Raw genomic sequence first — 144,179 nt, forward strand, 5'->3', positions numbered from 1 at the left:
TTACATGTAAGTCATTGTAAACAAGATCTATAGGAGGCAAGACGTTTAAGGCTCCACATAAATTTTAGTTTAGTTTTCAAATCAATACAGCTTTATTTTATACAAAAATCTAAAAAAATCAAAAAGAAGGTAGCAAGAACAATGTAATAGTACAGACCCCAACTTATGTATCTTACCATCACTCACTTAACCAAAGCACACAAATTTAATGGAGGAACACCTAAATTATAACATTCATATACTCCTGTAGTGGTAATGATAGACTTTTCAGCTTAACGCATTTCCCAGACATGGAATAATCCACTTCATTGGAATATTTTTGTCTTTCTGAGCCTACCTTAAAGAAGAACTTAATTTAAACCAGCAAATGTTGAGACAATGAATACCTTGGTCAGGTCTATGTATAACATTAAGTAAAGAGTGCAGGGGCAGGAGTAAGTAACAAACAAAACAACATATAGAGTCCTCACTTACATCAAAGTCCCCAGCATTCCCCCTATAAATCAGAGTACCCCCTTGCATCCGTGTCCCCAGAGTGTCACTTTACATCTGAGCCTCCAGAGTCCTAACTTACATCAGAACCCACTCACATACTCTAGAGTGCCCCCCTACATCAATGTCCCCCAGGGCCTCCTTACATCCTCCAGAGTGCCCCTTAGTACCTCCAGAGTACCCTTTTAGCACCACCAGAGTGCACCCTTACATCTTCTAAAGTGCTCCTTAGTACCACTATGCTCCACCCTCAGTGCCTCCAGAGTGCTTCCTTAGTAGTACTAAGGGGGCACGTTACAGGATGAAAGGGGGCATTCAGGAGGTACTAAGTACTCCAGAATTTCCACTTACATCCTTCAAAGTGCCTCCTTTGTACTACTGTATTAAGAGGGCACTCTGGAGGATGTAAAAGGTAATTTTGGAGATACTGAGGGGGCACTCTTGAAGATGTAAGGGGGCCACTTTAGAGGATGTAAGAGGGAACTCTTGACTAGCTACACAGGCCACCATGCACACTAGCAATGCAATAAACGTTAACATACATACATATACCAGCCAAAAATATCACCATGTTTTGCGTGTCCGCTCTGTCAATTTTGACAGAGTACAATCGACAAGACCATGAAGGTATTATTTGACCATCTTTTGAGACCCTCCAATAATTTTTTAAACATGGGACAGTAATTTCGTCTATAAAGTGTGGGAAGGGAGGGGGTCAAAAAGTTACCTAAATACGGAAGGGCCTCAGTTTGCCATTTAAAAGGGAAATGAGCTTCGTAAAGCTCGGTCTATGTAAGGATGCATTCAGTGCTTGAGATTTGGAATGGTTCACTCGCAAGCCTGTGATGGAAGTAAATTGTCATAGTACCATGTTTAGATGAGGTGAGGAAAGAAGTAGCAATATGTCACCTGCGAACAACGCACACTTGTGCTCATGATCTCCACATTGGAGATATATATATATATATATATATGTGTATATGCGGATGACCCTGAATTTTGATGGCCAGCGGTTTTAGCGCCATAATAATGTGGGGGACAGGGGGCAACCCTGTCGGGTCCCTCTACGTATGTCTATGTTTTGTGATTTATAGGCGTGCTGTGGAAGCGCTATAGATTGTTTTAAGTGTCAAAAATTTTGAGCCAAACCCGTAGCGTTCTAATGTGAAGAAGAAATAATCCCAAGGCAGGGAGTCGAAGTCTCCCTGCCTGAGTTCAGAGCAGATATGATATCAATAATCCGTCTGGTCTGATCTAGGGCTTGCCTGTTGGGAACAAATCCTACCTGGTCCGGGTAGATGTATTTTGGTAAGAACGAGTTCATGTGAGAGGCTAAAATCTTTGTCATTATTTTGAGGTCGACATTAATGATATTGTTAAGGAATCTAATGTAAATAATGATAATCAGAAAATGTCTATTTGCTTATGTGTATACATGTTCCTTACTTATTATGTAGTATACAGATTGGCTCTCTGTTCGGAGTTTAACCACTTCAGCCCCGAACCAATTTTCAGCCTAAGGACCAGAGGTCTTTTTACAATTTCGCACTGCACTGCTTTAACTGGTAATTGTGCGGTCATGCAATGTTGTACCCAAACGAAATTTGCGTCCTTTTCTTCCCACAAATAGAGCTTTCTTTTGATGGTATTTGATTGCCTCTGCGATTTTATTTTTTGCGATATAAATGGAAAAAGACCGAAAATTTTGAGAAAAAAATATATTTTCTACTTTTTGTTATAAGAAAAATCGAATAAACTCAATTTTAGTCATACATTTAGGGCAAAATTTATTCAGCCACATGTCTTTATTAAAAAAAATGTCAATAAGCGTATATTTATTGGTTTGCGCAAAAGTTATAGCGTCTAAAAACTAGAGTACATTTTCTGGAATGTACACAGCTTTTAATTTACGACTGCCTATCTCATTTCTTGAGGTGCTAAAATGGCAGGGCAGTACAAACCCTCCCCCCCCAAATGACCCCATTTTGGAAAGTAGACACCCCAAAGAAATTGCTGAGGGGCATGTTGAGCCCATTGAATATTTTTTTTTTTTTGTCCCAAGTGATTGAATAATGACACAAAAAAAAAAAAAAAGTTTTCAAAAAGTTGTCACTAAATGATATATTGCTCACACATGCCATAGTTATATGTGGAATTGCACCCCAAAATATATTCTGCTGCTTCTCATGAGTACGAGGATACCATATATGTGGGACTTTTTGGGAGTCTAGCTGCATACGGCACCCCGAAAACCAATCGCTGCCTTCAGGGTTTCTAAGGGTGCAAATTTTTGATTTCACTCCTCACTACCTATCACAGTTTCGAAGGCCATGAAATGCCAAAATAGCACAAAACCCCCCCCCCCCCAAATGACCCCATTTTGGAAAGTAGACACCCCAAGCTATTTACTGAGAGGCATGTTGAGTCCATTAAATATTTTATATTTTGCCACAAGTTGCAGGAATATAAAAAATTATTATTATTTTTTTTGCACAAAGTTGTCACTAAATGATATATTGCTCACACATGCTATGGGCATAAGTCAAATTACACCCAAAAATAAATTCTGCTGCTTCTCCCGAGTACGGGGATACCACATGTGGGGGACTTTTTGGGAGCCTAGCCACGTACGGGACCCCAAAAACCAAGCACTGCCTTCCGGATTTAAATATAAAACGCTACCAAAAAAACTGTTAGCGATCGCAGGGATCAGGCCTGACTCTGCGATCGCTGCAGTTATGTGTTTAGTGTTTTGTAAGTGACAGTGATCTATCGATACTGCACTTGGGTAGGCTGGGCGGAGGGGCAAAACGCAGGTGCTAGCAGGTATCTGGGCTGATCCTGCTAACAATGCATTTTTTTGGAACCCTAAACTGCTGGGGACGCTAGTATAGATCTGATCAGATATTGATCTGTTCAGATTCTATACCATTACGGGAGGTTTATGCTTTGCGCATGGGTGTTAGCGGTACTGGCACTAACCTAGCGCTGCCTGGGGCGATGCAGACCCTGACCCTAAAACCTAATTGATATCACCCGCCGGGTGATCAGGGGGTTAAACCTTTATTGGGTAATAAATGGTGGGTGCCCTGATGCTATAAAAAGCAAACTAACCAGAGTCACCCGTAACACTTATACGGTGATCACTGGTGAAAGGGTTAACTAGGGGTAATCAGGGGGTTCAAATTTTTATTAGGTAGTATATGGGGGTCCCTGGCGCTATATAAAAACCTGACGGGGAACCTAAATAACTAACTGGCTAACCAGCGTCACCAGTGACACTTATACTGTGATCGCTGGTGAAAGGGTTAACTAGGACCAATCAGGGGGTTAAAACCATTATTGGGTAGTATATGGGGGTACCTAGCGCTATAAAAACCTGGCGGTGAACCTAAAAAAATAACTAGCTACCTAGCGGCATCAGTGACACTAATGCAGCGATCAGAAAAACGATCACTTAGTGATACTGGCAAAAGCGGGTGAAAGGGTTAACTAGGGGCAATCAGGGGGTTAAAACCGTTATTGGGTAGTATATGGGGGTACCTAGCGCTATAAAAACCTGGCGGTGAACCTAAAAACATAACTAGCTACTTAGCGGCACCAGTGACACTAATGCAGCGATCAGAAAAACGATCGCTTAGTGACACTGGCAAAAGGGGGTGAAAGGGTTAACTAGGGGCAATCAGGGGGTTAAAAACCATTATTGGGTAGTATATCGGGGCACCTAGCGCTATAAAAACCTGGCGGTGAACCTAAAAAAAATTGTGTGCCTATGTGTGCCTACATGTTAGTGTAGTGTTGGTGCACACTTACTTTCACTTCTCCTCGTAGTCCGCCCCGAGGAGAATGACATCACTTCCTCCCTGCCTGTGTTTACTATACACAGTGGGAGGAAGTTTCTCATTCACCAGGAGCGATCGAGAGGGGGTGGCCAGAAACCAACGGCCATCCCCTCATCCCGGATCGCTCCTGAAGCGAAACGGACCGCCGCATCCAGCGGGAGGGGGTCCGATCGGACCCCCCACCCGCTGGAAGGCAAGCACGTACATGTACGTGCTTGTGCCTGTACATGCCATTGTGATGACGTACATTGGCGTGCGGCGGTCCTTAAGTGGTTAAAATGGCGTCTACACCCTACATCCCACGCGTTAGAAGAATGCATTTGAGATAAGAGAACCAGCTTCAACCAAACTTCAAGCATCAAGTTTCTTCATTTCTCTTGTATTTTAACCAATAAGATGTACCAATTAGACTGACATAGCAATGACGTATCTTTCTGTATAAAATATCAACACCGCCCACGAATAAATGAGAATTTAGAAGTAGCCGAGCTGAACGTATCTCAGAGAGTGTTTACTTCTAATGTGCATGTACATTTATACTTTTTAATTGGAAATAGCAGCAGATAACCTCAAACTAGTTTGTAGTTCTTATCCATTTCATTTGGCGCTCCGATGTGTGGGCTTTCAGGCTTCAATCGAAGGGAGACCGCATTCCAGGACTGAACGGCCGGCCAGATCAGAGAAGGGGGTTAAGCGCGCAGCCCTAACAGTACGGTAAGCATATTTATCCTTACCATTGTACGACTTCTCTGGTTGGGCCGGTTAATTTTGTCTTGTTGGCTCCTTTCGATTGTTCAAAGAGGCAGGTAACTTATTTCTCGCCTGGAGCTGTTTTAACAAACCTGCTAATGGTTTTCTGCTGACTATTGTCTGTTCAGTGTCTGTCATTCTGAAGGACTGCAAATTTAGCAGACTGAAAGTGCAGCTGCAGGCGTGTGTCCATCCTCACCCCTAGATTCTACCTCTAGTGGTGGGGTGGAATTCTGCAGGCGTTTATAGATGGGGTTACTCGAGGTTGGCTGTGTAGGACCTCTGAGGGTTAATCTCAGCTGCGAATTAGGGCAGTCTGAAAGAAGGCTTGCGGAAGTGGCATTCTTGCAAACGTCTATAAACGTTCTTCTCAGGTGAGCTTTTCTTGAGGGTTAATCTCAGCTGCAGATTTGGCAGACTGAATGAAGGCTCGCTGGAATTTGGCAGTCTTGTAACTCAGGTGAGCTTCTCCCAAGAGCTATCTTTGCAGTTCAAAGAGTGTCAGGTGTAATGTCCTGTCCTGAGTGTATTTGTGGATTACTGTTTGCCATACACGAGGAGGGTTGGGGATTGGTGAAGGTGAGAGAAGGTGGCTACCTGAAGGATCAGTTGGGCCTTAAGCCACTGCTCCCTGACCTGCTAGTTTTGAGATTAAATGTACATTACCCAGTGAAAGGGGGGTTTGGGCAGACCCTCGGAGTGTGCAAGGAGACAGGATCACTCGCAGGGAGGCGAGCCCCCACCCTAGGAATTCTTTGATAAAACAGCAGTCAGAGGAGTATTAACCCATTAGTTGCCTGTATTCTCCTCAGAAGCCGTCCGCATGAGAGAGAGAGAGAGAAGGGAATGCTAGCATGCGATATTGTGAAGAGGAGAGAAGATGTTGCAAGAAGCAGAGGAATGGCGTGTGCTGATAAGAGAACAAAGGGGCGCTCTGTGTGATAACGGCTTATTGGATGTGGCAGAAGCATGATACAGGACGGCAAGGGCATTGCACAAAGAGGGTTGGATAGAAGAGGAAATCAAGAAAGATGCCAATTGTACTATGTATGTGTATCACAGAGTTGATAATGTGGCTGTACCACCCCCATATACTAAAACTGGAACAAAGGTGGAGAGGGACAACCCTGCCATCCGCCTTACACCCACTCCCTTCTCAAAACTCCAGCCCAAGCACAACTCACTGTGACAACTCCACCCGGGAAGCCATCTTAGTGCACCCATGCCTTCACTTTCTGCCCAGCCCAGTGCACTTCCTGCTGGCGGCCATCTTGGTACACCCAGTAGGCCCAGCCATGGCCTATACCAAGTTCTTCCTGTTTTAAACCAGGATGGTTCCTACCACACACCTGTCTTCCCTAATATGGAAGCACTACCTTCACAGGCCGGATATGTTAATGATGAAGAAGCGTCCGAGTGGGAAGGCCAACAACAGGCAGCAAGGCCACCTGCTGATTTAACCCCCAATCCGGCTCCGGACTCACAGTTTCCGAGAGGATCTCAAACATATGCTGGAAACCATTAGAAACAGTGCTCATTCTCAGCCCCCGCCCCAACACCAGTCTCGGTTACCAGAAGGGGCACTGGTGATGTATGTCGCTTTACCCCATCACAAGCAGCAACCTTAGTGACAAGTCTGCCTGACCCAGAGAAACAGCCAATGCCCTTCTACTGCAGGATAGTGCAGATACAAGAAACTTACTAAGCTGCCTGGAGAGACTTGATCAGCCTATGCCAAATTAAAGCAGGACATGTCTTTTGGCCGGTTATGCAGGCGGTCCTACTATATCTGCCTGACAAGTGCTACTTCCTACACCTCAGGCGTGGAGTTCTGTGCACAACTCCGCGACTGGGCAAAGGAGAAATTGGCAGATCAGACCACCACAGTCCAAGATATTGCCCAAGAAAAGGGGAGTCTGTGGAGAAGTATCATGCTAGACTCATACAGGCCTTTGATGATCTGGGCTTCTCCCTCTATGAAAAGACACACACACACATGTTATCATCTGCTTTTGTCTCAGGACTCAGAGAGGATATTAGAAAAAGCCTGATGGTACCCCGCCCTGAATATCGCTCAATGAAAATGTCCGATTTACTGTTGGTGGCCAGAGGGATAGAAAACCAAAAGGGAAAAAAAAACAACGCCCCTCATGGTAACACAAGACGAAGATTCCGCCTACACTCGTCCACCACCACTGCCCAATACCAGGGAAAAGACCATCTGTTACAACTGTGGGAAGCGGGGTAACACCTGAAGAGAATGCAGAGCCCCAAAACATCCGAGACAAGACAGGAATCCCCGTGAAGGGCAACGTGGACATGAACCTCCACCACCACGCCCCAACTCACGCCAGGAAATGGGCAAACCCGTGTCACCCCTTATGACAGTGTCCTCAAATGAGACTGGGGGACCCCTAGCAAAGGTCACGTTACCTATACAAGGAAAACCTACCACTTTTCTCATTGACATGAGTGCAGCCAGGAGTGTGTTGAGGGCTAAGGACCTGCCTGATAATTCTTTCCTTTCCACTATTGATGTTTCCTGCGCGGGAGTGGATGGGGTGCCATGCCAAGTGAGGACATTTCCTGATTTGCTTGCCAGATTTGTGGTATCCTCTACATGTCCCTTGAATCTACTAGGAGCTGATGTGCTGTCCAGACTACAGGCGTCAATAATTTTCACACCTAAAGGGGGGGTGAAGTTACATACTCCCTATCCTTGGCAGACTCATCTGTTTGTATTCTCTGCCTCTCCTGATGACACTTCATGGAGCAATAACTCCAAGTTCAATACCACAGGAAGTACTTGACAGAATCCCTGCGTGCCTATGATCCACAGGACCGGAAGACAACTGTCACTTAAAGGTGCCACCAGTTTCAGTCAAGTTCAAAGAGGGCGCATCATTGCCCCGGAAACCACAATACCTCCCCCTAAAGTTAGCTCAATCTGCAGCTATTTTGAAGCATGTCAAGGCCCTCGTGTCAAGTGGAGCCCTGATACCCTGCGCACCTCCATGCAACACACCTCTGTTCTATAGGAAGAATAGAACCCCTAAAAGAGAACAAGCTACTTGCGGGGGTGTCCCAGACTGCAAAGTACCTCACAGTGGTGGACCATGCAAACGCTCTCTTCAGTGTCCACCCTCACCCCTCCTGCTGGTACCTTTTGCATTCACCCACGAAAACAACAACAACATAACTAAACTGTTATGCCAGAAGGGGCACAGAACTCTCCAAGCTAGTTTGCAAAAGCTATGGCTATCGTCCTTGGCACATAACAAGAGGATCACCTGGAAGTGATTCTCCTCCAATATGTTGATGACCTTCTCCACTGTGCAGCTGACTTACCCACTGTTGAAGTCACCTCAGAAAGCCAGTTGTGCCATCTTGCCAAACAGGGTTGCAAAGCCTCAAAGCCCAAATTGCAGTGGTGCTCAACATCTGTAATTTTTCTTGGACACTGTCTTGTCCCATGGGACAAGACACCTCACTGAAGACAGGGTGAAAGCAATCTTCGACATCCCACTGCCACAAGGCCAGAAGCCCCTTCATTCCTTCCTTGGACTAATTTCCTATTACAGAGCATGGATTCCAGAACTCTCCCTACTGATGCAACCTTTGTATGACGCCCTGAAATCAGACCCCTTCCAGATGTCTCCTGAAGCAATATCCAACTTTGAGGCCTTCAAGCACACCATCTCTGGTGCTAGGGCTCCCAGACTACGACAAAACGTTCAAGCCCTTTGTATCCGAACATCTGGAACATGCTACAGGTGTACTCACCCAATCACACGGCATCTGCCTACGCCCTATAGGATATTATTCCTGTCAGCTGGATGCGATAGCAAGAGGAGGCTCATTGTGTCTGTGAGCTGTCTTTGCTGCACAAGCCTTGTTTGACAAAACTTCGGGCTTGGGCCTCGGACTCTGCCTCGTTCTGCTTGCTCCGATGACATTGCTCCCATACTCCACCAAGATCCAGCCGAAACATCTGTCCACTGCCAGACACTTGAGACTCCTGTGTTCCTACCTTCTAGACAGCATTACTCTATTACATTGTCAAACACTGAAACCTACCACCCTTCTTCCACTTCTTGAGGGGGGGAAAGGAGGAGGAGTCGAGTCTTGACTTGTCACCCCATGACTGCATCAAACGAATGCGGCTGGAAACCACGCATCTCCCCACCGTGAGTGAAATACCCCTGCAGGATCCAGGTCACCACTGAAAACTTGGTTCTCCAAACTGAAACCTTACCGCCGGTGATGTCTGCACAGGTGGCAGAGCTGCAAGCACTTACTACAGCATGTAAATTGGCAGAGGGAAAGAGCCAACATTCATATGGACTCAAGATATGCTTTCAGCGTTGCCCATGATTTTGGTGTTATCTGGAAGGACAGAGGGTTCCTTACGGCTGAAGGAACACCTGTGAAACACAGCTCAGCCATCAAGGACTTGATGAACGCCCTGCTTTTCCCAACCCAAGTGACTATTCTAAAGTAAAGCACATGACAAACTCAACTCGAAGGAAGGAAGCTCGAGGCAATCTAGCCGATTCAGCTGCCAAACAGACAGCCAGTGGTCCACGGGAAGTGGACAGCAGGGTGGTAGAAGAAGAACACTCCGTGCTTATCCTACAGACTCTCCCAGTGGACAGAGTTTATCTGAAATAATTACAGGAAGCAGCAAGTCCGGATGAGAAGGAAAGCTGGAAACGGAGAGGAGGAACTCTCAGAGATGGACTATTCGAGTGCAACAAGAAGCCTTGCCTACCCAGGAGTATGTACCCAGCCATGGTGCAATGGGCAAATGGAGCTGCCCACTTGACAAAGACTCTTATGAACCTATGAGTTACTCCATTGACCAACAACTTCTGCAGATCATGCACTATCTGCAACAAATGTAACCCAGAACGTACAGAAAAGGCACAGAAGAAGCACCTGGCAAAAGCTCTATACCCCTTCCAGAGGATACAAATTGATCACTCCCAAATGCCAAAGGAGTGACAAATTCGAATATGCCCTAGTGGAGGTGGACATGACTGCCAGGACCACAGCTAAGAAACTACTGAGTAAGATAGTATGTAGATTTGAAGTCCCAGAGGTGATAGAGAGCGATCAGGGCCCAGCCTTCACAGCAACCCTTACAAAAGAGATTTGGGCAGCACTGGGGGTTCAGTTGGCTCTACACACTCCTTACCACCCTCAAAGTAGCGGGAAGGTAGAAAGGATGAAAGGGACACTAGAAAAACAGGATGTTAAAGATGGCCCAAAAGACTAACATGAGTCGGCCAGACAGTTTGCCCATTGCCCTGTTCAGTGTCAGACACACACCCTATCCCCTTATGAAATGTTGTTTGGTTCAGCCCCAGACTTGGCTGTTACTTTCCCCAACAGTTACAATCTGATGTGTTGACTAATTATGTAACCGCATTATCACGAGAATTAACCCAAATGCATGTCCAGGTGTTTTCTTCCATTCCAGATCCTGAATTATATACAGGAACACACCAACTACTGCCTGGAGATTGGGGGCTGGTAAATACATTTGGGAGAAAACATTCTCTTGAACCCAGATATGATGGTCCATTCCAAGTTTTGCTGACCACAGCCACCTCAGTCGAATTAGCTGGGAAGAATACCTGAATACACGCTTCCCACTGCAAGAAAGCTCCAACCCCTGAGGACAAGATCCCGCACCACTTCATGACGACCATGCTGCATATCCTTTTTCTGTTTGGTCTAGGGGGGAGGCCCAGGAGGTGGCCATCACAAAAAAATGATAACATAATTACATTTTGGTATAACTCTTCAGGTACACATGTGACCACCTTTACCTTTGATTACTGTGACATAGTACCTTGTCCGTTTGACTCTTTCATGGCAATGCCATTGGTACAGTGACATCCCTGATGGTAAGGATATATATGTGTGTTTTACGGACAGTTACTGGGGCCAGAATTGTGGTTCCTGGGAGGGACAGTGGGTTGGAACATTGGACCAGATTAGAGGGAATCTGGACCGGTGAATGTGCCCTTAAAAAAGTCATTATGCCCCTCCATATCCTAGAAGAAGATACTCCTGATACATACACTGACCCAGCACACAGTCAGAGGAGGAAGCGAGAAGTTCTCTCCGGAAGCTTTGACCCTCATGTGTACATACATGTTATAGGAGTTCCAAGGGGGGTCCCTGATGAATTCAAAGCCAGGGATCAGGTAAAAGCTGGTTTTGAGTCTTTGAACCCCATAATAACTGTGAACAAGAATGTAAATTGGATCAATTACATATACTACAACCAACAAAGATTCGTGAATTACACTAAAGATGCCCTCCAGGGAATTGCTGACCAGTTAGCCCCCACTTCCTACATGACATTCCAGAACCGGATGGCCTTAGACATGGTGTTAGCTGAGAAAGGAGGTGTCTGTAAAATCATAGAAAAAACGGGAACTTGCTGCACCTACATTCCTGATAATACCGGCCCAAATGGTAAAGTAACTTTAGCTATAAAAAAATTAGAAGATTTGTCATTGGAGTTGAAAAAGAACTCCGGTATTACAGAGCCATGGGATCAATATTTTAGCTGGATGAGTGGGTGGCAAAAAGTGCTCACCCAGATAGAGGTAACGGTATTAATAATCCGGGTTCTTTTAGCCCTGATTGTATTTTGTATTCTACCTTTCGTAAAGAAGTTAATGAGCAAGGCTGTAGACAACAGCACACCTACATTTCTCCACCAAGAAGAAGAGGACCCTCTTATGATGGAAGATGACAAACCCTTCACTCCTCTACAGTCACTCCCTGTCCAAAATCTCACAATCCTATAGGGTTATAGGGATAGATAGTACCTGATTGCCCCTCTCCAGCTGTATCGAGGGGGGTAGTAAACTAGTTGCTGCCCAACTCTATATACAGCTTAAAAAGAGTTGCTGAGGAGAATGGGCCAGGTGAGTAGAACCTTTAGATGAGGGACAGAAGAAAATAGCCATTTTAGGGGGGACTGTTAAGGAATGTAATGTAAATAATGATAATCAGAAAATGTCTATTTGCTTATGTGTATACATGTTCCTTACTTATTATGTAGTATACAGATTGGCTCTCTGTTCGGAGTTTAAAATGGCGTCTACACCCTACATCCCACGCGTTAGAAGAATGCATTTGAGATAAGAGAACCAGCTTCAACCAAACTTCAAGCATCAAGTTTCTTAATTTCTCTTGGATTTTAATCAATAAGCTGTACCAATTAGAAAGACATAGCAATGACGTATTTTTCTGTAAAAAATATAAACACCGCCCACGAATAAATGAGAATTTAGTTATTTTCGTGTGGTGGTAAAGTGGAACCTTTTCTCAATTGGATGTAAAAAGAGCACAGATGTGGGGTCAGAATCTCAACATATTTGCGATAGTGGCCAGAGAATCTGTCTGGGCCCGGAGCCTTTGATGGATTCAGACTTTTAATAGCTGCTACTTCTTCTACTGTAAATTTTGCTTCCATTAACTCTACATGATCTCGAGCCAGTGTAGGAAGCGGGACATAACGGAGGAACTCCTCCGCCTTATCTTTGTAGAATGAGTCAGGGGAATCATATATTTTGGAATAAAAAGTGAAATATTCCTGTAGTATCAACTGAGGATTCTGGGTTGTTTGGCCATTCCGTAATCGTAATTTAGGTAAAGCGGGAGTAAATTGTCTGGGAGTTATTTTCCTTGGTAGTATAGTGTAGGTTTACCCCCCATGGCATTGTAGTGGTGTCTAAGGTATTGTTCTGCTTTTGTGGTAAGGCTCAAGTCCAGGGTAGTTTGTGCTGCATCAATCTGATTTCTATGATCGAGATGCTGATTGATTCATTGTTCCCACATGAGATGCCGCAGCTCCTCATCCTGTTGTCGGATCGTTTGTTCCCAAACTCTTTTAACTCTGGAGGCTATTTGTATTAATTTATGGTTGCCTTATGGGCTGCCCAGATCATAGTTGAAGAGGTGGCCGAGGAGGGGTTGTCCTGAAAGTATTGTTGGAGAGCAATTTTAACTTCTTTGGAAATAATAGGGTCACTTAATATGGAAACGTTTAATCGCCAGGACAATGGCTGTGGTTTAGACCATAAATCCACTAATGTAATTTGGACCGAGGAATGGTCAGACCATGCCATGGGGGGAATCTTAGCCAATGAGACATACGGAAGAAGAGGGGATCATTTAAATAAATGATCAATTTGCGAATATGTTTTTGGGCACATGGGAGTAAAACATGTCCCTAGTGGCTGGATGAGGATCTCTCCATATATCAATCAAATCGTAGCTATGTAGTAGGCGTGCTATTCCACCACTCCATTTTTGGGTGTTTTTTAAAAATACCTTCCTAGGATTAGATTTATCAAAAATTTGGTCTAAGAAAGTATTGCTATCCCCTCCCATAATTACATGAGGCATAACCACTTCAAGCATCGAGCGAAGGAAATGTGCTTGATCCGTGTTAGGGGCATAGTAGGAGAGTAGGGTGACTGTGTGTTCGTTGATTTTCCCTGCTACCATAACATAGTGGCCGTCTTCATCTTTTATTACTGTAGTAGGTGTGAAAGGAATCTTTTTAGCAATACATATAGCTACTCCTCGTTTTTTATCTGGTCCGTTTGACAGAAAACTCGTAGGGTATCTTGAGTTCAAATATTTAGGGGCAGAAGTCCGTGAGAAATGTGTCTCCTGTAATAGCAATATATCCGTCCCCATTTTGTGGTATTGTTGAAAGGCCTTTGCCCTGTTAGTAGGGGAGTTAAGACCCTGCACATTATGTGTTAGAATACTGTAGTCTGTGGAGGATCTACTGGTCATAATGGTTCAGTGGATTGTACTCACCTGTAAGGAGCTTCAAGAATTTTGTTCGGGAACCTCTTGACCTGTTGGATCGGACACATTCCTGGAGTGGGGGTGCACCAAGGAAAAGAAAAGCTTGAAAAGATGAGAAAATAACAAAGTTAAGGAGAGAAGACTGAAAAGGGTTTAGTGCTGGAAAATACTTTTTGATAGATTAAAAGTGCATTTTATATACATCTATTGGGAGGAATGAGGGACAGAGGAACATTGCTCGAAATCAGGGACAGTCCTTCGAAATCAGGGACAGTTGAGAGCTATGCACTTATTTTTACCAGTAAACTGAGCTTATATCGTGAAATACAGTATTTAGAATTCAGTGACACTGTTTTGATTTTGAATTTGAAAAACAGATTTTCAAATTCAACATCAAAACAGTGTGACTGAGTTCTAAATACTGTATTTCATGCTATAAGCTCAGTTTACTGGTAAAAATAAGTGTGAAATGCATAGCTCCCAATTGTCCCTGATTTGGAGCAATGTCCCTCTGTCCCTAATTCCTCCTCAATTGTCCCTCATTTTGGTCTGATCTATATAGTTGTATATAAAACAAATTTTTTTATCTGTCAAAAAGTGTTTCCCAGCACTAAACCTTTCATCCAATTTCTAAATTGCTGCATTTGTACATTTTAAAAGCCAATATAAAGAAATAGTCGTAAAAAAAAAAAGCCCTTGTGGATTTTAATTAATATTTTTTTGGTTAATTCTCCTTTAAGGGGGTGTGGCAGGAGGCATGTCCTAGGCCTTCTATACGTTTGCTAGTAGGTGTCCCTTGTATCGTCACATATGGTGACCCATCACATTTGGCTACCTGCAGGAGTGCGCATGCGTGACGCCGCCATATGCGTTCCAACACTTTTATGAGAAAACAGCACGCTAAAACCTTCCGATAGTGTGGCGGAAATGATGTTGAACGGCGCTTGCGCAATTATGTGGCTCTACCCCTAAGTCCAGGTTCAAGCCCCACCATCCAAGTGACCATAGAGTTAGATAATAATTATGCTCAGCGAAGCGAGACTGTGCCTGAAGTGTGGCGAGCAAAGCAAGCCCGCAAGGGGCCCCGTTGCAAAGTGGTGTCTTACAATCAATAATTATACAGAAGAAGAGCTTATCTGTAACGTTACTTCCTTTACATTATCTGACTGTTTCACTACTCCGTATTGTCATAAAAACTTTTGGAACGCATATCGGCAGGGCCGGACTTACCATTGGGTTTGACTGGGCTCAAGCCCATGGGCCCTGCCAAGATACATAGCCGAGTGTACTCTGCTCGGCTCCACTCACAGTCATGCCCAGTCCCGCCCTGTGATGAACATAACACAGGGACTGGGCGTGACTGTGAGCTGAGCCGAGTACATTCTGCTACTCTCGGCTCCACTCGGGACTGCGAGAGGACCCAAGAGCTGCCGAGAGCCACCGAGATGCACAAGACTCTGTATCTCGGCGGTGCCATTTTTAAAGTGGTTGTAAACCCTTACAAACCACTTTGACCTACAGGTAAGCCTAGATTAAGGCTTACCTGTAGGTCCAAGAAATATCACCCAAACCTATACGGTTTAGGAGATATTTGCCCGAAGACGGGCACCGCTATCTACGGCGAATGCGCCGTAGACAGCGGCGCGCAGGCGCACTGAGCGGGGCATCGTCGATGATGGCAATGCCGCGAGTCTCGGCTCCCGTGCGCATGCGCGGGAGTGACGTCATCGCTGCTCCGGCGAATCACAGCGCCGGAGCAGCAAGACCCACGGAGACCCACCAAGAAGATGGACGCTCGGAACTACAGGGGACAGCGGTGACTTCGCTGGCTCCTGTGTCAGGTAAGTGACACATAATGGACTACTATGCGATGCATAGTAGTCCATTATGCTTTGCCTTTACAGGGAATGAAAGAGGAAGTAAACTCATCAGGGTTTACTTCCTCTTTAAGCTTGAAGACTGCAATGACAAGGCTGCAAATGACACTGGACAAGGCTGCAGATGGATGGACAAGGCTGCAGATGGACACTTAAATGTAAGTTTTTTCCTTAAACTTCCCTCCTAAAAGTTTTTTTCCTTAAAATTCCCTCCTAATCTTGGGGGTTATACGCCGATAAATACGCTAATGTATAGAAAGTAGGGCCTGAAAGAGACCCTAAGTCCTGTCCAGCATATTGGCAAGTGCATGTGCAGTTTCAAATTTCTCAGTGGAACGTCACTTCCGTAGCAAAATGTGATAGGTAGCCGCCGAATGTGACGTGACATCCATCTTTCCCATCTCAAAATGTTGGGATTTATGGAAATGCATGACTCCAGTGGGTGTAACAAGATGTCCGCTTGCCGCCTTCTCACTGTAGCCTTATTGTGGGCGAGTGTTGGGTGTAGCAAGATGGCTGCGGCGAAGCGTCACTTCCCTTACAAATTCTGCCGAGTCTCCGCCCCTTCCTTCTTCACGTGGTCCCGTCGCACCACCTCCAATATACTCCGCTCTTGCGTGTGCCTCGTGAGTGCGCGCTGACGCAGTACGTCGCCCTCGCAGATCTGACTGGAAGCCCCGTGAAGAGGAGCGGAGAGCGGACGAAGACAGTGTCTGGGCTGTTCGGTTTGGCTTGGAGAAAGGCGGCGAGGAGCGGCCGCGGACCCGGTGGGATTCTTCTTCTCGTTGGCTGTGGCATCGGCGGAAGGACGGTGGGGACTGGTTTGCCTTCAAGCGCTGAGGGGGCGGGAGCCTCCGGGCCTGGAGGACTAGGCCGCAGCCCGCCATTGTCTTTGCGTGTGGTCGGTGAGAAGCGAGGACGCCGGCGCCTTGGAGGAGGACATTACGGACTGAGCGGGGACCCGCGAGGACTGGATTGGGGTGTTCTTTATTGACATTACGGACTGAGCGGAATCTGTACGGACTGTGGCGGAGGGACTGAGCGGAGCTCCGTGTGTGGGACTGTGTACTGGGACTGTGTGGAGGGAGGAAGGACGCCTCCTCATGGCTCCCGGTGTTGTGTCCTCACTATTTCCCCCCACCACCACCGCCGCCATCATCCACCTCCTGGGACTGTGTGCTTCCTGAGCGCCCCCTGTCTGTGTGTGTGAGTGTGTGCAAGGCGTGCTGTGTGTGTGTGAGTGAGTGCTCTTCTCTCCCTAGCTCTGCCAATACCTGACAATTGTTAACATGTCCTGCGTGCATTATAAGTTTTCCTCCAAGCTCAACTATGACACAGTGACCTTCGATGGGATGCACATCTCCCTGGCCGACCTCAAGAAGCAGATCATGGGTCGGGAGAGGCTGAAGGCGGCCGACTGCGACCTGCAGATCACCAACGCGCAGACACAAGAAGGTAATCGCACAGCGCCCCGCGTTTTTAATTTTTTTTTATTTTTTTTTATTTTTTATGCTTGTTTAATTTTTAAGGCACCCATTAGTGAAAATTTGAATATAAAGGTATGCCATATGTATGTGATTTAGAGCTGCACAGTTAATCGTATATGGAATCTTGATTTATTTATTTTTTGAGAATCGTGATCTTCTAAGCAAAATAATTGTGATTCTCATTTTTCCCAGAATCGCGCAGCTCTAGTGTGATTGTAAACACGCTTCAGTCATGTGCTGAAAGGCCCACAAGACTGAAACGTGTTTAGTTACACACGCTTGGCTTACCCTTTTTATTAAAATTTTACATCTGTGTTCCTGTCTTTTATGGAGAATGAATACGTTTTTCAAGATTTAAGGCTCCGTTTACATCTTCACATATAGAATTGTGGGGGTGACCCGCAATTCTGTTTGTGAGGTTTTTACCGCGATTGTCTCACGATGATGGAAAATCACCCCACATACGGGGGTGCTATTAAAATCAATGGGGAACACACAGGCGGTCTGAGATTTGCCGCTATTGCAATTCAGAATGCAAAGATGTGAAAGGAGCCTTAAAGAGAAAGCAAGGCGCTGCAGACCATCTTTTCTCATGATTTCTGTTGCAGCAGTGTGACTGCCTTCCCGCACCTAGGTAGCTATAAAAATAATAAAAATTCTATTGGGTAGTAGCATCCTATCTTTGATCTATCATATGTGTGGTTTAGGTACAAGTAATGTGGGTGTTTAAAATATGGAATGATGCAACGTGTGGTTTAATTTCATTGACTTTTATTTGCCCAGGTACATTGGTGTTAGCGGGAATCATATAAGTATGCATATCTCATGTCTGAGGGGTCAATATGGAAGCCGACAATTAGCATAAATCAATGGGGGTCCATTACTCATCACTAGTCACAGAAGACCTTGCATTTTCTCAGTGAATGCAAGGTATTCTCTGATTGGATGAGAGAGGCAAGATGTTAAGATTTTCACATGGTCCAATCAGAACACTGCATTAGTTGAGAAAATGCTATCTACTGTACAGCTAGTCTACGTTCTGTGCCCCCCGCGCATATTAAAGCGGTTGTAAACTGCTGGTGATGGGGGGGGGGGGGGGGATCTTGCATCTCATACTGTGTTATGAGAGACTCGTCTTAGAACGAAGCATGCCAGCGTTGAGACTGCTGACATCTTCACCCTGTCTAGCTTCCACGTTTGCGGCCTCCGGCTACATGCGTGGCCAAAGCGCGATGACGTCACCAGATGACATTTCCGGCTCAAGCTCCGAAGGTCTGACACTGTAAGCCAGACCTTAACAGCGCATGTGCCAATGATGTCAATGACTGCATACACTTTGACCATCTCCTAAACTGTGTACGTTTTTATAATATTCACGGTACCTACAGGTAAGCCGTATTTTATTTCTTTTGGATAGAGTGGAGATGGATTAGAATACCCCTTGAGTTTTTTTTTTTTTTGCTGCTGCTGTGTTACTATTAGGGAGAGTCACCCTTTGTCCCATTTATCGCAATTGAAATGAAAAAATCCTAAACTTTGGGGTTGTCTATAGAACAGTTGGGGGGGGGGGGGGGCGCAGGCCTAGGTTCACATAGGAGCTCTTGCGGGAAACTGCATGCAATTCTGACCGGACTGTATTCCTGTTCAAATCGTATTTGTGTTTTTGTTTTTTTGCGGTGCGATTTGAGCCCATTTTGTATGGGCTCAAATCACTCTGCAAAGGTATCACAAGTAATTGACTGAAAGTATTGATAGTCGCTGGTAAAAGGCCGCTATCAGTACAACCCTAGACGGCTTATACCCCTCCCTTACTCCTATACTAAAGGGGGGAGATTTGTGTACAGCTTTGTTTTAACCACCAGGGTTCAGCTTGGCACAGCTGCCATCTGCAGAAAGTTTTCTTTTCCTAAATCAATTTAAGGAATTCTCTGAATTGGACTCTTCCTTTGCACTCCGTCCAATTAGAGAACTTCTTGTACTCATTGAAAATATACAGAATCTTTTGTGACTGGCGGTAGTGGCAACTTCCACAAACGTTTCTCGGTTAGGAAATACTTGTATAGGAAAAATGTAACTATGTGGTTAAGATTATACCTGAAAATCGGCTTCTAAAACCCAAATCCAGAAAAAAAACAAAAACCTAAGTTTTATAGGTGAAACAAAGCCAGCAGATCAATCTTACTCAGTAAATGAGTTTATTAATGCAGGTGTACAAAATACAGGTCTTGTGCGTTTTTGGCTTGTAGCCTTAATCATAGCCATACAATTGAGGTGCTGGTTTTCTTTCATGTTTGCTGAGGTGCTGAGAGAACACTACAAGCCAGTGCACTGACTGCTCACCACCTCAGGGAATTGTATCAGGTATTTTATACTATATTTAGGTTTTATGAAGTTGGGTTGAGCAAGCTTAGTAATCGCTAATTGGTATCCAGTGTCTGTAAAATTCACACTTGTGTTACAAGCGAGGTACAATGTGAGCTCTGATTTTAATTTGTTTTCCAGCTGCTGCCACTTCCTGTTTTGTGCAGTTGAAAGAGGTTGCTCAATAAGCAACTTCTCCATTCAGAATATATTCTGTATTCTCAATGTTCTTTGTTTTGGTGAAGAGGTGGGGGAAAATGTCATCTACCCCTGTCCAATCAGAGAACACTATATATGTATTTGAAAAGAATTCAAGAGGTTTTCTTAGTTCCACTTTTAAGAAAAATAGCATTAAACTCTGTTGAATGTGAAATGTAATATTTAGCAGTGTACCGTAGTACTTGCCATGTTCTCTGCTTTCTGCCTGCAGCCTGTCACTTGTTTGCATTCTGCCTTAGCAGTTTCTTTGTTCTCCATTTCAGGGTCACTCCGCTGTCTTACAGGGTCCTATGGAGCTACCTTCATGTGTGCGCTTCAGCCTGTGACAGGGCTTGCATGTGTGCTAGGGATAAAGAGCAGTTATTTGACCATAATGAGATGCAGTGGGGTGTGTGCATTTTGACCTGGGATAGGTTGAGCATGTACTGTGGGTGTTTTGTTTTGCAAAGAGGGGACTGTGTAAACCTGACTTAAGTGGGCCTAGGACAGAGGCTCACATGTGCTATTTGTGGAATTATTTAGCGCTAATGTGAGCAGTCGTGTGTTCTGGTTGAGAAGCATGCACTGTAGAGAAGTTCAAGCTAGTACTATAGATCTGTAAAGAGTAGGTGATTGAGGAAATATTTGCTGTAGGTCTCTTTGGTGTAAGCGAATACTTTAAAGAGGGTTTAATGGTACTTCAGGCTAGGTTCATAGTGGTGTTTGCCATCTCTTTCCTGTCTAAGTGATTTCTTCACTTCCTGTCCTGTTTGCACAACAGGAAGTGAGACAATCAAGGGACACCCCCAGAACAGACATCTCTAATGTATTACTTTTCCTCTGTTCTGGTGGCAACTCAGAAGTGTAGATTTTCCTTTGCAGTACTTTTAGTCTCGGTGACCATTTGTCCTCAGTACAAAATTAAAGGGTAAGTTTCCTTAACAGAGGAAGAGATGGCAATACCTGGCAGGTTTTAACCATTCTAACCCCACCCCAATTAAAAAAATAAATAAAAAAATCCCTTACATGCAAAAATTTTAGATTGATCAGAAATGATTGGCCATAGTGGAATTTTGGCAATCAACATGGCAGCCAGAATTGATCAAGAACTCTTTAAATGTATTTGAATGGTGGTTTTTAGTTGTAGGGCTGCAACTAATGATGATTTTCATAAATTATTAGTTGGCCAATTAGTTTTGATCAGTTAACCTTTAAAGTGTAATTTAGTTAATATGTAAAGTTTAAAAAAAAAGGCAATTTATTCTGAAATCTCTATGCAGTGGTAAATATAAATAACCAACTAATACGGTATATGGTTAGAGGGCAAAATCTCTAATCCACTCTGAGAATAACAAACAGAAGAGATACTGTATATACTATTAGAGGAGATATACTTTATATACTATTAGTGGTTGAATCTGGTGAATATCATCAGACTCGGATCTTTTTTTTTTTTTTCTTTTTTTATAAAAAAAGTTAGACTGTTTTGCAGATTTTCTAACAGAACTGTAATATATTATATGCCGGCCATACAAAAACTATGACTTCCTTAAAAAAAAATGTAATTAAGAATGCTTGTTTGATTTTTTCGATTCGTTAGTGTGGTCAGATCGATGTTCGTTTTTCAACCACAGTGATGGTAAAATTAATAAATACTATAAATGAATAATAAATATCGAATCTGCATTGTAAAAAAAAAAAAAAAATTATAAATACTAAACTTCTCGGTCGAAGGAATTTCTCCAGTCATCTTCCAGAACGGCACATCTGAGATGACGAGTCCCAACCGAACAGGAAACGCAATCCTGGCCCCAGAGCAACCATTATTCTTGATTTGTAGAAAAGTACAAACCCCCTTTTGCACAGCCAGAGCTTAGAATGCAGGGTGTTCCACAATGGTACAGGGGTTTTTAGTAATACAGGTACTTGCAGACACAACAAGATGAATGCACTTCATTATATTTGTCGTAGGTCCATTTAGGGCAGGTTAGATTTTATTATTTTTTTTCAATTGAGCACAATTCTGAATCCATCCTTTATAGGGTGTGTTTTTTCTTTTTTTTTTTTTTTTTTTTTTTTTTTTAAGTTAAGTGGTTACACCCAGACTTTTCTGTCATTTCCTGTTGACAGGTTTCTCTTGTTTTTGACTGATTCATACACTAGTAAGATTTCATAAGTGAGGTTCATGTTCAAATGACTTGCCAGCTTAATCATAAACCTGTTTTGCTTGCGTGAGTACAGATACATGTGTGTACATGTAGAGGCAGAAACTTGCATATTTTTTTTGCATATTTTTTTTTATTGGAGGGGGGGGGGTTGTTTTAGTTCATGTCCCCACTGTGTCAACCATTATCGCAGAGAAAGTAAAGCCTCGTACACAATGCTCGTGCAATTGTTGGCCAACGAAATGTCAGATTTTTGTCAAAAGGGCACGTGCCTGGATCTTTTCGTGCATACTAACGGTACACAATTATCGGCCAACAAACACAAACGTAGTGACGTACTACGAGCAATTTCAGCTCTTGAGCGCCACCCTTTTGGCGCCTTCTGCTAATTTCGTGTTTTGGTGAGCATGCGTGTTTGTACTTTCAACTTTTGTGTGACGGACTTGTGTACTGACCATCAGAAAATTTGAAAACCAACCGTTGTCAGCCAAAAATTTACTAGCTGTCATCCAACATTTTGTTGGCAGAAAGTTGGACAACAATTGTCAAAATAAAGCATACAAATGGTCAGATTTTAGGAGAACCGTCTGTCAATAGATAAAATCCCGCCAACAATCTGATCATGTGTACAAGGCTTTATGGTAAGCCTAGGTTCACACATATATATGGGAAACGCGGCCATCCCTCTGCATTTCCCCAACCACATTGCAATCAGTGTTTACAATCCGATGCTGGTGTCAATACAAAGTTGACCACACCCCAAAAGGATCTCCAATGCAGGGCAGTTTGCCCGGACCGGATCGAATGGTATAAAATGACTGTTTGGCTCCAAAAAAGTTTTCTGCCCTATTTTGGGGCAATGCAGTGTGATTTGAGTCCATTCAAAATGAATGATCGGCTCTCCTACTCATGTCTTTTAGATGAGAGTGAAGAAAAGCCGATCAATGGCTCTTCCTGTTTACATAGTGATCAGCCGTGATTGGACGCGGCTGTTCACGTGGTAAAGAGTCTGTGCGTTTTTTTTTTTTTTAGAGATGAGGGTCGGGAATCAGTCTTCTGCTAAATAGCGCTTTCAGACGCAGTGGTGCCTACAAATATTCCCTCATTACAGCTTGAGTTTAAGACTAGGAATGAGCCTCAATCCACACAAAGCGGCTTACTGTTGTCCATTAAAAGTTAAATTACAAAGGTTGGTGCAAAACAGCCAAAATGAGAATTAGATTTGATTTTTAACTTTTTACAATGGACAAGGAATCTGATTTTGTGGGCACACGGTTCCCTTGATTTTCTTTTTGTGGCCACCCAACAGGGCTGTCCCTGGAGCCCACGGCCGCCCACTCAGCCTCTTCGCAGTCGCCCATTCAGTTCACGGCATAGCTGGGGGGGGGCAGAGAATGGAGGTCAGCTGACTGGGGATGAATGTGAAGTGGCAGGGGCTGGCGGAGATCCTATCTCCTGATTTCGACATAGGTGTCGCTTAGGGGTGCAACGGATCGTCACTGATCCGTGATCCAAATGGGTCACCCTGTTCGGATCGGCACACTTCAGAGTGCTCCGTGGCCTCGCCCTTAAAGCCCGCAGCTTCGGCCTAGCTTCGGAGTGGTGGCCATCTTGGCGCACCAGTCAGCCGTTTACAATGTGATCACTGACAATGACGGAGCGGTCACTTGTAAACAAACCGACGTCATGATGCCTGTTCCTCTCCCCCTTCTGTGCAGTGGAGGGGAGAGATAGTATGGCAGCAGCGCTGTGGGCTGGATCTGGAGTGCCCACAGCACTGTTTTGTGAAAATTGCAGTCACAGCCATCCCTCAATACCCTGCCAATACTCGGTGATACCCAGCCATACTCTGCCAATATTACAGTGGGGAGATTGTGAATGTTACAGTGGGGAATGTATGGTGGTGGAATTTTCACAGGTTTTGATCCGTTGCACCCCTAGTGTCACTGCTACGAGACACCACAAAGTCAGAGACACAGTGAGTAACACTACCTGTGATTTAATGGCAACTATAAAGTCCCCACTGCAGTTCTCAGATCAGCAGATGATCAAGAGCAGTTAGCACTTCCACTCATCCCAACTCCGTGCCAGCACTGCAACCCATCCATTCCTCACTCTCCCCCCCCCCCCCACCAAGGAGTAAGAGAGGGAATAAAAGTAGAGCATACATTGAAAGGAGAGGAACAAAGGGGGGGGGGGATAAGAAAGATGGCTAGGGGGGGGGGGGGGGGCAAGAAATTAGGATGGAGAGGTTAAAGGGAAAGAGAATGAAGATCAGTACATCCTAAGGTGTACCATAAGGCCCCTTTCACACGTGGATCATTCAGATCCGCCCATCAGTTTTTTCAAGCAGATCTGATCGGTCACTCCATATAACTCTATGGAGCGTCGGATGTCAGTGGTCATGTCTGCTGACATGTTGGATCGGATGAAAACGGACATACGGTCCGCAATCTTCTGATTTCCTGCTAATGCCTGCACCGCCACAGTGTGAAAGGGGTCTAAAGACATGTATCAACAGTTAAATCTGTGTCTGTAGTGCATGTTCTACTAACCCCAATACCATAAAATGTTTGATTTTATTAGTATTTGGCAATTCTAGAAAAATGCTTTAAAGGTGTTTGCAAACCCTCATGTTTTTTCACCTTAATCCTATGCATTAAGGTAAAACACCTGGCATTAAACCCCCCGCCCCCCCCCCCCCGTAATTCGCTCGGCGAGGACGTGCTGTCCCTCTCTCCATGAGGTCTCTGCTCTTGATTGGATAGATTGATGGCTACGCAGCCATTGGCTCCCACTGCTGTCAAATCCAATGACCAGGGGGAGGGGGGGTGCATGGCTGGCATTCGTGTCTATGGACACACATGCTGGACTCGGGAGCACGCCCGCATGGCAACCCCCAGGGAGAGTGCTTCTCCTAGGGGGTTATCTGATGCGGGGAGGAGCTGCTGGGGGACCCCAGAAATGGACGACTGGGGCCACTCTGTGCAAAACGAGCTGCACAGTGGAGGCAAGTAAGGAAGTGTATGTATGTTTAAAAAAAAAAATTATTAAAAACCTTTTACGATTTAACGAAACCCATTTGATTTCAGTAGACTAAAATACAACTAAAACAATTCATAAGACTACAATACAACGAAGACTATAAAATGGCATTTTAGTTAAGACTATGGCTAAGGCACCATGCAGACTAGAGATTTTATTTATTTTTATAAGCTTGAAAAACACTGGTAATGGCGATATTGTGCCGCTTCTAGCAGCGTTTTTAGGAGCATTTTATTTTTTACAGTAAATGAGGGGGGAGGAAAAAAGTTAGAAAAAAAAGCTTAGGCGGTTTTTTGTTTTTTTTCCTCGCTCTCCTAAACTAGTGTGCATGGACACATAGGATAACGGGTGCACCGAATGGGTATTTTTGTGCCGATGCCGGAAATGACTGATACCGAAACATATTTAAAAAAAATACACACACACACACACACACACACACACACACACACACACACACACACACACACACACACACACACACACACACACACACACACGTCAGACTGAGGACATGGTACAGGAGGAAGTGACGCGAGGAGAGCCACCGCCTGGTTGATTAGAGCGCTGGGAACATCACAGCTTTAATTTCATTAGCTGTGTGTTCCCTGCCACGCGCTGTCGCATACAGCCCCTCCCTTGTCCGGGCACTTTAATAGACAGATCACCTGTCCAATTCTGGGACGGGTGATCTGTCTATCAAAGTTCCCTGGACAAGGGAGGGGCTGTATGTGACAGCGCGCGGCAGGGAACACACAGCTAATGAAATTAAAGCTGTGATGTTCCCAGCGCTCTAATCAACCAGGAGGTGGCTCTCCTGCGTTATACATGGGTGGCACAAGGGGGGGGGGGGGTGTGCTCTGCCCCGCCTCATTTTCAGTTCCATTATCTGCTGTTTTTTTTTTTTTTTTTCTGTCAATGGCTGATCGATTACTATTTTCATCATCTATTAGTTGTCGATTAATCGATTAGTTGTTTCAGCCCTACAAATGTTATAAATTGAGTTGCAGTTCAGTGAGTAAAATGAGCATTTGACCCCCTAGCAAAACGTGACTTAGTACGTGGTAGAAATACCCTTGTTGACAAGCACAGAGGTAAGACGATTCTGGTCCACTCTACAGATCTTCTCTAAATCCTTAAGGTTTCCTGGCAGTCGCTTGGCAACTTGAAGTTTCAGTTCCCTCCATACATTTTCTGTAGGATTAAGGTCTGGAGCCTGGCTAGGCCACTCTTTTGCCTTGCTGGTATGTTTTGGGTCATTGCCATGCTGGTAGACCCATCTTCACTGTTCTGGCTGAGGAAAGACTATTCTCATCCAAGATTTTGCAATACTTGACCCCGTCCATTGGCCCCTCAATGCGACAGTCAGCCTGTACCTTTAGCGGAGAAACAGCCCCAAAGCATCATGTTTCTACCTCTGTGCTTTACTGTAGGGATGGTGTTCTTAGGGTCATAGTCAGCATTTTTATTCCAAACATTGCAAGTGTAATTGATCCCAAAGAGCTCAATTTTTGGTTTATTGGCCTGTACATGGGCCTTTTTGAGAAGGGGGACCTTGCAGGTACTGCTGGATTTCAGTCCATGGTGGTGTTTTGTGTTCTCAATGGTTTGTTTGGTGACTGTGGTCCCAACTGACTTGAGAAGCATTCACAAGCTCCTCCTGTGTAGTTCTGGGCTGGTCCCTCACTCTTCTCATGATCATCTTTACCCCATAAGGTGAAATCTTGCATGGAGCTCCAGAATGAGGGCAATTCATGGTTATTTTATATTTCTTCTTTCTTATATGACGTCCTTTGACAGCTATTTGGTTTTCATTAGGAGCACCTTCTTAAATTGACAGGACTAATCTGTGTTCCTCATGAGTACATACTGTAGCCAGTCTGTGGGAGCCAAATTGTCGGTTGGTAGGGGATGAAATGGTTTACTCACTGAACTACAACTCAATTTATAACATTTGTATCATGAGTTTTTCTAGATTTTGTTGGTTGATATTCTGTCTCTAGCATTTAAAATAACCTATTATAAAAATGTATTTCTTTGTAAGTAAACGAAGGAACAAAATCTGCAGGGGATCAAATCATTATTTCCCCCACTGTATGTCTTCAAACTGGTCCGTTGCGCTTCCGTTGTTAAAAAATCTTGCTGCATTTTTGGTCAGTTAAAAAAACGCACCTCGTTTGAAATGCAGTTGGTTATCCTCATACCCCAATTTTGATGTCTCTGCTTTTTTTCAGCTGCAGAGATATGGGGTTGTTGGTGGCTTTTAGACCTTCAGGGGTAGACTTGAAAAATGTGTGTGTAAAATCTCTTAATCCATTAGATTATGGTAGAACATTGTTGCTTATGAGTGTCCCAACCCTAAGGGCCGGTTCACACTGCAGGCGAGGCGACTCCGACTTGCCTTGCCGCGACCTCAGCGGCAACTTGCAGATGACTTCTGTATAGAAGTCAATGCAAGTCGCCCCGAGGTCGCCCAAAAGTAGTACAGGAACCTTTTTTCTGAGTCGGAGCGACTCGAGTCGCTCCTCTCAGAGCGGTTCCATTGTACAGAACGGGGGCGACTTGCGAGAGCGAGGAGAGTCGTGTCGCCTCGCATCGCCCGCTGTGTGAACCGGCTCTAAACGTCTGTTAGTTTTGGTGTTTGTATTATTGAAGCCATTAGAGAAGTCCAGCCTGAGCTTGTCTTTTCCTATGGGTCACAGGAGTCTAATTCATTTTGCACTCCTGTGACCCGTTTTCAGCAGAGAGTGGACTGACATCTCTCTGCTGATGTCACTAATCAGTCCAGACACTGTGCCAGTTAAGTCTGGATCTCCCAGGTGCTGGCACTGATGCCCATCTCTGCAAGGGGCTGAGAGCCTGAGATGGCCGCTCCCTGCCCCTTCACAGCTCAGCGCTCCAATGGGGGGGGGGGGGGGGGTTGAGATGAGAGCTGCTGATTGACAATCGACAGCTCTCCGCTCGGATCTGTGAGAATGAGAACCAAGCTGTCCACATAGACCGTCCTCTGCACTGCCATTGACTACGTCCCTTCCATGCTGCGCTATTCAAGCCTCGGGTAGCCTTCCCGGTCATGATTGCAGACTGACAGTGGTGAGAGCCGGCGGTGCAGAGGGGATGGGCCATGTGGACAGATTTACCCTGGATGCCTGCATACTTAGATGATTGCTGTTTTTTAGGCTTGGTTCACACTGCTGCGATACAGGAACGCTGCGAATCTACTGTGGGTTCCCGCATCGCAAGCCTCCCGGCGGCAGTTCACACTGCCCTATGCGGACTGCTGGGAGTGTCAGTGAAAAATGACACCTCCAAATCAGTTCGCATATCGCAGTGCGATCTGCAAACTCAGACAGGAATCGGATCGCATGGTGTGAACACCCATGCGATCCGATTCTGCTGCGGACCAAAAAAGTCCTATGCGAGTTTGGGCCAGATGCGATGCAAATTCAGCCATACTATCTGTATGGCTGAAATCGCATTGAACAGAGATCGCATGTGATTTGCAGTGCGGTGCGAATCGCATCCCATCTCATACACCACAGCAGTGTGAACCCAGCCTTAATCCTCAACCACGTGAGTTGCTAAACGTTGTATCTTCATTAAATGTAACCATATTTGCTACACTTAGAGGCTCCTCTCTTCTCTTTTTATACTCTGGAGCTCCTGCTGGATTTTGCTTCTAATCCCCTTGTGGAGTCTTCCATTTGTGGATGGACATTTTATGGTTACACAACCTGTCACATTGCTATAATCTTTTTTATATGGATTATAAACTGAAGGATTTATGAATAAATGGTTGTGGAATGAATCCTCTGAGTTTCCATTATTTCTTATGGGGAAATTCGCTTTGATATACAAATCCTTTGGATTACAATTATGCTTCCGGAACAAATGATCGCAATTCAAGGTTTTACTGTATTGGTTACATTTCAACTTCTGGTCTTTAAAATGCTCTGCTAGAATCATCTGTTTTGTGTGTTAATTCTATAGTTAACGCAAACGGCCTTTATGTTCCAGGCATGAAGGGTTTTGGCTGCCTTTAGCGGTAACATAACAAAACTTGTACAGTTTACATTGGTGCACAGACTCGCACACTGCATAATATTTAAAAAGGAATGGCTGTTTTATCGGATGCACTAGTGGGATCTGTATAATTTTGTAACTTCCAAACTTCTTAAGGGCAGAAAAATACTTTCTAGAACTATGAACCTCTTACCTTTTTGCATCCATTCAATTGCTTGAGTATTTAATGTGGAAACAACCTAATTTTATTGAGTTTCTTGCTTTACCACGAGCAGGAGTATTAACTACATTCCTTTCAGTGAAAAAATTGTGTCCTATTACCTAGGTTAATAAATCTAGTAATTAACATTCTGTGCTTTAAAGCGGAGGTCCACCCTAAAGTGGACCTTCCGCTCATTGGAACCCTCCCCCCCCCCTCCGGCGCCACAATTGGCACCTTTCAGGGGGGAGGGGGGTGCAGATACCTGTACAGTACAGGTATCTGCACCCACTTCCGTGATAGCTCTCTGCGGAAAGGGGCGTAGATTACGCCCCTTTCCGAAAGTCCCCCGCTGCCTGCTGGGAAACACACAGATCCCAGAGGCAGCGGGTCCATCCTTATTGCACAGCGCGACTCGCGCATGCGCAGTAGGGAACTGGGAAATTAAGCCGAAAGGCTCCACTTCCTGATTCCTATGCCCAAGATGGCGGCGGCAGCACCAAGTCAGCAGCTGCAGTATTTGTAGCTGCTGGCTTTAAAAAAAAAAAACGCCGAGTCCCGGTGGACTCCCGCTTTAAGAGTGCTTAGTCAATGCAGTTTTCAGTGCATCATTATGTATGTATAAGGCTAGGACAGCCCCCCCCCCCCAAAATGACTCTACAACATTGCATTGCGAATCCATCTTCAATTTGCCTGCAGCTGAAGGTGATGAGAGTTGTGCAAGTTTTGAAATTTTGTTGAATGTTGCTTCCCAGTCTTTATAAAATCGAAACCTTCCATAAAAGCGTCTTGGGTTTTGGTAAAGGGAGGATATTTTAAGGAATATCTTAAAATATTTTCTGTTTCATAAAATGCAGGCCTTTTAAGTGTATAGTAGCAGTTTGTTTCATGTGGAAGTCGTTAGTCATTGTACTTAATGCTTTACTTTTTTTTTTTTTACCACTATAGAGTACACAGATGAAGCTGCTCTTATTCCTAAGAACTCATCCGTCATTGTTAGGAGAATTCCTATTGGTGGAGTAAGAACTACAACAAAAACATTTGTCGTGTAAGTGCTGTTGTAATTTTTTTCACTGTTGTATTTATAGTAGTATGTTGCATAAGAAAATTTAGGGATGTGCTTTTAGTGACTGGCTAGTTTTCCAATGTTCCTCTTTTAAAATGCTTTGGGGGTTTAAAAATGTATTGGGTTGCTGTTGGAAATGCATTTCGATCAGCAATTAAAGCAGATCTAATTGCTTAAATTCATCTTCCACTCCTGTCACCTTTTTTAATCATATTATCTGTTTTACACCACCTAAGCTGCCCATACATGGATTGAAATTCAGCCGGTTCAGCAGGGACTGACTGAATTTTTATCCATGTGTGGGCACTGTTGTGCAGAAGTTCCTCTGGCAGTTGACCTATGTACAACTGCCCTGTCACATTTTCTCTGCATGATCAGCACCGCAGGCTAAAGACTGCAGCACTGATCAGTGTATTCTGATGGGGGAAGGGACGCATCCCCACTGTCAGAGTTAAATAGATCAGGAGGATTCCCCCATCTTTCTCTAATCTGTGAATGGCGTAATCGGGTGCAATATTTTTAATTTTTTTTTTTGTATATGTTCAAAGTGTGGGTTGAATGAAAAAAAACTGTGAGCTGTCTTACACAGCCTGCCTTGGGCTCCTTCCTAGAATAGAGCTGAAAGAAGGGCAGTGTGGGTGGTTTGATTGCTTTCAACTGCTAGGAGCTTTGTTTAGGTGCAACTTATTGACTGGTAAGGCCAGCTAGATTATCAGTTGTTTTGACAATGGAGATGATGGGACAGGACAGTTGGCAGAGTATAATAGAGGTTAGGTTTAGAATGTAGTTTTAGGCCAATTGTAATATTGTATCTGAATAGTTTTCAGTTTTGCTCTTTAAGCGCACAACCAACTGGTCATAGGTTGCAAAGGGTAGGGGGGAAACTGCCAAGAAAGTTCAAAAGAAAAGCAGTTAAAATCTGTCCCCAGTTAAAGGAATTCACTGTGCCTGACCTAACCCTTCTCAGCTTCTTTAAAAAATAAAATTGACACGAGCCAGGCTTCAACCATTTGTTTACTGTATTTTAAAAGCTGTTACTGTGTATCTAGGGCTTTGAATTGGTAACAGAAGTATGAATCTGAATATATAGTTGGGCTTCTGGTTTTGATGGGCTCTGCTCTTACTAAAAGATTTTTCGAAAGATGATTTACCCGGAAGTGCATATAGCCACATGCATGTGCTACCTGGCCTATAATCCTTACAGCTACCAGTTCAGTAGGAACATGCTCAGAATTTTTATTTTTTATTTTTTTTACTTTATATTTTATGTTGGATGCAAATTGATTTCGCTAATTGCTTTTCTCTTTTCTCATTTGCATTCTAGAAATCGTAATGAGCCAGTGAGTGGAACATCAAAAGCAGTATGTAAAACCCACAATCACCCTTTTCCTTATACTTCTTTACTCCAGCCTTTAAAGTGCAGGCACACACCTGCTCCTCTTTCTGTGTGGTTCTGTTGAAACTGTGAATTTGTAAAAGCCACTGTATTTTGCATACTGGTAATGATGAGCTCTTTGTGAAAGTGCACATTTCCCCTTGGTGCTGTATTTCATATTGAATGCAAAATGATTTCCTGTTATACAGGACCTTGTACCGTCTGTATGAGCGGTCACTAGTGTGAACATGCTGTCATGTTCTGTTGTGTTTTGACTTTAAGATCTGTTTGTATAGGTCTTTTGTATTGTTTCTTTACAATAAAGTATTACATGTGTCAGTTTTTATAAAACTTCTATTATGAAACTGGGTTGTTTACATTTTACATCTTGCATTATTTTACATGTACTGTTTAAATCTTTATTATGAACTGCCTTTTTCTCTGCTTGAAAGAATTTCTTGCAGCATGTTATGTAATGATGATGTTACAGTATATTGTTGACTAATTACAGATTATCTGTTTTCAATGCACCTGTGTTCTACTGGGTTGTGGCCTCACCTTATTGTCTGTCACATGTGATGTCTCAAAAGCATTGGAGCCATTTTTACCCTAGCTTAGGCAGTTGCTGTGTGTTGCAGTCCCCAGGGTCCAACATTGCAGTGCTATATATTTCATAATACAGGGCTGGACAAATCTCTAGAGCCACATAGTCTTTGGAATTGCCTTGTTTGTCTTCCCCTTTATAAAAGATGGCGAAAAAAACAGACCTATACTCTATTAACGTAAAGCAATGTTAACAATCTTCCTGGGATAAATAGTCATCCAAGTGCCCTGGATAATCAGGTTTTCTGGAAATCCAACCTGTCAGGCCCCTTTCAGACTGGGGCGGTGCGGGTGTCGGCGGTAAACCGCCGCCATTTTTAGTGACGCTTTACTGTCGTTTTAGCAGCGTTATTCGGCCACTAGCAGGGCTGTTTTACCCCCCACTAACGGCTGAAAAAGGGTAAAGAGCGCTTGCAACGGCGTTTTGCCGGAAGTATAGCCGCGCTGCCCCATTGATTTCAATGGGTGGGAGCGGTGAATACATCGCTTTTTCACCGCTCCAAAGATGCAGCTAGCAGGATTTTTTTTACCGTCCTGCAAGCGCACCGCTCCAGTGTGAAAGCCCTCCGGCTTTTACACTGGAGTGAAAGGAGCCGCTTTTTTCAGGTGCTGTTTTTAGTACTGTAGCGCCTGAAGAAAGCCTCAGTGTGGAAGGGGCCTTAGTGCACTGGTCTGTCTGAGCTCTGGACATGACTTGCAGCCATGTGTAAAAAGTATCTAACACATCTGGTCATGGATTTTTGTTGCGAATTTTAGTAATGTGCAGCTGTTGATAAGGTATCAAAACTCAATTGCATAGCATTGTCCAATTGTAGAAAATAAAATCAATTTCAATATGATCTTTCTCATAAATGCGTTAAGCATGTACGCCATTAATTGGCCGCTTGGTTTTGCAGCTGTAGCTGCCAGGTGCTGCTTGCAGGCTGCCCATGTAGATCTTTTGGTAGACAGCGGCTACATTGACATAGAGGGTGAGCAACCCCAAACATACTGTCTGCATTTTGGTTCCACTCACCGGAACCCCCACACCTGCATTCTTGCAATCGCTGTGTTCCTATAGACTTGCATAGGCTATCTGCATGCAGCACCTGGCGCGTCCAGCTGCGTATACAAACCGTGCATTCATGGTGTATGGGCCTCAGTGCCCCTGTGAATGAGACCTATAGCAATCTGCCTTGCAGCACTGGAAATTTGTGTAAAATTGTTGTACAGAAAATGCTATACATTAGATAAAACCATTGGTGTATAAAATTGGTGGCGCTATGTCACTGCTATGTAGAATAGTACAAAAATGTTTTGAGTTTGGTAGAATGGGTTATAATTACAAGGCTAGTTACTGTAACTACTCAGTTATAAAAAAAAGTCCTGTATGTAAAATTGGGATTGGTGTAACAGTGGGTATACTGGTGAAACTAACTGATTATACCTTAAGCGCTGTTTCTGAGCTCCCCCAGTGGCTTCTGGGTATTGAGCCTCGGCTGCTTTCATTGGCCGGGCCAAGATTACATTACCCAAGCGTACATGAAGTTCAGTCATCTTGGCATTGCTGAAATTCTACACTAAGCTGTGCAGCTCGGTGTACAGTGAGGACAGGCAGGTAAGTAACTTTAATACAGAAGTGATGTGGTATGTCCCTTCTGCATTAACTTCTGCCTGTTGGCAATTTGTGTGTTATTTTTTTTCGCTAGAGTTCCCGTTTAACCACTTCCCATCCTGCGCATATTAATAGGACAGCTGCAAGGTGGCTCTGCCATCCCGGGTGGCCGTCATGATGTCCTCAGCTTCCCGGCTGTCTAGGTGGCAGGCGCTGCAGCGTTACTTGGGAGTCGATGCGTTTGCCTGGCACCCACGATGTCTACCGGGCACCCGTGGCTGCTTGTCACAGAGCAGGGAAGTGGATCTGTGTATGTAAGCGCACAGATCCATGTCCTGTCGGGAGAGAACTGAGCGTGTTCTTTGTATATAGGAACACCAATCTCCTCCCCACCCAGTTAGAATCACTCCCTAGGTAACGCATTTAACCCCTTGATCGCCCCCAGTGTTAACCCTTTCCCTGCCAGTGATCTTTATACAGTAATCTGTGCATTTTTATAGCACTGATCGCTATATAAATGTCAATGGTTCCAAAATGTCAAGTGTCTGATCTGTCCGCTGCAATATCAGTCCTGACAAAAATCGCAGATTGCTGGCATTACTAGTAAAAAGCCATAAATCTATACCCCATTTTGTAGGCGCTATAACTTTTGCGCAAAGCAATACATTTTTTTTTAAATTGGAAATATATATATATATATATATATATATATATATATATATATATATATATATATATATATATATATATATATATATATATATATATATATATATATATATTTTTTATTTTCCAAATTTTACTTTTTGTGCAAACAAAAAAAATCGAACCACCAAAAGAGCTCTATTTGTGGGGGGGAGGGGGGGGGGGCGATGATTGAAATTTTATATGGGTACAGTGTTGCATGACGGCAATTGTTCAAAATGTTACAGCACTGAAAATTGGCCTGGGCGGTAGGGTGAAAATGCCCTGTATTGAAGTGGTTAAGGTAGACACTAGTTGATTTTGTCTTGTGTAATCAGTTACCAAGCAGGTGTCTCTGGTTTATCTGATATACACACTTACATTGTGCATAAAAAGTGGGGAAGAAACCTGCAGTGACGTTTTCTGGTTATAAGCATACAGTGGTTTCCTGGTTTTGCTGAAATTGGCAGGATCGGGAAAATATTCTGTATGTCTATCTGCACTATTCCATAAATGCTTCCTTAAAGAGGTTGTAAATGCAGCAGCCCCCCAATACTTACCTAAGCCCCATCTGTATCCAGCGATTGTTGCAGGAGTGTCTTGGCTGCCCAGGCCCCCCCTCATTGGCTGAGACAGCAGCATGGCTCCATCGGCTCCTGCTGCTGTCAGTTGGCCAATGAGGAGAGAAAGGGGGCTGAGCCTTGACTCCATGTCTAAATAGACACAGGGAGTTGTGGCTCTACTTGGGTGCCCCCATAGCAAGCTGCTTGTTGTGGGGGCACTTACCAGGAGGGAGGGGCCAGTAGCACTGAAGAGGGACCCAAGAAGAGGAGGATCGGGACTGCTCTGTGCAAAACATTACACAGAGCAGGCAAGTGTGACATGTTATTTTTGACTAAAGGAAAAAAATGGCTTTACAATCTAAGCAGTTAACTGTGTACCTAACATTTTCATGACCAGTGATCCTTGATGCCCAGGCCATATTTTAGAAGCATCTAGTTATCTGGACTAGAACTTTACCTACATAATTTTCAAGTGTTTTCATGGGTATATGCAAAATATTTTGTTAGTTTTTTTTTTTTTTTTTTTTAAGAACCCATGCAGATCTTTGCAGTTACTGCAACGCTCGGTGCGTTGCATTATCACTATTTTAAAACGGTCACAAAGTGCTGTTATAGTAGTAACCAATGCACATGCTAAGAAAGATCGTGTTTGTTTTTTTTTTTTCTGCATTAAGGTGCAGTGCCAAACCATTAAAAATGAATGGGTTGCGGTGACGTTGCTTGCCTTAAATTGGTTCTGCACAGACAAATTATTTATTTTTTGACTCTTTAAAAAAAAAAGATGTGTTTTAATTAATATCCTTACTTGTTCTGACTTCGCCCGCTTTACATGTCCGTATTTCTGTGAAATCATTATTTTTATAAATCTATTTTGGCCGATGCCATTTGCTTGTGGGCATTTGAAGCCTACAAGCAATCACTTCCTCCTTCCCTCGCTTCGGAGGAACCAGCATTCCTTGCTGGTTCCCCGCGCACGCTCAGTGGCTACAGCTACGAGCGGCGTATTCGGCTAGGCGCACTGACTCCTGGGATGAATCATACGAGATCCCAGGAGACAGTGCGGAGATCAGCGGAAATGATGCTGATCCCCGCAGAAACCTCGCCCATAGCCGCAGGGAGAAAATAAGAATTTCAGCAGAGAATGAAACGAAGGAGGTAAAATAAATAAAAAAACAAGGTGCATTGGGCACTAGTTAGCTTTGTAAAAAAAAAAGGCAGGAAGATTAAAAAAAAAAATTTGTGCAGAACCGCTTTAACACCCAGTACAGATAATGTGAACTGGATTGTTTGATAAATGGACAAAATATGAAAAATTTGCTTAGTTATACTTTTCTGAACACTTCTAAAAGCTACATCCTGTCAATTACTGTCAATGCGCCTCCATCTGCTAGGCACAATAACAGCTGTGTAAACAAAGCTATGTACTTGCTGTGATTGGCCTTCATAGTGATCACATGACTGCAACCTTGCTGGTTGGCTTCAGATCACTGTATTTGACAGGGCAGCTTTCTGAGCACAGTCGGAGCTTAGAGGCTGCCCCAATGTTGGCCTATAGCTGGGTACACACACCAGTGGATTAAATGATAAAAACGAATGGACGCAGACAAACGCACATCAACACGTGTTGCTCAAGTGAGATGATGTGGGGATCTCTCCCACTGAGACATATATTCTGACGGGAACTAACACCCCATCAAAGACCCCCCCTCCCCCCCCCCCCCAAAACGACCAGAATACACTCACCAGCGCTTGTAGGTCTAGAAATCTGAACTCTCCAAAATTTGCATTCGGGAGAAGAGCATTGGGGCAGGAAATGCCTGGCACGTTTGCATGTAAACACACCTAAATGCATTTAGCATTTGAGTGTTCGTTCATTTTAGTGACTGGATCAAATAAATATTCTGGCAATTTTAAATGAACGTCCGGCGCACCTAAATTCGCCTTTTTTAGGCTCATTAATGCTGCTTTTCTCTTGTGAGGAGAAAGGCGTTCAGAAGAGCTGGATAAACGCCCAGTGTGCATTAGAGGTCGACCGATATGGGTTTTTCTCTGGCCGATGCCGATATTTAGAAATCATGGCGGCCGATAGCCGATATATGATGCCGATTTTTTTTTTTTGGGCCGATATGTTAGGCCGATTTTATTTTATTTATTTTTTCCTTTTTTTATTTTTTTTTTAATCCCCCCTAACACACCTTTCCCACTGGGGCGTTTTTCCAGGCGCTTTTGGGCTAAAAATAGCGCCTGTAAAGTGCCTGCAAAATGGCTCCCCTGCAGTCTGTGTGAAAGACAGAGTGCTTTCACACGGAGGCGATGCGCTGGCAGGATCTTAAAAAAAAAGTCCTGCAAGCAGCACGTTTGGAGTGGTGTATACCGCTCCTCCACCACTCCTGCCCATTGATATGAATGGGCACCACTGCCGAAGCGCATGCAGTGCGATTTGGCAGCAGTGTTTCATGGGCGCATTTAACCTCTTCCTTGGCCGCTAGCTGGGTTAGATGTGCCCCACTAGCAGCCAAATAGCACCGCTAAAATGATGGTAAAGAGCCGCTAAAACTTGCGTTTTGCCATCAACGTCTGCCCGCTCCAGTGTGAAAGCAGTCTTCATAAGTGATACAGAAAATTTCTTACATTTAAACATTTATTAAACAAAACAAACCTCCAATCAGTTTACTTGTATGTATGATTTAGATTTAAAAAAAAAAACCTATATATTAAATAAAAACAGGTAGTCAAAACTTTTGGATGAAAAAAAAATGGGCTAACTTTACTGTTTTTATTTTTATTTTTTAAATAGTGTATTTTTTTTCCCAAAGAAATGCATTTGGAAGACCTCTGTGCAAATGCCGTGTGACATAAAATATTGCAACAACCGCTATTTTATTCCCTAGGATCTCTGCTAAAAAAATATATATAATTTTTGGGGGGTCTAAGTGATTTTCTGGCAGAAAATACAGGATTTTTACTTGTAAGCAACAAGTGTCAGAAAAGATTTAGGGTCCTTTCACACGGGGCGGATCAGTTCTGATCCGCCCCGTGGATGTCCGTTTGCTCAGCGGGGATCACTCCGCCGATCCCCGCTGAGCAGGGAGATGACAGCTCCGTCTCTGCACACTGCGCAGGGATGGACCTGTCACAGCGCCGCTCTCCCCTATGGGAGATCGGATGACGACGGACCGCAGTGCCCGTCGTCATCCGATCCGATCCACAGACGGATGGAAAAATAGCTTTTTCCTCCGTCACACTTTTTCGGATCGGAGCGGGTCGGATGTCAGCGGACATGTCACCGCTGACATCCGACGCTCCATAGAGCTCTATGGAGCACCCGTTCAGGTCCGCCTGAAAAACTGACAGGCGGGCCTGAACGGATCGTCGGTGTGAAAGGGGCCTTAGTCTTTAAATGGTTAAACTGAGAACTTCTACACACTGAGATGATTTCATTCATTAAAGTGTAAACATTGTATCTTTCTGTTCTTTTCTTGGCAGCCTGCCCAGAGAGGAGGAAAGGGTTGTTATGACGACTCAGGCAACACACTGACTTCTATACAGAAGTCATTTCAAAGTCCCGCTGTAGTTCTAAATCGGCTTTTTATCAGCACAATCGGCCGATGCCGATTATTTAAAAAACGGCAAATATCGGTCGACCTCTAGTGTGCATGAAGCTGTGGGCAGGAAGTAACTAAACACATTGACCGAATTGGATTACCATGGGCTTGCTTCCAATGACCCCCTAACTGCTATTTTATGAGGGTGCTTGTCTTTGAAATCTGTGATAACTTTGCTATATGCAGAACAGTAGGAACTTTTGGATTCCACTTGTCACTTCAGAGGAATGGTCACAATTTGGACAATGTTGTAAAATAAGAAGCTACTGTATTTCAGTGTAAGACATTCCCTGCATTAAGGTAAAAAAATGTGCCAGATGTGCACGGCTGCATCCGTGGTCTCTCTTCTCTCCCAGGCTTGGCTGAATGTAGTGGGACCCATTGGCCCCTGATGCAGTCAGTCACATCCTGTGAGGGAGGTAGGGGAATTTGCTGCTGTCCGTCAAATCCTGTGAGGGGGGGGGGGGGGGGGGTAGGGGCCGGACCAAGCCGTGCTGTGTGCATTTATGGATGGGGATGTGTACCCCCATAGCAAACAGCTTGCTCTGGGGACCCATGCAGAAGTGGAGGAGCGGCCAGTGCTGGCGGGAGACCTTAGAGGAGGAGCGGGGCTACTCTGTGCAATAAAGTATAACCCGTTCATTTATTTTAACTGCTTGCAGACCACTGCATGTACATTTACATTGGCAGAATGGCACGGACAGGCAAATGGGCGTACAGGTACGTCCCTTTTAAATTTGCCACTGTGTGGTCACGTGCGTGAGCTCCGTGAGTGTGATCATGCACTCTGTCTGTGGGGATACTCGCGATTGTCTCATGGAGCGAAAGAATGGGGGAAATGCTGATGTAAACAAACATTGCCCCTTTCTGCCTAGTGACACTGATCACCGATCAGGAGCGGTGATCGGTGTCGTGTTACACGTAATTTTTTTTTCTTCCAAAATTTACACTTTTTTGTTTTTATAGCGCAAAAAATAAACGCAGAGGTGATCCAATACCACCAAAAGAGAGCTCCATTTGTGAGGAAAAGTGTCAACTTGTTTGAGCCGCGCAGTGCCGAATTGCAAAAAACACTGGCCTTTGGTCAGCCAAATGCTCCCGGGCTAAAAGAGGAAGTAAACCCTGATGGGATTACTTCCTCTTTGATTCCCTGCAAAGGTAAAGCATAATGAACTACTATGCATCGCATAGTAGTCCATTATGTGTCACTTAAGGCCCATACACATGATCAGACTTTTTGACAACAAACATGCAAATTAGCTGTTTTGGAGCAACATCTGACTGTGTACGCTCCATCGGACAAACTTTTTCGGTTTTCATCGGTCTTTTGTTGGCTGTGCGAACGGACAAACTTTCCGGCAACAAAAGTCCGATGGAGCAAAGTCTGATCGTGTGTACAGAAAACCATAGGACTTTTGTACAAAGTACAAACACGCATGCTCAGAACCAAAGCAAAAGATCAGTCAATACAGAAGTTGACCAAAGGTGGCGGTAAAGAGCAGAAAAACCACATGGTTTGGTGAAAGTTGGCTGAAAAAGTCCTGCCGTGTGTATGCAATACAAGATCTCAGCCGACGCCCTTTGTACAAAAATCCACAGGAAAGTTTGTACAAAATCCGATCGTGTGTATGAGGCTTTACCTGATGCAGGATCCAGCGAAGTCACCACTGTCCCCTGTAGTCGGCGCATCCATCTTCTCGGTGGGTCTCCTGCTCCGCCGCGATGATGTCACTCCCACGCATGCGCACAGGAGCCGCCACGCGTGGCATATTGCCGTTGACGGGTGCCGCGCTCAGTAATCTAGACTTACCTGTAGGCCAAAGTGTGTTGTAAGGGTTTACAACCACTTTTAAGTGGTTAAACGAATTGCCTTTTACAGCCACTTTAATCTCAATATATCAAATTTTGTGTTGCATGGTCGCACTGCTTGAATATCCATCTGTTTGTTTTTTTTCTTTTTTTTTTTTTAAATCCTGTACGGTTTTTAGAAATGGTAACATAATTGGTAACCACAACAAAAAAAAATTGCAACCAACTGTTTTGACAAGTTTTCCAACAAAGAATTGGAAAAAATTCTTGCCATCTTATCCTTGTCACACACTCACTGTTTCGATCTGTCTGTTTTCATGCCTGTAATCTGTTACAATTTTATGCCCTTGCTTGAAGGTGCTCTCTATCGGCAGTCAGGAAGACTGAACAGATAAATACCATGTCCACACCAACAAATCTCAGACCTCCTTTTATTTTTATTTTTTATATCCCAGTGTTTGTAACGATTATAAAAAGTGAAATTCCTTGTTTCATATGGTACCATTGTGTTCTTATATCACCTAGACCTCCTTCCAGACACAAGTGGATTCATGTACAGAGCCGTCATATTTTATGGCCAGCAGGTGTGCTATAGATGACATGTACAATAATGGTTCTGAACAAATGGGATTTCCAGTTTTCCTGGAAATCCCTTAATGGGATAACTACCATATCTGCAATCAGATGAGTTTTTTTTTATTTTATTTTTTCCTTTCGTGATCGATTCTTTTTACGTTATTGCCATTTAAAACCTGGTCAAATCATTTTTGCAAAGCAAAAGAACCTGTGCACTTTTTGGATCTACATAACATTCGCAAAAGTGCCGCCTTCTTTTCCAATGTATTTTCAGTACCCACCTTCTATGCAATGTTAATTGCTGGTACTCTGATCTCTGCATCTTTGGAACATTTGTAATCCTGTTGATGGTTTTTGATCTTACTGCTAGTATATTTCACTTAGGTTAATGTCCACAGTAATTAAAGGTTCTGTTTATGATGTAGAAATAAGCAAACCATTTGCTGTATTGATCCCAGATTAAGTTTTGATTTTTAACCTGTTGAGTGGTAATTTGTAATATATTGTGCAAACATTCTCTCTCTTGCAATAATTTGCATTTTAATTTGTCTTTTTATAGCATGTGTATACAACGAGTCACATGTTTTTGAAATAAAATTAAAATTTATTTAGCAGTTTGTGTTCTTGGAATGTCTATTGCATTTAAATGTAACTGATAAGCCCTACTGATAAAATTCCATATTTGAAGCCACAAATTATAAGTATTTTTATGCAAACACTTTTTTTTTTTTTTTTTTTTCTTTTTTGTTTAGCAGATCCCACAAACGTGATATGTAAAGATTACTGTTGTATAGAAAAAAACTGATAGTTACTTTGAAGAGAATTCCAACACTTTCATAACTTGAAAGGCTGGCATCATACTCTATGCTGTACTTTGTGGTGCCATTCATGTTGAATGGCACCCCAAGGCACAGGATCCTATAAATTTCTTGTGCTGTACCTATAAAAAAAAAAAAAAATGGAGGTGCTGTGTTCTATTTTTTTGTTGTGCATTAACTGCTAATGTGCAGGTCCAGTTCTTCATGTTGCTATGGGTTAGCAGCCTGTTAAAATTAACAGGCTGCCTAAGCGCGGTGCTTCATAGGTTCATAGGCTGAAAGGTTTAAAGGGTCCCATAATCTACCCCCTGGTTAATGGTAACCTGGGTGTGTCGAGGGGGATATATCTGACAGGGTATCTGACGCCAACGTGGGTTAAATAAATTCATTAAAATAAGATTATCTAGTAATGGCCAGAAAGGGAAATGGCGCCAGAACCATTTGCTTTGGTCAATGTAGTGGTCCCTTTTAGGTGATCTGTGGAGACGTGCAGTTTTCCATAGATAGTACGATGAATGTCCCAGTGGGAAGAATCCATTCCTTACTGGTGGTATCTTAGACACGAGAGGCACCACTAATGCCATACAGGCAGTTCTTACAAGTGACCCCCTGGCGGATGGTGCCTGCATAGTGCTGGGACCAAAGAATCTACCACTGCTCATGGACCCTTTGGCAACTTCTAGGGAAACCCTTGAGTTCCAAAGAACTCTGAGAATGGATTCTCTTTAGTCTTGATGATTTTTAAGGATCTTTGAGAAAATAACCTCACATTAAAAGCAGCTTGAGAGGTCAGGGTGGCTTATTGTAAAACCTTTACTGCTCATTAGAAATATGTAAATAGCTTAATGTTCCTTGTCAAAGTATATATGCATTTTAAATAATTTTACATCACAGATCTATGCAGCTTAAAGCAGTATTAACCCCAAAAATAAAACTTTATTGCAGCTTACTAGCTCTTGGATGTGGTGATTACATCCCTGTGTTTTTTTTTTTTTTTTTTTTTTTTTTTTTTTTTTTTCCTTTTCACACTTGCTTTCTCCTTTTTTTTTTTTTTTTTTTTTTTTTTTTTTTTTTTTAATCCAATAATCCAGCCTAGTCTGTTTTTCGCAGCACAAACTCCGGAATGTATCAGTTTACATGGAAGAGACAACCCACACTGGCAGGAGTGATTTAAAATGATCAGCTTTTAGTCTTGCAAAACCTTTAGCCCTGATGCAATTTTGAATGTGTATTTTAGAAAGCATTGATTCACTTGATGTGTTTCTGTGCAGGCTGTTCACATATATGCAGTGCGAACGCAATGCGTATGTGGTACGATGTGGTGTGATTTTGAGCCCCATATAGTTGAATGGAAAGCTCGGAGGAGTTCAAATACAATGCAATTCAAGTGTTTTTTCAGGACTCTGCTGTGTTTCTCGAGAGTGGGATCAAAATATCGGCTGCATCCAAAACGCAAATTAACATGGATGAAGTCGCACTGGTGGTTATCCTTCAAGTCGCACTACAAAATTCATTGAAATCGCACTGCATCAATGTGAGCCTAGTCATACCTCAAAAGCAGAAAAAAAAAGTTTGCTGTGACTGATATGTGAGCTATAGTTTATAGTTTGGATTAAATTTGTTAGTGTATCTAAATCTGCTAATATATTTAACAATACCCCTGTTCCCCCAACTGACAGTGCTGCTGTGCCTCCCCTCTCATTCCTCCAGAGGTGTCTCATTAATGCAGGTGGTGTTACTGAGCAGATCACCAGGTGACAACAGAGGGGGAAAATACCAAAGAAACGTATGCAGCTACCACATCTAATGATTGGGACGCTCCAGTATATTTTTGGTTTTAATACCGCTTTAAGATCCTTTTACTGTGACCGACACGGATGTTGGCGGTTTTGCCACTGCAGTCATGTACTTGTCAGGCTAGTATAGCTGCTAGTTTTTCTTTTCATAGGGGAAGTCGATATTTAAATCTTTACAAAAACTGTTCAGTGAGAACCATATAAAAGATTATCGCCCAATCAAACATGCAAACTTGGCTGAAAATGCGTTTTTAAAAATCTATATATCTTTATAGAAATCTGTATTCAATTCGACTTTTTAATATCACAAATTTAATATGAATTTGTCAGCCAATACCGGCACCTTTAGTGCAAGAAAAATGCATCCCTTTAAATCCTATGCATGTCTTTACACTGGTTCCTTGTTATGATTTTGATGCTTTTTTGGCACCATTATCTGCATTTATTTATTTTTTTTCTTCTTCTCTCATCTACAAAATGCTGAAACCTCCATTTTCGGCCAAAATTTTCAGTGCATCTCGAATTTATTTTTTATTTATTTTTTCTTCATAGTGTGTATGTGCCCCCCCCCCCTTTATTTTATTTTTTTCCTTTTAAAGTATGCAGTTTGTGCATTTTATTTAGGGGTTTTCCACAATACCTAAATCTGGACCTTTACCTCTGATACTACCACAGAGATTCCTAAAACCTCTTCTCTGTGATGTGGTTTAAACTGGTATGACCACTCGGCTATGATGCCACCTCTCACTGACACACAAATTGGCTCAAAAGCAGAGCCTCCGTTTTTAATTTTCTGTAACCTTATTGACACAAATTAAATGAGTAGATCTGTGGAAAAGGGGATCATACCACCTTTTTTCTAATTAAATTTTTTTTTTTATGTTTTATTTGAATATTTTGTAAGCCTTTATCTGATTTAGTGATATAGAAGGTTTATTTTACTAGATAGAAGCCAATGAGAAGTTAAATGTACAATCAAAGATTTGAATTAAAGGGAATTCTTTACCTTTTTTAGGTGAAAGGCTAGCTCTGAATCACTTTTGGTGAGACGTTTATTGTGAAGTATATTTTGTTTGTTATTTAGGGCATAATAGGGAATTTAGGGCATAACAAACGTATTAAATTCATATCCAGTTTAGTTGAATGCTTACCATTTAACTAAACACACCGGTATGGAGCATGTAGCTTGCATTTACAGCTTGTATTTTTCTTATTCCGCTGCTACCTGTCCAGCACATGTATGGGGACAGCATTTTGTTTACTATTTTTAACCTGTCCTTTGTTAGTTTTTGATCTCCACCAGTTTGTAGAAGAGAATTTAAATTAATTTTTTTTTTTTTTTTTTTTTTTTACACGTGCAAGACTCTACAAATGCTTTTGTAGCAGCACTTTGAGCTAAAGAATAATTCTATATTACAACTGACCTGTGTCTGGCCAAAAACTTTTTTTTTTTTTTTTTTCCTTTTTGAATTCTGTTTAACATGAGCAGTTGAAGACATAAGAGTGAACGAGCAAAGCTCTTGTCCCAAACTATAATAAACTGCTGGTCGGATGAAAGCTTGGAATTTTTTTCTCTCTTTGTTTTATTGCGTGTGTTAAAAAAAAAGTTGGTCTAATTAGTAAAATTTACATTGTTAAACCACATTTCTGAATGTTTAAATTTATACTTGAGCTCAAGGACATTTGCCCTAAAGGATATCTCCAGCCAAATGTTTTTTTTTTTTTTTTTTCAGCTTTGGATAAAGTGGAGGATTTTACTGATCTGACAGTTTTTTTTTTCTTTTTTCCTATCTTAGTAACAACATATGGGCCTGCGTTGCGAGGCTTGCTCCCTTGGGTTTTGCATTCCTATAGAAATCTATAGGGAACAGAACCTTCAAAGCAGGTCAGGAGGAAGTCAAATGCACCTGTCCATTTATAAACTATCTCGGAAGCCTCTTCAACTGACACCATTGGCGCAAGCCCATACCCTGTTGATTCAGGCACTAAAATTCCTTCAGTGTTGAAGTGAAAGGCTAACCCCCCCCCACAATGAACTTTTATTTGCTGTCTGTGTTCCTGTTGCCTATATTTTTCCTTGCAGATGATCCACCGTTGTCACTAAGATAGGAAGGAAGGGAATATCCCCACAAGACCTTCATTTGCAGGGATTTCCTCTTCCGGTTTGGCTATGGGATGGGAAATGAAGGAAAATCAGAGCAATGAGACACACATATGGTGAAAAATATAACCGGGGTTAATCCTTCCTGCTCTATCCAAAATGGGGGGGGGGGGGGGGAGATTGCCTATTCTACTTTAATGGCAACTGTTCAATTTTTGTCCGTTTTGGATAGCCCCATTGTAAGTAAATCTTTCCAAGCTTTGTTGCTCAAATGTTGACTTAAAGAAACCCTTTTGCTGTGCTAAACTTCTCCAGGCAATGCATATCTGTAAGGCCTCTTGCACACTGCAACTTGAGTACAGCTTTTTTTTTTCCTTTTCTTTTTTTTTTTACTGAGCTAAAATACAACCCATTATTTGTAACGTGCCTCTACACAGAGTAAACAAGCGTCGTGCATTCTTTAAAAGAAAAAAAATATGCATTTTTGGTCAGTAATATTTATGCCTCATGCACGCATATTGTACAAAACGACAATGTGAAAATGCACAAAAAAAAAACACTTGAGCTTGTGTCTAAAAGATTCTCAAACAAACAGGAGTATCATGTGCAAGAGGCCTAAAAGTGTAAATCTTTCTTCTGCCATCTATTCTGCTAAACTCTACACTGTTCATGAAAAATCATCCCCTGATGTCTGGGAGTCCCCTGCAGGTCTCACTGGTGGTTCTTGCCGATCTCCATGTCACTACTGCCTCTTGTAATGAAATGGAGGTCAGCATGAGGAGTGAGCGAGAGCTACTGGGAACATCAGCATTCTTGGAAGTGTCAGTTTCCCAGCAGATTTCCTTGAGTGGTTTCTCCTGAATGGAACAGCGTTTGGCAGCACAGGCATGAAAAGGTAAGTGTTTACACTTTTACAGGAATGCCTTGCCTGAATACGTTTAGTATAGTGACAGGCTTTAAATTTAAGCCTAGTACATGCTGTACTAACTGATGTTAGTACAACGATCTCCCTTGAGCTGTTGTGTTCTGGGGGGGGGGGGGGGGTGGCCCCACCATAACACACTGGTCAGCTCTCTCCTCTATTGGCTGAGAGCACTGATTGGATGTTGATCGGCAGACCTTTTCTGGTCAAGCCCCTTTGACAGAAGCCAGCTGAACGGCCAACTTATGTTGGACTGTCTGCAGTACACACGGGCCTAATGGTGGGCGGTTTCTATTGAGCCGGCCGATGCTACCTGACGTTCGGCTTGTGTGTATGGGGCTTAAGCCTGTAACATGCTGATGCTGAGAAAAGCAAGACTGAAGCTTGCGGCTCAAGATTGAAACAAACTTGTGTTACTGTTCTATGGGTTAGCATGTTGCAAGTTTGTTAACGCTATCTTAGGAGTGGTGTTGTGCTAGTTAAATGAGTAATCTCTAATCTTCCAGGTTCTATATAGCAATGCCTTTTACGCCTTCCCCACTTTGCTCAAGGTATGAGACAATTTGATGGGTTTTTGTTTTCTCTTTGATTGGAAGAGCAGAAATATGATGAAATTGTTCAATGACCTTTTTTAGGTTGTGAACAAGTAAAGATAATACACTTTACTGGGCTGTTTTCTATCCATCTATAATTTTCTTTATGTTGAAGGTGGTAAAGAAAATTTACACTTAACATGGAAGTCCATTCCGGTCCTAACTATACCTAAAACTGCTCCCACCCCCATTCTAAGACTATTCCAACTACCCTGTAAAGAAAAGATGCATATATTTTACCTATGCTGGAAGCCTATGGGTGAGGTCACCGGACAGGCTTTGCAGTCATTGCGGGAGATCTCTCCTCCTTACTGGAGAGATCATGTGACTGGACTGGAGCACCCTCTGTTTAGGAAAGTATATGCATCTTTCTTTTACAGGGTAGTTTGAAGAGGCTGTAAATGAGGGTAGGGACAGGTTTGAGTATAGCTAGTATTGGACTGAACTTCTACTTTAAAAAAAAAAAAAAAATTACAACTGAAAGAATCTAATGTACCTCAACTAGTAAAAAAAAAAGGTATGCATGATAAAAAAGAGTACATTTTTAGTGTTTTTGTATTTTTCTTACCTATTTTAATGTTTGTAGAAAAGGACAGAATGACATGGTTAACTTGCATTCTGAAATACAGACGTGTGAATTAGGCCTATTCATTTTCTAATGCCATATTGTTTGTTTTCTTTTTATAATGCAAGTTTTATATTTTCTGTTTGGCTTTTGAGTCACATGTGACAATAAGGGACATTAAAATTTTGTATTAAATGTGTCGATGACTGAAAATTTCCCTGTTTTTCTTTGTGACTGTTATACTTGAACGTGTTTATTTAATTTTCTGTGAACAGATTGATGACGCTTCTGCATCTATTTCTCTGGCCCAGCTTTCTAAGGTATATGTATGCACATTACTGTTCAACTAGTGTCCCTTCTTATAATATTTACACTTGAAACTTCTCTTGTAACAACATTTCTTTTTTTTATTTGCTGCAAAAAAATATTTCAGCTTCTTGAAATGTAAATTTTATGCAGTTTGCAATGTTAAATTAAATCCCCCAGGGAGAAGCAAACATTTTGGAGTTTTATTTTTTATAAATTCTGCTTTGTAACAACTTATTCTCAAGATGAAGAAAAAACTGAAGCTTTCTTTACAAGAAGAATAGATTATTTTTTTTTTTTTTTTTTTGCCTTTTTGAGATTTCAAGGATTAAAAAAAGGAAGATAATATGGGTTAACGTTTGTCGTATATGGACGATGACCTCTTTTTAATTTTTCTTTATTTTTTAATTGTACTATACAAGGACACAAAACTTCTGCTCCCCAAAATTGTAATCAAGGCCATCTCTTAAATGTGTGGTTTAAAATCTTGCTAAAGTTAATTGCTCCCAGTTGAATGTTTTGTACCATTTCTGGATTTCAGTGCTTACAGTCAGAACATAATTTTAATGCTTTGTTTTGCTGTATTAATGCACTTGATAAATGTATTTGTTCAATGCTGCCTCACATTCATACATGAATAATTTGGATTGCTTTTCTGTATGTTTTTTGTTTTAAAAACATATGGCTATGAAGTTAATATTGATGTAAATTTTTTTCTCTGTATAATAAACATTTTAACAGTTTGCCTGTTTTGTGAGTGAATGCTGAGCCCAACTATGCCAGGATAGTTTATTTGAAAATGGCACTGGATCAGGAGTAAAGAAATGTAGGGGCAAATGTACAAGGGGCATATGTTTTGGCCCGTCACACGAATTGGGGCAGTAAAAGCTGAAGAAAGACAGCCAGCTATGCTTCCCATTAGGCCATGTTTATACCTGTTCTTAAAAATTGAGAAATAGATGTTTAAATGCTATAAACTGTCTACTTGGCATTATAATACAACATTTTCAATTTTATATTCAACTAAAAACAATGTTTTTTATTTTTATCCCAAATCCTAGCCCTCTTGCATCTTCCATGCACCTCTCTGCCTTTCCCTGAGAATTAGGGAAAGCCATATTGGACCCAGTTCTGTGGTCAGTGTGTAGTGAATAATGTGACTTGATGCATGTAGTGGTGGTAACAATTTTAATAAGCTGTTGTGTATGAAGCCATTTACACATTAAAGAGTAAGTTCACCATGACAGAAAACATGTATGGTGAACTTACACTGGACCCCCCCCCCCCCCTACAGTCCCGCTGTACCTGAATCACGCAGCCACCCCCACCAAGCATCGGGACGTGGCTGTACTGGTCTGGGGGGTTTGAAATCCTCCTGGTTTTCTCTCCTCTCCAGTGCTGACAGGATTGGCTAGGTGGATGCTGATTGGTCAGCGCCATCCTTGTGATGGACGTGACAAATTGGAATGCCTCCTATCTGTACATGCTGAGGGGTATGGATAGGAGATTAAGCCGCGGGGCTATTGAAGCCCTGGACCAATGAAGTAGTGACCCAGTGTCTGACAGCCAGGGAGCGCAGTACTCCAGTACAGTGGGACCAGGGGAGGGGTCCAGTGTAGGTTCAACGTTACAGAAAATCTGTAAGGTGAACCTTCACTGGACCCCTAAGAATGCCCATACATTCTTGTTGTAGCAATCTGATTGTTCATCCTATTGAAAATTGCAAATGGGTTCTGCTTATTCCTTTTTTTGTTGGGAGAAAAGGAAACCCTGACTTCTACACCATGTACAATACCCATTTGCAAGCCTCGCCATAGTCTGCCAGCTCAGTGAGAACCTTATGACAAGTCCTTACAGAGTATGGATGCATGACTTGGCGTGACATTTGTATGTCTGTGGCCAGGCTGGATTTTTTCTTTTTTTCCTGGGTAGGCACCTTTGCAAACGGCCTTCTTCACAGTTCTCAAGTGATCTGTAGAGTGTCTTTTTATGGTTAACTTCTTAAGTCTGCCTTGACTAATTTGTCAATTAAGTTTTTGAATGTAAATCATGTGTTTGCACCACACATAACCAATATTACAGTTTCCTAGTGAAACGGTTAAGTTGTACAGTACCAAAGAAATTTAATCTAAAGCCCATGGCACATAGACAGAAGAATAAAAATTTCCCATTGCCACATATTAACACACGTGCCTACAGCTTGAATTTAAGTCAGAGGACAGTGCATCTGCTAATGCACAAGGATGTGGATTTGTATAGATTTTGTGGTTGCTCTGATCTCCTAAGCCTGCATCAATCATGGAGCCAAGCACCGTTTGCTGAGAAAACACAAATGAGTTAAATGGCGCTGGGAAGCATACTTACTCTTAACACACCCGTCACATTTCACTTGCGTTCAGTAGGCCGAGCTGAATGCCATATTCCTAAAAACCTGTACTAGAAAAAATATGTAGAATGCCTTTACTGACCATCTTCTGAAAATGTTAGTTGCCGGGCCATTCTTTTGTGTTCAATATATTGAGTCACTAACCTTGGACAAGTATACAGACATGAAATTAGAACTCAAATTATTTAACATGACGACAACTAGGAAACTAGAAGCTAAATTGTTCTGTTTTTTTTGTGCAGGTTTCCTTTTTTAAATGACTGCTGTTTTTTTTTCTATCCAAGAATTGTTATCTTGAGCACTAGTAGTCTTGTTTCTGTACTATATATTTCCAGATATGTAGTGCTTAACGTCGAGTTTTGCTTATGTAACAATTTTAAATAGGCTTTGTCTTAGCACAGTATCAGTTGTCTGCCAATGCAAGCTAGATCTTACAGGTTGGCACTCCCTCTGTGGCCAACATTCACTGAGAGAGGATTGCAAAGCATGTTTGCATTTTCAAACGCATTTGCACAATTGATATTCTAAATGTGCTTGAGGAAAAAAATAAAATAAAATTTCTCTCTCATTGAACACTAATTGGTGTGATAATTGATTACTATGATGACAGCTGTAAACACTGCATTTTTCCCATTCTGTTCAAATGTGCCTGCAATTTTGTGGCTAAGTTCAGCTTTTTAGGGAATAAAAGTGCACATATTTTTGCAGAAAAAAAGTGGAATATTTTTTCTCGCAGGGGCCTGCCAAGCATTACATCTGTGCTCAGTAGAATCATGGGTGCAGTGATGGGCTCCTGCAGACAAGCCCTATAGCTTTCAGCTTGTACCCCGCTGTATGGGCTGTCGGTTTGAAAGCTGCAAGGCTTGTGAATGAACTACAAGTTCATTGAGAAGTACAAGCTGTCTGCTGCAGTGGAAGACATTGCTTGCAGTACTTTCATTTACAGATTCCTGTAAATTATTCGGCTGTGTGGTTGGCGCCTCGCAGAGCTGCACTGTTTTTAAAATGTGACAGCGGGTGGGGGGGATTCGAGGGGCAAGGAAAACATGTGCTGGAGAATTTACACCTTGAATATAGGTGTAATGTTTACCATGCTCCAAAAGATGAACTTGTCCTGTTTTTTAAAGTAAAATTCCATGTAAAACCTAACACCTGTGATGACCGATGTAAAAAAGATATATACATTTACCTATTTTCAGACTGGTCTGGACACATGACTGTCAGCCAGCTGTAAATGCTGAGAAGAGGAGAGAGCACCGACACCGCATGGGCCATAGGAGCATAGGGGTGACGTCACTGCTCCCTGGCATTGCCAGGCATTGAGTGTGTGGGTGTGGTCTGAAAATAGGCATACAAATCTTGCACAGTTTAGTCAGAATAGGTATTGGGAGGGTAGAGGGAGCATTCTTAGGACCAGTTAAGTTTTGCATGGAATTCTACTTTAAATGGAACAGCAAGACCAATGCCATAAAGGGTTACTCCTACAGGAAGCATATACTGCACTCTTTCAGGTCCATAAACACAACCAGGACACAGTCTGTAGAAACTTTACAAAGTAGGTTCACTCAGCATAATGGCCCATTCAAAGTGCTTCTCTTGCTCTTGATGCTACATCCCAGAAGACTTCCCATCAGGTTCCTTTGATAAGGATCATTTGGTGTTACTTTGCTACTATATTTTGATTTGCCATTAAACCTTTGCATGTAATTTTTGCAATGTTGCCATAGCTCATCGCTGTGCATGTCTCAATTTTTTTTTTTAGGTCATTTATAAGACTGGTATAAACATGGCTTAGTTATTAGTGGACCTTTATAGTACTGAGTATCTTCAGAATTGTAGAGGTCAACTGACTAGAATAATTGTCCGTAGATCTATACCAAACACAGTAGTTTTTGGTTATGAACGGAACATCCTCACAGCTCACCCCGGATGTAGGAACAGGCGTTAATGGCATGCAAGAGCATTGAGTGTGTGAGTGCCAGGCTGTGTATAGGCCTGCAACATCATCTTATCTGACTTACTAATTTCTCTTCCCCCTTAATCAATTGCCTGTTGAACAGACTGCCAATCTGGCTGAAGCCAATGCTTCTGAGGAAGATAAAATCAGAGCAATGATGTCACAGTCTGGCCATGATTATGACCCCAGCAAGTAAGTGTATCTGCCAACTGAAGTTTCATTCCTCTGACAACTGGATTTTCACTGGTTTAAACCAGTAATATGTTCTCTTTTTTAACTTTCTAACAGCTATATGAAGAAGCCACTTGGCCCCCCACCACCAACATATACGTGTTTTCGATGTTTAAAGCCTGGCCATTACATTAAGAATTGCCCTACAAACGGAGTAAGTGCATGTCTCAGACATTTGGCAGTCAACATGCTAACTGTACATATTTTTTCAATGGAATGATCATTTTGTTTTTTTATATGAAATGTAAGAGATCAGCTTGATGTAAATCTTTGAATCGGTCATTCCTTTTCTTTGACAAAACCTGTGTTTAATTTGTAATATCTGCACATGGGACTGCCATCCTTACTCATTGCATATGCAGAGTCGACTTTCTGTTTTCAGCACCTCACAAATTTGTATTGCTATTTCTTTTAGCAAAGCAACTTTCTCCCTGTGTTGCTGATATCTCAGTTGTGGTTAAACAATTGATTGTCATTGCTAACCTTTAGTTCACTGGCTGCAGTGCTGACACGTTTGTTTTGATAGTTTGTGTCACTGACCCGACCCGTAACAAGCATGCATAGCAGGAAATTCCAGATTTATTCTGGGCAATAACTTGCATATTAAAGCCAGAAGGTTGGCAATAAAGCCAGACAACTAGCTTCAACAGCGTCCTTCATATTTCTGAAATAACTTTTTTCCTTTAAGGCCTCATGCACACTGGTGTTTAGATGTGGCTGGAACTCACTCTGGTGGCTGCACTGTGCACTCAGTGGGATTTTCTTTAGAGCAGTATGCTCCTGGTGACGAATGCCTGGAATGCAGACTGTTTGCTTTTGAGGCATTCCTACCTGGGCGCATACTGCCCTATTTGTACCTACCGCTAAGTCCACTGCCCAGCAGCCCCATCCAGCTGCAGCAGCTGTCAGCCTGTCAAACTTGGAGCCTGTTGCCAGCGGGTCTGGACTGTGCACCTGTGCTCTCCAGCCACAGCTAAATGCCGGGCTAAATGTCAGGCCCAGTGTTCACAAGGTCTTAAGTGTATCTAAACTCAAAACAAAAATGTAATATATTGCAGCTTGCCAATGCTTAGATGTGTTTGCTGCATTTGTTTTTTTCTTTCAGGCTAGGAACAATTTCAGAAAGTACAAAAGATATGTTGATCTTGCCAGAAATGCAATGTCCTTGTCACTTAATGTAAGCTGAAAAGGCAGCATAAATGGTCTCATTTTTGTAAAATACTAGTCCCATCAATCCACCAGCTAATCCAACCTGTGCAACAACCATGGCTCCTTCCATAAATGCAATAAAGGAAAAATAACATGAAATGAGAAAACAAATGCAGCCTCTAAACCTTGTTTCGGGGTTTAGATACCCTTTAAAAGTTGATCAGGGCTTTTGTAGCTAATACTCTCCCAAATTGCATAGAATGCTCACTGTACACCAATTTTGACTGTTTTTCTACTGCAGTACAGCACTGTGTACTGAGTAGTTTTGTATATTTTTTTTTGTGATTGGTCATTGCAGCCATCACATGCTAGTCCTTACAGCCCTGGTGCCCAACATGCCACCTGCTGCAGCGTGCTGGGCATCGGAGCATGTGCTCTGCTTCAGCACCTGGCACTGTAAAGGAGACTGTATTGTGAGTGGAGTTATCTCCACCCACAGTACCAGTAAACTCCTGGTCGAGAAAGCGTTGGAGGGCGCATGTGACCAGGTCAATGAACATCAATGGATTGGGGGGGGGGGGGGGGTGGTAGACTTCCACTGCTATGATGAACACAAATGGCGGATAGAGGTGGAGGGCTGTATTTTACTGCCACTGATTGACCCCACTGCATTGGAGGTCAGTGGCAGTGAAAGTTAATCCCCATATCTCCCTGCCTTGCAATGGTGGTCATTACAGTAAAATTTTAACACGCCACCTTCTACCCCCCCTTCATTTGTAGTCATGGCCGTTAACACCTGCCCCCCCCCAATACTCTTGTGTCCACGGACAACAATGCTGGGGGTTATTATGCACACCAATGCTGGGGGTTGTTTTTGCGGCCACTGACACCAGTGCTGGGTATTATTGTACTTGACTTTCTTCGGTGTGCATTGAGGAATCCTAGTAATTTGTGAAAGGGGAATGAATGGATCTGCAGCAGAATCTGTAAATCCATTAATTTCCACTAATTGAGGGCCCTTTTCACACTTTACACTTTGGAATCATAGGGGAATGGCTGCCATTCTGCCCGCAATTCCAAATTGCACAACAGTCACTGCAGAACACATGATGGGGGTTTGGGTGTCATTCATTCTAGGAGCTGGAGCTTCTTATGGGCTACAAATACGCATAGGGCAGCCCATTCAAGTGAATGGGCTGCCCTATGTGCGATATGTGAAATCGTGAGCGGGAACACAATTGAGACATTTCCCTTTTTTTATTTTTTATTTTTGCCTTCTCCCTCTTCTCTCCTACACATCTAATCTCCAGTCTCTCTGAAGTTTACCTCTATATTAACCCCATCACCACCTCCTCTCCCTGCATATGACCTATACATTAATATATCTAGTGCATCCTTACCAAGCTCCCACGTTTTAGCCCCCTCAGTACCAGCATGTTTCTTCATTGCAAAATTATGCAGGCTATGAGATTACCTTGGGATGACTGCTTTCCAAAAAGGGGTCATTTGGGGGTCCTACACACTCCTATAAAAAAAAAAAGACATCAAGTAGGAGGAATTGGCTAAAAAATAAAAACACAGTGGTTATTAAATACCAAACGAAAGCTCTACCTGTCTCATTTTTTATTTGGGCACAGTATTGCAATATTGAGTAATTCTCAGTCCAAACTATCAAACACTGAAACTAGCCTGGTAATGGAGTATTACAGGCTGGTACTTGGCTGCATAAGAAAACACTGTATACTTAATACATTTTTATTGTTGAAAAATATGACGGTTATAACATCAACAGTTCTACTGTCAGTAACTCTCCTTTTGGCTACATGCCAACCCTAAGACCCCTTTCACACCACACCACACCTTGCGTCGGCGGTAAAACGCTGCTATTTTTAGCGGCGTTTTTGTGGCGCATTTCGGCTGCTAGGGCGCTTTTACCCCCGCTAACGGCCGCAAAAGGGTTAAAACCGCCGGCAATACGCCGTAATAGCGGCATTACAGCGCTGCCCCATTGATTTCAATGGGGCAGCAGCGGTGGAGGAGCGGTAAACACACCGCTCCTTCACCGCTCCAAAGAAGCTGCTGGCAGGACTTTTTTCTGACGTCCTGCCAGCGCACCGCTGTAGTGTAAAAGCCCTCAGGGCTTTCACACTACACACAATGGTGCAGCTTCTTTAGGGCGTTTTGCAGGCGCTATTTCTAACGCTATAGCGCCTGAAAAACGCCCTGGTGTGAAAGGGGTCTAAGAATTTCAGCATGTCATCAACTATCAATATCTAATTATACAATTATAATGTGATGCAGTATTTGCTATCAAAGCCATCTTCTCCAAAAAAACAAAAAAAACAACCCGTGTATACATTTTTCCAGCTTTGTTATATTTTCCCTACATTGTAGTGTTAAAATCTATTTGCAGCTGACACACTTGTAATTTATAGAAAACACATTTGAATGTTCTAGTTTGGTACTAGTAAATGCACACTAAAGTGATAAGAATGAGGTTGCTGAACTTGGAATTATACAGCAGAAGATAGTGATGCATTAGGTGCTATAAATAACAGGGAAGACTGCAACACTGCTCCGGGTGATATAACCAGTAAACTTAAGGCAGGGTTCCAGCCCGTGAACTGGAAAACTTGACTAATGTGCAAAAGAGATGACTGCTCTCCCAATCTTTAGAAAATTTGATGCATTTTTTTTTTTTTTTTTTGTTAAAATCCCTGTATGATATGAAATCTCCACGAGGACAATAGCAGCATGGTGAACATGTTTCACAAACCAAATCGCTTAATCATAACCCTCTAAGCACGTGCACTTAACCCTTAAATACTTCGAATGACAGCTAGATCAAATTAAACAAATTAGTGCTTGGAGTGTGCTGCCCCAAACAGACAAAACAAGTGCAAAAAAAAAAACAAAGTGAAAGTTAGCTATATGTGATATATAAAAAACGAAAGCATATAAAAAAGAATAGCAGAGTTCAAAAAAAAAAAAGTCTAAAAGCCGACACGGATGTGCAGACCACGGAAGGAGACATGCACAGAAATCTTGTGTAGCCCACTCCAAGCACTAATTAATTTAAGTATTTAAGGGTTAACTGCACATTTGCTTGGAGGGTTATGATTGGGAGTTTTGGATTGTGAAACATGTTAGCCATGCTGCTATTGTCCTTGCGTATCATAGATTTCAACAAACCATCAAATTTTCTGAAGTTTGGGAGTGTGGGCTTCTCTTTTGCATATTAGGTTTATAAAGCTGGCTGATGTCACTTGCTTGGCAGCTGTAACAAAAATATTTCCACAAGTTTGCCGGTGCTACTGCCCACAACATAACCTAAGTAAATGTGGCCACACCGCAAAAGCTTGTAATTTCTGCAGTTGCGGCACAATGTAGTGGCCCTACAATATTTAAACAGGCATCCCACAGGCGACATATCGAACAAACCATCTGTCAAATGGCTCTGAAAAGCATTCCATCAGATTGCTTTTCAACCGAGCTGTAGGTATGGACAAGCCATTAGGATAAGTCCTTATATCTGCCTGCTGCTTCTATTAAAATAAACCTCTGCACTCCAGTGGCCCTTTATGGGAGCTGGGATGTACAAAATAAACACAATAGCTGGCAGCGCAGATTCCTTCCACATGGTTTACTGTGGGTGGGAGGAATCTATGTGCGTATGGGCTTTGGGTTTGCCCGACATACAAAAAAGAGTAAATTAAATATTTCATTCAAAGCAATAAAAATGTTTACATTCCCCTCCCCCCGGCCGGCGTGGGTTATAGGAATTCTAACTACCTTTTTTCAGATTTTGTAGAATTTCATACCTATTAATTAATGTTGACTTTTACTGTATATGTTTACCTCTCAGGACAAAAGTTTTGAGTCTGCGCCTAGGATAAAAAAGAGCACAGGGATCCCGCGTAGTTTTATGGTAGAGGTTGAGGATCCCAATATGAGGGGAGCTATGCTTACAAACACTGGAACATATGCCATACCAACTATTGATGCGTAAGTGTCTTGCTCAGCATTTTTAATACAAGGGGACAATATTAAATACCTGGCATTAACCTGACTTCTAACCTTGTTTTGCAGTGTGGCATATGCCATGGGGAAAAAGGAAAAGCCTCCTTTTCTGCCTGATGAACAGTCTTCCTCTTCTGAAGAGGAAGATCCCATACCTGACGAGCTGCTATGTATGATATGCAAAGATATTATGGCCGATGCAGTGGTTATCCCTTGCTGTGGGAACAGCTATTGTGATGAATGTGAGTAGCTCTGCATTTGTGTTACATCTTTTATTCAGAGCAATGCTCTTATAGTCAGCTTGCAAAGTTCAAAAGTGGCAGTGGGGCTACACATTCTGATTTCTTCATAAGTTAACTGGCAGGCCCAAAACCCAATACAATCAGTTCTAGTACTTGGTACAAAATTAATTATCTGGTTGTGGTCTACATTTTTATTTTTATTTTTTACATTTTCAGAGTGTTCATTTGACTTTTTCTTTTTAAATGTTGTATGGATTGCATCTGATGGGTTAGTTTGAACACTATGCATGTTGCCGAATAAACCCTGGAATTCATAAAGACTGGCTTAAGCAGATTTTGCTAAAGTGTTTCTCATGCCCATTAAAAAGTGGTGACGAATGCGCCAAATTCATATACTGGTCTAGAACTTGGACTTGAATTTAGCTCATGCTGCGCCACTTTTAGAATGCAGGCGAAACACTTGCAAAATTTGTCTGAGCCAGTTTTTCTTTGTACGCCAAAAAAGAGTTGGTCTTAATTGGCTCCACTTTTACATTTGGGGCATTCAATGCAACACAGTATAAAATGTTTGCATTCAATGTGACACAATGTAAAGTGGTGGATTTTAGTACTACCTGAATTTGGTCAGAACCAAGAATATCGCTTTATGAATTTGGCGCAATACATTAACGAGAGCGATTAATGGCAGAAAAGTGGCACAACAGATTTGATTTCCCCCCTTTTTTTTCTGTTATAGGTATTCGCACGTCTTTATTGGAATCCGATGAGCATACGTGCCCCACTTGTCATCAAAATGATGTTTCACCAGATAACTTAATCGCCAACAAATTCCTGCGTCAGGTAACAGCAGACTTCATAAATTCTGGCAATTTTCTAACAGCATGTTTTGGTTGTAAAAAGCAGATGGTCTTAGGTTGCCTTAATACGTTTGATCACTTTTATGATCAAGAGTCAGATAAAGTATTATTGTGCATTGACAAACGACTCCAGTTTCACAAGATATATGGAATTAGGGTTAGTTGAGAGCAGTGATATGTGCTTCCCATCCAGACATCTTAACCACTTCCCACCCAGCCACTGTATATAAACGGCCGGGTAGTCATTTCCTCGCTCTGAGTGTACGTTCAGGAATGTCCTCAGAATGAGTGCTTGCAGACCGGCCCCATGCTGTGATTGTTGTGATCACAGGATCTAGGCGAGCGGAGATCGGGATATGAGTGCTGTGATTGGCCCCTCCCGATCACGTGACAGCTGTGTCCAAGCCGCTTGCTATGCGGGCACCCAAGCCAAGCTGCAGACCTGTGTGTCCATTCAGACATGGAGCTGCCATTTAACCCCTCGCCCCTCTTTCCTGATTGGATGACTGACCTTGATTGCAAGCCGCGGGAGCCAATGGTACCGCTGTTGTCTCAGCCAATCCGAAGGGAGGGACTCTACATCGCTGGACAGAGATTGGGCTCAGGTAAGTATTAAGGGTGCTGGGGAGGCTGCAGCACACATAAGGCTTTTTATCTGAATGCATTAAGATTAAAAAAAACTTTCTGCCTTTACAACCCCTTTAAGCTACACTGCTCAAGGGTACATCAATGGAAAAGAGTATCATTTTTAATATGCATCTAAGCTTTATGGCTGAAGATGTCTGGATAGGAGGCCCATATTGTTGCATGCTCTTAACCCTAACCTCGGATATACCGGGGGAAAATTTCACAAGACACATATATATTGTGTGTGTATATGTGTGTATATATGTGTATGTATGTGTGTGTGTATATAATATATATATATATATATATATACACTTTACCTTTTAAATGTCATTACCCAGTTATATTATGCACATTTAGGAAAAAATCCAGGCCTTTTTAAAGCAATCTACTGAGCTGGCCAGAACCAGGGAGTCTATTCCACATTTTCACAGCTCTTACTGTGAAAAAACCTTTCCATATTTGGAGATGAAATCTTTTTTCCTCTAGATGTAAAGAGTGCCCACTTGTCCTCTGCGATGACCTTAAAGTGAATAACTCAACACCAAGTTCATTATATGGACCACATGTATTTGTACATGTTGATCATAATCCCCCCTTAATCTCTTCGAGAGAATAAATTTAGTTCCTCTAATCCTTCCTCATAGCTGAGCTCCTCCATGCCTCTTATCAGTTTGGTTGCCCTTCTCTGCGCTTTCTCCAGTTCCCTGATTATTCTTTGAGAACTGGTGCCCAAAACTGAACTGCATATTCCAGATGAGGTCTTACTAATGATTTGAACAATGGGCAAAATTATATCTTTTTCTGGAGTCCATACCTCCTTAATACAAAGGACGGAGACCTCCTGTAAGGATGTAATTCCACTGCATAGCTTGGTGTCATCTGCAAAGACAGAAATGGTACTTTTAATCATCCCTGACCCTATATAATTTATAAAGATATTAAAAAGTAAGGGTCCCAACACTGAACCTTTGGGTACACCACTGATAACCTTAGACCATTCAGAGTACGAATCATTAACCGATACGCTCTGAATTCGATGAGTGAGAGAGAAGGCTGTGCATGATGTCATAAGCCTAGGCTAATGAACGGACAAGAGAGAGGAAGTGGGCTATATAAGGTATTTACTGGCAGAAAAATGTTTTACTATCCCGAGTTAAAACAACAAGGGCAGAAGATTTAATAGATGGAAAGTTGAAAAAATTACTGAAGGTCCGCTTTAACAAATTTGAAGTTCCAGTCTCCAAAAAATAAATACATTTATACTCGGACTAATGCAGCATCAATCCAATTTTGCATCCGTCCCCCACCTCCACACTGAGAACTGCGCGATCAAATACCATGATTTTTAAATTCTCCTCTCCCCTCTGCTCTGAGCAGAGAGCAGTGACTGACATTCAGTGGCTCTCTGCTCTGCCCCTCCAGCATTCACTGGAGTGGCGGGCTGTGCAGGGGGCATGAGTGGCTGGCTCAGTCTACTCTGAGAAGCTGAACCAGCTGGCAGTCAAGGCTTCTGAGTGGATTCCGACAAAGTCAGGATAAATCCAGCGCCGTGACCAGTTGAGTGACGTCAGCCGATAGTGGACTTTAGAACTGCAGCTCTATCCCAATGCATTTTGTTGCAATGGACTTTGCGACGGTACCCAGCTCTCCTCTATAGCACTAGTAGAGAAGAACTGGGCAAGAAGTTGAGTACTGTGGGGACAAATAGGGCAGGAAAGGAAGTGCTTGATGGAGGTTGTAGATAGCCCTTATTCTCTAAGACACAGCAAAACATTGGAATTCCAGAGTTGCTCAAGGCAACTGATGACCCCTGATGTGTGCCAGCACCATATCCAGCTAAGCAGCAATTTAACCACTTGCAGCCCAAGGATGTCATATGACGTCTTTGACTTCAAGTTAGGATATCTGATTGATGCCTGCAGCTACAGGCATCATTCAGATACAGTATCTCACAAAAGTGATTACACCCCTCATATTTTTGTATCTATAGCTCTACATAGCTGTACATAAAGCTGGCCTAGGCTATAAGAAGATTGCCAAGACCCTGAAACGGAGCTGCAGCATGGTGGCCAAGACCGTACAGCTGTTTAACAGGACAGGTTGCACTCAGAACAGGCCTTGCCATGGTTGACCAAAGAAGTTGAGTGCACATGCTCAGCATCATATCCAGAGGTTGTCTTTGGGAAATAGATGTACAAATGCTGCCATCATTGCTGCAGAGGTTGAAGGGGTGGGGGTCAGCCTATCAGTGATCAGACCATACGCCGCACACTGCATCAAATTGCTCTGCATGGCTGTCGTCCCAGAAAGAAGCCTCTTAAGATGATGCACAAGAAAGCCTGCAAACTGCTGAAGACAAGCAGACTAATGACATGGATTACTGGAATCACGTCCCATGTGTGGCGGCAACCAGGTGAAGGATTGTCATGGTCTAGGGCTGCATGAGTGCTGCCGGCACTGGGGAGCTACAGTTCATTGAGGGAACCATGAATGCCAACATGTACTGTGACATACTGAAGCAGAGCATGATCCCCTCCCTTTGGAGACTGGGCCACAGGGCAGTATTCCAACATAACGACTCCAAACACACCTCCAAGACAACCACTGCCTTGCTAAAGAAGCTGAGAGTAAAAGTGATGGACTGGCCAAGCATGTCTCCAGACCTAAACCCTATTGAGCATCTTTGGAGCATCCTCAAATGGAAAGTGGAGGAGCACAAGGTCTCCAACATCCACCAGCCCCGTGACATCATCGTGGAGGAGTGGAAGAGGACTCCAGTGGCAACCTGTTAAGCTCTGGTGAACTCCATGCCCAAGAGAGTTAAGGCAGTGCAAAAACAAAATATTGACACTTTGGGCCCAATTTGGACATTTTCACTTAGGGTTGTACTCACTTTTGTTGCCAGCGGTTTAGACATTAATGGCTGTGTGTTGAGTTATTTTGAGGGGATAGCAAATTGATACTGTTATACAAGCTGTACACTCACTACTTTACATTGTAGCAAAGTGTCATTTCTTCAGTGTTACATAAAGAGATATAATAAAATATATACACATATGTGAGGGGTGTACTCACTTTTGTGAGATACTGTATCTTTTTTCAGCAGCCGATTCTGTGCACCGTAAGAACAATCATAGCAGCAGTTTGATCATTCTTACCGGCGGGGTATTTCTCTGGGCTCGCCCGTTTGCTCGGTGACCCAGAGAACAAAACGGTCGCCGCCGGAACTTAATCAGAGATTTCTGGTGAACAGATGGTCCCCAGTCATCTCTATGACCCTCGGAGGCCTGGGCACGACATTATGTCACATCTCAGCCTGCGGATGTAAACAAAGCCAGGGACTCGGCTGGAAAGTAGTTTGTTCTTTTTTTAATCTCGGTCTTTCCAGCCTTGAGGAGAGATGTGGGGTCTTATAGACCCCACATCTCTCCATAAAGAGGACTTGTCACGTACTATTCCTACAAGGGATTTTTCCATTCCCTGTAATAGGACTAAAAGTGATCAAAAAAATGCAAGATGTGAAAGTGTAAAATTTAAAAAAATAAAGATAAAATAAACAAAAAAAAAAAAAAAATATATATATATATATATATATATATATATATATATATATAAAATATGGAAGTGGTTAAAATCTTTATAATTAGGCCTTTGGCATTGACTAGCTGGATCAAGTGCTGGAGAATTGTTCTTTTATGCAGAATTATGGTTATCTGATGCAGGTTTTTTTTATTTTTTTCCCTGACATTTTTCTTATTTGTAGCTACATTAAAATGTACCTATAGCCATTTTTATAGCCACTATTATTGTTATTGCAATGATAAATTCTGTAAACTTATATAATAACTTTGCTTTGTCTAGGCTGTCAATAATTTTAAGAATGAAACTGGTTATGCGAAGAACATCCGGAAACAGCAATCTGCTCCGCAACCACGACAGCAGCAAGCAGCCCCACGCACTGCAGCACAGCCAGCTCGTCCATTGACCTCTCGCCAGCAAGATCCTCTTATTGCCCCCACTACTACTACTACTTCTACTACTACGACGACTAGTGCTACTGTACCAGCAACAACTTCTGCTTCACAGCCAACTACTACAAGCATTTCCACAGCGCCCAGTACAACACAAGCTAACCCTCCAGCTAATGCTCAGCCACAGGCAGTTCCCCCTGCAGACCCACCAGCTGCACAGCCAGTCCCTGCCCCCAAGGAGAGAGAGAAAACAGAGCCTGCATTTCAGTAAGTCTTTACAGCAGTTTGTAAGTTCACCTGTTCCATAAAATTATGTACAAATCTGGAGAACTGCAGGTTTACAAAATAAACAAATATTCATACTGGCCTACATGGATCGATGCTGCAGCTCTCCCCAGCCAGCATTGCACAGAGAATTGGACGATCAAAGAGTACTGATCACTCAGTTCTTGGTCTTCAGGGAGCCAGTGACTGTCAGCCATCGACTCTTTTCTCGTCCCCTCCAGCGCTTACTGGAGGGGATGAGACTGGTTTACTCAGGCTCTCAGCAGTGCATTGCAAGGCTGAGCCAGCTGCCAGACAAACATCATGGCAGAACATGACATTGTCAGGATCCCTGCAGAGCCTGAACTCGCTCTGTGATGTCAGCCGATGTCTGGGACACAAGTGCAAAACGAAGTGTTTCTGTGATCCCCAGGAGTATGGTCAAAAAAATCTTTGGCCATAAAAATGCAAGCTGAAATGTATACTGCCAGCCATACAACAAAGCTCCATTTGAGGTTTCCATCAAACTGAGCCTCCAGTCTGCTTAATGCTTTGCTGGCACTTTTGCTATTCCATCGTGCTATTGGTGTATTTTTTTTTTTTTTTACATCATTGTGAAGGAAATCTTGCATACATAGTAAAATTTTAAGTTGAACTTAAACACATCGATTTTAACAGTTACCCAAAACAGTTACATTGAAGGCATGCTGTGAATGATAAACATTTGCGTGTGCTCTCAACCAAACTCTCAGCATATCAAATGGCTGGTATCGGAACTGGTCACATGTGCAGCTCTATTGTACATGCAAACCCAAAAGGCTAAAATGGAAGCTTCCTTGGCTGCAAAGGATGGGTTTAGTGCCCTTTAAATTAGTAAATACTTATAAAAATTGAACATTTAAGTGGGCTTTAATGCCCAGAAGATGGCACAACTTTTGTATCATGTGACTACCGTGATCGGTTGATCTGGAGCCTGTCCTGCTTGCTGCTGGTTCGAAGTCTTGACAGAAGGCGGTCGGTGACAGGTCAGTGTACTTGGGCGCATGCAGTGAGTGTGCTCTCCGCACACAACCTCTGGCCGCATATGTGCGGTGGCTGAGAGTTGGCTCCTCTTTCTCCCCACTGCATATGTACTGCGTAGTTAGTAAATCGTAAAAAAAAGATATAACATCAGTTTAAATATAAAACAAATAATTGCCCCCAAATCATTATTTCCTATTAGGTTGTTGAATAGTGCAACCTTACCTGCTCTTTAGGGCTGCAACTAACGATTATTTTCATCGATTAGTTTGGAGATTGTTTCGATCGGTTAGTAACCTTAAAAAAAAAAAAAAGTGAGTCAAATTGATGTTCATTTTCAACCATAGTGATGGGAAAGTTTGGAAATAGAAAACTTCTTGGTCAAAGGAATTTTCAGACAGTGTATGTGGTGTTTGTTCATAAATTAAGTGAAAATTTCAAACAAAATTCTTTCAGCGAATGTACAAAGATTTTTCATCTTTATATTCATAAAATTGATCCGTGAGGCCAGCATAAAGCTCGGTGCACACCTATGCAGTTTTTGCCCCATGATCTGTTTCAGCAGTGCTTTTTTGCTGTGCGTTTTGATCTTTGCGCACATGATTTTACTGCAATTTGCGTTTTTTGCATTTTTTTTTGGGGCAGATTAAAAAACACAAATTGCTGCAAAAACACCTTACATTCTTTTCTGCACCTTCTCCATTGAAGTATATTGAACCAAAAAAGCACCGTTTTGTGTTAAAAGTCCCTGACCCTTTCCAAATATGCAGCGGCTGAAAAAAGCACAGATATGAACGTGTCCCATAGGAAACCATGTAAATGAACTGTAGTGCGTTTCTGCAAAAAGCACCAATAAACATATAGATATGAACCAGGCCTAAGACGTTTAGTAATATGGGGTTAAAAAGACTAAAATGATCTCTTTATAGTACAAAAAAGCAGATAATCACTACTGGAAGGGGTTCATTTTTTTGCTGTAGAACTGTGAAAGTAATATTTACGCTAGTGATTATATTTTTGTACTATAAAGGGCTCATTTTAGTTTTTATTTTTTTTTTGTTTTAGTTTTTTTTTAACCCCATTATATTACTGGGCGATTAATCGATTATGAAATAGTAATAGATTAACTTCATAACCTATTAGTTGTCGATTAATCGATTAGTTGTTTCAGCCCTACTGCTCTTAGTAACTTGGCTAACAATAATGCTGCAGTGCTGCACCTGCCCTGAGCTCAAGCTTGAGAAGTCCAGAACCGTTCTATTCTGCTGGACAATGATAAAACTGTCAGTTAAAGCTTTTTAGGTTCTTTCACACTGTCCAAATAAGGACAGTTTTTTGTTTTCTGCTACCACCACCGTATTCATGCAGGAGACAGGACAGCCTTAACAGTCTAAGGCTGGCCATATGTTATACAATTTTCTTATATAATTTTCTTTATATAAATGAATATTACAAATTCCTAATAGTGACTGGTTCTCTTTAGGAATAAACTAGTCTGTTTCCCTGCAGGTACCAGTCAGAAAAGCACTTTTTATTTCCAGCTGTTGCCACAGCAGGCTTGCATCTCATTTGTACATGTGGGACAATATACAACACTCCTTAGTTAAAATAAATGTATTTGACTATTAAAGGGGTTCTATGGTCACAGCATACACTTCGATTTTAAAACATTAGCATTGGCCAAGCAATACAAACAATAGCTATTTTTAAAAATCAAATATAAGCTTGCTTGAAAAATCCCATTTCATGTTGAGTGCTGCCTCTCTGCTGACCATCTTTTTCCACAACTTCCCTGCATGCTTTGCAGCTTCTCCTCTGCGTTCAATGTCTATGGACTTCATCTCCCATGGCACCTTAGTGCCTGCAGGCAGTGATTCCCTTAGTAACTGCTTAAACTCCTCTCAGCAGCTCTGTAGTTTAGAAGGCAGGCTCTGTGAAATGTGACACAGCAGTTCCTCCACACAGGGAATAGTGAATACGTAAAGCAGGGGTGCCCAACCAGTGGCCTGGGGGCCACATGTGGCCCACGACCTCCTGCTCTGGGATGGTGGTTTAATGAGCCCAGATTGCAGGTTGCCGACCTACCACCCCAAAGCATCAATGTTGTGAATGAAGCCGGCGGTAGAGAAAGCAAGAAGCTGCAGAGCAGAGCCGCATAAACTGATGCTTCCTGTATAGCTCCAGCTCCTGTCACAATCGATACCAAATGCACTCTGCCTGGGACAGCAAAAGCCAGGAAAATCTGAATGGAAGACTTTTATTAAAGGTGTGTTTTTACTGAAATCAGTGTATATATGGGCATATCTGTTCTTCAGTGGTTACTAGGCCTGCAGGTTACTTGCACCGAGCCATAGACTTCTGTTATTACCTGCGGGTTTGGTGAGCTTTCAGAAAGTGCACCACACCTGCAGGATATAATAGAAGTCTATGGCAAAGTGCAGCTAATCTGCAGGAAAGCCACAGGTGCACGTGGCGCATCAGTGTGAAAGCAGCCTTAGGACCCAATGGGATCCTCCGTTCACCTCTATGTCCATTTACCCCTGCTTACCTTGAATCTGATACGCTAAAAAAAAAAAAAACAGAAGGGGAACTATCCTCTTCCGTCAGATTGAATTGAAGGGCCCATAGAGTTGCATGGGCTGTGTCCATAGCTGCATATGCTGCGTAGATACAGACATGTCATCTGCCCATTACACTTTATTATTACACTACCAATTATTTTGGCCCATAGCCGATTACCGTACAAATTGCAGGACTTTTCAGGTGTATAGGATTGGGCTAGAAATAATTGCAATAAAAATGGAAATGAATATACGATTCAAATTTTTGACCATAAATGTGCTTTAATTATGGTTCCCATCATTAAACTTGACAGAGTGGCTCTAATGCATCTGTGATAACAATCTCCATTTAATGGTTTTCTTTTTACTTATCATTTATTTTCTTCTTTTAAACAGCAGTCAGGAGAAGCGAGAGAGTTCCCGCGCAGGTAATGGGTCTTCTGCTCCAGTTACATCAGCTAGTATTTTACCACCATCGAACAGCCTACTGATAGGAGACAAGGTATGTTTATTACGCATTGGATTGTATTTAGGCATGATATTCCCATGAGCTGCAATATCTAATGTATATTTTTGTATTGTGTGTTTCAGGGCTTCCATGTTCCAGTACTTGGCCAGGCACCTCCTGTTACTCACAACCTTCCAGCCCCAAGTAAGAAATAACTCTGGTTTTATGGCAATGTCATATAGTCTGAATTCTGTAATTAAGGCTCCGTTCACATATATGTGAATTGGATGCGTTTTGAGCCACATGTATAATGGGGTACATTGTCATTCACTAAAGAAATTGTAAAAAAATAAAATAAACACTGTTTTTGACAATTACTTTTATAAAAAAAAAAAAATGTCCCGTCCCCCTATTTAGATCCATCATCAATCATGCCGCCCGTTACCCATAAAAAAAAGTAAAAGCTCTGCTTACGCTGAAGGCTCCGCTCCATCCATCTGCTTGCTCCGCTGTGTGAGCTAAGGGGCGGAGACATCCAGCGATGTCACCTGGTGATCATGGGCTTGCTGTCATTAGAGGCAGCAGCTGCAGGTGTGGGAACCTGTTGCTTTTTTAACGCAAAAATGCGCAGAACATGTAACGTTCTCAAAGATGAACTTTAATCATTTAGCCTGTTGCCTCCTGCATAAGACACATACGTGGCAAAAGGGTGGGCTCTAACACATACACATCACACGTGTTTCTGTTTTAAGAGCAGGCATCCAGCAAAGAGACCAAGCTGTCAAGGACAGCTCTTGGCCCCAATTAACAATTGGGAAGCCAGCGTCCCATGGGTGTTCAGAATTTTTAAAGGGGCATCCGGAGGGGGGGGGGGGGGTTACATTTTAGGGTCACATGCTTTTTATTTTCTTATTTTAGGCCTACAGAAATGGCTGACAATTTAAAAATCTTTTTTTTATTTCTGCAGCTCCACTTATGCGAGCCAATATTTCCAGGCCATCTCTCCCAAGACCACACATGGGATGGGACAAGTGAGTATTTCACATGCTCTATTCTTATTGGTTATATGATAATGCTTATATTGGTATATTAATGTAATTAGATGTAGTATGAAGAGCACTTAAAAACTTTTCCATTTAAGTACAAATCAACCAAAACTTGATAGTTAAATATTTGCTAGATCTTGGAGATTTGTAGTCCAGGAATGTTGAGTTGTAACTGTGGCGATATAGTTTATTCTAAAGATTTTTATTTATTTTTTTCCTTTTTTACTTTCCAGCCAAGTTTTATTTTATTATCAGTAAGTAGTATATGAAGTTTCAGTTTAATTTTGTTCTTTATATTTTACAGCCATAGCCGCGGGCGGCATCCTCACAATGATCGTCCACCTAGAAACCAAGGGCCATCTATAGCCTCCTCAGGCCCAGTCTATGTCCCTCCTCCAACACCTCTTTTTCCTCCACCACCACATGGACTTCAGCTTCCTCCTGGGGTACCACCTCCTCAGTTTCCTCCACAGTTTCCTCCTGGTCAGCCTCCCACTGCTGGCTATAATGTTCCACCACCAGGATTTCCCTCAGCACCTGCCACAGTGTCTGCTCCATGGGTTGCCCCAGCTATTCAGGGTGCCCATGCTAGTGCTCTACCAGCTCAGTCGTTGGCACCTCCTTTGTCCAAAGAGGAGTTTTATAGAGAACAGCGTCGCCTGAAAGAGGAGTAAGTAATGAACCTTGCTCCCTTAGGTTGCTTTTTGGTCTTTGTAATGCGTCTTGCATTCTGCGTCATGTACCAAGTGTGCCAGTGTCACTTTCCATTTAGTGGTATGCAAATAAGGTGAAAATAGTTAATCTGATGCAGCTTTTGGAGTTAATTGAAACCTCTGTGCTGCTTGCATATAGTGAAGAAGTACACAGCTCGTAACAAGAAATGTTAAAGTGAACCTATTCTGGCTTCTAAGGAAAATATGATGTAGATTTTTTCGTGTAATTGATGAATAAACATTATATTGTATGAAAAACCTTTGAGACAAATGTGGTACCTTTTTAAAAAGTCCCATTTATTACACTTGGAATTGAACCTCTTCTGGATTAGAAAGTACCTTGGCTAACGATACTGCTGCATTACTGCACCTTGTATTCATTTTTAATTTGAGCCCTGTGAAGCCCTTTGTATGGTATTCCTAGAATTTACACAGGGCTTATACTATATATATATATATATATATATATATATATATATATATATATATAGTGAGATGTGAGGCCTATATATATATATATATATATATATATATATATATATATAGTGAGATGTGAGGCCTGTTTTGGTTCACCTTAACATTTGAGCATAAACCACTTCAAAGGACGAGTAATCTGTCTATTATAAATATGTAATTAACAAAACAAATATTGAATGTACTGTATATCCATTTAAAAAATGTATATTTTTTTTAATGCAGATTAGCATATTTACGGATTGTGCATATTTTGGGTTAGACTTCTTTTCTTTCTCATGTGTTAAAGGGACACAAGAAGTCTTTAACCATAGTGACGCTAAACAATATCCTTATTCCCACAAATAATCCATACATATCTACTACTTAAAGAGGAAGTAAACTGCGAAAAAAAAATCTTTTCCTCCTTCCCTGCAAAGTAAAGGCATAATGTGCTAGTATGCATTGCATACTAGCACATTATCTGACACCTGCAAACAAAGCCCGCGTCGTCCCCGCTGCAGGCCACATCCATCTTCGCCCATCTTCCTTCCGGGGCCACGGACTCCGTCTGTGTGACTGAGCCACGTGACGTCACTCGCACACAGGAGCTGCTGGTCACGGCACACACTCCTCAAGAAATGGCACGGATGGCCGTTCCTTAAGTGCGCATGCGCCGATGGCCTCATCGGCACAATATACAGTAAATGTCTCCTAAACGCCGCACGTTTAGGTGGTATTTACAGTACCGATAGGTAAGCCTTATTCTAGGCTAACCTATAGGTACAAACATTAAAGGGACCTCTTTAATGACCCTGTAATTTATATTTAATTACATTTTCTCACTGTTTTATGCCTCCATGTAACATCCTCTGTGAGCACCTGAACCTCATTCACCCTTTCTCCCTCACTTCAGTGTGTTTTGAATGAGCAGTGCACGATAGTTGCGGGCATGTGCACAGCTCTATACACACTACAAATTCCATAGTCCACCCTGGCAGCAAGCAAGAGAAGGGTAGTGTGGGACAAGTTAAAATAAATTTAGCCACCCTCTAACAGGAAGTCAGATCACCACAGCAAAAGGACTTTGGAAGAGGCTGAGAACAATACAAGGTACTATCGTAATTATGGTACAAGACACATGCTGCTACTTCATACACCATGGGTAATAGGCTTGGTCCTCTAGGTCAGGGATCTCCAAACTTCAGCCCTCCAGCTGTTCCGAAACTACACATCCCATGAGGCATTGTACAACTGGATGGCCATAGTTTTGAGACCCCTGCTTTAGGTGATTGGATGCTGGAAGCTTTTAAGGATATGCCCCCTGGAGCTCCTCCCCTAAACCTTCCTCACTCTGTGAGTCCTCGGTTTTTGCTAGTGTCTGAAGGTGATGGAACCCTTCTCCTTGTCCTCATGGATGTGTCCTCAAAATCGTGCCAGTGTTAATCACCTGAAGGCACAAGCCATGGTTTATGAATAAGTTCTCCGTGTCCTGTACTCTACACCAAGATATGGAATTTACAGGCAAGTCAAAACTCCCCTTTTTTGAGTTGAAAAAATACATTTGAATAGAATTTTCCTTTTTTTTTTTTACACCAGAGTTTAGCATCACTTTAAGATTACCACCTGAAAGGAGGATTGAACAGTGGAAAACACAAGAAAACTTGTAGGCCAGTCCAGGATAAACCCCACTGACAACCAGCGTGGCTTGGTCATTTTCTAGTGTTCTAGAAGAATGAGCAACTTTTCTGCAGCCCTGCTGTGTTAGACCAACTTAATTTTTGCTAGTACCCTTTTAAAAATTTTTTTTTCTTTGCTCAAGACTCTTCCATGCATTCCTGTTGCAACCTTGTCAGCTTTAGCTTGCTAGCCTTGTGTTTGGATTATTGCATCCAGACCCCAATGGACTGGACATTTCTTGGAAAGCCTGAAAATGGCCTTTGGGCACTGGATTCCATATAGGGCACTTCACAGACTCCATTCTGGTAAACGTTAGCTGTGGAGCACTTTCCAGGTCCATTCACATTGCCTCAGTCTCATTGAGTAAGCCAGTCAGGCCAAGCACCAGGGTTCACTTCAAATGCTTGGGTTCTTTATACTCCATTCTTGCTGGTTTTATCGTGGGATTGATTGCTGCTGTAATTTGTTAGGTGACGGTATCGCCCCTTCAAACTCCGCACTCTTTCCTGCTGCACGGTGTTGAGGAAGAATTTCCTGTTGATTTTCCCTGCAAAGAGACATCCGTTTCTGCTGCCTACAGTGAATTTGGTCACATCCAGCCAGCTGACCTTTACCTGCTACCAATTGTCCTTGTTGCATGAGTATTTGGGGCCTTGCCTTTTACCCTGAGCCTATATGTTGCTTTATCGCCATGCAGTCACAACATCTGATTCTACATGTGAGATGAGGAAATGTGAGCCTCATGCTGCATCTCAACTCTGAATGTCTTCATTGAAGTCCAGAAATTGCTTGTGGAACCTACCAAATTTGTCATCACCTGCTATCACCAGTGAGACTTCCTGGTTTGTGGAAATCCAAGATTCCTTCCTGTATGTCCCTATCCTAGTGCAATAGCGATTTCTTCACTTAGATGTGGAGCCGCTGTACTACCAGTTTGTGGACCTGTCCTTAAGCCTGGAGACCATTGGCTTTCATATTTAAGGATCTTTGTATCAGGGCATCTCCCATGTCGTTTCCCCTAATCTGTTCCCTGTGAAAGCTTCTTTTTGCGCTTTAGAAATTGCCATTTGAACCCGATAGAAACGTTCCCCTTTGTACTTTCACCAACAAGGTTGTGTTTCTTGTAGCCTTCACCTCTGCGAGGCAAGTGTCAGAATTGGCAACCTTTTCCTGCAAGGAACCCTTTTCGGTTTTGCATAAGGGACAAGATTGTGTTGAGGGCCAGGATGTCCCTTTTCCCATAAGGTCGTTTTTGCCTTTCACCTCAACTAGTGTATTGTTTGTGTCTCTGTTTGGATCCAGTTTACCAAAAGGAAATTACCCTCCATTGGGCTCTGGCTGTGAGTGTCTATATCTCAGCCATTTCTTTTCTCAGGAAGGCTGAATCATTTTTTTTCATCCTTGGACCCTGTAAGAGTGCACTGGCTTCTCGTCACACCATTTTGAAGTGGCTCAGACAGACCATTTTCCAAGTTTATGTGCTCAAGAAGTGGGTTCTAACCTTTCCTGTCAAATGTGCACTCTGCTAGATCTGTTATTTGCTTTTTGGCATCAAGCAGTGGTTTCCCAGACTTGCAAGGCTGCCACCATGTGTTCTGTTCACAAGTTCAACCAGGTAAGACGTTTCTGCTATATGCAAGCTTCGGGTGCAAAGTCCTTCGAGCTGCAGGTAGTTCCTAGTTCTGTTTTTTTTTTTTTTTTTACTTGGTCCTGATCGTTTGTTGTGGTGGTGGTCACCGCTTAGTTGGACTGCTTTTGAATGTCCTGAAGGTTAAAGACTTTGTGTCCTTCAATGGATGAAAAAGAATATATATTTGTACCCACCGTAAACGCCTATTTTTAGTCTAGTGAGGGACACATCTGTGTTTATGATCATGCTCTTGGTACTCCTTTGCTACAAAACTGAGGCATGCTGGAGGCAGCTGTATAACCCAAAGGTTAAAGACGACTTTGTCCTTCAATGTACTCCAAGAAAAGGTTTTTATGGTGAGTACAAAATCCTATTTTATTGGCATATGTGAATGCAAGTAATCGCCTTTTCTGTACTTATGAGACAATGCAGACTTTAACAGACTTAATGTTGAAATCTGTATGATCTAGACCTGCTTACATTGTTTTTTTGTTTTTTTTTTTTTGTTTTTTTTATTTATCCCAGAGAGAAGAACAAAATAAAATTTGAAGAGTTTACAAATGATTTTGCTAAGGAACTTTTGGAATACAAGAAAATCCAAAAAGAGCGGAAACGTTCATATTCAAGGTGTGAGACGTTTGATTTTAAGAGATCTCTGCTACCCGGTTATGGTTGTGGATGGAGCTCGCTGTGTAGATAATGGACCCTTAAAATATTACAAGCACTAACCTTTTCGAAATGCACCCAGTGTTAGCAACTTCTCATGATGGTTTGCTTGATAAACCCCAGGTCAACATGTGGGGAAAGAGTTTGGATTAGACCTTTTTTTTTTTTTCTAAAAAATTGATTTCCCTTTACAATCTGTCCAGTAAACAAATCGGGAGGGGAGATAATTTCTCCAAGGTTAGGGAAATCCTTTTTTTTTATCGTACATCACAGGCCACAGAGAGCCTTATATTTATTATGGGGTAATGCTTATATTCAAAATAGGGGTTTGCTGCCACCTACAGGTGATTTGGACACTGGCAAAAAAAAAAGGAAGAAAATCTTCTCCCCGGTATAACACCTCCCAATTAGAGAAGGCTTTCGTTTTTTTGCTAGTGTCAGGAGGTGTTGGTCGCAGCTGTGCACGAAAAAAGCTGGCTTCTCAATGGTTCCACCTAGGGCATGAGAATGGCTTTATTTTATCCATGCCTACGGCTATTCATCATTTAGGGGACTGTTACCCGGACCCCCCCACACGGAATGTTTCGGGAATGGCCTGTAATGTTACCGGTTGGTATTGGACCATGCACACTGACTTGTTGCCCAGTGAACTGATAGGGTGCTATACAGGTCCACGGCAGTATCTCCCAGCTAGGTAATAAAGTCTCTTTTTGGCAAAGGTTAAACTCCCTAGAAAGTCCTGTGGCTGGACTAGTAAGTGGTCCGTAGCGGTCCTGCTGGTGACGTCCTATCTGCCACTAACAACCCCTCCTCCCCCCTAGTGGGAAAAGAGTTTCCCCCATTTTTTTTTTTTTTCAAGCGACCATTTACAGCTTTTTATTTTCTTCATTTACATTAGATTTTATAAGCTTCTCCGGTTGCCCCAAATCATAGATTGGTGGCCTTGGAGCCTCAGGGTGCCAAATGCTGGAGGCGGAGTTCTCAACCCCCTGCAGTCATGCCAATGGTTGAGTCGTGTGCGCAGTGCAGCCTGTGATATAACAAATTGGGCAGAGCGCCCTAGAAGTGGCCATCTTGGATCCCCTGTGACAGTAGGGGAGAGTGGGCTCTTGGGGGAATCATGGTTGCAGCTACACAGATGCTGCAGTGTGGTGGAACACTGGCAGCAGGCTAAAGCAGCTTCCATCCTGTTGCTGGCAGGAACAAGAGAAATCTATGACTTGGAATCGAACGTCTGGACATTGACAAGTCATAGCAGAAAGAGCCCTTGTGTGGCAGCCTTGCTGGTGGACTACAGGTCACAGTGGAGATTCCTTGTGGGACTTCAGGTCACAGCAGTGAATCAGACAGTCTCTATTACGTGCTCTGTGGACGAGGACCAGATTTTTTAAGGATTCCTTGAACAAAGGTCTAGAGCTTTTATTTTAGGCCTCATTTATGCTGTTCGATACAGCTTTACATCTGGCTGTGGCAGCTGTTGGTGTGTGCCAAAGCATTAAGGTCTGGGCTTGTCACACGAGGAAAGGAGGGATTCTACAAGTGAAAATACTGAATCAAGCACAAACCTGGAGGATCTTCCACTTGCCCTTGGATTTTCAGGGGATGCCTTAAAGTGGTTGTAATCCTCAGACATGAAATATGAATAAATTGTATCCCTTTATAGTGTGTACTTATCTCAATTAAGAGCTCTAAGTGTCATTTCTGTCTGTTGGGCATGAGTCACGTCTGACAATTTTTCCCAACACCAAGAGAAAAGGTGACATGGGAGGGAGCTCCAGATGATTGACAGCCTCAGCTCTGTTCCTGTGTGCTGTGTGAAGGTGGTGTGTCTCTTCCCTCCAATTATCTCTCAGAGCTTTCCTTACTGAGTTTTCCTTACTGAGCTCTGCAGTGTGTAACTTCAACTCTCCACCCCCTTTTTTTCAAAGCTCTGACAAGGGTTGTAATTCAACACTTTGAACAGATGTAGAGAAGACTGCAGATAGACAGGTACAACTTGTATAAGAGGATTTGTTTCATCCCTGTATTCACCCAATGATGGTCACTTCACTGGGTATATGTGAGGGTTTACAACCACTTTAAAGCACTTTATACAGTTTTCCAATTTTCATGTCTTGGGATCTTCTCTGTTTGCTTACAAAGGTTTTCATGGCTGAACTAGTGTTGCCAAAAATGCATTTAGAAGGAATGCTTTGTTTAGTGCTTACATCCAGCAGGTGATTGTGAGTATATAGTATTTTATTACCCTTCTCTTAGCAGACTAAATTTTGGTTTAAAAATCCGCTGCCCCTTATAATTCAAAAAAAACTTTGTCACCTCAGGCCTTGGACTCTTAGAGCTCTGTTTCCTTGAGAAATCAGGGACTCCTCTGCTTGCTACACCAGTGAACAAGCCCTCCTTTTGCTCGGGTGGGGGATATCTGCAAGCCTTCAGAGACCACAGAAAAAATTACTGCAAGCTTTTGATCATTCCAGTCGCAGAGGACAAAAGTTTTCAGTTTTTACTCAGACTTTTTACAGGTTCTGAAATTAAATGGCAGTTAGTCCCATCTTGGATCTCAAGATACTCAGCAAGTTTCTTCAAGTGCAGAAGTTTGGATGGAATCAGTGCGTTCTGTGGTGACCTCTCTTTAGCAGAGAGTTTACTGATGTCTGAACATCAAAGATCCTTACCTGCACATTCCGATCCTTGTACCTGTTAAAAAGTTCTGCATTTTGCGGTGGTGGACTGTCAATTAAAATTGTAGCCCTGCCATTTGGCATAGCCATAACACTCAGTGTTCACCAAGGTTTTGAATCTGATTTTGGGGCTTCTATGTACCAGGGTATCTCTGTCGTGGATATCTAGGCAACTTCTGCTTCTCTGCTGGAGACTAGTGTGTGTCACAGTGCACACTCTAGTGAGGTTCAGATGGGCTGTGAATTTACAGTTGGCCTCAACCCAAAGGTTAGAATGTTTAGGACTTTTTTTTTTAAATATTTAGGCTTGACCATGGATATCATCAAAGTTATATACTCCTCCTGGACTTTTGTCGTGCTCTGACAGCTCAGGTAGCCTTACTCAAGACTATAATTAATCCCTTAATTCACTCTTGCGTAAGGTTTCTGGGAAAGATTGTAGCCTCCTTTAAGGAAGTACCTTTGCCAGGCTTTCTTTGAGGTGCCACCAACAGAATGTCTTAAGGGCTTATATAACAGGATGCAGTGGTTGTATTTCCCAGGAAGGTTATATACAAACACAAGACTGTTCCTCGACTGGTGGATCTCTTCATGGATCCTGAAGATGGGAAAAATCGTTCCCCCTTGTAACCTGGAGGGTCCTAATGATGGATGCTAGCTGGGGGCTTGGGTGGAGTTCTGGACAATTTCCTAATCCAGGGAACTTGGTCACAGCAGGAGAGGTAATTGACCATTAACATCCTGGGTCTGGAGCCCATTCGACTTGCCCTACGGCATTGATCCATGCAGCTGAAGGGCCTTCTTGTAAGGGTTCTGTTGGACTTCCTAATTTATGCCTTTCTGTCGTTCTAGCTTTTTCCTCATTTACATTTGGTGTTTCTGACCTCAGCCTTAGCCCAGGAGAACTAGGTACTCTGACATTGTGAACATGCCAGCAACAATCCTTTGATCCTCTAGATTGTCCCAACATCCAATCTTCCGTCTTTTTTTTTTTTTTTTTTTAAATAGTCACTGACTTGGTTACATGGGGCTGGTGGAGCCAGGGTCTTTCGAGATTGGGAGTTGCTTTTGCATTTTGAAGGCTTAGAAGTTGACTTCAAGGACGAGTCAGCACAGATTTTGGAAATATTGCTTTGTTTGGTGTGAGCCTGGAGGTTTTCACCTCACAAGCTTATCGTTGGGTCACATCCCACCTTTTCTCCATTCTGGTGTTTATCTTGGACTGACCTTGAGTTTGAGGATCAGATTTCTGCCCTGGTCCCTTTTTCAGAGACTAATTTTTTCACGTTCCTGTGTGTCTTTGTGTCAGACATCATGTTTTGTGCCACTGGTCGGGTTTCTTTGTGACCTTAATGCAACTCTTTCTATATTGCATAATTCTCAGTTTCAAGACATCCAGGAAATTCCTGCAGTCCTTCTGTCTTAGCAGGTTATATTACTGGTTGCTTTTACTTCGGTCCACACAGTTCTAAATTTGGCTACTTTTTCCTGTACTGAACCTTTTCTCTGTGCTTCTCAGTAACCAGATGGTTCTGTGGCCTTGACTATAATTTTTCCCTAAGGCAGTTTCTATGTTTTGTCTCAACCATGACATTGCGTTGAGCTCTTCTGTCCTAAGTTGACATCTTCGAGGGTCAAGGCTTTTCACACTTTGGATGTGGTACATGCTATTCATTGTTACCTGAAGTCTGCTGGTCAGTCGGATTTGCTCTCGTTGAACCCTTCAGCCTATTCCTCAGGCTTCCATGTAGAGGGCAAGTTCCACTGTTTTCCGCTATGGTTCTTTTTTTAGAAGGACTGTGGGTGCTTCTTGAGCTTTTTGGCATCTGGCTTTGGTAGCTCAAGTTTGTAAAACTGCTACCTGGTCTTCAGGTCAAATCTTTACCAAGTGGATGTTAGTCGCTGAGGAAGCTACCTTTGGAATGTGTGTTTTTCAGGCTGCTGTATGTGTTTCTAACCTGTTTTGGTTGGAGCCTGTTGCCATGTTGCTCTCCCCTCATATTCAATGCTTTGGGACTTGCCTATTCAGAATAAATATAAGATGCCCTGTGTGCCATGATGTACGGTAAAGAAAATGGGATTGTTGGTTTACCTTTAAAATCCTCCTCTTCAAGAACATCACATAACACAGACATCCCACCTCTTTTCTTTTGTGGTTCATGGCCCGCTACAATAACTGAATCCTTGCCTAACAGAAGGGGACTTCCTGTCGTCGTTTTTTTTTTTTTTTATTTTTTTTTTTTTTTTTGTGATGCTGTCCAGTCACTTGCAAGTGGCAGCCTAACCCTATTCATAATGAATATGAGATGCACTGGGGTTGTTTTACTGACCCTGGAGAGTGCAAAATCTGGTGCAGCTCTGCATGTTAGCCAATCATCTTTTAACGTCAGCTTGTTCAATTAAGTTTTGACAAAAACCTGGAAGCTGATTGGTTTTCTATGCGCAGCTGCACCAGATTTTGCAGTTTGCCAGTTTTAGTAAATCAACCCCTCTGTGTGATGTACTCCAAGAAATTTTTTTTACAGGTAAACCTAAAATCCCATCCCATTTTACCATTGTCTCCAATGGAAGATTTACCTTCCTGTTTCTGATCCTGTGAAATATCCATTTTAGATTTTCTCTAACATTCAGAGACTCAGACACCAGTAAAAACCTAATGGGTTTCTATGATATTTGAATATAGTTGGAAAGATTTGCAAAATAGGGTTGTGGTGCTTGCAAGATATTTTGTTATATAGTCTCATTTGCTGTTAGTGATTCCCTTGGGACGGACTCGGGATGTTTAGACCCCATTTGTGTATAACAAACATCATCCTTTTTAGTTAAAATTGGGTAAACGGTTGCAAAGTTAAAGAGGCGCAGCAATATTTATCTGCATTGTCAACATTGACTGAGATTGTGTCATACCAAAAAATTGTCTAGCTACAATTTCCCAGATACAAATATAGTTGACTAAGGCCCCTTTCACACTTGTGCAACTTTTCCTGTGACTTTGGACATCAGTCGCATGACAAGTCTTACCCCATGATTCCTAATGATACCCATTCATATCTGTGTGACTTCAAGTCTCACCGACTTCAAAGTAGTCCCTGTACTGCTTTGATCCGACTTTGATGCGAGTTGAGGTCCATAGACCAAGTTTACACAGGCATTCCCTGAAATTGCGGCAAAGTCACGGCTGCAAAATCGTGGGAATTTCAAGTTATGGCAGTGTAAAAGGGGCCTTAGGCTGCTTAAACCAGCTGCCTGCCGACTCAGTGTTTTAACAACAAAGTTGATGGGGAAAATGTACACGTTATGAATAATCATATGGTAAATTATGTGGCATGAAAACAATTAAACATGCAATGAATAAAATATTTGCAAAATATAACCCAAAAAATGTTTAAAAAAAAATCAATCATATGAATATGATATAATGAAATGGGTGCAAAATCCAGTGTTAGATGAACATATAACATATAAAAATATTTTAAATTAAAGGACTTAAAGTGGTTGTAAACCCTTACAAACCACTTTGACCTACAGGTAAGCCTAGACTAAGGCTTACCTGTAGGTCCAAGAAATATCTCCTAAACCTACACGGTTTAGGAGATATTTACTAAAAGCCAGGCACTGCTATCTACGGCGCATGCGCCGTAGACATCGGCACTCAGGTAGAATGCGTGGGAGTGAAGTCATCACTACTCCGGCCACTCAGTGACACCCGGAAGATGGAAGCGCCGTGCTACAGGGGACAGCGGAGACATCGCTGGCTCCTGTGTCAGGTAAGTGACACATAATGGGCTACTATGCGATGCATAGTAGCCCATTATGCTTTGCCTTTGCAGGGAGACAAAGCAGTAGTAAACCCATCAGTTAAAACGCAATTTTTGGGGAAAATTTTACTTTAATGAATTAAAAAAATTAAAATAATAACCGGTAAAGGTAGCCCATTTTTTTTTTTTTTTTTGTATAGCGTGAAAGATTTTACATCATGAGAATCGTGATCTTTTTATCACAAATAAATTGTGATTCTCATTTTGGCCAGAATCGTGCAGCTCTACCGCACAGGGATGCAGAGGTGTTTCTGTGCATACGCTGCATCAGGCAGTCCAATTCATGTCAATTGGCATGTAGTGGCTTTACGGACACAGGCGGCAGTTCTGATTTGACAGCCATGCAGGTGCATGTCCCCGAATGCTGACAGTCAGTGTTAATTTTGGCAGAAAATTTCAATTTACTTTTAGTCTTAGGACTAAAATGGCATTTTAGTTTTAGTCCCACTTTAGTCTTCTGCAATTGTTTTAGTCGTATTTAAATCTCGACTAAATATCCAGTACATTTTAGTCAACTAAAACTCATTTTAGTCATCTAAAATCGAATGAGTGCAATTAAATTTTAAAGTATCAGTTAACATTCTCTACAATTTCCAAGCTTATTATATACTGCTGGAGTGAAAAATCGAATATTCTATTTATGGTATTGAGGTATGAACATGCACTACAGACCAGTCTTAATTTTGAAGTCAAATTTAAATTTAGTTTTAGTCTTAGTCTTTTGAAATTCCATTTTAGTTTGTCGTATTTTAGTCATCTCAATTGTTTTAGTTGTAGTCGACTAAATTAACACTGGTGACAGTGTCTTTTTGTGTCAGTGCCTGAGAGCTTTTACATACATTTGTTGATATTTACAGAGGAAGTAAACCCTAATGGGTTTTACTTCCGCTTTATTCCCCTGCAAAGTAAACGCATAATTGGCTAGTATGCGTCACATACTAGCCCATCATGTGGCACTTACCTGCAAACAATATTCACGATATCCCCGCTGGTGGAAGCATCCATCTTCACTCCTCTTCCTTACGGGGGCCAAGGACTCCGGCTTTGTTAACGCGGGAGGCGCCAGTCACGGCACACGCATGCAGGGCCGTTCCTTTACTGCACATGCGCCGATGACTTTGGCACACTACAAGGCAATTATCTCCTAAGCGGTGCAAATTTAGGAGATATTTTCAGTACATATAGGTAAGCCTTATTATAGGCTTACCTACATGTAAAAATAGATCAGGGAGGTTTAGAACCACTTTAAAAGCTGCTTGTGGTTTTGAGACCTCTTTATAAGGAACCCATAACCCACACATACATTACTTTTGTTTGTAATTTCCCTGCCATAAGGCAGCCAAAGGTTAGAGCATATCTTTTTGTTTGAAAAGTACTTCTTGGTGCCCTAAAACTTTCCCAAGCCAGTGCTTGTTATAGGTAAATCAGTTTCCAGCCAAAGTCCAGAACTCTGTCGCACCTCCTGCCTCCCAAATTATAGAAGGTGCATCTCTTTGTAGACTGCTATGGAAGGCAGAGGCATGCATTTTGAATTTTGATGCGTGAAGTGCTTAAACACTTAGACCCCTTTCGCACCGAGGCCGTTTTCATATGTTTTAGCTCTAGAAATAGTGCCTGAAAACAGCCTCCCATTCGCTGCAATGGGTGCTTTAACACATGGGCGGTGCGCTTGCGGGACATTCGGAAAAGTCCTGCAAGCGGTATCTTTGGGGTGGGTTTGGAGCGCTCCCAAAACGCCCCTGCCCATTGCAGTGAATGGGCAGCACTTTCCAAAGCACCTGAAAAATGATTCAGAAGCACCAGATCACAGGAGTTTTTGACCCTTTTTCGGGGTTAAAAGCGCCCTGCTAGCAGCCGAAAAGTGTCGCTAAAGCAACTCTAAAATGAACGTCGCTTTAGCGTGAACATCCGACACTTTCAGTGTGAAAGCTCTCTTAAAGTAGGACTACAGGCAAAACTGTTTCATTTTGGATAGAGTAAGGGTTATTATAACACCTGTCGGGTTTCTTTTGGCATCTCCGTCCCATTGGGGAGATTTCCCTTCCCTTCCTGTCCCATAGCCAAAACAAAGTAAGGGAAATCCCAGGTTGTCACCAGGATCACTAGAACTAGTATCCTTATTGGAAGATTTCCCCTCTATTATTCTGGAGGCAACCCAATTTGGGATTTTTACTTTTACTTTCATTTTTGAGAACTCTGAACAGGACACATAAATAGGGTGAATCTCCCTAACAGGGGCACAGACAGCAGTAAAAACCTGGCAGGTGTTTCCAAAACTAAAAAAAAATTTACTTTAGTTATAGTTTAACCAGGAGTCAAGGATGCACAGAATTCTTTTGAAATGAGAGTTAACTTGGAAGTGTGGTAACAAGCGTACTTTTATAAAAGATGAATAAATGTTAAACTCACTGTTACTTATGTGTTTAATTTTGATATTTTCTTCCAAGATCTAGATCTCCATACTCTGAATCATCCTACAGTAAAAGTTCCTACACATACTCCAAATCAAGATCTTCGTCAAGATCACGCTCCTATTCTCGCTCTTTCAGTCGATCACGCTCTCGGTCTCCCTCACGATCCCCTCCTTACCAGAGGAAGACCCAGGGAAAGGGCCGTGCTTACCGCTCCAGATCACGTTCTCATGGCTACCCCCGCTCCAGATCCAGATCTCCATACAGAAGATACCACTCTCGATCTAAATCTCCTTCATATAGACCTCCATCTCCCAACAATAAGAGACTGCTCCCCCAAATTGAAGGAGAACGGGATTACGTCAACCGTTTTCGTGAAATCCCACCATATGATGTCAAGGCAATGTACGGCCGGCAGCCTGATCTGAGGGATCCTTTTGAAAAGGAAGCTTTTAGAGAATGGGAACGAAAGTACAGAGACTGGTATGAAAAGTATTATAAAGGGTTGCCAGTGAATCCTATGCCAAGACCAAGGTCCCCTCTTGGCAGGGAAAACTTTCCAGAAAACAGATATCTCCTTCCCACTCAGGCCCGGAGGGAACACTCTCCATTTAATCGCAGCCACAGAGACAATTATCCTCCACCTCTTGTTCCCCGACTTCGCCCTGGGGCTAGCAGTTATCCTGAAAAGCTATTGCCCCGTGATGCCCACGTGTTGAAAGAAACTAGACGATCTAAGGAGAGGGAAGCTTTTGTCCCAGCTGGAGATTCCAGAGGAAGCAAACACAGGAAACATCGCAAAAAAAGGAAAGAGGAGGGCGAAGGTCCTTCTAAACCTGTTGTTGAACCACCTAGAAAGCATCGAGACCCTCATGGGGAAGATGTCAAAAGAGGTGAACCTCTCTTTGTTCCCACAAGCAAAGATGATGCTACTCCAGTTAGGGATGAGCCTATGGATGCAGAGTCTGTTGTTTCAAAATCTCTTTCTGACAAGGACCGACGAGACAAACCCAGAGGGAAACCTGAAAAGGCAAAGCGCAGAACAGAAGGTGTGCAGCCCAAAAAGGATAACTCTTCCAAGGCTGTCAAGACTGAGAAAGCAAGCAGCGATGGAGATAAAGCAAAGCCTCCATCTCTTGAACCCCCAACAAAGAAAGTTAAAGATGAGACCCAAAAAACAGAAAACTCCAAGCATACTACCTTACCGAAGGATGAGAAATCCAGCATGCTACCCCGCAAAGTCCATCTTAAAGCTGTAAAAGAGATTCCGGATAGCAAACAATCTAAGGATGACAAAAACAAAAAAGAACATTCCAAAGATTTGAAACAGGACATCCCAGCAGCCAAAGAAGAAAAGGTTAAAAAAGCTGCAGAAAAACCTAAAACTGTGGACTCCAAGCCTGAAAAGCGCAAACGAAAAGCCGATGAGAAATCCAGTGAGAAGGCATTAGAGAAACCACCAGTTAAGACTGCCAAAACAGAGATTGCTGAGGCTTCAAAACAACCTGTTGCCAAAGTGAAGACAGAGTCAGAAGTGACAAAGTCTGAGAAAGTCCCAGAGAAAGAGAGAGCTGCTGCCACCACCACTGCCTCCCCTGCCACCACCACCACCACAACTGTGAAAAAGATAAAGCTAAACCGTGAAACTGGCAAGAAGATTGCTAACTCCGATGCCGCTGGTGTGCCAGAGGAGGCCCAAGAGAAGACCGAGTCTGCTGCTGTTGCCAAAGCTAAATCAGAACGTGCTAAGGGAAAAGTAAAGAAGAAAATCACTGCTGCTGATGGCTCTACCCTTGTAGACTATGCTAGGTAAATTAAGCTTTGTGCTTGAATGAGATTTAATTAGCTGTTTTCTAATTAGAAAAGTGGTAGTTTTTTGAACAATCAGTAGGGAATGCAATAACCGCTTAAAGTGAATGTCCAGCAAAAGCTTTAGTTCTTTTTGGATAGAGTGGAAATTAGATCTCCTCTTGGATTTTTACTACTATATGGGGTTTCAGATTGTATTAACTGTCATGGTGATGACTGTTTCACCAGACTGGAAGTGAGGTTAAATCTCATACACAAACAGCAGTAAAAGGTAGGCAAGGTCCTAGACTTCCCTTACTCTGCTTTAAAAAATATATATATATTTTATTTCTGCCACGCAGAAAAACCAAGTTAAAACATATCTAACTAAACCCAAGAATGAAAAATACTGAAGCTTTGCATTGAGCACTACAAGACTCAATGAACTTGTACTTGTTCATTCATTCACAGAACTCTGAGGACTGTTTTCTTTTTTTTTTTTGACAGTGAGTGCGGAAAGATGATCCCTGGCCCACTGTCAAAAGAAGGGGGGATCGGGGGGAGAGGTTGCAGGAGTGGGGACTTGGATGTTCCACCCCAAAAACAAGTGTAACATGTTTCCTAAGGGGAAGTTATCCTTTAACGCTCGCTGGATTTCTAGCAGTATAACCAGCAGGTATTTTTTGTACTTGCATTATATTGAAAACGATAAAAACAAGGGTAAATATAAGATCTATACTATTTTTATAAATTTTTCTGCCCAAACATCGACATTACATGTTTATATAACATTATGTGACCATTTCCAAGTTTTCTTTCAATTGCATGATCTAGAATAATTTGTGTAGTTAAAGCATCTGCTTTATTAAGTTTTTGTATTTTAATCTTGTGCGATTTGTTCATCTTCACACAGCACTAGTTCCGCTGGTGGAAGCCCTGTTCGAAAAGCAGAAGAGAGGCAAGATATCAAGAGAACGGTTATCAAGACCATGGAAGAGTACAACAATGACAACACAGCACCCCCGGAGGATGTTATTATAATGGTTCAGGTCCCTCAGTCAAAGTGGGACAAGGATGAATTTGAGTCTGACGAGGATGATACAAAAGATTCACAGGGAGTGTCCAATGTCGGAAAGCCAGTGAGTGTCGTGACCAAACCAATGTCAACTGTAATTTTGCCTGAAAGAGAGGTTGAAAAACTAAAAACAACTAAAGAACAGGGAAAAGACATCACGTCACAAGATGGAAAATCTTCCAAAGATAGCTTAGTATCTCTAACCAAGATCAGAGCAAAAGACAAAAGCAGTCCAATTGATGACAGGAGAAGCAATTCTGATCGCAGCCAGCATTCTTCTAAGGAGAGGGCTTCTGAGAAACCAGATTCTAGTCGTGGAGGGTCTAGTAAAGACTTCACCCCCAATCGGGAAAAAAAAACAGATACGGACAGCAAGGATAAAAAAGTTGAAAATGACAGGGAAAAAAGGGGTGATCATGACAGCAGAGAAAGGGACAAGAAACCTGATCAGGACAAGAAGCAAGACTATGATAGCCGGGACAAAAAAACCGAGCATGACAGCAGAGACCGAGAAAGAAGGCAAGAGCATGATGCAAAAGACCGGGAGAGAAAAGCCGAGCATGAGGGCAGAGACAAAAAGTCTGACCATGACAGCAAGACAAAGAAACTGGATCATGACATGAAGGATAGGAAACCTGACCATGATGGTCGGGACCATAGCAACTCCAAGAGACGGGATGAGCGGAAAAAAGACTCTCCAAACAGAACAAAAGAAACATCCAATACTTCACAAAAACAAAGACCCAGGGACAAGTCCAGTGACTCTTCTAAGAAGGCATCAAAAGAGTCTAAATGTAGTCCAAGACAAGAGCACACATCGAAGACTGAGCAGAAATCAGACACTAAACGTCCAAACAATGACAAGCCATCATCTGATAAAAATAGTGATAAGGGAAAGGAGAAAGTCCCCAAGTCAAAAACAGATGACTCTGGTGACAAAAGATCCTCTAAACGCTCTTCCCCTGAAACAAGAACTGAAAAGGAAGTCAGTGAAAAAGACTCTTCAAAGGCCAAGGTCCCCCAAAGCCGATCCACACGGCTCTCAACGGACCTGACTAGAGAGACAGACGAAGCTTCCTTTGTGCCTGACTACAATGAAAGTGACAGCGAGGCCTCTATCAAACAGGAAGACATTGCCCATGACCCTCAGGAGACCAAAATCAAGGATGAGGAACCTGTGGATAACCCAGAGCCAGGCAGCCAACCTGCCACTGCTCCAAGTAGCCGAACAGCAAGTCGCAGCCGTAGCCACAGCCCTGTGGAATCTCACAGCCGCAGCAGCAGTGTCAGCTCAGCAGGCAGCCAAGACAGCAAGAAAAAAAAGAGGAAAAAGGAGAAAAAGAAACACAAAAAACATAAGAAACACAAGAAGCATAAGAAACACACTGGCAATGAGTCAGAGACTGAAAAGAGCCAAAAACACAAACACAAAAAAAAGAAATCTAAGAAGAGCAAAGACAAAGAGACTGACCGAGAGGAGGCAAAAAACAAGCCTCCAGCAACCATCTAAGGTCTTCAAATAAAACAATATTCCACCTTGTTACCTTTCATTTTTTCCATCCATGTAATGTATAAATTCTTGCTATGTAAATAATGGGAAATTGTGCCACAACTAATGTATTGATTTGACTTTTACATTAGAGCTTTATATAAAAAAAAAAAAACACAAAAAAAAAAACTTTTGTACAGAAATGCGTTTGTTGTGACCGCACTGCAAAATGATTCTTTTTTTTATTTATCTTTCTGCCAATTTGCTTTTTATTCAGGTGGGAATTAGTGTACTGTGAAAAAAAAAAACTTTATTTTTGTTAGCCATTTTAAGTTCACACCATTTAAAAATTAGGAAAGAAAAAAAAGTGCCGCTTTCTTTCTCAAACCTCCAGTCTCGTAATACTCCACAACGACATATGCAGGTTTATTAGGCAAAGCCGTGGGAACAGCAACCTTGCACAGTGATGTGCACACTACAACATCCAATCCAGGCCAGATGTTCTTCCACTGTAGTAGTTGGATCAGCACTGATGAATTCTGCTTTGGGTTGATGTACCTTGCACATCTTTCTTTTAGATGGCTTGGCCTCAAGTCTTTAGGTTTATCTAATAGGCTAGTGTCTTTTTTTTTTTTTTTTTTTTTTTTTTTTGCACTTTCATCAGCTTCATCTGTGAAATGCATGTAAAATATTTTTTTTTAAATCTTGACAAGATGTATATAATATATAAGGAGTCATTGAAGTATTTCTAAACAGAGGTTTGCTAAACCACTGGGAAGCCGTTTTGTGACTTGACGCCAATATGTTTTGAAGAAGTGTACTCCGCACAGTGCAATTTTCTCCTCCTTTAGAGCCAGAGATAGACATATCTTTTAAACCTACCATCTAGCAGTTTATTAAACATTGCATTTTATCAGCATATGAGATATGTGGCTGTTTGGTAGAAGCGGTTAGGCATATAAAAGGGTCTCTGATGCTACCACAAAGTTTTATGCTTGGTCCATCATTCATTGCTCCCTACTTTTGTTTTACAGCAGCAGTACGTCTGTTTATCTTTACGGTTAACACACGTGGGTTTTCTTTGTGAGGATATCCAAAATAACTGTCTGCATTTCCCTATACCTGCTGGTCAGGTTTATCCCTGAATTTTGAACCTAAAAAGTCTTGAAAGTGAAAGTTTAAATCTGGTTGGTGGTTATGGGATATTAAAGGCATTTTATCTTCCAGATGCTGTAAAGTGAAATTATGGGCAAAAGCAAAAATGACACATTATACATGCAGTCTGTCACTAACTGTTTTTTTTGTTCCAGATTTCTCCTTGAACTTGTTGGTCCTGGCATTAGCTCTATTTTCTACTTCCAATATTATGATAACACAGCTCGTTCTCCAGTGATAGAGTAGCCTAGCCTGGATAGGGTAGCCTAAAGCAAAGGACTTTTATGGAAAAAGTTTTACAGTGGAAGTAAAGGCAAGACCTAACTAACTCTAAGCCTAATCTATCTAGCCCTGTAAAGAAAAAATTGCTATACTTACCTGTTCAGCAGTTTCCGGTCTACACCGGCACCCTCTGTGTGTAGAAGACAGGCAACAGCTGTGAAGTGACGTCACCCATAGTTACTATTGGCTTCCATTGTTGGCTGCCTTTCCTACATGCTGAAGCACTGACCGCTCAGCCTGGGTCGGGACTGGAGCCACTAAATAGATAGAAAAAAAAAATTCTTGGCTAAAATGATTAGACTTAGAATAAGGACAGGAGTAGGTTTAGGGTTAGGTTTTGCCTTTACTTCCACTTTAAAGTATTAAACAAAAAAGTCATATATTACAGCTTACCAGTCCTTAGATGATGTGATGGCTGCATTTGTTTCCTTTTTTTTCCTCTTTCACCTGGTGACCCTGCCACTAACATACTTCCTGTCTTGTGGGGGGGGGGGGGGAGGTCTGCACTCTGAATGACCAACGGAACCGCATATGGAGAGTAGCATTGATAGTCGGGGGGGGAGGGGGGGGGGTTGTGTGTATTGGGTGCACTAGCAGATTTCGATAGGCTTAAATTAATGCTGAAATCTACCTAACATTTTTTAAGCAGTTAGAGCAAGTTTTTTTTTTTCCTTTTGGGATAAAGCTTTTAACTAAATTAATAAAGCTGACCATTGTAAACACCCGTGTCAGAGGTAAATGGGTTGTCTCATTCCTCCTAATTGCTGGACAGCTTGGTCTATTAAAGTAATAGACTTACTGACCAGATCACCAGGTGAAAATAAAGGGGGAAAAAAAGAGAACTAATGTAGAGTGAGAAGTGCCATTTTTCTTTTCTAGTCACATGATCTGCTCTATGCATAATACGATTACTATAGAGTTGAATATGTCTGCATATAGGTGTGTAGTCCATCTTGGGGGCAAGCAGGAAATAGTAGCACAAATGTAGCCACCCTTATAAGACAGGAAGTCTTTAGTGTAAAACTTGCATTAGAAAGATGCCAGGGATAGAACATACATTCTACTTATATTTAAACATATTGTATTTATTTTATAAATGTGAGTTTAGTGTCACTTTAATGGTTATTGACAGACTGCATCTGTCACTTTTGATTTTGCCTGTGGTTCCTCTTTCAAGCCTACTGTACTCATATCTATTGCCCCTAGTCATGGTTGGGAGATGTCAATAGTCATGCCTGCCTGTTTGTGAAATGCCTCAGATGTAAATTACCATCCTTAGACTTTTGGAATGTGCACACCTCTTTCCTGGGATGTAGCGAGATACGCAGTGAATCCTTACTGTAACAGGACCGGCTTGTAGCCATTTACTTAGAAAACAGCAGCATATGCCTGAGGCTCCTGCACTAGCAACCTGGTGCATGACAAATTTAATTTAACACGTTACCCCTTTCTAAATTACACTAAGGCAGACACCATGTGCACATGATGTACAATATATCAGACGGTTAATAATTTGTAAACCATGTTTAATGAGACTTCTTTTCTGTAGCCCCTTTTTTTATTATTATATAATTTAATCAGTCGTCTTGTTCAGAGCTTTGCTGCAATTAAATCAGTGTCAGACTCCAAAAGTTTGAATGAACTTTGGTTATAGAGGTTTTATAAGAGCTTCTCCACACTATTTGAAATCATTGTGTGCCAAACTGGCTTCATAAACACGACATTCTCTTGCTTTATGAATAAAGCTGCTGCATGTTGTAGTTTTACAAAAAAAAAAACAATCTGGATAATAAGATTTGTCTATTTCAGCAACTGGTGGTTCCTCCGAAAAATCAAGGTATTCTACTGAAGTAGTCACCATGTCAAATTGTGGCATTAACTGCTGCTTATGCTGCTCTACATGGCTTTCTGTGCACTTTTTTTTTACCAGGAGACCTGTTTTGGGAAGATTATTTTTGCTTCCTGTTAATGTATCCCTATACCAAGCTGGCACTGTGCAGAGAAAGCAAAGAACTTAATCTTCTCCTGTCTGAAATGTTTCTTATCTGTAAGCATAAGCAACCCTACCTCAAAGCGGTGTAAAGATATTTTTTTTTCTGTGAATAAATACTGAATTTAACACATTTCTGTGACTGCTGTGATTTCAAGTGATATTAAACCTTCTGTTTTTTCTAAACTAAAAAACACGTACTTTCCTGCTGTGTGCAGTGGTTTTGCACCGAGCAGTTTCGATGCTCCTTTTCTGCGGACCCCCACCGGTGTACCCCACTGGCATTCCAGACCCATCCTCTTTGGCGTGCACCCCCAGGGAAAGCCACTTTCCCTGGGGACACCCATGTGTGCTCGTTTACTGAGCCACACCAATTTTGCGTCTATTGATCTGCTCCTCCGTCACAGCATTTGATTGATAGCAGCGGGAGCCAGTGGCTGCTACTGCTGCTATAAATCTGCCCATTGAGGAGGGAGACTGTGACAAAGGCCGCTGCTCTTATGCACGTTGCTGAATCAGGCTCAGTTAAGAATAAGGGGGGCTGGGGGGCACTTTTTTTTCTTTTTTCTTTTTTTACCTTAATGCATAGAATGCATTAAGGTGAAAAACCTTGAGGCTTTAGAACCACTTTAAGCTGGAGTGCAATTGGAATTTAACTTTCTTTATATGCCTGTGGGCTGTGAGGAATGGAAAGCTGGTTAAATATCTGTTAACTGCAAGGTATTAAAGCTGTATTCCAAGAAACCTAAACCCTTCCTTGCAGTGGGGCTGGTCCTACACGTCAAGGCATAGGCCAGCCATACATGGATTGACATTCAGACAGTTCAGCAGGGACTTAATGTAAACTAGTTGATCAATCGATCGGCTTGGGTACAAGCAGCCTATCGTTTTGTTTTGTTTTTTGGCCACAGAACACGACATTGCTGCAGGAGGCATTCCCCCATTAAACACTGTTGATGGGAGAATTGACCAATAAAAAATCAAATCTGTGGGCTGCTTTAGTGGCTCATTTGTAAGGGTCTTGGAAACAGATTTACTAACCCAATCCTTTTTTCCCCTATTTGCCAGAGGTCCTCTGACATTATCAGGACTGATGCAGGGGGCCATAGCAGCTGAGCATTGGACATGATGCTGAAGAATAGTCCACATCCAAAGCAAAAGGGGGTAAGCAAAACTGCCTCTAGACAGGAGAGAGCAGTTAATTCTTGCCATGCAGCTGCAGTCCCACTATAGGGGAGGGCTTTTAGGTTTCCTGGATGTGGGCTTTCAAGGGTTAGTTCACGGTTACCAAAACAAAACTGCCTATGCAGATAAGGGACGCGTGTAGACAAAATTGCCTTCGGTTGGGTAATTCCCTTGCTATAAGCGTAGGCCATTTCTGTGACTCTTCAAGGCTGGCCAAAAAACTCCCAGAGATGGCCTCATCCTGTCCTGCCTTGTTGCTGTAACATTGCTAAGACACTCTCAGCCAATTCAACTCACCCTCATCACAAGCGCTCTTACCCTCTTAGATGCCCCTTGCCTGCTAAGGCAGTATTTGGTAAAGATGAACTAACCCTTTAAACTGGAGGAGCCTCTGAAAAAATCCTGTATGATGGCTTACTTTCCCAGCCGTAATTGCTATTTCCAGCAACATTGCTTTGCAGAATCCTGGCTGTGTACATCCTGCTGTGCTCTGAATAATGTGCCTCCCGGTAGAAGAATCATTCAGTTCATTTCAAAGTGGGTCTCCTGTCTCCAAACAGCGCCCTTTAGTGTTGGCAAGGAACGGATTGTCTACTTCAAAGATGGCACAGAACCAGCACCTGCTGCTCAATGAAGCAGGTTTAGTAAAGGATTTCTGTTGAACCAGCCAATGCTGCACTATATATATATATATATATATATGGCCCCTGTGTACAGCCCTAGTCACAGGAAATACTGATGATTATTGGTGGAGATGGGGACACCAAATAAAGCAGTAAGCACTAAGAAGCTGGGGTGTTGTTGATTTTAGGAGGCATAGGCAGGGTATGTAGATGCACTTTCTTTCAAACTGGACACAGCATGGTTGATTTAATAAAGGCACTGTGCAAGGAGCAGGTCATAAGGAGGTCAAATGCACTTGTCAATGAATTATCAGTCTCAGGAGCATCACAAGCTCTGATACCCTGGCCCGTGTCTACTCCTTTTTGAGTTAAAGTAAAATGTTCTTTTTGCCATGAATAACAACCTCTACACTCTATCGTCCTGTCACTGGCAAAGACATGGCCTCTGGTTTTCGTTCATGCAGTCTTTGTAACATATGAGGAAAAGCAGTAAGCATAGACTGCTTATATAGCACATGCAGTTGTCTCCCTTCCTCCCATGTATTTACATATTTGCAAGATCTAACCCCTGACCTCCGGAAGGTTTTACCCCCTTCATGACCGGAGCATTTTTTTTGCTATTTGGCACTGAGCTGCTTTAAAGTGGTTGTAAAGTCAGAAGGTTTTTTATCTTGATGCATTCTATGCAATAAGATAACAAGCCTTCTGTGTGCAGCAACCTCCCCAGCACCCCTCATACTTACCTGAGCCCCATCTCTATCCAGCAATGTCCACAAGTCACTCGGCCATCCGAGACTCTCCCTCCTGATTGGCTGAGAGCAGTGGCACAATCAAAGTTAGTGAGCCAATCAGGAGAGAGGGGGGGGCAGGGCCGAACAGCATCTGTGTCCGAATGGAGCACCGAAGGGGGGACAGTAGAAGAGGAGGATCCGGGCTGCTCTGTGCAAATCCACTGCAATAGAGCATAACGTTTGTAGCTTTTTTTTTTTTTTTTTTTTTTAAACAGGACTTTACAATCACTTTAACTGGCATTTGTCTGGTCATGCAACACTAAGCAAATTACTTTTTTTTTTTTCCACACATATAGAGGAAAAGTTTCGAAAACAAAAAACTATTTTTACACTCTGCTATAAAAAAAAAATTCAAATCGAATTTTTTCATAAACTTGCACCAAACTGTATTCTTCTACATGCCTTTGGTAGGAAAAAAAAAATACCCTTAAGTGTATATTATTTGGTTTGCATGAAAGTTATAGTGTCTGCAAACTATGGTTATATGCTTTTAATGGCGGCGATCAGTGACTTGTAGTGGCACTGATAGTGCGGTGGGCAATCTGACACTAGCTGATGGCTGGAGCCTACAAAAAGTAACTGACGCTGACATCAATAGTGATAATACTACACACTGTCGTATTAATGGCAGTGGCTGGGAAGGGGTTAACATCTAGGGGCGATCAAGGGGTGTAATGTGTGCTGTTTTTACTAACCGATCTTGCTTTTTCTTTCTCTGTTTTAGAGGGGAAAAAAATACAGCAAGGTCGCATGTCAGTGTTCGAATCTCTGTTTTTTGCCGCCAACCGATAAGTAACAGTTACAGGTTGGCAGCGGTGGTACTTGAGGGGGGTGGTAGCTGTGGCAGTGGTTGTGCAATCCTCTCCCACCCCCACCTGTGCCTCTTACTGATCCTATCCCCCCACCACTGATCTCATCCCTATCCTACCCCCCATTACTTGTACAACAGAGGGCACATCAGGGTACATGGGGCACATTGTTTACTTGTCGTTTTCCTGAAATGCAGAGTAGCGCAGGAAGCGTCTGTAATAAGTTCTCTCTCATGTCACGCAGCGCTGCCCCTCCTCTCTTCTTGTCCATCCCCATTTGCTTGTGACATCATTTGAGATGGACGAGAAGAGAGGAGGGCCGCCGGGGAGCAGCGCTGCGTGACATGAGCGAGAACTTATTACAGATGCTTCCTGCGCTACTCTGCATGCATCTCGATCTACCCGTCAGGTGCCAACTGCCGGTGATTGGGGGATAAATCTCAGCGGTCCTCCAGGGGGAATTCACCGCAATGCAGATCATATGGCCAGTACATGCCTGGGCCTCTCACACTGCGAACGGGCGCCCCCCCCCCCCTGAATCGGCAGAACTACAGGGCCCAGTACTGGGGTTGCTGGGCAGGTGCGGCCCCCGGGTAACTGCCCAGTGTCCCCAATGCGAAAAGATGGCCCTGGGTGTAATAATGTTATCTACCTTGTCTGTACCTCTGGCTGTTCTGAAGTCTAAATAAATGTGTCATTCTCTGGGAGATAACCATTGAACTCGTTGCTGCGGAGATTCATTTTATAAAAATAACTCATAACTAGTACTATCACAACAGTATTGTATTAAAAATACAAGGCATTCTGTGAATGACTGTATGAAATGTCGGCTACTACTTTAATTTTTAGCATCCCCAATGGCCCTCCAGATATAGCTGGATCTGATGCAAGTTGGCAATAAAATTAATTCCTGTAGTTCCACTTTAAATTATTTTCAATGCTTGCATTAATATAGTATGATTGCCTACCTAAATAAGCTACTTAATGTATATCAAATAACAGGCACTCATTCAACATACTTGTAATGTGCGAGTGCCCTGTCTTTCAAAAAAAAAAAAAAAAAAAGTCTAGCATAGGTATTTGTAAAACTGCATTGTATTGTGTTGCTGTATCCTGAATTGTCACTAGGTGGCAGTAATGAGCTATAAATATATCTTCAATTTAATTCTTCATGCACCTAATGAAGACATGTTGGGCTATTAGCAGGATTTCCTTATCAACATTTTTACATATACAGTTAACGCACAGTGGGGAAAATAGAAGTGCCTAACACATTTTTGCTTTAATTCAGAAAGTACAGACACTGCAACATCATGGCAGCCAGCAAACCAGTGTTTCCAGCAGGAGAGGTCAGCTTTAAAATTCCTCATTATAGATTACCTTTATATACAAGTAAAAATATATATTTATAGATATATAGAGTGTGCGTGTATATGTGTGTATAATATATATTTCTACACGCACATCAGGGCTCAAGTCCTGCGGGAATGCATGGGAACGGAGTTCCTGTACTTTTTCCACAACAGGAACACAGTTCCCGTTAGCAGCTGCGTCCTGCAAGACTTTGAAGCATGCGAGGTGTGTGGCAGGTGCTACACCAGCAGCCGCCGACACAGCTCGCAATAGTAAGTGCTGCACACCAGGGGTGGACTGACCATTCAGGCATTGCCAGTAGGGCGCCCCATGACAGCTTACTCTTCGATCTACCTGTCAATCACAGCTAGCTGACGGGTAGATCAGGTCCCTGCTGCTAAGAGATTGTATTTAGTCAGACCTCTCGTGATGCGCTCTTCCCCGCCGGCCCCTCCTGATTTTCTGTCTCCTCATCTCCCCCCAGTCTCCTACATACTTGCTCTGTGTGTCCCGCTGAATCCCCCCTCCTCTATCTTCAGTGCCATATGATGAGAGAACCCAGAGGAGTAGCACAGCTATTCTGCTCACAGGACATGCAGGGAGAGAGGTGAGCTGAGGGAGGAACATCAGTTTGGGGTGGTAAGCTGAGCACAATACCTGGCAAAGTTTAATGCCAGGAGGGAAGTTTATGTGGAAATATGTGAAGGGTTGGAATAGCAGAGAGTGTGTGTTGGAGCCCTGCAGAGTTTGCAGCCCCCCAAGCTAACATACATCTCCTAAGCAGGAACACATTACTATCTCCCCAAGCATTCTGTCCAGATAATGTGCAGTTCATTTATGACCTTTCCGCTTAACCCTGTGTTATCCAAACTCTGCTCAATGAAAAGTGTAAACTCACCACATAAACACTCTATATACAAAATAACATTCCCCAATAAAGATCAGACCATGATGCTCACATTTGCATGGAAGCACAATTGAATGAATGCTGATTATTCAGAGAATTACTGGATTTATGTTTATTGAGGATTGTTTTTGTTTTATTCATTTTTTTATTTTATGTACTAACAATTAAGCTTCATACGCACAATATGAAAATTGGATGAAAAATACCACTTTTGAAGTGTTCGTGCATATGAGCGTATCCTTTTTTTTTTTTTTGGGTGGGCGAGTGGATCTTGGGTGGGAGGTCCCACACTTCTTTCCCCAGGACACATACATACAATGAGGGAAAAAAGTATTTAATCCCCTGCTGATTTTGTATGTTTGCCCACTGACAAAGAAATGATCAGTCTATCTTAATGGTAGGTTTATTTTACCAGTGAGAGACATAATAACAACAAAAATATCCAGAAAAACGCTTTTCATAAATTTATAAATTGATTTGCATTTTAATAAGTAAAATAAGTATTTGACCCTTTTGCAAAACATGACTTAGTACTTGTTGGCAAAACTCTTGTTGGCAATCACAGAGGTCAGACGTTTCTTGTAGGTGGCCACAAGGCTTGAACACGTCTCAGGAGGGATTTTGTCCCATGCTTCCTTGCAGATTTTCTCCAAATCATTAAGGTTTTGAGGCTGTTTGTTCACTCGAACCTTCAGCTTCCTCCCCGCATTTTCTATGGGATTAAGGTCTGGTGACTGCCTAGGCCATTTCAGGACCTTAATGTGCTTCTCCTTGAGCCACCCCTTTGTTGCCTTGGCCCTGTGTTTTGGGTCATTGTCATGCTGGAATACCCATCCACGACCTGTTTTCAATGCCCTGGCTGAGGGAAGGAGGTTCTCACCCAAGATTTGATAGTACATGGCTCCGTCCATCGTCCCTTTGATGCAGTGAAGTTGTCCTGTCCCCTTAGCAGAAAAACGCCCCCAAAGCATAATGTTTCCACCTCCATGTTTTATCTTGGGGTCATAAGCAGCATTGCTCCTCCTCCAAACATGGCGAGTTGATGCCAAAGAGCTTGATTCTGGTCTCGTATGACCACACTTTCACCCAGTTCTCCTCTGAATCATTCAGATGTTCATTAACAAACTTCAGATGGGCCTGTACAAGTGCTTTCTTGAGCAGTGGGACCTTGTGGGAGCTGCAGGATTTCAGTCCTTCAATATAGTGTGTTATTGTTTTCTTGGTGACTATGGTCCCAGCTGCCTTGAGATCATTGACAAGATTCTCCCGTGTAGTTCTGGGCTGATTCCTCACCGTTCTCATGATCATTAAAACTCCGCGAGGTGAGATCTTGCATAGAGCCCCAGACCGAGGGAGATTGACAGTTATTTTGTACTTCTTCCATTTGCAAATAATCGCACTGTTATCACCCTCTCACCAAGCTGTTTGACGATGGTCTTGTAGCCCTTTAAGGGAGTGCTCCTAATCTCAGCTCAATACCTGTATAGGAGACACCTGGGAGCCAGAAATCTTGCTGATCAATAGGGGATCAAATACTTATTTCACTCGTAAATCAATTTATGACTTTTTTTGAAATGCATTCTTCTGGATATTTTTATTGATATTCTGTCTCACAGTTAAAATAAACCAACCATTAAAATTATAGACTAATAATTTCTGTCAGTGGGCAAATGTACAAAATCAGCAGGGGATCAAATACTTTTTTTCCCCTCACTGTATATAGAGTATTTGGTTAGAAGACAATCTGCAACTCCGGACATGCTCTTCAATAAGTCCACTTTTTTTTTTTTTTTTGGACAGTAACTCCATAAACGATAAATATGTACAGAAGAATTGAATGCATTTCAGCCATTATGGCCTCACTCTGTAGCCTCATAGCTGTATATCTGCAGTGTGATCTCTTGTAAGGCACCGCTGCCTCTGATCGGTAATCTGAGGAGCTTTGAAGTGAGATTTGGTGATGTCACTAGTGTGCTGATCACTGTTCTCTTCACTGGAGGCTCTCGCATGAGGAAGCAAAGCCCTACCTCTACCAAGAGGGTTGCCTTTGCACAGACACACAGTGAAGAGCAGTGTGTAATATAGGGAGACCACATGCATAGCTCCTTAATGTCCCTGATTTGGAACAACGTCCCTCAGTCCCTCATTCCTCCTCCATTTGCCCCTCATTTTGGTCTGATATATATATATAGTTGTATATAAAATGCACTTTTTATGTTTCAAAAGCTGTTACCCAGTGCTAATCCAGCATAAAGGAATAGTAGTGTTACTACTATACATACAATTCTCCTTTTAGGGGGTGTGGCCTATGCCTGCATGCTTTTGTTAATAGGTGTCCCTCATACCATCTCAAAAAGCTGGGAGGTATGTGCAGGCAATATAGGTGACTAAACATTTGCCCTCTTAGTGCCTTTTTTGGGTGCAGTGTCTTCCGTACATGTCATCTTAAGCGCTTAAGGACTGCCCTATATCAGATTGACTGCTACAGGATGGCCCTCCTATTCAGAATCACGTGTCTATATATCTATATAATGTGATTCTGCACTTCCGCTGAGAGCGTGTGCCACCGTCGTTCCAAAACATCTAGGGTGCCAAGGTACACCATCACTGCCCAAGATGTTTAACCCCTTCCCAGCCATTAGTACAGTGACAGCGCATATTTTTTTTTTAGCAGTGACCACTGTACTAGTGTCCATCTGCCCGCTACAACATTGCAGGTCCCGCTATAAGTTGCTGATCGCTGGCATTAAGGCTCTGTTTACATCTAGGCACCACAGATAATGGGCAGAATCACAGCGCTTCTGCCTGCAATCACGAATCGTGGCAAATTGCGGACCATCCGTGTATTTCCCCTCACTTCCAATGGCACCCTGATCACGGTGTGATTTTGCCTCGATTGTCGCCTGACAAATCACATTAAAATCACGTAAACACAATTGTGGGACACCTGTCACCCCAAAAGAAGAATCTGGGATGCCTAGATGTGAACGGAGCATGACTGTATAAAAATAAATAAATAAAAATTCCAGTATATCTCCCATAGTTTGTAGTAGACGTGATAACCTTTGCACAAACCCATCGATATACGCTTATTGGGATTTTTTTTTTTTTTACAAAAATATGTAGCAGAATACATATCGGCCTAAATTGATGAAGAAATTTGATCTTTTTCATTTTTTTTTTTTTGTGCAGAAAGTAAAACTTTTTTTTTTTTTCAAAATTGTCGGTATTTTTTGCTTATAGAGCAAAAAATAGAAGCCGCAGAGGTGATCAAATACCACCAAAAGAGCACTCTATTCGTGGGGGTAAAAATTATATAAATTTTATTTGGGTATAGGGTTACATGACCGCACAGTTGTCAGTTAAAATAACGCAGTTCCGTATCACAAAAAATGGCCTGGTCTTAAAGGGGGGGGGGGTAAATCTTCCAGAGGTCCAGTGGTTAAAGGGGTTACCAAAAGTTTGGTAAAAGGTACACTTGTCAATTAGCGTGACCCTGTCATTAAAATAAATGGAAAACAAAGTGCTCTCTTTAGAAGCAAAATGTACCGTATTTATCGGCGTATAACACACACATTCATTTTAAGCGGGAAGTTTCAGGAAAAAAATAATAATATTTTAAATAAGGGACTTTGAAGCAAAATAAGGGTCGGTGCCCATCTGCAGCCTCACCAGTGCCATCAATGCAGCCTGATCAATGCCCATCTGCAGCCTCACATGTGGCATCAATACAGCCTCATCAGTCCACATTAATGCAGTTTCACCATTGCCTTCAATGCAGCAGCCTCACCATTGCCTTCAATGCAGCAGCCTCACCATTGCCATTAGTGCAGCCTGATCGATGCCCATCTGCGGGCTAGAGGGGACAGGGAAGGGAGCAGGATGAGCACCGACAAATTATATACAGTGAGAGTCTCCTATGATAGACAGAACAGTCGCCCCCCCCCCCCCCCCCGTCCCCTCCGAGGCAGCTAAAAGTGAAGTATTGGCATATAACACGCACACACTATTTGCATCCGATTTTCATGGTGAAAAAGTGAGTGTTATACGCCAATAAATACAGTCATCATAAAATCTCCAGCCGCCTGATATCCTGATCGCTGCTATAATCAAAGGAACCGGCCTCTTGAAGAATCTTCGGAACCCAAAACTTGTGGGTGTGTCTATCTCTTGTGGACCTTACTGTGCTCAATGGTTCCTCACCCTGGCCCCAATGGCACAGCAGGATGCTATCATTTAATCCAGAAGACTGAGGACATCTAGTGGTGGAAAAGTAGTGCTGCAAGGGGACAGCCCCAGATTGAACGTAAGTATTGAAGCTGCCCTTTTATTTTATTTCCTACTTTTATAACAATTTTTAATAGTTTCTGAAATGGCAAAAAAAAGTATAAAGCATGTCATATTTTGCACCATACACTTTCAAACAAATGTGACGCAAGGTTTCCAACATTTTTGCGTGGCATACACTAAGGGTCATCACCATTTATTTTATTTTCTAAATCGGCTCTCTGCTCATTGAGGTTATGTTGCTGTTTCGATGTCTAGTGGCCAAACTGGAGGTGGAGGGTGCTGACCAAGGAAACTGAAAAACTTACCTAGGAAATAGGTGTGCCTCCTCCTTGTCTCATATATGTATATCAGAAGGCTGTCTGTATTGAACAACCTTTCCGTTGGCAGGTAATATAGTTAACATGCATATGTGCTGTATTTAAAATGTATATATTTTTTTTTTGCTTGTGCTCCTAGTTTATTCTACCGAGCATAGGCGATGAGTAAACTTCAGACCTTTGGCAAGCTGATTAAATTCTTCTGCACTCTGTGATATGTCATATACTGTATCTGTGTAGAGTGGTGTAATGATTAATAATACTGCTAGCAGCCTGATACCTCCTGCCGGCAAAAACATCCATCACATCTTCACCTTTGCAGATATACTTTCATAATTCCAGAAATCTAACACAATTCTTCAGCCAGCTGTCCATGTGAAAGGGAATTCACCGAGCTTTCAACCATGTTGCCTCCATCTGAGGTTCTTTCAAAAGAAGAAAAAAGGATTTTGAAATGTTAAAGAGGAAGTAAACGCTGCCTCTTTTTAATTTTTTTTATTTTTGCTGACCTGCAATGTAAAGGCATAATGTGCTAGTATGCATAGCATACTAGCACATTATGTGAAACTAACCTACAGACAAAGCCCTCGTTGTCACCGCTGGAGGCCGCATCCATCTTTGCCCATCTTCTTCAAATTACATTCGGGGACATATATATCTTTTTTTATTGGCAAATGGTAAACTATTTTATAAGTATATTTTCCTCAAATGATATATGCAGTGTATGTGCTATATGTTTATGGAATTTCTCACATTTCGTCCATAAATATAGATACTGCTTAGAATTTGAGATATGACTGCCAGATGTTATAAAGATAAGACAGAGAAAAAGCAGAGTGCAGGGCTCAGGAGTGCACTTCATAATGGATACAGGGCTCACCAGTGCCCAGCAATGCAGCCTCACCTGTGCCTTGGAATGCAGACTCACCAGTGGCCAGGTATGCAGCTTCACCTATACCAAGAAATGCAGCCTCCCCTGTGCCCAGGAATGTAGCCTCAACAGTGCCCAGGATTGCAGCCGCACCAGTGCCCAGCAATGCAACCTCACCAGTGCCCCCGGGTATGCACCCTCACCAGTGCCCAGCAATGCAGTCTCACCTGTGCCCAGCAATGTAGCCTCTCCAGTGCCCAGCAATGCAGCCTCTCCAGTGGCCAGGAATGCAGCCTCACCTGTGCCCAGGATTGCAGATGCACCAGTGCCCAGCAATGCAACCTCACCTGTGCCCCCAGGTATGCAGCCTCACCAGTGCCCAGGAATGCGGCTTCACCTGTGCCCTGGAATGCAGCCTCACCAGTTCCCAGCAATGCAGCTGCACCAGTGTCCAGGATTGCAACCTCACCAGTGCCCAGGAATGCAGCCTCACCAGTGCCCAGGTATGCAGCCTCATCTGTGCCCAGTATTGCAGTCACACAAGTGCCCAGGTATTCAGCCTCACCAGTACCCAGCAATGCTGCTCTACCTGTGCCCAAGAATTCAGCCTCATCTGTGCCCAGAATTTCAGCCTAACCTGTGCCCAGGATGGCAGCCGCACCAGTGCCCAGGTATGCAGCCTCACGTGTGCCAAGGAATGAAGCCTTACCAGTGCCCAGGGTTGCAGCATCACCAGTGTCCAGGGATGCAGCTTCACTAGTGCCAAGTAATGCAGCCTCACCAGTGCCCAGGAATGCAGCCTCACCAGTGCCCAGGAATGCAGCCTCACCAGTGCCAAGGAATGCAGCCTCACCTGTGCACAGCAATGCAGCCTCATGTGTGCAGGGGATCAGAGAGGAGAAAAGAGCCAGTGTTCTGCCGAAAATGGCCGGATCATCACACGGATCCTGGGCGGGTGATTAGGCAGAGGGAGGGTGGTCTGCCCTGGGTGCCACACACGGGGGGGGGGGGGGCGGGATGTGAGACCGGCATCTCCCGCTGTGTAAACTTTACTTTGATTCACTGGATCATCACACAAGTCCCGCTTCCTGGACGGCTCCTACCTGTGATAGACAGCACACATGTCCCAGCATTGGACAAGTGTGCTGTCTGTCAAAGGAGAAAACCAGGAGGAGGGACTTGTGTGATGGCAGGCACTCTGCAAATTAAATTAAAGTTGACACAGCGGAATCCGCTTGCTCAGTTGGGGGATCTCTGCCCTGATTACTGCTGAGTAAATGGATGACTTGTCTGTGTCCAGTCCGCTGATGCAGAGCGGACATGGACACAGAACGCTGCTCTCTATGGGACTTTTGGATAGAAACGGACCATCCAATCCGATCCACCAGACGGATGGGGAATGGATATCCCATCTGTCTGTTTTTAGTGGACCGATCCGCTGACATCTACCGCTCCATAGAGGTCAATGGATAGTCTGATTGGGTCTGCCTGAAAAACTGACGGGGACCTGATCAGTCCGCCAGTGTGAAAGGGGCCTAACACACATATGTGTTCTGTACCCACTTCACCTCCAAACCCTCAGCACATCTCTGTACCCCCCACTTTCACCCTATGGTCACCCACCCACATGTTGATAGTCTGTGGTCAGCATCTCCCCCGGAACATCAGATCACTACTGTTGCAGTTCACTATGCAGTGGGGTGAGGTGGGAGGCGGCGATTGGTAGCTCTCTGGTTTCCATGGGCCGTGGGATCTCCCTGGGGCAAGTAGTTCTCTTCCCGGCTGTATACAGTGAAGAGGGGAGGAGGACCTCTGACCAGCAAGAGTGTACAAGTAGAGCGACTCACTTGAAGAGTGAAACTGATACTGATACATGCCCAGGTCAGAGGCCCCTCCCCTCTCCACTGTATACACACGGGAAAAGAACTACTAGCCCCAGGGAAATCCCACGGACACCAAAGAGCTCACCTCCCTCCACTGCATACTAAACTGACAGCCAGAGGGGCAGGGGGAGATGTCGGGGTCTTGCCCCCCAGCCGCCCCTCCAATAAGGGGACAGATTCGGGGACAGACGGTCTCCGGGGACAGTGTCCTCAGTCCGGGGACTGTCCTCAGGAATCGAGAAACTTTGGTCACCCTGACCTATAGGTGCAAACAAACAGCATCACTCCGGTCCTCCAAGACCATAGAGGCGATCAAAGAGTATACGCTCTTCCACCTATGGGAGCAGCTGTCAGATCGTTTCTCAGGCGAGCCACTATGAACAGTTTCATGAGAAAGCCGGCTGCAAAAACCGATACAGGGGTTATGGTTGACATCTTCAGCCATAATCCTGGTAAACCTCTTGCAAACTTCAACGTATATCTACGTATTGTAGACGCCAAGTAGTAAAGAAATGGATTTCATGATGCTTGAAGGAAAATATAACAACGCTTTAATATTTGCCCGGCTTTCTTCAAAACTAGCTGCACCTGTGTTTCTCCAGCTCTGTGGAGTCCTGGGTAATATTACCAGCTCAGTATTTCACAGTGATAATGTTATATTTGTTATACTAGGAAGGCTTCTTAACATGTGCGTTCGTAGAGAGACATGTGCCTTCCCCACGGGGCGACATTCCGCTCCACTCGCTTCCAATTCTGCTCCGTCTACTCTAAGTCGCTCTCATAAACTCCCCAGTGAGGATTCTGCCGCCCCAGTGAGCCTAATAAAGGGGAATGATTTGTATCAGTCATACTAATGTGCTGTATTTTGCGTCAGCATGTGATTAATTGCACGGGGCTGCGTTAATTAAGTTCGACAGCCTGGGTTTGTAGATGCAATATCGTAAAAGCAGAGCATTATTGTGTAAATTGTAAATTGTAGGTTTGATTTCTTAATAAAGCAAGATTATTATTATCCTTTATGAATGAAAGATCGGCGTGTTATGCAACATCGTACATTAGGTAATAAAGGAGGGAAGATTACAAACCTCAGACAAAACACGTACAGAGTTGAGAATGAGAGGAGAGGCTCCACTCAAACAAGTCTACAAAGTAAGGTTCTCCAGAGAGCAGGACTTTTCAACTGGGTGTAACACAAGATCCCTCTTTTGCTCCCTGTCAGATCAGCGGTTTGCCTTGTTTACATAAGCAGACCACTGCTCCGTCTCTCCACAGAATGATCTGCGGGTCGCAGTGGCCCTCGCTGCCGCCAGACCCGCTGATTGGCTCTTGCCACCTGTCCGGTATGCACCCGGACAGTTCAGTCCACCTGAAACCCGGACACATTATTCAGACCTAATCTCATCGGGATTTCCCCTACAGTATAACAGCCACCTCCTCTGCATCTTCTGCTGCTCACCACCACCAGCTCTCCCCCTTCCTCTGCACCTTTGGCCTCTCACCGCCCCCCAGCTGTCCCCCTCCATCGGCACTTTCAGTTTACACTCTACCCCCTGCATTGTTTACATTCTCACTTGGCTGCTCCCCGGGCCTCTCCTGCTCCTCATCCATCCATGCTTTGGGGCACCTCCACTGTAACACAACCTAACTGCCTTTAATTCAGATTACTTGCTGCTCAATCTCTCACTCCCACTAGCAGCAATGCCGCATCTCACTTCGGAACTGCCGCTCTCCCATCCATTCAATTTCTTCCTTCTCCTCACCACCAACTCTGGTCCTCCCCTGATCATTGCCTCCTTGCTCACCTCCATCTGCATCTCTCACCTTATAGAGGGAGCTTCCTTCTCTCTGCAGGTCTCATTCCATTCCTTTCTCCCCTCTCCATCCTTGTCTGAATTCCACCCAACCCCACCAACCTAGCACCTATCTTTGCTGCACCCCCTCTTTCCATCCCCAGTCATCCCCCTCACTCACCTTCCCCCACCTTCCTGTCCTAGGTCACCCCTCCCCTTGCAACCCCTCCTATTCATACTACCCACAACCCCCCACCACCCATCCTGCCACATTATTACTCTCATTGGCACATCCAAAGGTGTCCAAGGTCTTTTACTAATCCTACAGGGTATACTACAAATAAATTGCCATTGCGCCTCTAAGGTGTTTGGGTTTGGCTTGAAGACAAGGTGGCAACCCTACGCGTGCCCCCTACACCGAGTGCGCAAAATCACCTACAGGTACATGATTTTGTGCAGCCGGGCTGCCCTGCTGCAGTATATATGCGGTGGGCAGTCCGGAAGAGGTTAACCGGGGCACAGACAGCAATAAAACCTGACAGGTGTTCTGATCTCTCTTCACTCTATCCAAAACGTAAAAAAAAAAGTTTTGCTTTTAATTTACTCTAATGCCGCACATTCCGACAACAAAATCTCATGATTTTTTCCAACAGATGTTGGCTCAAACTTGTCTTGCATACACATGGTCACACAAAGTTGGTCGTAAATTCCAAACGTCAAGAACGCGGGATTGTACAACACGTACAACGAGCCAAGAAAAATGAAGTTCAATAGCCAGTGCGGCTCTTTTGCTTGATTCCGAGCATGTGTCCCTGATGGAAGATGGCTGAGAGGTATGAGGTCCCCTGTGAGGAAGCTGGCTCACAATGTGATTGGAGTCTTCCCACATCCTTAGTGCAGACAAAGAACGTGCCTCATACCTCTCAGCCAAGACAAGAAGCCTCCATCTTCCATCAGGGACACGGAGGAGAACTTTCCCCTGATTGTGGGCACTTGTGAGCAGAAGAAAGAGAAGCCGAGAGTTGGGAAAGATTTCCCCCTTCATGTCCAGTCACCGTGCTGGAAAGAGTCAGAAGCCACTTGGTCAGAGAAGACTCATCAGAAAAGACAAGAGGGACCATCTGAGAAGACCCCAACCATAGAAGACTCATCAGAGGAGCTTTACATCAACCTCCGGTACAGGACACCATCAGCCAGTCTTATGAGAGGATCAGAGCTGATTTGGTGACTACGAGGCATTCGAAGGAGTGGGTTGTCTTCCGGCTTCCTGTATCGAAACTCCTACGTGTTCGCATCCTGCGCAGACCGGCTTACGAGAGGATCCGAGCTGATTCGGTGATTACGAGATATCCGAAGAAGTGGGTCGTTTTCCGGCTTTCCGCATCGAAACCTCTATGTGTCCGTATCTGCGCATACCGACCGGTGATCTGGTAAGCCTCCATTCACTATTGATTTACAGAGGTGAAGGGTCCACGTGGTCAAGCATTATTTTTGTTTGAACAAACAAGATTGACTACACTTTTGTTGTACATTCACATGGGATATTTTTTTACACTGTGTTGCACCTTTATACACATTTTTTGACTTCTTGATTTTTGGTTTTTGTTTTTCAAATTTATTGGACATCTGAGTTACAGACAAATGTTTTTTATTTGATGATTGATTTTTGAAAATATTTTTCACCAAAATATTTTTCACCAAATGATTTTCACATTATTTAGATTCACAATATTTAGATCCCCATTATTTTAGTTTTTTTACTAAAATTTATAAACTTTCTTAATAAGTCACATTCATATTCAGAGGTTAAGCGCTGCACTTTTCTTTTTTCTTTTTTCTTTTTCAATGGAAGAAGGCGGCCTGGTCTGCTGAATCGTGTTTTCTTTTACATCATGTGGATTGCTGGGTGTGTGTGCGTCACTTACCTGGGGAAGAGATGGCACCGGGATGCAGTATGGAAAGAAGTCAAATTGGCAGAGGCAGTTTGATGCATTGGGCACTCCAAGGATAAGGAACATTTCTTTATTGGTATAAAAACATTCAACATGAAAAACCATTGAGGTTACAGCAATCATGACAGCACAGAGGAGAGCATGGTTGATGCGCTTCACAAATTTCTTCGCTTAGTCGTAAACCTTGGGTCCTGCCATTCATGTGGATGTTACTGGACATCATATTTTAATAGCTTACTTGAAATCTTTTTCCTTTATAGAAAATGTTTTTTCATTCACTTGCAATGACTACTCCAGGATGAGTCGATTCCCTTGCACAGCTCCCTCCTTCCTTGTATGTCATAGCTTTCTAGGAGTGTCTACTTACTGTCTATGCTGGTCCAGCTCCTCCACCCCTCCAGTCACCTCCCTTTATTACACATGTATGTATCTGCCTGGAAGAGGAGTGAAGTGCAATACTATAGAGCAGAGATGGTGAACCTTGGCACACAAGATGTTTTGGAACTACATTTGCCATGATGCTCATGCACTCTTCAGTGTAGTGGAGCATCATGGGAAATGTAGTTCTAAAACATCCAGGGTACCAAGGTTCGCCATCACTGATATAGAGTGTCACTTGAGTCTGCTGGCCATGCTGACATCGCACCCAAGATGGCAGCACCCAACAGCAGTCTCTGAGCTTTTGAATGTCTATAAAAGGGAGGTTTAATAACCAGCATATATATATATATATATATATACACTGCATGTACTATATAACCCTATTGGGAGATTTTTGTTGAAAGGAAAGGTTTGGTGACAGGGTCTCTTTAATTTCCTTTATTACATCTGATTTTCCCAGGAATCACACCTTGGACTATGTTCGTGTTTTCCCGGCATTGTCTCACTAGATGAGTTTGTATCTCACCAGGGACCGGCGAGAATTCGAATAATGATGTTTTGCAGTCTGCGTTTGGGTTCTACCATGTCTGCTGAGGCTGATTCTCCTCCCCTCATTAAAAGTCTGGCAGGGTACTAGGGCAAGCCGGGACACCTTGCTCTCCAACATGCGCTCACCCGCCCCTCGCTGTCCTTGAGAGATTGCAGCTATATAAACATCGCAATTGGAATAGGAAATGTGCGGGGGAGTTTTAGCATCCACAGAACATTGCATTATGCAGTGACCTAGGGACGTTAAATCAAATTTTTTTTCGGCTTAGCATCTTCATTTGTACACAATGAAAGGGTGCAAGGGCTGCTTAGAGGAGTCATGAGACTCTCTGTAAATCGAGTACCATGCAGCCATCTTTTTCTTTGCTAAGTAACCAGGGCGTTGATTTACTAAAGCTGGAGAGTGCAGAATTTGGTGTAGCTCTGCATAGAAACCAATCGCCTTCCAGGCTTTTTTGTCAACGCTTAATTGAACAAGATGGAGTTAGAAGCTGATTGGTTTCTATGCACCGCTGCACCAAATATTCCACTCTCCAGTTTTGGTAAATCAACCCCCCATGTATCAAAGCAGCTAACTTTGTTTAACCACTTGCTTACTGGGCACTTAAACCCCCCTCCTGCCCAGACCAATTTTCAGCTTTCAGCGCTGATGCACTTTGAATGACAATTACGCGGTCATATAACACTGTACCCAAATGACATTTTTATCATTTTTTTCCCACAAATAGAGCTTTCTTTTGGTGGTATTTAATTACAGCTGGGAGTTTTATTTTTTGCTAAACAAACAAAAAAAGATGCAAAAAAAAAAAATCATGTTTAATAGTTTGTTATAAAATTTAGCAAACGGGTCATTTTTCTCCTTCGTTGAAATGCGCTGATGAGGAGGCACAGGTGGGCACTGATAGGCGGCGTTGGTGGGCACTGATAGGCACAGTTAAGGCGGCACTAATAGACACAGATAAGGTGGCACCGATAGGCACAAATAAGGCAGTACTGATGGTGTCACAATCGATCGACCGTCCCGATCGTACATAGAAGACTTACCCGCAGGTTTCCTGTACAAGAAGCTCGTCGGTGTCCTCGGACGCGGGCTGGCGCGAACGAACGCACGCGAGTGCACGTAGTCCCTAACAGGCGCACGCGGGTGCGCGTTGACACGAATGAGCGCACGCGGGTGCGCGATGAACCGAACGGGTGTACGCGCGTACGCGGGGTCACGAACGGGAGCACGGTTACCGGCAGGGGCACGCAAACTCGCCGTGCGACCGTTCTTGGCGCCCAATAGGCTATTTAGGTAATCAGCTCCCGTTCTCCCGTGTTGTCCTGTCTACAGCGTTCCTGAGACTTCTGCTACCAGTTCCTGCTTGTTCCTGATACTGTACCCGGCCTGTTCTTGACCTTGTTTGATTGCTGCCTGCCTCCGACCCTCTGCCTGACTGACCACGTTTCTGCCTTCTGCTGTGTACCTCTGCTGCCCGCTAGTTGCCGACCCGGCTCGCCTCTGACCACGCCTGCTGTACCCACCTGAGCTTCAACACCTGCTATTCCTGCTGTTCCTGCCTGATTGCCAGCGCCAGCTGTTCCTGCCATCCCTGCCCGGTTGCCAGTGCCAGCCGCTCCTGCTGTTCCTGCCCGGTTGCCAGCGTCGGCTGCACCTGCCATTCCAGTCAGTTACCTGTTCCTGCTGTGCCCGTTGTCTGCTGCATTCCGTCCTCTGCCTGACCTTCTGCACCAGCTGGTGGTGGATCTCCATTGCTGCAACCCGGCCTGGCACTTGTGCCCTCCGAACTCTGGAATCCCTGTCTCCATCTCCAGGGACTCTCGAGCCGGAGGTTTACGATGCGCCGCTCCCTGCACTGTTGGGCTCTCCAACCAGGTACGCGACAGTACAGGACAGCCATGTCCGAGCCCACGCAGGGAGCCTCCCCAATGGACGAGCTTTGCCGCCATCTAGCCGGCCTTACCCAGGCTGTGAAGAACTTGCAGGAAGGCTACGGCCGTCTGGAAGAACAGGTCCAGGCCCTGTCTGCCTCAACTCCAGCCGCCCCCGCACCCTCAGCTCCACCTTCAGTGGTAATGATGCCGCCTGAACCAAGGGTCCCTACTCCAGATCGTTTCTCTGGCAACCGGAACAAGTTCAGGGCCTTTCGAAACTCCTGCGAGCTCTTCTTCGCTCTACAACCCCGGACTTTTTCTCTCGAGGCAACAAAGGTGGGGTTCGTCATTTCTCTACTGACCGACGAACCTCAGGCCTGGGCACATCGTCTTCTGGAACGGAAGGATCCCTCTCTGGACTCTCTAAACGCCTTTTTCCAAGCGATGTCTCAGTTGTACGAGGACCCCCAGCTTGCTGCCACCGCTGAAGCAGCCCTGCATGCGCTCCAACAAGGTCGCAGGCCGGTGGAGGACTACGTGTCTGAGTTTAGACGCTGGAGCTCCGACACTGATTGGAATAACTCGGCCCTCCGCTACCAGTTTCGCATGGGTCTCTCGGAATCACTAAAAGATGAACTGGCTCGCGTGGGTATCCCTGAAACCCTCGAAGCGCTCATTGACCTCTCAGTTCAGATCGATAGGCGCCTAAGAGAACATCGCCTAGAGCGTTCTTCTTCTACCTCTCGCCCTGTCTGGATGTTGCCACGGGTTCCTAGTTCCAACCCTCCGGTCCCTTCTGCTCCTGTTCCACCTTCTCCGGATTCTTCAGAACCCATGCAACTGGGACTACTTCGCCCATCTTTGACGCCTGAGGAGCGCCAACGCCGAAGAGCCGGCAATCTTTGTCTCTACTGTGGAGAACCGGGACATTATGTTCGCACTTGCCCTGCCAAATCGCGTAAGTGCCTTCTCATACCTCCTGCTTCCCCTTCTACCTTGCCTAGTAACATCTCTCATCTGGCTGTGCCTCTTCTTTTGCAGCTCTCAGGAAGGACTATCAGCATCAACGCAATTATTGATTCTGGGGCCTGCAGCGGCTTTATGGACTTGTCTTTTGCCTTAAAGAACAACATTCCTCTCCGGCCTAGGGTAAAAGGACTTTCAATTTACTTGGCCGATGGTTCCACCCTGAAGTCCGGACCAGTGACCCAGGAGACGTCCCCTCTTTTTGCCATCATTGCCGGAACCCACCAGGAGCTTCTGTGTCTGGACATTATTAAGTCTCCACTTTTTCCCGTTATCCTTGGCATGCCCTGGTTGAAGGCCCACAACCCTCTCATTAATTGGTCCACTGGAGGAATTGAGTTTCCATCTGCCTACTGCCGTCAGCACTGTCTCCCAGTCGCCAACACGGATTCTTCTGCGCTGCTTTGCTTAGAAACGGACACCGAGATCCGACAGGCTGTGCCCAAGGTTTATCACAACTTTTTGGATGTGTTTAGCAAAAAGGGCGCTGAGACTTTACCCCCTCACAGACCTTATGACTGCCCTAATTGCTCCCGGGGGCAGAGATTCCCTTCGGAAGGATCTTCCCCTTATCTGAGACTGAGCTGGGAACCCTGAAAACCTACCTGGACGATAATCTGAAGAAGGGTTTTATCCGGGCATCCACCTCTCCGGCAGGTGCAGGGATCTTCTTCGTCCAGAAGAAGGACCATTCCCTGCGCCCATGTGTGGATTATCGGGCACTTAACAAGGTCACGATAAAGAATCGTTATCCCCTACCGTTAGTGCCCGAACTATTTCAGAGACTGGGGTCGGCCGAGGTATTCTCCAAACTAGACCTTCGGGGTGCCTACAACCTCGTCCGCATCCGTAAGGGCGATGAATGGAAGACTGCCTTTCGTACTCGTTTTGGGCACTACGAATATTTGGTTATGCCCTTTGGACTATGTAATGCTCCTGCTACATTCCAACATTTTGTAAATTATGTTTTCAGAGATTACCTTGACCTGTTTGTGATAGTATATTTAGATGATATCTTAATCTTTTCTTCCTCCCTGGCCGAGCATCGGGAACATGTGAAAAGTGTCCTAGCCCGACTCCGTCTTCATGGTCTGTACGCCAAACCGGAGAAGTGTGTTTTTGAACAGCAAAGTATTCAATTCCTTGGTCTAATTATCTCAGTGAAAGGAATAGAGATGGATCCCCAGAAGATCTCAGCTATCCTAGACTGGCCCGCTCCCTCTGACAGGAAAGGGGTCCAACGGTTTGTAGGATTTGCTCATTTCTACAGGAAATTCATCAAAGGATTTTCCTCCATCATTTCCCCCATCACCGAGCTGACCAAACAGGGTCAAAAATTTCAATGGACTTCTAAGGCACAAGAAACCTTCAAGACCCTAAAGGACCTGTTTGTATCTGCCTCAATCTTAAGACACCCTGATTCAACCCTGCCTTATATCCTGGAGGTGGATGCCTCGGAAATTGCGGTTGGGGCAGTGCTCTCCCAGAGACAGGGGCCTAAGTCACTTTTGCATCCGGTCGCCTTCTTTTCCCGCAAGCTTTCGGAGGCGGAGCGGAACTACGATGTTGGCGACCGTGAACTGCTGGCAATCAAGGCGGCACTGGAAGAATGGCGCTACCTTCTCGAGGGCGCTTCCCACCCGATCCTGGTCTATACTGATCACAAAAATCTCGAATATCTTAAGTCGGCCAAGAGACTGAAACCAAGACAGGCCCGGTGGGCACTCTTCTTTTCCAGATTCGTGTTTCACATCACGTACCGTCCGGGATCGAAGAATGTTAAACCCGATGCCCTCTCTCGAATGTACAGTGAACCAGTGGAGCTCCCTACTCCTGATACTATCCTTCCTCCAGGAAACTTTCTCTTGCTTCAGGAGGACCTACTTTCCCGAATTAAGCAAGCCTCCAGCGATCCGGTTCTCCCACCTGACATGTCTTTAACCTTCAGAGATGGTCTTTTTTGGCATCAGGACAGGATCTACGTTCCCCAAGAAGTACGTGTCGCAGTTCTCAGCTCCTGCCACGACCATCCACTGGCCGGCCACTTTGGGGTGCTCAAAACCACGGACTTGCTTCAACGCACGTTTTGGTGGCCACAGATCAAGAAGCACTGCAGGGAATACGTGGAGGCATGCACCATATGTATCCGGAATAAAGGTAGCAAATCAAAGGCTTGGGGCCTCCTGAGACCACTGCCCATCCCAGATAGACCTTGGAAGATGATATCCATGGACTTCATCGTGGAATTGCCTCCTTCTGAGGATTTCTCCACAATCTTTGTGGTGGTAGATAGGCTTACTAAAATGGCCCACTTTCTGCCTATGAAGGGGACCCCTTCGGCCGCGGAGATGGCTAAGACTTTTATTAGAGAAGTGGTAAGGCTCCACGGTATCCCTGCCGACATTACTTCAGATAGGGGGGTGCAGTTCACGTCCAGGTTTTGGAAAGCACTCTGTGGGGCCCTGAAAATTGAGCTTCGCCTTTCTTCGGCCTATCACCCGCAGACCAATGGCCAGACTGAGAGAACCAACCAAACGCTAGAGCAATATCTGCGTTGCTTCTCTTCCTTCTCCCAGGATGACTGGGCATCGCTCTTGCCATTAGCAGAGTTTGCATATAACAACTCCATCCATTCCGCCACAAAACAGCCCCCGTTTTTTGCAAACTTTGGCTTCCACCCGCTTTTTCTACCCAGTAATCTCCCTGAATGCTCAGTACCGGCGGTACAGGAAGACCTTAATTTTTTCAAGACCAACAATAAGATCCTACAAGAGACTCTGGCTAAAACTCAGGAACACAACAAAGAGGTCTTTGATAGGAAGAGAAGAGGGGAGCTCAATCTCCAGGTCGGGGACCAGGTCTGGCTGTCCACTTTAAACCTGAAATTAGCTTGCCCATCCAAGAAGCTGGGCCCGAAGTTTGTGGGTCCATTCCCTATTGTAAGGAAGCTGAACGACGTGGCTTTTGAATTGAAACTCCCAGAGTCGTTTCGGATCCATCCGGTCTTCCACGCTTCGTTACTTAAGCCTACTGTCCCGGACCCCTTTGCCGATCGGAGTGCCAACCCCCCGGAACCTGTGATGATCAATGGAGAATTGGAGTACGAGGTCGAATCCATCCTGGACTGCAGGAGAAGACAGAATCGGACTCAATTCCTGGTCAAGTGGAAGGGGTATGGCCCTGAGGAAAACTCCTGGGAACCGGAGTCCAACCTACATGCGAAGAGACTAATCCTTGCCTTCAAGAGGTCTCACCCGGATAAAATGGCACGGTTGGGCATCCGGAGGCTGCCCCTTGGGGGGGGCAATGTCACGATCGATCGACCGTCCCGATCGTACATAGAAGACTCACCCGCAGGTTTCCTGTACAAGAAGCTCGTCGGTGTCCTCAGACGCGGGCTGGCGCGAACGAACGCACGCGAGTGCACGTAGTCCCTAACAGGCACACGCGGGTGCGCGTTGACACGAATGAGCGCACGCGGGTGCGCGATGAACCGAACGGGCGTACGCGGGTACGCGGGGTCACGAACGGGAGCACGGTTACCGTCGGGGGCACGCAAACTCGCCGTGCGACCGTTCTTGGCGCCCAATAGGCTATTTAGGTAATCAGCTCCCGTTCTCCCGTGCTGTCCTGTCTACAGCGTTCCTGAGACTTCTGCTACCAGTTCCTGCTTGTTCCTGATACTGTACCCGGCCTGTTCTTGACCTTGTTTGATTGCTGCCTGCCTCCGACCCTCTGCCTGACTGACCACGTTTCTGCCTTCTGCTGTGTACCTCTGCTGCCCGCTAGTTGCCGACCCGGCTCAGCTCTGACCACGCCTGCTGTACCCACCTGAGCTTCAACACCTGCTATTCCTGCTGTTCCTGCCTGATTGCCAGCGCCAGCTGTTCCTGCCATCCCTGCCCGGTTGCCAGTGCCAGCCGCTCCTGCTGTTCCTACCCGGCTTCCAGCGTCGGCTGCACCTGCCATTCCAGTCAGTTACCTGTTCCTGCTGTGCCCGTTGTCTGCTGCATTCCGTCCTCTGCCTGACCTTCTGCACCAGCTGGTGGTGGATCTCCGTTGCTGCAACCCGGCCTGGCACTTGTGCCCTCCGAACTCTGGAATCCCTGTCTCCATCTCCAGGGACTCTCGAGCCGGAGGTTTACGAGGCGCTGCTCCCTGCACTGTTGGGCTCTCCAACCAGGTATGCGACAGATGGGCACAGATAAGGTGGCACTGATGGGCAAAGATGGGCACAGATAAGATGGCACTGATGGGTGGCACGGATGGATGGCACGGATGGGTGGCACGGATGGGCACTGATAGGTACCACTGATAGATGGGACTGATAGGTGGCTCTAATAGGTGGCACTGCTGGGCACTGATGGGCGTCATTGATGGGCACTGGTACATGACACTGATGGGCACGGATATGTGGCACTGAGGTGCAGCACTGTGTGTGGGAGGCATATTGTGGGCACTGATAGGTGGCACTGTGGGCACTGATGGGTGGCACTATGGGCACTGATGGGTGTCACTTTTTGCCATATTTTAGGTGGCACTGGCAGGGGGCAGGTGGGCACTGATGAGCTGTCCCCAGCTCACCGTGATCGGAACTGATGTCCCGATCACGGCCGCCGGTGATCGGCTTTTTTTGTTGTGATCTGTTGTGATCACATGATCAGCTGTCATTGGCTGACAGCTGATCACGTGGTAAGGGGTCGGGATCGACCCCTTGCTTCGATCTGTGATCAGGTGAGTCTCATAGACTCGCTGAGCACAGAGTGCGCTGCGCGCGCCCCTCTGGGGGCGTGCAGGCCGCTCGTGCACGGGACAATGTCAATAGACGTAGTCCCGGCAAAGGAGGTCCGCACTGTAGCCGTCATTCGGCTATAGCGCGGATCTCAAGAAGTTAATAAAATGCTGTTTCCCTCTTGTTATTTTTCTGTTAGCAGTGCTGATCTGCTACAGCCCCTTTGAAGCCACTTCCTGTCTACATGCACTCTAGCAACTGCTGAATTTAATTTCCCAGGTTGCCTGATGGGCACACTGACAGTGGACCATGCCTGCAGAAGGAACATTGCCAATGTTGTTTGTAGTCTCCATGCAATGCCTCCTCTGCAATAAAACCCACATACTTGCCTGCTTTCAGTGATTCCGTACATGTAAACTGAGCTGTGCATGCAGGCTTACAGCAGCCAAACTTATCCCTGCGTGCCGCAATGACAACCTCTTGCACAAGCTCAGGAGTGACGTCACCTGCGCCAGCCAATGGAGTTGGCAGAAAACTGGCACACGGAAGAAGATGCCAGTGCCAGCGAGGGGCAGGACCAGGGCCATTTTAAGGCAGGGCAAAAGGGGCAGCTGCCCTGGGCCCTGTCATTGTTGTGGGGCCCAAAGCAGCTGCCTCATACTTCCCAACTATCCTGGTTTAAATTCCCTTGTCCCGTGAGGTTTTAGTCTTGTGATGTGTCCCAATATCTCAGTGTGAATTGCTGCTACTAATGCTGCTCAGCTCTGCCCTATTGTTGTGTAAAGATGACTCACCTGCAGACCCGGTGTTTACATGTACATTACGGACATTTATATGTAAATAGAGGCAGCATTCATATGTAAATAGGGGCGGCTGGCAGCATTGATATGTATATCATGGCCCCCTGAAGTCATATCCACCGTAATCTCTAGCAACCAATCAACAAGCAGAAATCATGTGATGTAACCTCTAGCTAATAATCAGTGAGCCGTAATGTGTGCTGTAACCTCTAGCAACCAGTCATTGAGCGGTAACGATACACTGTAACTTCTGGCAACCAATCGCAATAGCTGCCTGATCTGATTCAGTAAACTGATTTTGAGTCTAGCTGCTACTTATTTTATGTCTCAGAGCAGGTGGAGAGCAAAACTGCATGGGGTGGGGTTGCCCAAGAAAAGTTTTGCCCAGGGTCCAGTCAATATTAAAGACGGCCCTGGGCAGGACCATTGGAGGAATGTTGAGTATAGGATCCCTGCATTAAAAGTCCAATAGTACTTTTATTTAACAGTTGTGCTCATAAGTTTACATACCCTGGCAGAATTTATGATTTCTCTGCTATTTTTAAGAGAATATGAATGATAACACAAAAGCTTTTCTTCCACTCATGGTTAGTGTTTGGCTGAAGCCATTTATTATCAATAAGCTGTGTTTACTCTTTTTAAATCATAATGACAACAGAAACTACCCAAATGACCCTGATCACAAGTTTACATACCCCAGTTCTTAAGACCATGTATTGCCCCCCTTTAACATCAATGACAGCCTGAAGTCTTGTGGTATTTGTGGATGAGGCTCTTTATCTTCTCAGAAGGTAAAGCTGCCCATTCCTCTTTTGCTATAATAAATAACCCAAAAAAAATGTAAAAAAAATATTTCTTCATCAGTTTAGGCCGATATGTATTCTTCTACATATTTTTGGTGAAAAAATTGCAATAAGCATATAGTTACCGTAGTTTGCGCAAAAGTTATGGCACCTATAAAATAGGGGATAGATTTATAGAATTGTTTTTCTTTTTTTACTAGTAATGGCGGCGATCTGTGATTTTTAGCGGGACTTCAAAATTGAGGTGGACAGATTAGACACTTTTGACACTTTCTTGGGACCAGTGACATTTATACAGCGATCAGTGCTATAAAAATGCACTGATTACTGTGTAAATGTCACTGGCAGGGAAGGGGTTAACACTAGGGGGTCATAAAGGGGTTAAATGTGTTCCCTAGGAGGTTTTTTTCTAACTGTGGGGGGGGGAGGGTGGGACTGACTGGAGAAGGAGAGAGATCGCTGTTCCTAATCACTAGGAACAGCAGATCTGTCTGTCCTCCCCTGTCAGAATGGGGATCTGTCTGTTTACATTGACAGATCCCCGTTCTGGCTCTCTTTCCTGCGATCGTGGGTAACCGGCGGACTTTGTGGCCGCCGGGTACGCGCATCAGGTCCCTTGCCCGTGCCTGCTTTGGTTCTTAAAGGAGCCAATGTACAGCTACAGCATTTTGCGGGAATGAACCAACCTGCCACAGTATAATGACAGCGGCTGGTCGGCAAATGGTTAAAAAAGAAAAAAATGGCCATGTTTACGTCAGCTGTGAACCAGAAGTGATATCATGAAGGTCATATTTCCTCTGCTTATCTCTATGGCCAGCCACCGCAAACGCCGGATCGGTTTTCGGGCTTCATGATGAGCCAGGTAAGTCCGTTTCTAAAAGTGGTCCAGCAGCTAATTAGCCACTCAGATCACTTTTATTGGAAAGAAAACTTTAATACTGGGATTATGGCATCTAGGTGCAGCTATAATCCCGGTATTAAACTTCAAAGTAATGATGTAAATTCATCATCAAAATCATCCCCCGCAGCAGCCGGAGAGAGGAGAGGAAGGAAGCCAACAGCATTGCAGGCAGGGGGCAACAATGGAGGGAGGGGGCCTGGGCAGTAGGACCGCACATAGTGATTAGGGTGTGCCCAAACACAACTGGCACACCCCCTGCGTACGCCTATGCTTTCTAAGAACTGTCACTGAGTAACATCCACCTAACAAGCCATTTTGATATTTGCTAACTTCTCCCAAGAGCCAGCCTACTGCTTGCATCATTGCTCTTGAGAGGAGTACAAAGACAGGGTGCTGTTATGTTTTTGTAAAGCTATGTACTAAACAGCACCTCCCACCAGCCACGATCTGCCTGCATTGCACAGAGACACACAGATGCCCATAGATGGCATTACTAGCTCTAAAAAGGGAAAGGTTGTACTTAAAGCTAAGGTGCTAGGTTACACCCTAAGCATAAATTCCCCCTCCTCCCAATATAAATGCACTCCCCTGCTGAAATCCCCCCTCTCAGCATAAACCCCCTCCCAATTCAAATACCCCCCTAATTCAAATGCCTCCCCAAAAAAAATTCACCCCTCCTAGCTTAAATCCTCTACCCATTAAAATGTTCCCTCCTAGTACACCCCCCCTCCCTAATTCAAATCCCCCCAGCACAAATCTTCTCCCCACCCCTCTCCCAATACAAATTAAATCCCCCCCCCAAAATGTCCCCTCCTAGAACAATACTTGCCCCTACCGTCAACCCCCCCCCCCCCCAAAATTGTATAAGCATTATGTGTTAACAAAAATCCCCCCACTAAAACACTGATTACTAATCTGCATGCTTACCCCCCTAAGCATAAATCCCCCTTCCTCCCAGTACCAATCCAACCTCTTGTTGAAATCCCCCCTCTCTGCATAAATCCCCCCCCCCCATACAAACCAAAGAGAAAAAAAATCATCTCCCTAGCACAAATCCTCTACCAATAAAAATGTTCCCTTCTAGTACACATCTCCCTCCATCACCCCTCCCAACACAAATCTCCCTAAATCACTACTCTTAGCAACCCCCCTCCATGCCCTCTCATAGAACCCCCTCCTAGAACAATACTTGCCCCCTTCCAACACAAACCCACACCCCCTAATCTCCTTATGGTGCTCCCTACCTCACATGATACCACAGTGCCAAGGGCAGCCCTCCCCCTGCCCACCCCTTGCCCCAGTTTTGTTGATAGGTACCCTCCCTCACTTCTGGGGACCACACCGCGACGTCGTCCCTCAGAAGTTCAGCCCCCCTCCTCCTTCCTCCCCCCGCAGAGGGCCAGTTAGAAAGCGCGCTTTTCACATGCGCAGTAAAGAACCGGCTGTGAAGGTGAAAGGCTTCACTGCTGGTTTCCTTTACCATGAATGGCAGCATCTCCACCTGAGATTCGATCCGAAAATCGGGTGGGGTGCCGACATTGCGGGATTCCTGAACAGATAAGTGTCTTAATATTAAAAGTCAGCAGCTACAGTATTTGTAAACATATAAACATTTAGCATGTTGATGAAAGGGATAAGGAAGAACCAGGGAAGTTAACATATAAAGTACAGGCCGGCAACTCGACAGCTTCTCCATAGAAAATATTTATTTAAGCATTACAGCAATAACATCATCCAAAAAGGCTGACGCGTTTCGGCCTTAGGCCTTCATCAAATGCTTTTTTGAGCTTAATTAGCCAGAGCACTGACTACTCTACACATTAACTATACTATATAGCGGTAGAGTGTCAGGGCTGGCTTAGCCCTTCCTTCTCTGGGCTGGTTGCTCAGCTGTCAGCTAATTGGCAGCTCTCATCTCTCTCCACAGTTACCAGCTGTTCCTTATCCAGCTCGTCTGACCTGCCTACATAAAGCTGTCCAGCTCACTTCATATCTGCCTTCGCCTTGGTCACATCACAAGAAACCATCTCCTGTGGGTCTGTTCAAAGACTGGCTTGCTGACATCCCTTCTGGCTCTTTATCCTGCTTGTTGTTGCTCTACTTGGATCCCTGACCTCTGGCCTGGCTGATTACCTGATCTGGTTATTGAACTCTGGACTGGCTGACTACTGGATCCACTGGATCCACTTACTGGACTCTGTCTATGCTTTGACTACGCCTTCTCTATTTACCTTTTTATTATTTAATAAACAAGTGTGATTTAATTGTACTTCTGTCTCGGTCTGATTCGTGGTTTCTGACATAGAGCTTGGGTGAGTTTTTCTCTTGCTAAGTTAAAATATAAGCAGAATCAACTTCAGCATCATAATTTACACCTAGCAGTCTGTTTCGTCTTAAGAGATCTGGAAAAGAGGTCTTGTTAATGAACTGGTTAGAGAAACACCGGCATGAATTCTAAGTTTTGCTCAGCTAGGTTATCTGATGGATATCTATGAAAGAATAAAAGGCGCCGTGATTTTTTATCATAGATAAGAATAGGGAACTTCAGTCTCTGACAGTCAGCGGTGTGATAGGCGCACTTCATTAATGATGACTGACTTCCGATCGCTCCCCCTCCTCCCCATCTACTCTTATCCTGAAATCACCTATTTTCCTGCCAATGATCTGCCCGTAGAACAGCGCCATTTATCTCCATTCCCTGAGAGCAGAAAGAAGAAACCTTCCTCCCTGGATACAGCGAGCAGGGGAGAGTCGCCATGGCAACTGTCGGTGTCCTCGCCTCCACCTGACGGCTTTGGCTGCCGTTCTTCTCCTCAAGAATGGTTATTTACTACATCACACGGATGGGCTACTCTCGGCCCCGACAGTTCTGTGTACGGCGACTGTCACCAAAGCGACACATGGCCTAGATAGTGTACAAAATTGTCACAACGCGCTACCTCCCTGTATTGCACAAGGCCAAGTAAGGACGCGCGCAATTGTTCTTCAAATTATACTCAATTTTTACGTATTCAGGAACAAATAAAAACAAGATATAGCTAAATATTTCTAAAATACAAAAAGAGTTTTAAAAACAAGAATTTGAATCAGTCAGTTGGCCAATCAGCACTGCAACATGTCTGGCCTGATTACCGACCCTCCGGAAGATTTACCCCCCCCCCCCTTCATGACCAGGCCATTTTTTTTGCCTTTTGACACAGCGCTACTTTAGCTGATAATTGCGCGGCCGTGCTACGCTGTCCTCAGATAAAATTGATGTCCTTTTTTCCCCACAAATGGAGGTTTCTTTTGGTGGTATTTGATCACCTTTGGTTTTTTATCTTTTTCTCCCGTTCCCGCCGAGCATACACAGATGTGCGTACTCGGCGTTCGGGGGTTATACCGGGATGATGCCCACAGCTGCAGGCATTATCCCAATACCGTTGTTTAGAACGAGCGATTGGCTATCCAGGGATAACAACCGATGCGGCTAAAAGCCGCTCAGCTGTTATCCCCCACCACCACCGCCTCTCGCCGCTCTTCCCGGGCCTTCCGGTGGTACAGAAGACTCGATCGAACGTCCACCGCTTCTGGTGGCTAGGGACAGACTGGAATAAAGCCGGAAATTGCTTCGTTCTAGCCTCCTGATTGTAAACAACGTCACAACGTCACTTCCTGTTTACTCAGCTGCCAATGGCGCCGGTTTAAAAAAAATATACAGTATTCAGAATCGCCGAAAATGGTGATCCGAATACTTTGAAGTGCAAAGGAGGGGTCGGGGGTCTTTTAGACCCCCGTTCCCTGCATAAAGAGTACCTGTGACAGCAATAAAAGTGATCAAAAAAAAAATTTTTTTTAAACACAACTTAATAATATAAAAATAAATAAAATAAATAAATGAAAGTGTCTCTCTTCCCAAAAAGTTGTGTTAAAAACACCGCTGCACAAATACCGTGTGACATAAAATATTGCAACAATCGCCATTTTATTCTCTAGATCAGTGATGGCGAACCTTGGCACCCCAGATGTTTTAGAACTACATTTCCCATGATGCTCATGCACTCTGCAGTGTAGCTGAGCATCATGGGAAATGTAGTTCCAAAACATCTGGGGTGCCAAGGTTCGCCATCATTGCTCTAGATTCTCTGCTAAAAAAATATATATATATATAATGTTTGGGGGCGCTAAGTAATTTTCTAGCAAAAAAATACGGATTTTAACTTGTAAACACCAAATGTCAGAAATTGGCTTAGTCATGAAAGGGTTATAATTGACAATTATTACGGTATGTTTCAATGATTTTTATTTAACATTTTCAAGACATTTATAACATTTGAGGTTAAACTGCATTCCACAGCTAAGTATTACTATTATTATTATTATTATTATTATACAGGATTTATATAGCGCCAATAGTTTACGCAGAGCTTTACACTATAAAAAGGAGACAATACAGTTATAATACAATAGAATACAAGAGGATTAAGAGGGCCCTACTAGAAGAGTTTACAATCTAATAGGGTGGGGCAGATGGTACAAAAGGTTGTAACTGTGGGGAATGAGCTGATTGAAGTGGTAAAAGATTAGTTAGAGACACGATAGGCTTTCCTGAAGAGATGAGTTTTCAGGGATTGCCTGAAGGTAGCAAGAGTAGGGGATAGCCGGACCAGTGGAGGTAGCGAGTTCCAGAGGATGAGAGAAGCTCTGGAGAAAATTACTATACAGTGAACATTTTTAGAAAACGAATCTATCATTTTCCGGTCTGCACAAATGTTACAGCTTATTGCTCCAATTCAGAAAAGGATAAAAAAAACAAAAAAAACAACAAAAACAAAAAGGAAGAGGAAAAAAAATACACAACCGAATAACATTTCCGTAATCTAGAGCATGACTATAAATATTCTCTGCTTTCCCCATCCCTGGCCTCCACTACTCTTCATATAGGAGGGGGGGGAAGAGGGAAGACCAAGACTACAGGCAATTCCAGGAAAAGGAGAAGAATGAAAGAAGAAAGGAATATCAAAGGGGCAAGTGCACTCCATAATATTAACATGGCCAATCCCTGAGATCTCACAAAGGGTCAGACAAGTATTTGATCCAGGGTTCCCAGATCTTATCAAATAGGGCTCGTTTGTCTTGTAGGATCGCCGAAAGGCATTCATTTACCATGATCCATGACTAGGGCTGCCACCTTTTCTTAAAGCCAAACCCAAACACTTTAGTGGCGCATGGCATGGCATCCCAACCGCGGCATGATTTTGCCGTGATTGTCATCCGACAAATCGCGGCAAAATCAAACAAACAGAATCGTGGGATGCCTGTCACCCAAAAGAGGTTTCGCTTCGCGATTGGGGTGCTATTATCCCCGGGTACCTGTCAAAACCAGGAACCCGCTCCCCCCCCTGCCCTGCAGATGTAGCAGTTACAGGGATGAGACAAACTATTCAACACTGATAGGGGTGCCTAAAATAATCAGCTTTTAATAATTTATGTAAGATCTTTATCCTAAAAGGGAAAAAAAACTGTTTGCTGTAACTGCTTATAAAGTGTTAGCTGGAGTCTGGGTTTGATTTTTAGCGTGTAGCAAGGTCTTTTACCTCTTTTTGTCTAATGAGGACCTCCAAGGCCAAAAATAAGAGACATCCTTCAATATGTAGGGGGTTGTGAGGCATAATGGGTGTAAAGATGGTGAAAGTCATTGGGCACCAGACACTTCCTGGATGTAAAGAGGTCTTATTTCTTTTGACAGTCCTTTTTATATATTTTGGGGAAAAGAGGGTTAGGGACAGAACACTCTTAGCCCCTGTACACACGGTCGGAGATTTCGACAACCAAATCCGTTGGATTTTGTCCGTCGGATCTTGTCCGAAACTGTTGCATACACACGGTCGGACAAAGTTGTAGAAAAATCCGATCTTTCAGAACGTGATGACGTAATTTCGTTACGATGGGACTACATTCAGGCTAGTAGCCGATAGCTTTGATGTAGGAATTTGATCTGAGCATGCGTGGCACTTGGTCCGATCAAAATTCTCTACACATGATCGGAGTATGTCCGATCGGCCCAGTTGGTCGGGAAATATTTCCAACAAGTTGGAAAATTGGGTCAGACGGATATTCGGACGGAATCAGTCACACAGTCGGATTATCCGACAACACGGTCCGATAAGACTCATTCCGACGGATTCTCTGACCGTGTGTACAAGGGCTTAGATAGTTGCGAACTCAATTGGCAGACTCTGAGACTATTGTCTCCTTTTTATAGTGTAAAGCTCTACGTAAACTATTGGCGCTATATAAATCCTATATAATAATAATACCCCCGGGATAGGTCCAATCTCTAACTTAGCAGCCCGGAGCAGATGACACACATCCACTCAGATGGCAGTCCGGGTGGCACACGCCACAGATCACCTGACCTCCCTCGAATATATAGGCTCTCCTAGCATGCCAAGGTATTAAACAAAACCCCTGTCCATTAGCTGGAACACCCACATATCCATAACCTGACCTTGGGTTGCCCTTCTCGTATCTAGTACCACCGAGTACCCGGCCACCTAGTAGTAGAAGAGAAAAGTGCAAAAAGGCCAAGCTTAGGGAGAAATCAACAGATCCCTATCAATCGACCAAGATGACTACTATGGGCAAGTGGAGGAGCTCCCTGACTAAACTCCAGGGTGCTACAAGTGTATCTAAATCTGCTAGTCTATCTAACGTTCCCCTCTCCACAGACTGATATTGCTGCAGTCCGAAGGTGCCCCCTGTGCTCCTTCATCCAGAGTGGGAGCACTCTAATACAGGAGGTGTGTTACTGGCCAGATCATCAGGTTAAAAAAAAAAAATGCGGCTGTGGGCCAATAAGCTGCAATATATTAAATTTTTTGCTTTTAGGTTTATTAATGCTTTAAAAGCTGAATACTGAATTTGTAATTTCACAAATGTTTTTACAGGAAAGGGGGGAAAAAAAGGAGAGGATTGGGGAAGGCATGTGTCAATACTAACCACCTAAATGACCATGAGCCATTGGTTGCAAGTCCCATTTCCGGGTCCAGCTTTGGAGTCTTGTTGGGTATCTTTGAATTTTGAATGGGTTTAGGCCTGTTCACACCAGCACCATCCACTGCGGTGTAGTAGCAGTTTCCCGTGATGAAGTCACATGGTGCGTGACGTGACACGTAGGGCAGAGCCTGAGGGATTGCGGACCGGGAGTGACACCATAGCTTGAAGAGTTTTACCTCGCTGACTGCTAAGAGTTGTGTTTCATATGTAAGCATAATTTTAATTACAAATAAAGTGTTATATGGTCTTACACTATTGGGGACATCCTCTTTATTCTAACATGGCATGGAAGTAACTAACACTGCATGGGTAAGGCGCTCTTAAAGGGACCAACACCCTCATCCTTCAGGAGGTATACCCAGCAGGATACGAGTACCCTAGTGAATGGGAGGCCATACTACAAGACCCTTGAACTGGACATCAGCTGGAAACAACCAGTTGGATATGATCACACATGCGCTGTATCATATCACTAAGGTGTGAGCACAGAGGTGCATGGGAAGTGGTCATAGAAGCACTGGAAAATGTCTTAATAAGGATTTCACATCACTTTTATTTCCTGACGCCAACATAACAGCACACATATGATATAGCTCCACCCAGTAGTGTATATAGGTTTTGTGCTGCCCTAGGCCTGACTAAACTTGTGCATCCCCCTAATTTAAATATAGTCCACCACTTCCTGTCAAGGCCACACCACTTGCTGTTTAAGACCCGCCCTGAAATTTTCAAGTGGGACACTAGTTCTGAGGGCCTGGGGGGGGCAATGTATTCCCTTAATTTGCATAGATTTCCTCTCACTTCCTGTTTGGCTATGGGGCAGGAAGTGAAGGGAAATCTTTTCAATGCTACAGGGATGGTAAAAAAATAAACTGACAGGGGCTATAACCCTACCTTATTCTGTCCAAAATGAAAAAAAAGTGTTGCCTATAGTACTACTTTAAGCACAAATTTCTGATAATTTTACGGAGAAGACTAAGAAGATATAACCATGCCACAAAACATATAGCACAGTGAAGAAGGTTTGTGCTCCAGGATGATAGGACAGTCAAAATTTTAAGCGGTGCCCCCCCCCCCAACAGTTGTGGAATGCCAGCCACCCGCATACCGGAAGCAGTGCGGTTGCTTTATGGGGGCGCTAGACTAATCTGCATCTCAGCCCAGTCTGCCCCATAAGACTGGCGCTTCACTAACAGTGTAGGCGGCAGTGACTCTGTCTGTGCTGCCCCCCTGCAAAGTGCTGCCTTAGGCCTGAGCCTTGTCAGCCTAGGCCAGGATACAGTGTTGGCTCCACCCACAGGACTTGTCCAAATCTATAAAAGTCTGACTGAGAGCAACCTCCCCCATTCTCCTTTTTGTCCTCAAAATATACTCCCGTAAGACCATGATGTTGCAAGTCCCAACCTACCGACTGTGTCGGTGTCCATCTGGGTTCAGCCTCTCCCAGGCGCAGTCCCACATCTTGGGTTGCTAAATGCACCAACAAGCCTCTTCTGGTGGTCTTTTGGGGCTGAGGAGTTCTCTAACTAGAGATGTCAGAACCTCATGTGGTACACCTGAGCTGGTGTTTGGTTGCTTGAGTCCATGCTGCATGTGTTTCTCTGCACACCTGTGCTAAATTCTGTTGGTGTCAGTGCTGCATTTTCTTTTCTCCTACAGGTATGTGCTATCCCTTTTTTTTTCCGCCCTTGCCTAACTTTATTAGGCCGCGTACACACGGGCGGATTGTCTGTCCAACTTAGTCCGCTGAACCGTGTTTCAGCAGACAATCCGCACGTGTGTGGGCTTCAGCGGACTTTTTCAGCGGACAGTCTGACGGACTAAGTCTTTCGGAATTTCTGTAATTTTGTCCGTCCAAACTTGGTTTTGTCCGTCCAAACTTGGTTTCAGCGGACAGTCCGCTCGTGTGTAGGCAAGTTGGACGGACTAAGTATGGCGCATGCTCAGAAAGGATTTACACGGCCGAAGGTTGCATTGCAGTGTATTGGACGTAGTTTTTCTAGTCCCGTCGTACGTGCCGTACACGTCATCGCACAAGCTTTCAGCGGACTGTCTGTTCATCGTGTGTGGTCAAGTCCGTTCATTCAAATGTTGGACGGACTGTCTGTCGGATTGTCTGACGAACTTAGTTGGGCAGACAATCCGCCCGTGTGTACGCGGCCTAAGGCTTAAATTTTGATTGCAGATCTTCCTTTGTTTGTTGTTGCATACACATCACAAGATTAGTTCTGTCCTTGTCGGTTTCCCACTTAAATTCAGCCAATGACCCCATGCACTATTTTTGGTGAAATGTGTTTTATGATCACAAAACAAAGACAAGAAGAATTCACTGCTGAGATTTTGATTCACAATTCTCAACTCAAACAGAATTTCCTTTCACACCTAATTAAAAAAAAAATTTAAATGGGATTTGTGGAACAGGGTGTTTTCAATGCTCCGTAAGCTGACTGGGTATTGATCAACAGCCCAGTTTAGCATTGCATAGTGCCACGTACATTGATCGGAATTCTCGTGGGAAAAAAGCTCTGATGGTTTTCCCAACAGAATTCCGATGGAATTCCACTCAAGCTGTATTGCCTACACACAGTCGCACCAAATTCCGATCGTTTAGAACGCAGTGACGTACAACACGTATGATGGGGCTAGAAAAAGGAAGTTCAATAGCTAGTAGCCAATAGCTTCCGTCTCGTAGTTGAATCTGAGCATGCGTGAGTTTTGGGATGTGGGAATTGCATACACATTATCGGAATTTCCGTTGGGAAAATTGAGAACATGCTATCAATTGGCGGAACAGTTGGCGGAAATTCAGACAACTAAATTCCGATGGATCATACACACGGTCGCATTTTTCATTTTCTCTCATCTGTCTTTTTCTGGCTGGAATTCCGATCGTGTGTACGCGGCATTAGAGTTCCCATCTGGGTGGCCTTGTCTACTAAAGAGGCTGGTGTACTTCTTTGTACCTACTGCTAAGGTCATTCTAGCATGGGGCATGGAAAATACCCTCTGTGTCATTCAGAAGGTTGAAACTTTTGTGCATTAAATCATGAAAAGGTTGCAGGTATTGTCAACGACCGTCAGTCCCTTTTTGAACGCTCCTGGGAACCTTGGACAACATATCTCCATGTTCCTCTCTCTCAGACCGCCAGCACGGTAAGGTCTCAAGGGTCTACCTCCCCTTCATCCCCCCTCCCAAACCTAGATCTTCCTTCTTTCTCTGGATTCTCCCTTCTATCCGACTTCTTTCTTTTACTCCTCTTTCTTTTTTTTCATTCTTTGTAGTTTATTTTTTGTTTTTGTTTTTATTTTATTTCATATAATTTTGGCTCGCTAGTGTTTGTAGTTTTATTTCAGTGCAACTCCTGGTGTAAACTGAGATCATGTGGATGTAATAATACCCCTATACCCGAGTACACATGATCGGAATTCCGGCCAGAAAAAGACAGATGAGAGCTTTTCATCGGAAAATGCGACCGTGTGTATGCTCCATCGGAATTTAGCTATCCGAATTTCCGCCAGCCAAAAATTGATAGCATGTTCTCAATTTCCAGACGAAAAAACTTTCTATCGGTAATTCCGATCGTGTGTATGCAATTCCGACATGCCAAAAATCACACATGCTCAGATTCAACTACGAGACAGAAGCTATTGGCTACTGGCTATTGAACTTCCTTTTTCTAGTCGCGTCGTACGTTTTGTACGTCACTGTGTTATAAACGATCGGAATTTGGTATGACCGTGTGTAGGCAAGACAGCTTGAGCGGAATTCCGTTGGAATTCCATCGGGAAAACCATCAAAGCTTTTTCCGACGAGAATTCCGATCGTGTGTACGCGGCATAAGATATCTTCTGAGATAAGCTTTTCTGCTACTACAAGTTATGGTCCTGCAATTTTAGCTGTTGCCACTTTTTATTTCAGTAGTAAGTTTTTCATAATGGGTTTCTGGACTGGAATTAAATCCTGAAGGTTCATCCTCTTGAGTTGCAAATTTGTATTTTCTATTATCCTGTCTGGCACTGTGATGCCCAGAAAATTTCTCTTTTCTTTCTTCTATAAAACATCCCAATAAAAAAACTATTTATAATTTTAGGCCAAAATGTATTCTGCTACATGTCATCAAAAAAAATCCCAATAAGCGCTATATATATACTAGTATACTAGTGATCAGCGAGTTATGCCCTGTACACAGGGTCGGAAATTCCGATGGAAAAGGTCCGATCGGATTATATTGTCGGAAAATCCGATCGTGTGTGGGCTCTATCGGACTTTTTCCGTCGGAAATTCCGACTGAAAAAATTTGAGAGCAGGATCTAAAATTTTCCAACAAAAAAAATTTGATCAGACTTTTTCCGATCATTTGTAGAGAATTACGACGGACAAAGTGCCACACATACTCAGATCAAATTACGAGACCAAAGCTATTAGCTACTAGCCTCTACGTAGTCCCGTCGTACACAACGAACATCACCACGTTCCGAACGATCGGATTTTCCGACAACTTTGTCCGACCGTGTGTATGCAAAACCAGTTTCGGACAAAATCCGTCAGACAGATTTTGTGGACGGAATGTTCGACCATGTGTACAATGCATTAGAGTGGGACTGCAATAGTGCGCTGGACAATCTAACACTAACTGACACTGGGAACTGAATAAATGTCAATAACTAACATTACAATTGGCACTAATACAGTGATCAGTGATAAAACCGTACACTGTACTAATGACACTGGCTGGAAAGTGGTTTAACATCTAGGGGGGAATCAAGGGGTTAAGTGTGCCTAACAAGTGTAATGTGTGAATTGTGTGCTGCTTTCACTAAAAGATGTGACTGATTTTTTTTCCCTGTCCGGTACCTCCCATTGGCTTGTGCTGTAGTGAATCACAGCACAAACAGGATGGCGTGCATGGCGCCCCTTACCCAGAAATGCTGGATCGAGTACATGTACGTGATACGGCGCATAGCAGCCACCCCACGTATATGGGGTGGTCCACAAGTGAGTAAAGCAGCAATTAATCAAGAAGTATGGGGTCTTGCTTTTTTCTAGACTCATACTTACCTAGGTGAATGCTGCATCTGTCCCCCCATGCCTCTAACACTGAGAACCGAATGATCAAACACCGCCGACTACTCGGTTCTCACAGCTCAGTGAGCAGAGAGCTGCTGACTGTCAGTCTCCGGCTCTCTGCTCTGCCCCCCTCCCCCGCACTCACTGGAGCGCTGGACTCTGGAGGGGGTGGGAGCAGCCGGCTCAGGCTCTCAGCAGCTCCATGAGAGGCTTAGCCAGGTGGTATTCCAGGCATGTGGGCAAATCCTGACCATATGGTCACAATCTTTCCCGAGCCCAGACTGGCTTGGTGATAACAGCCGCCTGCGGACTTCAGCCCACTGTCAGCTGAAAACGTGTCACAGGAGTGCAGAACAAACTCCAAAGGAGAAGTACAGCCAAACAAGCGTTGGTTGTAGTTCACCTTTAAACCCAAAAGCAAATATCTCATATATTGCAGCTTACTAATTCTTAGATGTGTTGGCTGCATTCATCTTTTTTTACGCTTTCTTTCTTTTATTTTTACTTGGTGATCTGGCCAATCTCTCAAGGCTAACCCGGAAGTGACGTCCGGAAGTGACGCCGATCCCCGCCTGCGCTGGTGCCTAGTATTTGCTCTCCACGACCACCAGGAACATCGTATCCAGCGGTGTTTCTGGGCCTGGGACCATCCACATCATCTATCCCTCTGCATTTACAGCTGATGGCCTCTCCTCTCTGACGGCGACTAGCAGATGCTGAAATTATTACAATGTCTATCTATGAACCATTTTTGTGAGTGTATTGATTTTTTATTTTTTATGAAAATGTACCGCTTTACTGCACTTAGAAGGTGCCGTTCCTCTTCCATTTGTCAATCTCTCAACAGAACAAGCTATCCTGCAAAAGTAGCAGTGAGACTAACCCTTTAAGTTAGTGTATTTAAATCTGCTAGTCCATCTAACATTCCAATCCCCCCCCCAATCACTGACAATGCTGCTGTCCATAGGCGCCCCCTATGCTCCTTCATCCAGAGTGGTGGCGCTATAATACAGGAGGTGTGTTACCAGGGCCGGGACAAGGGGTGGGCAGGAGGGTCAGCTGCCCTGGGCACTGTGGTATCATGGGCGGTGGGGGGGCACCACAAGGAAATAGGGGGGAGGAAATTTGTGTTGGAAAGGGGGATTTGGGGGGCAGCAGGGAGTAAGTATTGTTCTAGGAGGGGAAATTTGGGGGGTATGCTAAAATTTAGGGGGAGAAGGAATCAGGGAAGATTTGTGGTGGAAGGATGATTGGGGCCCTTTGTGCTGGAAGGGGGGGGTAAGATTTGTGCTGGGAGGGGGGGATTTCAACAGGGAAACAAATTTGCACTGGGAGGAGGGGGAATTTATGCTTAGGGGGGTGAAAAAGATTAGTGCTCAGTTTTTTTTTTGGGGGGGGGGATTTTTGATGATGCATAATGCTCATACACCTTGGGGGCGGGGGGTGCAGTTTGGCATGTTTGCCCTGGGCTCTGGATGACCTTGTCCCGGCACTGTGCGTTACTGGCCAGATCACCAGGTGAAAACAGAGGGAAAAAAGCGAATTCAATTTCGAATGACTTGTCAAGCCGTCAAATGCACTGAGAATTGTCGTACAAATCTTCATTGGTAAATCTTCTAGTGTATCCCCAGCTTAACTCCCTGGTAAACACTTTGCCTGTGCATCGCTGACCTGCGATCTCTCTGGGGCAGACAGAAGATTACAGCTTGTGACTCTGTTTTGGAGAGGCGACTCTGTATAAATAGACGCTGCTTTGGTATCCGCACCTGCTAAAACCTATCTGTCATTTACTGGCTGGAATTGCTGAGCCAAGGAGCCATGATGAGAGGGTGCAGGAGGACACAGGGGACGGGTCACATCAGCCTGGCCGCTGTCCTGTCCCCTGGTCTATGGTTTTTCTATGGTAAATTGAAAAGGGTAGCACAGTAGGCTTTGATTTACTAGTTTGTTATGTAAGGGCAGAGAAGGTGGTTGATTATAGTAGCGCTGGGATTATAGTGAAGAGGACACCACAGTGACCAATATCCCAATACAGCCTGCCAAGGGACTTCGCTATCTGTAATACACAGCAGCTAAATGCACTGTGCCGCAAACGAGGGGTTTGTTACTTTTATTACAGCAACCAAAGTTGGGCCGACTTCACTAATGCCCCATTCCCACCTTTGTCACAATAATTTTTTGTGCATTTTTCCTGTGTTAACGTGTGTCAATCCTAGGGTACCCATTCACTTAAATGAGCTGCCCTACACATGAGAAATGCTTTGTAGCTTGTTTTGTCAAGCGTCTTCTACCTGTGCCTGGAAAGAGAAAGACCCCCTGGGGTGGGTCTTCTACCAGCGCCTGAGGTGCCTTTAACAATTCCTTTAAAGAGAAGTATGAGAACATCTTTTTTTTCACAATCATACTAATGCCGCGTACACACGTATCAGACTATCTGGCGGACTTAGTCTGGCGGACAAACCGCCGGACTGTCCGCCGGACTTTCCGAACGAGCTACCGGCCCACATCCTCTGGGACTGTGACATCATAATGGGCGGGGACATCATCCGGTGATGTCCCTATATAAGTCGCCGCACACCGCGTGTCCTGTCATAGTGACCGGAGACAGCGACGAGGCAACATCTCCAGAAGAGAAGAACAGAAGAACAGACGACGGTGACAGCAGCAGCGGCGACAGAAGACCAGGCCACCGCTTGTAAAAGAGCTAGAAGAAGGTGCGGTGGCCCGGCAAGAAGAACCGAAGAGGGGGACAAGACCCCCGAAGAGGGGGACAAGACCCCCGAAGTCGTAAGAAGAGGGCGGCGGCGAAGAAGAAAGCCAGGCTGCTCCGCTAGTAAAAGAGCTAGCAGAAGATAGCGGAGGAGTCCGGCGAGAAGACGGAAGAAGACCCCCGGAGCTGTGCAATAAACTATTTTAACCCTTGTGTGTTGTTTTTTTTACATTTTTTTCACAGGTGAATGAGTAGGGGTACATTGTACCCCATACTCATTCACATAGGGTGGGGGGCCAGGATCCGGGGGCCCCCTTATTAAAGGGGGCTCACGGATTCCGATGAGCCCCCCGCCCGCAGACCCCGACAACCAACGGCCAGGGTTGTCGGGAAGAGGCCCTTGTCCTCATCAACATGGGGACAAGGTGCTTTGGGGCTGAGGGCACGTGGCCTGGTATGGCTCAGGGGGGCGCTCGCTCATCCCCACCCCCTTTCCTGGCCGGCCGGGTAGCGTGCTCGGATAAGGGTCTGATACGGACCTAGGGTGGAACCCCACGCCGTTTTTTCGGCGTAGGGATTCCCCTTTAAGTCCATACCAGGTGACGGGGCCAGCGACGCCTCCTTCGCTGGTCCTGGCTACCTGGAGCCGCGCTCAAAATGAGCAGACTTTTTTCCGGGCGGGAAAAGTCCGTTCATTTCAAAAGTACAGCGGACAGATTGATGTGCAAAACTCCAATCTTAGTCTGCCGGACTTTTGGGTAAAAAAAAGTCCACTGGAGCCTATACACAGGCAGATTGTCCGGCGGACTTGAGTCTGCCGGACTTTTCCACCGGATTGTTTGATCGTGTGTACGCGGCATAACCTAGGTGGATGCAACCCGGCTGTAAGAAGAAGGAGAAATGAGTGATCAAACACTGCTGATCTCTCGGTTCTCAGTGCTCCTTGAGCAGAGACCCCCCCCCCCTCACTTTAGCGCTGGGCTGTGGAGGGGGTGGGAGCGGTCAGCTCAGGCTCTCAGCGGATCACTGGGGAGCTGAGCCAGGTGCTGGTCCAGGCATGTGGACGGATTCCGACCATATGGTCACGAACTTTTGCGAGCCTGGACCGGCTCTGTGACATCAGCCGACAGCGGACTTCAGCCCACTGTCTGCTGAAAACGGGTCACAGGAGTGTAGAACAAACTACACTCCTGTAATCCACAGACGAAGTACAGCCAAACAAGCTTCGGCTGTGCTTCTCCTTTAAAGCGGAACTACACTCCATCTGAGCACCACAAAGAAAAAACGCTATTTAATTCATTTTTAATATTCTAAGCAAACTCCCCAATCAATCCATGACTCCATGATTTATTGATTGCTGAGACATCACTTTGAAAAACACCCCCCCCCCCCTAGCATTTCTGTCTGTGGCCATTTTGAGTAAGGGCAGATGATTCATGTGGCATTTACTTCCTGGAATTCATCTACCCTTAGTTCAGGCATGCAGGCAGGAGGGTATGCTTAGCTGACAAAAGTCCTCCTCCCCTCCAGAAGATTGTGACATATTTGTCTAGGCAAGAAAGCAGGAAGTAACTGAAGAAGTGTGAAAAAAATTGTTTAACCACTTCAGCCCCAGAAGGATTTACCCACTTCCTGACCAGGCCGTTTTTTGCAATACGGCACTGCGTTATTTTAACTGACAATTGCGCGGTCGTGCGACTTTGTACCCAAATAAAACTGATGTCCTTTTTTCCTCACAAATAGAGCTTTCTTTTGGTGGTATTTGATCAGTTCTGCGGTTTTTATTTTTTCCCTATAAACAACACAATATGACCGACAATTTTGGAAAAAAAAATTTGTTTTACTTTCTGCTATAATACATATACAATAAAAAAAATGTAAAAATCTAATTTCTTCATAAATTTAGACCAATATGTATTCTGCTACATAATTTTTGTAAAAAAAAAGAAAAAAAAAGCGTATATCGATTGTTTTTCACAAAAGTTATAGCGTCTACAAAATAGGGGATAGATTTATGGCATTTTTATTATGTATGCTGTACGGGGCCCCGTGATTTCTGAAGGCAGGCTAAATAATGACCAGCGCATGATGACATACATCGGCACAATGGCATGGCTGGGCAAATGGGCGTACAGGTACATCCCCTTTAAATTGCGGCATTGTGGGCAGGCACGCGCCCGCCGCATACTCCATGACCATGCCCGCAGACTCGATGTTCGCATTTTTATAACTCTGATCTCTGTATAAATGACAATGGTCCCAAAATAATGACAAAAGTGTCCGATGTGTCCGCCATGTTGCAGTCATGATAAAAATCGTGCCACGTCCTAATAAAAAAACAAGCTTTTTAAAGCGGGAGTCCACCGGGACTCCGCGTTTTTTTTTTTTTTTTAAAAGCCAGCAGCTACAAATACTGCAGCTGCTGACTTTTAAATAGTGACACTTACCTGTCCAGCGCGCCCGCGATGTCGGCACCCGAAGCCGATCGCTCGCTCGTCTGGCGGGTCCTGCCGCCGCCATCTTGGGTACGGGAATCAGGAAATGGAGCCTTTCGGCTTCATTTCCCGGTTCCCTACTGCGCATGCGCGAGCCGCACGGCGCAATCCGGACGGTCCCCGCTGCCTCTGGGAGCTGTGTGTTTCCCAGCAGGCAGCGGGGCACTTGCTGAAGGGGGCGGGCGCTTGCGGAAAGGGGCGTAACGTACGCCCCTTTCCGCAGAGAGCTAGCCCGGAAGTGGGTGCAGTTACCTGGATTATCCAGGTAACTGCACCCACCTCCCCCCTGAAAGCTGCCGATTGTGGCGCCGGAGGGGGGGGGATTCCGATGAGCGGAGGTCCATTTTAGGGTGGACCTCCGCTTTAAGCCCCTAGGGTGCATTTCTATGTCTTTTCAATGTGTTCCCGTGTGTTATTGTGTAGGGTAGCCCATTCCCATTCATTTAAATGGGCTACCCTATGTGTGGGAAGCGCAAAAAAGAAGTCCCTGATACTTTTCCAAAAACACGTTGTGCCAAACAGCATGGCGATTTGGAGATATAAGTGGGGGTATATATATATATATATATATATATATATATATATATATCACTGGCTCCTGACAAGCAGGCGCTATGGTTTTTTCAAAGTTAACTTTCCTGAAACCACAGTTGGGTTTTGGGGCTAATTTTTTAAATTTTTGGTTTGAGAACACAGTCTAGCTGGGTGTAATGAATGCCACTATTCTTTCGGAACCAGCCCAGTGGGAGTGTTCTCCTGCTGTGCATTCTGGGAGGTGGTATTTAAGGTACGGACATCACGTACTTTGGGGTTCTGTACCAGAGAATATTTTCTGTCTGTCTGGTTCTGGTCCTCCTGACCAGCCCCGTGGCCCTCCTGGCCTGGGGTGCGGAACCATGCAATTTGAGTCTCGGGCTGACTAGCCCGAGGCAACGCAACTGCAGGGACAGGCCTGAATGGATTTCGGGGCCAATTTATCCAAAGTTGGTCCGGTGCCATCTCATCCAAAGGTGAGGCCCAGCAACTGGAGAAACCCCAGGGGAGGACTCTTCAGGAGGAGGCCGTGCGCAAGGCTGGCTTCTCTGAAGGAGCCTGGAGGCTTAGTTGAAGGACACTACTTGGATCTACACTCATACAGTATCGCCGGATCGCCTGAGAGATACTGGAGCCATATGATCGCTCTTTAAGTTTGTCTATGTCCTTCAGTAATGCTCAAGTCTGTGGCAGAGACTTTCTCAAATATCCTACGCTCAAGTCTGTGGAAGAGACTTTGCTTAACACCCTACCGGCTGCTAGGCCTAGTGAGAGGAGGTCTATCCGGGGGTTGTAAAATCCAGTTGTGAAACGGTTGCTATTCTCTGGATTTTTCCTATAAGAGACTTTCCATTTTTTTATTATTGTGTTTAGATTATTGTAATTTCTAAATCCTCATATATTGCCGTAATAAAGTCAGCATAAAAAAAGACTAAAAGTGCATAGTTCCAGTCTTCTAAACCGTAACCACCAGTGTGCAGACAGAAGGAAAGCAGTGCACCCAGGACACACTCTGGCTTCTTACAATATCCTAGTGATCATTGTTGTTGTAAATGGTCAATCAGGGCATTCTCCTGGTAGTTCTCTCATGGCTTTACACTGGTTCAAGACTACCTCTTTTCTCTCCTGGGGGGCTATCAGTGAAACACACATTGCCCCTGCCAGAGTGTTACCATTTTCTTCAGCTGAAACACTGAAGTTGCCCTACAATGCACATCCACCTACCCATATCAAAAGACTTTCTTTGAACATGCATACCACCATGCCCCTAGGGTCTAATTTCCATGGTATTGGCTTACTACCTGTATAGCCCATACTTTCTGATAGTACTGATAAATATCAGTCTAGTGGGGTTCTGGTCTAGAGTTTTCGGCTTGCTTCAGACACTCTTCCATCCAACAGTCCATAGGGATGCTAAGCTAGCCCTACTACACTGCCCAAAACCTGGCATATACGCATCACAGCAGAAGCTGGCCACATATCTTTTTATCATGGCTAAACAAATCATAACTCAAGCCATGAAGACCCAACGCATAGCCTTCCAGGGGATGAAGACAGGCATGACCGCCATGATGCTTCATGAGCATTTCGCAATTGCATTGCCAAATTTCCAAAGGTTTGGGAGCTCCTCACTCCAACCAACCTACCTGTTTGGGCCTTGTATGATTGCTCCGATTGTGGCGTCGGAGTTCCCCCCTCTCTCTTGTCTGTGACCCTCTTCTCCTGCCCTTTTTATTTCAGTTTTTCTCGCTTATTTATTTAAGTTCCCCTCTGTTCCTGTTCATGCCGTCGCTGTCCAATGGGTCGGCTGCAGGAGATGAGCCTCCCCTGGCATTTTGGCATTTTTTCACTTTTCAGTATCATCCCAAAATGTTTAGACTTCTGTCATTTTGGTTATCATGATTGTGTTCTTTATTACTCAAATTGTAAAGTCTACCCATTATCTAGCCCCAAAATCAATAAACATTTTGAAACAGAAATGGTCAATCAGAGCAAGGAGGGTTAATGTCTCCTGACAAATAGCATGCCTCCTCCACAAACCAGGTATGGGATACACAGCCACTATAACTTTCAAAAATTAAGGACAAAGAACAATCCCATATTGTAATACTGTACCTTAATGTATTATTGTATACAGTGCCTTAAAGTGGTTGTAAACCCTTACAAACCACTTTGACCTACAGGTAAGCCTAGATTAAGGCTTACCTGTAGGTCCAAGAAATATCTCCTAAACCTACACGGTTTAGGAGATATTTATTAAAAGACAGGCACCGCTGTCTACGGCGCATGCTCCGTAGACAGTGGTGCGCATGTTACCGGCCTCAAAATGTGAATTAAGAGAGCCGATGATTGTAGACGTGATGAGATAAGGTGATCAGCTTGGCGTGGACTGCAAAGAATCACACAAACAGCATGAGATATGACCACTGACTTTATGGCTGGAAGTAGTTTTAATTTTTACATAACAATACATCTTTTACATTTTTATAGTCACATGTTTATAACCATTAACAATATATATAATACCGATTTTAACTAAAGTATTTTAAAACGTAGTTATAACAATGAACATTACTAAATTTTAATAACATATATATCCCTGTTATTCAGTGTTATAGATAATTATCTTTATCTCTCTGGTACACTTTAAGTGTTCAATAATCATACTAGCAATGCATTGCTTTAATACAAATATTTTCATGGTAGTACTCTTTTTTAACCACTAGATGGTGCACATTGCATGTCTGTATGATGCAATACATAAGCTTTACATACAATAGGTTTTTTTCTTAATACTAACAGAAAACATGTGCTTCTATAAATCTATGCAATTTCCAATAAATCAGGTTTAAATATACCTATTTAGAAAGGTTTAGTGTTTATCATAGACATTTGTTCTGACTAATGCAGTATTTTCATGTTTTTATGCACTTTTCACTTGTTTCTGACACATGCTGTTCTAAACTTCTAATTACAGCAAAACTATAGCATAAAATCTGCTGAGACTTTTTCTGCATCTGCTCAAGATGTTTAGGAATCTTTCTATCACAGGTTAATACAGATTAGGAACGATTTAGAGTACATACCTGCAAAGAATCACACAAACAGCATGAGATATGACCACTGACTTTATGGCTGGAAGTAGTTTAATTTCCAGTCACATGGTGTGTGGCCTTATATAGACTCTGTTTGTGTACCTTCTCTGCCATCTACTGGTTATTAATAGAATAGAAGGGAGATGTTTAGAAATATAAAAAAAAAATGAATATGTACTTTGCTTTGGGGTGTCTGTTTTGTGACCATATAAACCCCAGTCCGTCACACTCTACCCTCCTTCAGTTAATGGCTCCCGACATTAAACTCAATTGGTATCTGAACACTATTTAGTGATTTAAGTAACCCAAATAGGTACTTGTTGCCACCAAGGAGCTACGTTAACTACCTGGCATGTCATGGGAGTAGCTAGCATTGTAGGAGTTTGCATGGTGTGAATCTGACTTGGTATGTATCTTGGCTGACCTAGTGTGTCATATGTAAAGATCTCTTTAGGCTTAACTTGTCTGGTAGATCTTCTGACAGGAGTTGAGTCTTCTCCATCAACATCATTTTCCATTTGCATATCTTGGTTCACAGGTAAGTCTTGACTTAATGAGGGTAATTCTGCAGTGTCTAGTCCCACCATGTCTGTAGCCCAGATTTGGTCGCCAACTACTGTTCCATCATTTTGTTCTTGTTCAAGATTGGGTGTGGTAGTTGTAGGATAGAACTCCTCAGCAGAAACTCTTAATGGGATTTTCTGTACGTTTTGAGAGTTTGGTTGAGACACAACACAATCATGACTTTCTGTAGTCTCTGGTATATAAGGATAATACCATCTTTCTTCATCTGAACATTCCTCCTCCTGGTCCACATCCATTCTGGTATCCTTTCTGTTACTTGATTGCCTTTGTTTCATCTGTACTCTTGGAATGTGTCCTTCAATTGGTAGGTCATTTACTGGTAGTAAAAGATTTCTGTGCAGTACTCGAATAGTCTTTTTACCACTTTCAGGCTGAATTTTGTACACAGACCCATCTTTGATTCTTTCTACCACTTTGTGTACTGAGTCTTCCCAGTATGAACGAAGTTTACCAGGTCCTCCTCTTTCAGAGAGATTTCGTAATAAGACCCGATCACCCGGTTGAAGAGGTGCTCCTTTTATCTTTTTGTCATAGTACTTCTTCCCTTTAGCAGATGATTTTTTGCTTTTCTCGGATGCGATTTTGTAAGCTTCTTGCATTCTAGATTAGTGATGGACGAACTTCCGACGGGACGTTTCGCGAACGCGAAACGCGAACGGACACAAACGTTCGCGAAAACGACCGTTCGCCGCGGGCTCCATTGACTTCAATGGGAGGCGAATTTCGCAAACCTTTAGGTCGAATTTGCGGCCACGGGGTAATTATTAGGGGGTAGCACGTAGTCCCACCACCTGGACAATAGCATAATACATGTATGAGGTGAATTTGGGATCGATAACTACAAGCATTTTTTTTTTATTTGGGAAATTGTTCTGACAATTCAGGACTATGGAGCTAATGAAGGCAATGGAGGAGAGGGAAGGTCAGGGACCAGGGTAGGCAAACAAGAGGGTGCAGGAGATACAGAGCACTGACAGCAGCACCGTAATACAGAGCACTGACATCAGCACCGTGACATACAGCGCTGACAGCAGCTCCGTGACATACAGCGCTGACAGCAGCTCCGTGACATACAGCGCTGACAGCAGCTCCGTGACATACAGCGCTGACAGCAGCTCCGTGACATACAGCGCTGACAGCAGCTCCGTGACATACAGCGCTGACAGCAGCACCGTGACATACAGCGCTGACAGCAGCTCCGTGACATACAGCGCTGACAGCAGCTCCGTGACATACAGCGCTGACAGCAGCTCCGTGACATACAGCACTGACAGCAGCTCCGTGACATACAGCGCTGACAGCAGCTCCGTGACATACAGCGCTGACAGCAGCTCCGTGACATACAGCGCTGACAGCAGCTCCGTGACATACAGCGCTGACAGCAGCTCCGTGACATACAGCGCTGACAGCAGCTCCGTGACATACAGCGCTGACAGCAGCTCCGTGACATACAGCGCTGACAGCAGCTCCGTGACATACAGCGCTGACAGCAGCTCCGTGACATACAGCGCTGACAGCAGCTCCGTGACATACAGCGCTGACAGCAGCACCGTAAGCAGCCCCAGGAGGAAGTCAGCACAGCACAGGGATGGTGTGATCCCCTCATAATAAGAACCCCCAGGAGGAAGTCAGCACAGCACAGGGATGGTGGGAGCCCCTCATAATAAGAACACCCAGGAGGAAGTCAGCACAGCACAGGGATGGTGGGAACCCCTCATAATAAGCAGCCCCAGTAGAAATATGACACCGCTCAACCTCTTCAAAGAGGAGGGTAGGGGCATATAGTACGGTGTGCTTTTTTGGGTCAGGGAAGTGAGCCAAATGAATTAAGAAGGTCTGTGTGCTTGATTCCAAAAATTGTTTATAGACATATACATGGTCTACTGATCACATGTGTTGAATTCCTCCGAGATCCATGCCTCATTCATTTTTAGAAATGTGAGGTAGTTAACACTGTGGTGAGCTAGGCGAGTACGCTTATCGGTCACAATCCCCCCTGCTGCGCTGAACGTCCTTTCGGACAGGACACTGGATGAGGGGCAAGCCAACAGTTCGATTGCAAATTGGGCAAGCTCTGGCCAGAGGTCAAGCCTGCCCACCCAGTAGTCTAGGGGTTCATCACTCCTCAGAGCGTCCACATCGGCCGTTAACCCAATGTAGTCGGACACCTGACGGTCTAGGCGTTCCCTGATGCTGGATCCGGATGACACCTGTCGATGGGTCGGCTGAAAGAATGACCTCATATCCGAAGTCACCAACACATCTTCAAACCGGCCTCTTCTTGCAGGCGCTGTTGGATTGGTACCCGCAAATCCTTCTCTGGGAGTGGGAATTGCTCCTCTGCCAGCGCACGCAAAAGCAGAATGCAGCATTTCTCGAAGCAAGGCCTGGAAGTGCTGCATTCTGACAGCCCTCTGCGACGGCGGTAACATTTCCGCCATTTTGTGTTTGTACCGGGGGTCTAAGTACGTTGCCACCCAGTACTGGTCCTTGACCCTCATGCTTTTTATACGGGGGTCCCTATTAAAACACTGGAGCATGAAGGCCCCCATTTGCACTAAAGTGGAAGCGGTGTGGTGGCCTGGCTCCTGCTCATCATCCAGGATAATGTCGTCCTCTTCATTCTCCTCTCCCCATCCTCGCACAACAGGGATCCCAGAAAGGTTTAAAGCATGCTCTTCTTGCTCCTGCTCATCCGCCCCGGCACCATCCTCCTCTGACTCCTCATCAGACTCCTGTTGTTGACTTGTCTCAGATAGAGTAGCCCCCCCTGGGAATTCATCCAGCATTGCGACTTCCTCATCTTCCCGCTCCTGCTCCTCCACAGCCTGATCAATGACACGACGCAATGCACGCTCCAGAAAGAAGGCATAAGGTACCATGTCACTGATGGCGCCATGGCTGCGACTGACCAGTTTGGTGATCTCCTCAAATGGCCGCAGAAGTCTGCATGTGTCGCGCATGAGCAGCCACTGGCGCGGTGAAAAAAAACCCAGCTCCCCAGAACCGTTTCTTTCGCAGAGTTCATACAGGTAGACGTTAACTGCACGTTTCTGCTGGAGCAGCCTATCAAGCATATAGAAGGTTGAGTTCCATCGCGTCGGGCAATCGCAAATAAGACGTCTGACCGGCAGATGGTGTCGCCGCTGAATGTCAGCAAGGCGAGCCATGGCCGTGTAAGATCTTCTGAAATGGGCCGAGATTTTCCTTGCCTGCCGCAAGATGTCCTGGACCCCAGGGTATTTGACAAGGAATCGCTGCACGACCAAGTTTAAGACGTGTGCCATGCACGGCACGTGCGTGATTTTGCCCTGTTTCAATGCGCTAAGCAGATTGGCACCGTTGTCACACACCACTTTACCAACTGTCAAATTGAGCGGTGTTAGCCACTCATCTGCCTGTGAACGCAAAGCTGAAAGGAGTGCCGGGCCAGTGTGGCTCTTTGCTTCCAGGCACAACAGACGCAGCACGGCATGGCAACGTCTCACCTGGCATGTGGAATAGGTTCTGGGGAGCTTGGGCGGTGCAGTGGAAGAGACGCTAGCAGCGGAAAAGGAGGAGGCAGCTGAGGAGGAGAGGGAGGAGGATGGAGTAGGAGGAGGAGAAGAAGAGTCAGGCCTGCATGCAATCCGTGGCGGTAAAACCAAATCTACACGGGTGCCACGGGTTACATGCTTGACGGCCGTCAGAAGGTTCACCCAGTGGGCAGTAAAACTGATATACCTTCCCTGCCCGTGTTTGCTAGACCACGTGTCTGTGGTCAGATGTATCTTGGCACCGACACTGTGTGCCAGAGATACATTCACTTGCCGCTGAACATGGCCATATAGCTCTGGGATGCCCTTCTCTGAGAAATACTTCCTTCCTGGGACCTTCCATTGTGGTGTTCCAATGGCCACAAATTTGCGAAAGGCCTCCGAGTCCACCAGTTTATATGGCAGTAG

The 144,179-nt window shown here is 44.0% G+C and overlaps 1 protein-coding gene across 2 annotated transcripts; it reads left to right on the forward strand.

The window, feature by feature from the left end:
• The first annotated feature begins 16,402 nt into the window (after positions 1-16,402).
• RBBP6 (RB binding protein 6, ubiquitin ligase) lies at positions 16,403-87,496 on the forward strand. 2 transcript variants are annotated; one of them, XM_077449319.1, is made up of 17 exons: positions 16,403-17,263; positions 30,235-30,334; positions 31,677-31,713; positions 48,232-48,276; positions 52,709-52,797; positions 52,894-52,990; positions 57,851-57,990; positions 58,075-58,247; positions 58,984-59,087; positions 63,596-63,972; positions 67,947-68,052; positions 68,142-68,202; positions 68,966-69,029; positions 69,349-69,714; positions 74,046-74,147; positions 83,130-84,902; positions 85,795-87,496. In XM_077449319.1, the coding sequence occupies exons 1-17, from the start codon at positions 17,098-17,100 to the stop codon at positions 87,464-87,466; spliced, it is 5,472 nt and encodes a 1,823-aa protein (XP_077305445.1). In that variant the 5' UTR covers positions 16,403-17,097; the 3' UTR covers positions 87,467-87,496. The 2 variants fall into 2 exon arrangements, with proteins under 2 accessions (XP_077305445.1, XP_077305446.1); XM_077449320.1 differs by lacking the exon at positions 74,046-74,147.
• The last annotated feature ends 56,683 nt before the right edge of the window (positions 87,497-144,179 follow it).

The sequence above is a fragment of the Lithobates pipiens genome, unplaced genomic scaffold (assembly GCF_037356315.1).
Source record: "Lithobates pipiens isolate NorthernLeopardFrog02 unplaced genomic scaffold, aLitPip1_a1.2 Scaffold_22, whole genome shotgun sequence".
Classification (NCBI taxonomy): Eukaryota; Metazoa; Chordata; class Amphibia; order Anura; family Ranidae; genus Lithobates; species Lithobates pipiens.

Bases quoted from the DNA above. Each gene is read 5' to 3' on its own strand.
- RBBP6 (XM_077449319.1), top strand. From the start codon at position 17,098: ATGTCCTGCGTGCATTATAAGTTTTCCTCCAAGCTCAACTATGACACA. The intron at 17,264-30,234 runs GTAATCGCACAG...TTACCACTATAG, and splicing joins CAACGCGCAGACACAAGAAG to AGTACACAGATGAAGCTGCT. The intron at 68,203-68,965 runs GTAAGAAATAAC...TTATTTCTGCAG, and splicing joins TCACAACCTTCCAGCCCCAA to CTCCACTTATGCGAGCCAAT.